Here is a 111,115-nt window from a genome sequence, read left to right on the forward strand (position 1 = left end):
CATTTGTGTTCGTACATAAACGTATGTTTAGCTGTAACAACAACGTTAAATAACCAAGAGTGATAAGCAATCGATATCAACATGTAAAAATAGCATTTTCTTTGAACTCGCTGCTTATAAAAATCTTTGAAACAACTTTGAAAAAATAAAAATATAGAAAAATAAGGATACTAAATATGGCAACACTAATATAGTAGATCTTAAATATATTTACTGGTAACACCAGTGGACATCTGTCACTTAGCGGTGGTTGATGAAAATTGCTAGCGCAGTTTTTGTTTGAATTTGTGTGTTTTAAAGTGAATTTGTGGATAATAGTGATTTAAAGACATTCCTTATAAAGTGTTCATCAAATAAGAAGAATCTCACTTGCCAATTTCATGTAAGTTTGAAGAAAATCACGCAGGAAACAATATGCGATGCACGCTAACCGGCCATTTTGGGGAGGTCTTGATTTTAAATGCTTGCCGTTAGAAGTGCGTTTGAAACATCGAATATTGTATTATAATGTTCTCTATTTTGTAAAATTTCTTGGTTGATAGCTATTTTATAAGTTATTACTATGTGATTTTCTGTTTAATTAAACATTTTCACATAAATTTATTATGCTTTTCTGATTAACTGTGAAATATTCACGTTTTTAACAAGTAGACAAAAGTAAAAATAATAATTCGATTAAATCGCAGAACGCAACCGTAGACCCTACTATATTTTGTCGGATTATACGTCATTGTTTGGCATTTCAAACATACGAAATTCTCGTGTTATATTTACGTTTTACTGCGAAAATCCAAAAAAAGAAGCAATATTTTCGCATAAGTGTTGGTGATATTCAAAATTGTGACTGGTATGTAATGTCTTTCCGTAATATCACATAAATACTGATTGTTTTGTTAGGTTATGTTTCTTCGCCGATTTCGTTAGTTTTCCAAGTATTTTGTTATTGTTCACGAGATATTTACACCGAAATAGCATGTTTTAGCCTTATTTATAATATTCTTGACATATTCGTTTGATTATTTGGCAAAATGAGGTTTGTTTACATTAATCGAGGTTGCCCTGAATATTTCTTAATCAAGGTTACATTTCACCACATTGGTAAAACATTTTTTATTAAAAAATAATTAGGCTGGCCATTAACTTTCAATTATTTATACTGCTAAACTAAATCTAAATATATATACAGCAAGATTTATGTTACACTATACTCCATAGCACCAAAATAACTAAAACAAAACATAATAATCTACAAGATTAAGCTTAATGCTAGCTGGTGTGGTATATAACATAGGCCTATTGCAGAGTTTCAATAATGGAAACCATTTCTTATCTATTATCCAAACAAGGATTGCAATTCACTGCCGTTTCTGTATTTTCGAATGCATATAACTGGGTGCTTTAAGGCCAGAGTTAACAGGCACCTTCTGTGTGAGCTCCATCTTAGGCCTCGTCAATGCCTTCGGGCAAGTCTGGGGCCAAGAACAAACCCATCAAAGGTTGAAAAAAACAGGTATTCAAAATAGTCTAAATAGTTTAAAGTCAAAATTAGTGGTTTAGAACTAGAGCTGGAATTTGAAGGTATGCCACAATGCTTTAAAATAGATATTTCTTTTTGAATAACTACCCTTGTAATACATGCACAGATTCTTTGAAGTTTTGATCAGAGCACAAACTAAAAATTTGACCACAAATTTTTTTTTTTTTTTGCCTGGACAACGTAAATAATATTGAAAATGTATGTTGCTATTTTTTGACTAATGGCCGTACGATTATTGGTTGAATGATTATTCTTTTTTTTTTACATATTTAAGCATTTTTAGTTATTTCTCTTACACTTACCATTCTTCACTTACAATAAGTGTAAGTTCACAGATTACTTGTGGCTCTGCCCACCCTCGTACGGACTGATGGCGTGAGTTTGCGTATGTTTGCGAAACAACAGGATAATACTTTCACTGAAAATGCAGTAATATTAAATTCTTGTGCAATAATTTCAAATGTTGTGCAATGTGTACAGTCATCTCAAATAAAAACCTTCTATTTATTTGAAAACTTATTAATTTCGCTTTAAAAAAAAACAATTTTGAATTTAGAATAATCTTGGAATAATTATTTGAAAATAATTAGAAGACTTTTCGAGATATTTATGCAGAAAAATGAAAGTTTTATATCTTGTATTAGTAAGTAAAATGTATAAGTTTTATTTAGCCAACTGTACCTATGAGTCATAGAGTAAATGTGGTAGCTATAACAGAATGCGCATTCGGTTTTATAAATCATTTGTTTACAAACAATCTTCTTTGTGCTACTCTGCTGGTTTTTTGTGTTTTTTGGTATTTTGTTGTGAAGTTTCAAGTTTCTTAGAAAGGGAATTCATCTTGTGATATTGCTGAGGTGGGAAGTTAATTTATTATTATCTGTTTTCTTATAACTTGCTATGCCTTGGTGAAAGGAATTCAATTCATACATACATTAACTCACGCCTATTTCCCACTGGGGTAAAAGACTATGGAATTCCATTTGCTTCGATCCTGACACACTTCTCTGGCTTCCTTCTGGGCATCTCCAATTTCGTCCTTCTAGGTCTTCCTCTGCTGAAGTGTGTCAGGATCGAAGCAAATGGAATTCTATAGTCTCTGCTTACCCTGGTGGGAAATAGGCGTGAGTTGATACACGCGTATGATGTATTATCTTTCATCCAGTCTATGTTCAATTCAATTTGCTCAATTAAGCTTACAAGAACATTCTGTACAGGTTTTTAATCTGTATAAACAATCCACTCTCTCTCTCACTCGATTGGCTAGCTACAACGCATGCGCGCACTACCTGCCTTGACTCCGTCGAAGCACTGGATTGGTGCTTGCGTTTCAGTAATACTCGATCTTTACTAATGACCGTACAGAGATGATCAAATCTATAAAGCTAATGACGCCGTCGACATATAGATAATTTAAAAGTGGTGTGGTTCTGTCACTATATCCCAATTGGGGTGGTCAGAGGTACATCCATCGCAATATGAACTAAGTACCCACACCTCACCGAGCTTTCTGTTAGACCAACGTGGTAGGTGCGCCGTATCGCCGTCTATGATGGTCGAGACAACTGTGTCAGTGACTGCACTTGAGATAAATTTTTAACTCATTGGTACCAGGTTGCGAATAGGTGCTCTCCATTTGAGAAGCAAGTCGGTGCACCACAGGACCATGGTGATTTCACATAATTATGTACTTAATGATATGGGGAGGAACCATAATCATGGGAATCCATCTTGAATCGCAAGTTTATAATAATAAAAACATAAACAGCCTATATATGTCCCATTGCTGGGCACAGACCTCCCCTCAATCAACCGGAGGGGGTATGGAGCATACTCCACCACGCTGTTCCACTGCGACTGCGGGTTAGCGGAGGTGTTTTCCACGGCAAATAGTCGGGACCAATGGCTTGACGTGCCTTCCGAAGCACAGAATCATCTTACTAATGGTAATAAATAATTTATTTTTTCTTTCAGAATCCAAGATGTCCGAGTGTCTGTGACATTTTAAATAAAGAAGAAAGCGGCAGAGGAAAACAATAGAAAAAGAGGAAAACCGACAAAATGTTTAACAAACCTACTTTTGGTTCGAACACTTCTGGCTTCGGTGAGTTTTTTTTAATATTTAAATATAAGAAAAAGAAATGCAGGACGGAAGGGGCGCGTCACAGGGACTGTAACCTGGAACCTGACAGAGGGTAGCAGTAACTGTCAGTGATATTCAGAGACGGAGGACAGGAGTCCTACGGAGTTGAAATAAGACTGTTCTGGGCGCCATCCCAGTCGCGTCAGACAGAGTACTGGCATAGAATAAGGAATAATACCACGTATAGACCGGCAACTCTCCGCTCCCCGCCAGCGTCTAAGCTAGGTTTACCTCACCCCCCTCGAACATAGTTTAGACTTAAATCGTATGGCGTCAGACGTCACACACACAGATGCGCGTGTACGATAATATCAATGTGTGGTGTCTATGTAAAACGAAGTTGTTTGTACGAAGTGTCCGGGGTGTGGTACTGGGCGGAAGGCAAGAGTGAAACCACTGCCCTATTTTCCCCTAAAACAGTAGCATGGATAATGCTACACCGAAAAGAGCGTGGCTCTTAAATTAGTGATGATTAATTGTGTGTGGTGTTACCAGGGTCGTTCAACACGACGGCGGCGACGGCGTCTCCGTTCGGCGGGGGCTTCAAGCCTGCCACGGGCACCTTCGGAGCGCCCACCACCTTTGGCGCCAACGCCACCCAGCCGGCTACGGGAGGTATGTACGATAATCTGCAAAAGTCCAATCAGTTTTTTGCAAAGTAGTAAATTACCTGGTTGCAATTAACACCTCCTGTGGGCTTAGCACCGTAGGCACGCGACTCTTTCTCGCCGCGGCAGAGATCATCTGTCTCTTTCTGTGCAGTACTGTGAGAGAGTGACGGGTGACGTATGTCGAGGCGAGAAAGAGTCGCGCTCTTACGGTGCTAAGCCCGCAGGTTATAATTATCTCCGTATTTATAATAGCTACAGTTAAGAGAATTATTAGACAGAAAGAAAGATAATTTTTTAAACATGAAGTGTGTGCTAATAACTCAAAGGTACAACTCGAGTTGTATTACTTTTCACTGACGGTACAGATATGTCGTTACAAAACATAAATTATTTTTTTCTTTTTGTTTTATTTTTCTTTTTGTTTCTTTTTTTCATTCAATGTTTATTTTTGTTGTATTAGTTTGTATATTGTTTTCTCGTCATACAGCGCTTCGGGCCATACTGTAATGTTGTATGTACCTTAATAAATAAATAAAAAATGACGGCGCGTCGATAGCGCCATCTAGTTTTATTTAAGATAATTATTATTTTGTGGTAATTTTATGGACAAGAGTGGCCACACTAGTGAAACTTCACTTGTCAATTGACAACCGTTGAAGACTCGACACTTTTTTGAACGAGCGTGAAACGGAACGGTTGACGACGACGGATCGCTTTGTTCTTCGTAATCCAATTTAATCTCATTAGATTCGCCTGATTTTTGTTAATTCGCTTCAGAATACGAAATATAATTTGATTATCGTGTGATTAACGATTTGATTTTAAACTACCACGCCCGGGTTTTCTGGGCCCAATCTGATAAGGTACCAGACTTTTATTTAATAATTATAACAACTAATGGTTCATAATTTCACCACTGTTTTACAAATAATTCGCTAGGCTCACTGACTGCACTTGTGCTCTTTGATTGGTATTGGTATTCGCGGGCCGGTTTCCGCAACTCGACGTCTGTGCGCCTATTTTGCGTGATACCTGAAACGGCTGGATTACTCCAGCCAGCCTAGTTCCCCAAGGAAGTCTTAACAGTCATTTGACGTTGCTGACCACCTCGGGGAGGCACCCCGTCAGGCCGAGGTGCCTGGCCCGGTAGTTGGCGACTCCTCCACACTCCAGTAGAACATGAGCCGCTGTCTCCTCCGCCTCCATGCAGGCTCTGCACAGGGGGCTGTCTGTGACACCTAGTGTGAACAGATGTTTGTTGAAGGCACCGTGACCAGACCTTTTTTTTTTTTTGACGTGACTTATTGTAGATTTGCCGCAGATGGCATTAACTACTTGGCCGGACAAATGGGGAGCGCTGAAGGCTCTCACCCGGTACAACGTTTAAGACAACAGGCCGGAGGGTGCCCAGTTGGGCGCGAACCTCGGCTCAGGGCGTCGTCTGAGAGGAAAAATATTTGAAAGAATTAATCGACCCTAGTGGGTCGATAGCGATAAGCGCTGAATGAGGGAAATCGTCGACCACGCCGGTGGGGTCGGTATCGGGGCCCTGACGTGTTTGGTGTCGCGAGCTGATTGGCTGCCTCTATGGCTAGAGTAATCGGGTCGTCGGGATCGTATATTACGTCCTTCAGTGACCAGACCCGTTGTACAGTATATCTTTATAAAGTTGAACCCTTTAAACAAATATGACAGTTGTTGGTGCTGTGGGTTGAAATACCGAGGTACTTTTCAGGCCACAACGGGGATAAAAACTGAATATTTATCCCATCAGGTGTCGCTACTGTTGAGTGTTCTTAAATTTTGACAGTTCCCCATATTAGTAAACTAACATATTGTTTTGGTCATGGTATAAGAAAACCAGGTGTGCTCAATATGCCTAGTGATTGAAAAAGTAAGATGATTCCGTGCTTCGGAGGGCACGTTAAGCCGTTGGTCCCGGCCGTAAAAACACCTCCACCAACCCGCATTGGAGCAGCGTGGTGGAGTATGCTCCATACCCCCTCCGGTTGATTGAGGAGAGGCCTGTGCCCAGCAGTGGGACGTATATAGGCTGTTTATGTTATGTTTGTGATGTCTACAGGTCTCTTCGGCGCGTCGAATACCTCGACTGGGTTATTCGGCGGGTCCACGTCGACCGCGACACCTGCCTTCGGTAACACCTCGGCCGGGTTCGGGTTTGGGGCGAGCACGTCGACGGGTGGACTATTCGGGGCCAGTAATACCTCTACAGGGCTTTTCGGCAATGCGCAGAACACTTCCGCTTTCGGGGCCAAGCCTGCCGGTGAGTCAAGAACTGGTTTCCAACTACTTAAATCAGTTATTTACCGACTTCAAAAAAGGAGGAGGTTCTCAATCCAACCGTTATTTATATATATATATAATATGGAATTTTCCGTCGCAAATGCACGGAACGGAAAATACTTGAAGAACACTAAAATTTTCATAAATTTTCTGACAGGAAAATCCACTTCATATCAACTGAGAATCATGGCCTGAATCATCCCCCTCAGTATTCGTTACGGTGTCACTAACACCCATACTTGTATGGCTACCTGTTTGGACTTGTACATGGTGTAAGTGACATCGTAGCGAATACTGAGAGGGATGATTCGGCTCATTAATCTGAGTTAATAACAAGTGGAATTTTCCATCGCAAATAATTTGAAAACACCAAAAAAAAAAAATCATGAATTTTGCGACGGAAAATTCCACTTGATAATAACTCAGAATCATGGTCTGAATCATCTACCTCAGTATTCGTTACGATGTCACTAACGCCCTGTTATATTCCGTTGTAAATTGCAATTAACTGTTATTGCTATAGGCTCATATTATATCGTACGATTCTCTCAGGCTTCGGGTTCGGCGGCACGACCGCGGCGGCGACCCCGGGCGGAGGCCTATTCGGCGCCTCCGCCGCGCCCAGCACGGGGCTGTTCGCGCAGCAGGGCTCCACCCTCGGCGGGGGGCTCTTCTCTAACAATACTGGTGAGTTTTGTGTGCTTATTTATCTAGAATAGAATAGAAATAGTTTATTATAAAAGGGCGCTGTTGTAGCCGATCTGCTCCAGTGGGTTTTTCGGGTACTTTTCAATAAAGATGCTTGTTGTTCGATTTAAAGATGTAATTATACTAATTAAGATGTTTAAATAACAGAAGTTGGATAAAATAGGACCAATACTAGGACCAATACCAATTTTGGCTTTCACTCATTTTCCGTCCGTGCAGCCATGCTGTGGAATAGGCTGCCAAGGGTAGTTCAGGAGAGTTCCTCTTACCTAATTTTTAAGAAGAGAGTCAAAGAGCACTTTTTATCCATAGAGTATTCGTAGTCTAAGTATATTGTTATATATAATAGGTATGTATGTAGGTATAGTATATTTTATATGTGTATATATTTATAGAGGCTTAGGCATATGTTTGTGTATATATATTTTTTTAAACGGTTTTATATGTAGATATAATTATTATAATGTATTTAATATATTGCACCTCTTTTTATTCTTCCGCAGTTACTCTAATACTACCTCTGGGTTGGCTGGAAGAGATCTCTCTTAGAGATAAGTCCACCCTTGTAAACGTCCATTTCTTGTTTGTGATGTAACTAGTTGTTAAGTGCAATAAAGTATATACATATAAAAAGTTAAGAACAAAAAAAGATGCGTCGACGTCACAAGATGATTAGAAGTAGTCTCTGTCAAATTCTATTGACAACCACCGCGCGCTCGCCGCAAACGGCACGCTCATTTCATAGAGCGCCAACAGGCGCCACACACAAAAAAAAGACAATAACATCTTATCAAATTTCCATTAAACAATTACAAAAAAAGCAAGACGGATGTTTGTCGAAATGATCATAAGGTGGTGGTGGACCTGAGATAAAAGGGCCTTACTCGGCACAAGTCGCGGCGTGAACCACGACGCTGATATTATGTGGACCCTGTTGGGTGACGCACGAACATCGTGTTCCATAAATATGTGTTAATGGTGTACATAAATTATAATATAATACCAAATTACTTTAATAGAATTATAGTGTATCTCCGTTAAAACATTACAATATTTTATGTTTTTTTTAAGAACGTCTAGGGCCCTGTGCCGAGGTTTTTCTTGCAACTTTTCCCCGGCTATACAGGTTGTGAAGCTGCAGTAGTTTTAGGCGGATGAGACTTTCGTTATGTTTATTTTTCAATTTGCAGTAACCTCACCAACACTGGTGTCAGGGTTACTATTGAACCGCCAAAGGCCCCTGACGTGGCTCATGTAACGACTACTTACTTACATCAGTATGTAGTAACCAGGACCAACAGCTTAGCATACCTTTCGAAGCATGGATCATTTTACTTTCGGACAATCAGGTGATCAGCCTGCAATGTCCTTACCAAACAAAGGACAGTCTCACTCAAGTAGTTCCGACGATGTATCCACCAGGAATCGAACCCAGACCTCCAGGTCGTGAACCCAATGGTAAAGCTTAGCCATTGGCCGCTGCTGAGCTGACACATTCACCTATTTATGAATTCTAAGTTTATTTCCGTTCAACGTGGGGATGAAAATTAATGGATTAATCTACTTTCAGGTACCTTCGGGCAGCAGCAGGCGACAGCAGGCACCGCCCACGTGAAGTACAACCCAGTGGTGGGCACAGACGTGGTGGTCAAGTCAGGCACCTCGCAGACCATCAACATTAAACACCATTGCATAACTTGCATGAAGGTAAACTTTTTTTTTATATGTGTCGCCGAAAAGGAAAGGGACGGGTAATCGACAAGCATAAAATTTATGGAAGACACGTCAATTTTAAGCACAAATCTAAAACAACCGTCTAAAAAATTTACATTGGCCAATAAAAAGACAGAATTTTGTTGACAGCACACGTCAAACGGTTTGCATACCAGCGAGATACCTTTTTGATTCGCCCGGGTTATTCTTTAATTAATCATTCTTCCTAAAATTAAGATCTGTCAATCATCCGTCCCTTTCCATTTTGGCGGGTAAAAAAATGAGAGGTATAACTTAAAGTAAAATTAGGAGATGTCTGCAAGAATCGGGGCCAGTAAGCGTTTCTTTCTTAACTAAATAAATCTTCTTCTATCGTGTGGGTTGTAAGGTGGAGTACCAACCTCATCAACCCTGGTGTCAGGGTTACTATTGAGGTTACTATTGAACCGCCAAAGGCCCCTGACGTGGCTCATGTAACGACTACTTACTTACATCAGTAAGTAGTAACCGGGACCATCGGCTTAACGTGCCTTCCGAAGCACGGATCATCTTACTTTCGGACAATCTGGTGGTCAGCCAGTAATGTCCTAACCAAACTAGGGACCACAAAGTAATTTTTGTGATATGTCCCCACCGGGAATCGAACCCGGGACCTCCGGATCGTGAGCCCAACGCTCAACCACTGGACAACAGAGGCCGTTATATAAATGATTATGAATTATTATTTCTGATAGGAATACGAGGGTAAATCCTTGGAGGAGCTCCGCCTGGATGACTACACGGCGGGCCGGAAGGGCGGCGGCGGCGGCGTGTTTGGCTTCCAGCAGCAGGAGGCCAAGCCGCTCTTCGGGGGCTCCAGTGAGTAATATAATTGGGTCGTGTACAGTCATGCGCTGACGCAAGTGGGAGGGGCCCACTTGCGTCAGACAGAGTACTGCGGGGCGGAAGGCAACAGGGAAACCACTGCTCTATTTTTCCCTAAAAAAAGTATGAAAATGCTGCACCGACATTAGAGCCCCGATACCGACCCCGCCGGCGTGGTCGACGATTTCCCTCATTCAGCGCTTATCGCTATCGACCCACTAGGGTCGATTAATTCTTTCAAATATTTTTCCTCTCAGACGACGCCCTGAGCCGAGGTTCGCGCCCAACTGGGCACCCTCAGGCCTGTTGTCTTAAACGTTGTACCGGGTGAGAGCCTTCAGCGCTCCCCATTTGTCCGGCCAAGTAGTTAATGCCATCTGCGGCAAATCTACAATAAGTCACATAAAAAAAAAAGCTGCACCGACAAGAGCGTGGCTCTTAAATTGCTGATGATGACAGTCATGAGTAATATCATGTACCCACTTTAGAACCCTGTCGCACTATCATATTTGACATTTAGTGAGACTTACGGTTTAATTTGTCAAAAAAGTTAATGTGACATGGTATCAAAGTATATATGCATATAAAGTATGTATGCATATTAATGCTTGTGACCGTACTAGATTCAATATAAATTATGAAATTCTGTTTACTATATAAAGACAGCTCTGAAACTAACGAAAAACATTTTCTTTTTTTCTATTTAACATATTTATGATTTTGTTTTTATAATAGCGTAGTTAGTTAGTTAGTTAGTGGGCTCTGTTTTCCGCATTTAGACTTTAAGATGGCCCATTATGCCTGTAATTGTTGACTACGTAAGCCAACCTAACTCCTTCCAGAAGCTCAGAAGCCTCCTGGGGTTTTCACAGGCTTCGCGGAGCGACCCCATTCCTTTGAGGATTTTTGCCCGTTGTGCTGACACTCCCGTGCATTCCAGGATTACATGGGGGGGCAGTTTCTTCTGCGTCCAGACAGCCTCTGCAAAGTGGGCTGTCCGTTATGCCTAAATTAAATAGGTGCTTGTTGAGTGGGCATTATAATAGCGTAATAATAAGTCCGACATTTTATCACGTTTTCTATGACGTCACAGTGTGCTTTTTCATACAAATTCCATAGTAATTTCGTGTTTTGACGTTTAGTAAAAAGTAACTGATGACCGGCCTTTGCGAAAGTTGCTTAACTTAATACGTATAGGCTGTTTATGTATGATAACACTGTGTTTGTTTACAGCATTCGGCCAAACAGCGACCACAACAGCATCAACTGTCTTCGGCGGCGGCGGTCTGGGGGCCACCACTGGCGGCTTTGGACAGACCAGTGAGTTTTACAATACAATGAGGGTCTTTCCAGGCTCACCACATCATCATGACTAATTTAAGAGCCATTCTTGTCTTCCCAGGCTCCGTTCCTCAAAAAACTGTAGATGGGGCAGTTTTGTCTTCGTTTAACCTTGTAATTTTATGGATAACAGACAGTTTTTGACCTTCTCATTACACCCAACACATCTTCCACCCATTATTATTCTGATCAAAGTCAAGTCATCCCCCTAGTATTATCCCGTTTCTCACAGGGTCCGCTTAGCTAAACTGAAGATTTGATAGGTCCAGATTTTCACAGAAGCGACTGCCTGTCTGACCTTCCAACCCGAAATAAAAACCAGCCCAATACCGGTTAGGTCACATACCTCCGAAAATGTATTTCTCGGGAATGTGGGTTTCCTCACGATGTTTTCTTTCACCGCTGAGCACGTGATAATCATTTATGACTGGCATGGTTGGTAGAAATGTGTTTTTATAGTTTGCATGAATTCCTACAATATAAATAAAATGTTATTATTATTATCTTACATTCTTGACATATCTAATAATTTTGTTTGCCTTGTGTAATTGTCTTGTTATTCTATATTTTTGACATGTCCTATAATTTTTGTTTGTTTTGTGTAATTGTCCAAAATTGCATAATTTGTGTATTGCCGAAGAAATCTGTGACATACTCAGTTTATTTATGACCTAATGGCGAAAATTGTGACAAATATGTTGATATTTATTATTTAAGTTCCATGTAATGTGTATTTTAAAACTTGTGTATGCCTGCAAAGGTAGTATTTAGAGGACGATTTAATAATGTAAATAACAACTGCAAATGTAAATGACCTAAATATCTAGCACAATAAAGACATTGATTGATTGATTGACCCAAACATGAATTCGAAAACAAATTCGACAATCATTGGTTTAGGCTGGATTCGAACTTGCGACCTCAAAGTAAGACGCAAGCGTTCTACCAGGTGAATTACTGACTAACGTACTTAATTATTATCATTTGTCACGTATATAAAAATGATTAAAATTGTAAGCAAATATTTTATTCATCATCATCATCAATTTAATAGCCACGCTCTTGTCGGTGCAGCATTTTCCATTCCAGTAAATCTTTTATCAGAAGATCCAAATTTCTTAGTAGAGTAAATTAAAGACATTGGTCTTGGGTAGTTTATTTTTTTACGAAATGGCAACACTGGGCGGGATGACGTCAGCTGGGCTGACCTTGAAATGTTAGCTGTCACTTTTGAGCATACCTGGTTTTGTTTTGGTTTACAGTCATGAGCAATATAATGTACCCACTTTAGGACTCTGTCGCACTAACATATTTGACATTTAGTGAGAATTACAGTTCAATTTGTCAAAAAAGTTAATGTGACATGGTACCAAAGTGAATACATATTAATGCTCGTGACCGTACATGATATTGAAGGATTCCATGATGTCCACAGATACTTTCTCGTTTGGAAGCAACGCGCAGAGCACCACAAACACGACAGGCGGGCTGTTCGGGGCCGCTAAACCAGCATTCGGTGCCGCCTCTACTACTGGTAAACTCATTCGTCTTACATAGTCTGTGGCATATATTAGGCTAGTTTTCAACTAATCAAATCAAGTTACTTTTTTACTAAACTTCAAAATACGAATTTACTATGGAATTTGTATGAAAACGAAAACTGTGACGTCACAGAAAACGTGATGAAATATCGGAATTTTTATTACGTTCTGACTAAAATTCATAAATAAGTTAAATAGAAAAAAAACAGAAAATGTTTTTTGTTAGTTTAAGTTCTGTCTTTATTTAGTAATCTCAATTTCATAATTTATCTTGACTAACGTAACCGGGACCAACGGCTTAACGTGCCGTCCGTAGCACGGATCATCTTACTTGGACAAGCAGGTGATCAGCCTGTTATGTCCTAACCAAAGTGATTTTTGTGATATGTCCCCACCGGGATTCGAACCCGGGACCTCCGGATCGTGAGCACAACGCTCAACCACTGGACCACAGAGGCCGTCAGGTAAAGTACTGTCAACGTTATATTAACGGTAACTTTGCGTCCCACTTTTTGAGCGCTGATGTTCAATCTACGGTAGTAGTAAATAGAATAGAAATCATTTGTTTTAGATATAAGTAGGTATAGGTAAACCTATGAAATAGGTACACAGTAGGAGTGAACATCATAATTAAACCTTATCTCTAAAAAGGGATGTCAGCTCAGCAATATGTTGTGACACTCCGACATTGGGGGAGAGTCACAACGCTGATTTTCAGCTGTGCCCCAAAAAACTAAGAGCCACGCTCTTGTCGGTGTAACATTTTCCAATCCAGTCTATCAAAGGCCAATTCCTTGACTTCCCTATAAGACACGACGTTAACCTTCTCTTTAATCTGTTCCTTGTAAGCTCTTCTTGGTCTTCCCCTTCCTCTCTTTCATTCTATGATGTTTTTTAATAAATTCGTCGTGTCTTATTTGGTATCCAATCATCTTGCCTCTTCTGTCCTCAATAATTCTCAGTATTTGTCTTTTTTCCCTTACTCTTACTAGCACTTCCTCATTTGTAACCCTTTCTGTCCAACTTATTCTTTCCATCCTCCTCCAACACCACATTTCAACAAGTCTCTCTCTCTGTCCCTATGTGTCTGTGCCATAAATAAAAGTGCGTATAAAATCTATGTATTCTGTTTAAAATGTATTTTTTACCCAGGTACGGGCTTGTTCGGCAGTACTACAACCCAGGCGGCGCCCACCTTCGGCACCAGCAGTGCGCCTACCTTTGGCTTCGGCTCCAACACGCAACCTCAGGTAATCCTCCTCATGAATGTGGGAGGGAGCAGGGGAATAAACACGGATATATCTTAATGCCACACACACACACACACACAACAGCCTCCGTGGTCTAGTGGTTAGAGGGTTAGGCTCACGATCTGGAGGTCCGGGTTCGATTCCCTATGGGGACATTGTCGAAATCACTTTGTGAGACTGTCCTTTGTTTGGTAAGGACTTTTCAGGCTTGAATCACCTGATTGTCCGAAAAAGTAAGATGATTCCGTGCTTCGGAGGGCACGTTAAGCCGTTGGTCCGCGCTATTAGCCATAAAAACACTTCCACCAACCCGCATGGGAGCAGCGTGGTGGAGTATGCTCCATACCCCCTCCGGTTGATTGAGGGGAGGCCTGTGCCCAGCAGTGGGACGTATATAGGCTGTTTATGTATATCTTAATGACAAATGAAAATTAAAAATGATTTTCATCATTCCCCCTAGCATTATCCCGTTTCTTACAGGGTCCGCTTACCTAACCTGAACATTTGACAGATCCGGTTTTTCACAGAAGTCATTGCCCGTCTGACCTTCCAACCCGCGAAGGGAAAACCCAATACAGGTTAGGTCACATACCTCCGAAAATGCATTTCTCGGGAATGTGGGTTTCCTCACGATGTTTTCCTTCACCGCTGAGCACGTGATAAACATTTATGATCCAAACATGAGTTCGAAAACAAATTCGACAATCATTGGTTTAGGCTGGATTCCAACTTGCGACCTTAAAGTGAGAGGCAAGCGTTCTACCAGGTGAATTACTGACTAACGTATTTAATTAATATCACTTGACACATGCGTTCCAGTTTTAATTGTTGATTGGTTTGCTGGCATTCTAATTAAACGACCACATAAAGTTGTATTTAAAAGGTTTATTGTTTCTCACATATTTACACATTTTACACTTGTTTCTTGTATATTTTTCAACTATTTTTTTAACACAAGAAAATATTAATTATGCATCAATTTTTTATGCTAAGAAGGAACTCTCCATCTTTGTCTATGACAATACCTTTTTTATAGTAACCAAAATCATAGACATATATATAGATATGATATCCATAGATATGTTGTTCGTGATCCGAACAACATATATAAAAATCATTAAAACTGTAAGTAAGTAGGTCCTACCTACTTACAGTTTACCTACCTCCGAAAATGCATTTCTCGGGAATGTGGGTTTCCTCACGATGTTTTCCTTCACCGACAAGAGCGTGGCTGTTAAATTAATGTGGTAAAAGAGTAAGATAATACAAGATGAACGAGTAAGAGAGATGCAAGATACGTGTGTGAAAGAGAAAAAAATGTTGTAGACTCAAAAACAAATATAATAATCCTCACAGACGGGTGGGTTGTTCGGCGCGAAGCCAGCGACAACCGGGTTCGGTGCGCCGGCGAGCACGGCGGGCTTCGGAGCCTTCGGGGGCGGAGGCCTGTTCGCCAACAAGCCGCAGCAGACGACCGCGCCCACCTTCGGATCAGCAGCGCCTGGTGAGTTAAATTTATAGAATAAATTATTTATTATAAAAAGACGCAAAAAGGATTTCATAGTATCTGCTTACCCCGGTGGAAACGGCATCCGTGGTCCAGTGGTTGAGCGTTGGGCTCACGATCCGGAGGTCCCGGGTTCGAATCCCGGTGGGGACATATAAAAATCACTTTGTGATCCCTAGTTTGGTTAGGACATTACAGGCCGATCACCTGATTGTCCAAAAGTAAGATGATCCGTGCTTCGGAGGGCACGTTAAGTCGCGGGTCCCGGCTATTAGCTGTAAAAGTACCTCCACCAACCCGCAGTGGAGCAGCGTGGTGGAGTATGCTCCATACCCCCTCCGGTTGATTGAGGGGAGGCTTGTGCCCAGCCGTGGGACGTGTATAGGCTGTTTATGTTATGTTTGTTGTAATGTTTCTCAGCTTTCGGCTCACTGTCGGGCGGCGGTTTTGGAGCCAACACGTCGACCACGGGAACATTATTTGGCGGTGGTAACACCTTCGGCAAGCCAGCCACCTCCCAACCCGCCTTCGGCTTCAACACCACAAACACTGGACTCGGTGAGTTAGAGAATTTAAGATTTTTGGTCTTGACAATGGTCCCGATTCCTGCAGACACCTCCTAATTTTACTTTAAGTTATACCCGTCATTTTCTTATCCGCCGAAAAGGAAAGGGACGGATGATTGTCAACAAGTTAATTTTAAAACGAATGAATAACCCGGGCGAATAAAATAGGCATCTCGCTGGTATGCAATCCGTTTGACGTGCTGTCTAAAAGTTTTAGACGGTTGTTTTGGATTTCTGCTTAAAATTGACGTGTGTTCCTTAAAGGGCATTGAACATTTCACTATGGAGGCTGGCATAGCCTGGTGGCGCCACCTAGCGGATTTTTTAAAACTGCGGCGCACGATGAAACCTGTGCATATCGATAAGGGGCACTTTTCTGCACAAAAAAGCTTTAATGAACCTATGCTCTAAAGCGTCACGTTTTCAAGATATTTAGCTTGAAAGTTCCGAAAAGTGTTGTATGAACAAATCGATTTTACTTTTATATGCAATTGGAATATAGTGACTAAGTGATTATGCATGGAATATTAGTGTTTAATATACCACATATTTACTTTATTGAAAAATAAATAAATAGAAAATAGATAAAATAAATATCTATAACTTACTTTTATGTGTAACTTAAAAGAAATCCAGAAACGAGTCGTGACATGTACAGCTCATGACTTATTCTCGTGGTAATCACGCTCAAAGTTATTTGCTATGATTGTCTAACAATTTCACACTTTTTGAGTTTTTATGTTTATTCAATGAAAGGCAGCTTAAATGTCTAATCACAGTGAAAGCAGGTGGGGTGTGAAAATTTGCTTTTAGGACTACTTTACAGCAGTGTATGGAACATACCTAGTTCGTATAGACACACCAATGGGGTGTGTGCCTTCAATGCAACGGGACCTTAAGCTTTTTAGTTCATAACAATCATATTACATGAACACATTGTTCAATTATTCATCGATTTTCTTAGTTGTGTTTTTATAAGTATGAAATAAAACATCGTAAAAGTAGTCATATAGTTATTTATATTTTGCTTAAAAATGAAATCAATACTAATTGTTATTGAATACATACAGTGTATATAGTTATAACAAATAGGCTTTTTTTATACAAATTCGTACCTATTAGGATAATGAATATCAGTCTTCTTGAATAATCAATCTTCTTCTTCATCAGAAATAATAACTTGATCTAAAAAGGCAGCAGGGGGTTGAATTTCTTGGTGTCGAGCTCATCCCATATACCAAACTATGCACATGACATGAGCACAGCACCCGAGTATCCGTTTTCCAACTATACAGCTGCAATAGTGACCGACAAGTTTATTTCTGTTTTTCAAACTATTATTTAGCAAGATATATACAAAATAAATTCTGTTGCTCTGGTGCCTCGGGTGCTCTTGTCAGCCAAGGATCACAAACTACTATGTTGTATTGATTTAAATTATAGTCAACTTCAACATCTTCATACACTTCAATGAAAAACGTTCCGTTTTCTTTTAGGTGTTCGCCATAGTAGCTTCTTGCCTGCGTCACTTGATACGGCCCCAGAGACATTATCAACAGATCCTCATATGATAAGATGGGCAACTGTTGAAAGCCTTCACTTGAGTTTATAGCTTGGAAAGCGGTTCTGCGTTGATTTAAATTGTTTTGTATTACAAACTCGCACAGATAGTTTGGGGCGTCGTGCTTAAGGTATATATCGTTGATTACTTCATTTACGAGTGGGTGATCTGTCACCCGTTTTCCGAAGGCATTTATTAGAGCGCAAGCAATCCTCACTTCCTCTTTTAAATGTGGCATATTCGGTATTGCGTAGTTAGCTGGAAACGATAAGAATACTGTTCCATCAATAATGAAGTAAGTACGTCACATTTAGACTGCGTTTCCACCAGTAACATGCTAGATGCTACGTAGCATACCCTACAATCGGGTTCATTGTGCCGATCAGAATCAGACCCAATTATCTGATTGGTGGATATTAAACCTAGCAACGTAGCACATGTCAGATGAAAAAACAGCCTTACCGTTGTGCTTGCATTAATATGAACTGATTACTTTCTACTGTTACAAAAAAATGCAAATATCATTTATTATACATAATTAAGTGGTAATAGTTGGCTATAAAATCTATTGAAAGCGTAAGTCTGGTACACAAGTGATACGCTTGGCGTAAGAGCTATCTCTGGCTAATTATAATAGAGATAAGTTGACGACTTTCTGTTAAAAATGTTTTGCGTTGATTACACTTCGTCTAAGACGCTACATAATGAGAGCTTCGATAAAGTAGGATATATTATTTCCATACACGAATTTTTTTCATATGACATTTCGATTATGAAAAGCACGATTGAGAAACGAGCCGAATTATACTATATTGTAATTTTATGTATTATACTGACCAGGGACTATAATATAGATACCAGATATATTGCATACTGAGATTTTTAGTTTTTGCAATGATTACTTAGCTCTCGATCGTCAAATAAGTGGCGAGCATAATTCAGGATGTTGGGGTGCCTAGCAAAATAATCTTCAGTTGTCAAGTAAGACTGTATAGGACGCCGAGATCTTCGGCGCGGGCCACGAACAGTGCTTACACCACAACAAAAAACATTGCCTGGCACCAACATGACTGGACATCTTGCCAAGACAACAACAACAAATTCAACAATAACACTAACAAAGTCAACAAAAATACTAACAAACTCAAGAGGAATATTAACAAACTCAACAGTGGTAACAAATACAACAGAATGAACAGGATAGAGTCTCAGAACAGAGAAAAGCGCGTGCGCACGTTGAAGATGAAAGTGGCAAACTGACTGAAAGTTCACCCGGCTGCCAATCGTCCTATTGTATTTATTGTATGATGTTGTCTCACTCACACTTATTGTATGGCTATTCGCTATCCTTGTTGATTCCGCCGAAATAATAGAAATTCGTGCAACTTTAAACAAAGGACCTCCATTTTCGTAGTTCCTGGAATTAAACGAGAAAGCAAAATGGCAGTTAATAAGTACACCATTTTGTTTCTCTTACACAGATTTCTTAAACTTCGAGATTTCTGCTTTTTAACGAGTACTAATGATGCCGCACTAAACGCATTGCGTATATAAAAATGTAAACTTTATTTTATATTTCATTAGATCCTGTCGTTGTGTCAAGTAAAATCAAGTTAAGGAGTAAATGACGCCTATATCATACATAACACAAACTGATAAACTCGGTTTGCAATTAGTAACCTTAGATAAGGTGTGCACAGTTAAGTACCTATGTACTTCCTATATAATGTAGCAAAGACAAAAACCATTAATGTTGTTGCAAGTATTTATTAATTTCATTTTTTCAATAAGATAAATATGTTGTATATTAAATAATGTTTCATGTATAATCAATCACTTTGTCACTATATTACGATTGTATATAGATAAAGAGTAAAATCGATTTATCCATACGACACTTTTCGTAACTTTCAAGCTAGATATCTTGAAAACGTGACACTTTAGAGCATAGGTCCATTAAAGCTTTTTTGTTCAGACAAGTGTTCCCTATCGATTTGCACAGGTTTCATCGTGCGCCGCAGTTTTGAAAAATCCGCTAGGTGGCGCCACTGAGATATGCCAGAAAGGTTCATAGCCCTTTTATACCTGTTGATTACCCGTCCCTTTCCTTTTCGGCTGATAAGAAAATGACGGGTATAATTTAATAAGGTAAGGTAATTCACCTCACAACCCACGTGGGAGTAGTAGGGAGTAGAATTCTCTGCCGTCTTCTGTATTTCCAATGCATATAACCCGGGTGCTTTCAAGGCCAGAGTGAATAGGCATCTTCTGGGCGAGCTCCATCTTAGGGCTCGTCAGTGCCTTCGGGCAATTCTGGGGCCAAGAGCAAACCCATCAAAGGGAATAAAAAAAGAAAATGTATGGGCATGTGATGAGGAGGGATTAAGGGAATATAATGAGAAAAGTGAGAGGAGACGACCGAAGAAAGTGCGATGGAAAATTCCACTTGATGTTAACTCAGAATAATGAGCTAAATCATCCCCCTCAGTATTCGTTACGACACCCCGAACAAGTATGTGCAGTCATGAGCAATATAATGTACCCACTTTAGGACTCTGTCGCACTAACATATTTAACATTTAGTGAGACTTATAGTTCAATTTGTCAAAAAAGTTAATGTGACATGGTACCAAAGTGTATTCATATTAATGCTCGTGACCGTACAGATAGCCATACAAGTATGCATGGGTGTTACTGACGACGTAACGAATACTGAGGGGGATAGTTCTGACCATGATTCTGAGTTTATATCAAGTGTGTGTTTTTTTTAAATTATTTTGAAGCAAAATTCCACTTGATATCAACACAGAATCATGGCCTAAATCATCCCTCATCCCTCGAAGTTTTCGTTACGATGTCACTAACACCGGGTATAACTTTTTTTTTGTGTGTGGCGACAGGTGGGGGCTTGGGTGCGGGATTAGGCGCCCCCTCGTTCCAGGCCAAGCCGGCCGCGCAGCCGTTCAGCGCGCTGGGCGGCGGCTCGCTGTTCCAGACGCAGCCCGCAGCCAACTTCTCCGCAGGTAAGGGTAAGGACGCTTGGATTTTTTTTAAGTTTTCAGTTCTTTTTTTATTATTGCACTTTTATCTTCTTCTTTGTCGTGAAATGTGCCAAATAAAATGTAACTTTTTTATTGTTTCCTATTACTTACTTTTGTTTATTCTAAATTGTACATTAATATGTTATAATAGTACTGTTATGAAAGGCTAGCTCGCCGGTTTATTTAAAAGTGTTTGGTAATAACAAATGTTCAGGACCTCTGCGATACAGGGTTTCCCTAGTGCGGGGTCCACCAGTAATGTATACATGTTTAAGTTTTTTTTTGATAAATAAACATATTCTATTCTATTCTATTTATTTTATTTTGCGTTTATTCAGCTGCCGAGGGTACAGGAAAATTCCTCTTACTTATTTTTTAAAAAGATAATCTGTGACGCTTCTTGGTTATATTTTTTGTTGTTACATGGTCATATTTGTTAAGGTTTTGCTTTAACGATTCGTAAATAGCATCATGTACATGTTCAGGTCTGGACAGCGGGCTGGGGGGCGGAGGCCTATTCAGCAACACGTCCACGCTCGGGGGCTCCTCGCTCGGCCTCGGGGGGCTCGGGGCCAACACCTCAGCTCTTGCCAAGTAAGTACTAAAAATTACTATATTTGTGAAATGCCTGAAACTTGCCATAGAGGCGGCCAATCAGCTCGCGACACCAAACACTTCAGAACCCCGATACCGACCCCGCCGGCGTGTTCGGTGATTTCCCTCATTCAGCGCTTATCGCTATCGACCCACTATGGTCGATTAATTCTTTCAAATTTTCTTCCTCTCCAGACGACGCCCTGAGTCGAGGTTTGCGCCTAACTGGGCACTCTCAGGCCTCTTGTCTTAAATTTTGTACCGGGTGAGAGCCTTCAGCGCTCCCCATTTGCACGGCCAAGTAGTAACTGCCATCTGCGGCAAATCTACAATAAGTCACGTCTAAAAAAAATACTTTTGAAAGACCAGTTCCCAAAAGGATAAGATAGGTCGTTATATGAGCCATGTCAGGGGTCTTTGGCGGCTCAATAGTAACCCTGACACCAGGGTTGATGAGGTTGGTACTCCACCTCACAACCCACACGATAGAAGAACTACCTAGGTACTGTAACTTTCGTGTATGTTTTGTATAAAACTAGTTTTGTATGTTGTGTGCAATAAAGTATATTTGTACTAGCTTTTGCCCGCGACTTCGTACGCGTGGCGTGTTATAAAAGAGAGATTTTTGTGTGTGTTGGGAGTGCATGTCAAATTTCAAGGATCTAACTTATGCAGTTTAGATTTTTTCATACAACATTTTTCCCGCTAACTCCCATTTTTAAAAATACAGCCATAACTAAACTTTATTTACTAAGGTATGCACGCATGCTAGATTGAAAACATCTACTCGTATCTTACGCGGTTTAGATTTTTTCATACATATGTTTTTTCCCGCTAACACCCGTTCCCGTGGGAATTTTGCAATATCCTGTTGCAACTAAGCATTTAAGTTTACTAAGGTACCTGCATGCCAAATTTCAAGCGTCTAACTTAAGTGGTTTAGGTTTTTCATACAAAAGGATTTTCCCGCTAACTCCCGTTCCCGTGGGAATTTCGGGAATTCCTTTCTTAGTGCACCTCTACGGTACCTAAGCTACGTCCCTTCCAAATTTCAAGTGCCTACGTTTAGCCGTTTAGGCTGTGCGTTGATATGTCAGTCAGTTTCTCCTTTTATATATTTAGATTTGTAAGAACTGTTAAGTCTCAAAACTTTATATGTATTTGTAGCAACAACCTATCGGGCGCATCGGCCGCTGGCAATGTGCACGAGCAGATACTGACGCTGGTGGCGCGCCCCTACGGAGACTCGCCGCTCTTCAAGGACCTCCCGCCGGAAACTGGTGAGTCATCACTCATTTAAGAAATGACCTCCGTGGTCCTGTGGCTGAGCATTGGGGGACATATCACAAAAATCACTTTGTGATCCCTAGTTTGGTTAGGACATTACAGGCTGATCACCTGATCCGAACGTAAGATGATCCGTGCTTCGGAAGGCACGTTAAGCTGTTGGTCCCGGTTACTAATAACTGATGTAAGTATGTAGTCGTTACATGAGCCTTGTCAGGGGGGCCTTTGGCGGCTCAATAATAACCCTGACACCAGGGTTGATGAGGTTGGTACTCCACCTGACAACCCACACTTACTTTCGGACAATCAGGTGATGAGTCTGTAATGTCCTAACCAAACTAGAGATTACAAAGTGATTTTCGTGATATGTCCCCACCGGGAGTCGAACCCGGGCCCTCCGGATCGTGAGCCGAACGCTCAAACCACTGGACCACGGAGGCCGTATTACTCCTTATTCTATGTCATGTGTTAATGATGATGTAATTTGTCAACAGCGGCGTCAACGGAAGTCCTGAAGCCGACCAACCCGGCGGCTGTGAAGGCGGTCCTGGACAGTTCCAGCCCTTACCGCGTCACTGACTCCTCGGCCAGGTTGAAGCTCAGACACCCGCCCACAACGCACGATAAAGTAAGTGCTGGCACCAGAAACATTTGTTGTTAACTAGCTTTTCCCCGCGACTTCGTCCGCGTGGCTTGTTATAAAAGAGAGATCTTTATGTGTGTGGGAGTGCATGCCAAATTTCAAGCGTCTAACTTAAGTGGTTCAGATTTTTCATACAAAAGGATTTTCCCGCTAATTCCCGTTCCCGTGGGAATTTCGGGAATTCCTTTCTTAGTGCACCTCTACGGGACCTAAGCTACGTCCCTTCCAAATTTCAAGTGTCTACGTTTAGCCGTTTAGGCTGTGCGTTGATATTTCAGTCAGTGAGTCAGTCAGTTTCTCCTTTTATATAATTAGATACTAGGGACCTTTCGCTCGAGTGCAATGCCGAGGAAAAAATGAAATTATTTTCGACATCACATTAAAAACCTCAAAAATAACAGTATTTCTCCACTATTTAATGGATGTTATTATACATATAAACCTTCCTCTTAAATCACTCTATCTATTAAAAACACCGCATCAAAAACCGTTGCGTAGTTTTAAAGATTTAAGCGTACATAGGGATATAGGGACAGAAAAAGCGACTTTGTTTTATACTATGTAGTGGTTACCAATACTCGCAACTGAATACAGATGCTGAAAAAAATTAAGTGAATTACTGACTAATGTATTTAATTACTATTACTTGTCACATTTATAATAAAAATCATTACAATTGTAAGTAAATCTTTTACTAAAAGTTCAAAAGAAGACATTGGTCGTGGGTAATTTATTTATTATGAACTGGCGACGCAGGTTGGGATGACGTCAGCTGGGCTAACTTAGAAAAGTTAAGTTTACGCGGTTATTATCGAGCTTGTGGAATCCAGTGGTAGGTGTTGTAAAAAGCTTAAAACGGCCTAATGTGGTGACAAAACGTGAGGACACAGTGAGTGCGATTTGTCGTAGTGTGTTTGGTGCGAGTTCAGATGGTTCCGAACATTGCGATATCAAATATATAAACAAGCGGCAAAGAAAGAGGGTAGACAGATGTCTGCCCGTAGAAAATTATAGATCTACCTACTCCACTCCAATGTCATCAGTCATCCCGTGATCATGGCACTTGCAACAGTGTCGAAATATCGGGAGTCTCCCGAGAACCCGTTATTATGTGTTTTAACCTTGAAATGTTAGCTGTCACTTTTGAGCATACCTGTCAAAAGTGACAGCTAACATTTCAAGGTTAGTAACTATTATACCGTGAGGCGAGAAATAACTAATACATTGCTATACAGGATGTTAGTGACATCGTAACGAAAACTTTGAGGTATGATTCAGACCATGATTCTGAGTTGATATCAAGTGGATTTTTCTGTCCCGAAATCCCCCACCCCTCTCTCTCTTTTTCTCTGCCTACCCCTTCGAGCATACAGGAGTGTTGCTATGTTATAACTTTATCAATTTATCTTGCAGAAGTCCTTGTTCGACGGCTTGGAGGAGTCTGACGCGACGTTGGAAGACAAGCTGAGTCTCAAGCCGAGCCGCAAGCGACTGGTGCTGCGCCCGCGCTCACAGGACAGCGACGCTGAGCATATAAGCCATAGGTGAGATACTTAACAGCCTCTGTGGTGTAGTGGTTAGAGCGTTAGGCTCACGATCTGGAGGTCCGGGTTCGATTCCCGATGGGGACATTGTCGAAATCACTTTGTGAGACTGTCCTTTGTTTGGTAAGGACTTTTCAGGCTTGAATCACCTGTTTGTCCGAAAAAGTAAGATGATTCCGTGCTTCGGAGGGCACGTTAAGCCGTTGGTCCCGGCTTTTAGCCGTAAAAACACCTCCACCAACCAGCAGTGGAGCAGCGTGGTGGAGTATGCTCCATACCCCCTCCGGTTGATTGAGGGGAGGCCTGCGCCCAGCAGTGGGACGTATATTGGCTGTTTATGTTATGTGAGATACTTTACATACATAACTCACGATTATATTCCATTGGGTTGTGTACAGTCATGACCAATATAATGTACCCACTTTAGGACTCTATCGCACTAACATATTTGACATTTAGTGAGACTTACAGTTGAATTTGCCAAAAAAGTTAATGTGACATGGTACCAAAGTGTATACATATTAATGCTCGTGACCGTACCAGGTTCAAGATAAATTATGAAATTGTGATTACTAAATGAAGACAGAGGAGTTAAAATGGCCACATCGAAGCAAATCTAAGAAAGCAATATTGCAATTTGACATTTGCGCATATAAAAGTAAGTGCGCAATGCAAACAAACGTCAAATAGCAATATTGCTTTCTTAGATGAATTGCTTCGATGTGGCCATTTTAATCCCCCCTGATCTATAACTAATAAAAAACATTTTCTTTTTTCTATTTAACTTATTTATGAATTTTAATCAAGAAGAACGTAATAATTATTCCGACATTTTATTATGTTTTTCTATGACGTCACAGTGTGTTTTTTCATACAAATTCCATAGTAATTTCGTGTTTTGACTTTTAGTAAAAAGTAACTGCAGTGGTTTCCTTCTTGCCTTCCGCCCCGCAGTACTCTGTCTGACGCGACTGAGATGGCGCTCAGAGCAGTCTACTTCAAAGCCGTACCAGGACGGTTTGTTAATGCATGAGCTGTTGAATAATATATTCATGTTTTGTTACAGATCTCTGGAGGATCAGCCACAGAACACGAGCCTGAACGGGCCGCCAACCAAAGACGCGGATAACAACAATTCTGCGGCAGAAGAAGACCGCGCGAGGAAGGAAAACTCACACTATAACGAAAATAACAGTGAGTATTGCAAGTTATGAATATCCCAGCCGTGTAGCCCAGTTGGTATAAAGTCGTAAGACCGAATGTTCTTTTAAGATCCAAAAGCCATTGTTTAACTATTGCGTCTGAAAATCTCGGCGTTAAGAGGATAACGCTTGCCTCTCACTTCGAGGTCGCAGGTTCGAATCCAGCACAGGCCTAAATCATCATCATCATTGGCCTTATACGTCTGTTTCAGACGATTTATGACGTCATTGCCTCGAAGAAATGCACTTTCTTTCATGGCTGTGCAAGCCAATCCTAGAGCGGCAAACTCTACCGCACACTCTGCAGGAGAAGTCTCCAACTGGTGGATTTTTGTTGGCCTAAATCAATGATTGTCGAATTTGCTTTTAATTCAATTACATAAACATAAATAGCCTATATACGTCCCACTGCTGGGCACAGGCCTCCTTTCAATCAACCGGAGAGGGTATGGAGCATACTCCACCACGCTGCTCCACTGCGGGTTGGTGGAGTATCAATTATTTATTGCATTCCATGTTCCAATGGGGTGCTACATAGGCATAGGAACTAAAACATGAACCCTGTAGGGCACAGCAACGTTGAAGGGAAGAGAGGAAGTGTGTGTTTGGGTGTGTGTTTCGATTTCATGTTTGGGTTATAAATGATTATCACGTGCGGTGAAGAAAAACATCGTGAGGAAACCCACATTCCCGAGAAATGTATTTTCGGAGGTATGTGACCTAACCTGTATTGGGCTGGTTTTCCCTTCGCGGATTGGAAGGTCAGACAGGCAATCGCTCCTGTGGGAAACGGGATAGTTTTCGGTACTTGACTTTTATTTTACTTGATTGTCGCATTTTGTTTCAGACCTGGAAACCAGTTCGGATAGACACGGCAGTTGGTAAGTTTTGAATAAATAAAATCTAATCAAATATACTTTATTGCTCAGAACTAATTTTCAACCTTATCAAATAAGTGCGCAATGCACACAAATGTCAACACGCAATAGCAATATTGCTTTTTTTAGATGAATTGCTGCGATGTGGCCATTTTAACCCCCCAGTACAATTTGGGCGGCCTTCCTGCTTTAGAACAATATCGATTCAGAATCATGGTCCGAATCATCCCTTAATGTTTTCGTTACGCTGTCACTAACACCGTGTATGTTGTTAATTGTTTCAGGTTAAGTGCATCGAAACATCAGTGGAGCGCGGAAAAAGAGAAACCAGTGGAGAACGAACCCACACCGCGACTGTATCCTAGTTTGGGTATGTATACATGATAGCGCGACAGCAAAATATTGAAAATCTAAATATTATATTAACTGTAAACAACACGTGCGGCTAGCAAACAAACAACACCTGCACTTGTTTACGACACACGTGCAAGGTACGGTGGTGGGGACAGCCCTTATAAGACGGCGAGCCGCACTAGTTGTACCATACTGACACCACCGCTAGCTGACGGGCGCTCACTGGGCCTCCCCCAATGGGGAACCACCCGGTGGGCTCGACCTCGCTAGCGGCACCTCGGATTGACTCACCATCGGGCTCACGGAGGGGCGACCATCGCCCGCCGTGTCCCACTCCCGTGCCACGCCCGTTTCTGCGGGCGGCGAGCGCCACCACATTAAAGGGGCTATGCCCCGAAAATGTCTACCCGTCGCGGGCTTGAAGCCCGCGACGTGAAGAAACCACACTCGAGTTGTACCATTCTTGTGTCGAACTCCGTACAGAGAACATCCAATAAAAGTAATCTGTGACAGTGAGCCATCGTTTAACTGGCGCTAAGCGTCCTCCACAAAGGTCCCTGTTACCTTGGGATCCGAGTACAGTACTCGTGTTCTAACATACATACATAACATAAACAATCCCCGGTTCCCGGTTACTACTTACTGGTGTAAGTACGTAGTCGTTACTCGTGACTCAAGTAACCCAGGTGCCTATGGCGGCTCAATAGTAACCCTGACACCAGGGTTGATGAGGTTGGTCATCCACCTCACAACCCACACGATAGAAGATATATTCTCATAGACGCAGTTTTTTTTTACTAATTTTCTCAATGTAAACCTATTATACATAAGAACATAACACATAAACAGCCTATATACGTCCCACTGCTGGGCACAGGCCACCCCTCAATCAACCGGAGAGGGTATGGAGCATACTCCACCACGCTGCTCCAATGTGAGTTGGTGGAGATGTTTTCACGGCTAATAGCCGGTACCAACGGCTTAACGTGCCCTCCGAAGCACTGAATCATCTTACTTTTTCAGACAATCAGGTGATTTAAGCCTGAAAAGTTCTTACCAAACAAAGGACAGTCTCACAAAGTGATTCCAACAATGTCCTCATTGGGAATCGAACCCGGACCTCCAGATCGTGAGCGTAACGCTCTAACCACTAAACCACAGAGGCTGTTGAAGTTTATAAAATACTAGCTTTTGCCCGCGACTTCTTCCGCGTGGCGTGTTATAAAAGAGAGATCTTTGTGTGTGTGGGAATGCATGTCAAATTTCAAGTATCTAACTTATGCAGTTTAGATTTTTTCATACAATATTTTATTCCCGCTAACTCCCATTTTTCAAAATTATGTTGCAGATAAGGAAAATCCAATGCAGATTTCTTCCGAGAGACGTGCGAGTTGGTGAGTATAATATTATTGAATGAAAATTCCACAATACAATACAATACAAATACACTTTATTGCACCAAAATAAAAAGAAATAATTACAAAAAGTCTCTTAACCACCACACATTCCACTTGATATTAACTCAGAATTGTGGTTTGAATCATCCCCTGAGTGTTCGTTACGATGTGACTAACACCCTATATACCTCCACGGGGATACATTGTTGATGCGATGTATGTATAACTAGACAGAATGCCTAATTCAGTATAATTACTGGTTACTTGTCACATAACATAACATAAACTGCCTATATACGTCCCACTGCTGGGCACTGGCCTCCCCTCAATCAACCGGAGGGGGTATGGAGCATACTCCACCACGCTGCTCCAATGCGGGTTGGTGGAGGTGTTTTTACGGCTAATAGCCGGGACCAACGGCTTAACGTGCCCTCCGAAGCACGGAATCATCTTACTTTTTCGGACAATCAGGCGATTCAAGTCTGAAAAGTCCTTACCAAACAAAGTACAGTCTCACAAAGTGATTTCGACAATGTCCCCATCGGGAATCGAACCCACTAGACCACGGAGGCTGTTACATATATAAAAATAATTTAAACTGTAAGTAAATCCTTTACTAAAAGTTCAAGATTGCCTTGCAAAGTAAATATAAAACACATTGGTCGTGGGTAATTTATTTTATACGAAATGGCTACGCAGGGTGGGATGACGTCAGCTGGGCTAACCTTGAAATGTCAGCTGTCAGTTTTGAGCATACCTGGTCTTCTTATGCCACACCCTGGACACATCAAACAACCTCGTTTTACACAGACACTACACAATGACGTTATCGTACACGCGCATCTATGTGTGTGACGTCTGGCGCCATACGATTGAAGACTAATCTATGTTCGAAGCGTGTGGGGGGGTGGAGAGTTGTCGTTCTAAGATAAGATCATCATCACCAGCCCATTAACGTCCCCACTGCTGGGGCACGGGCCATCCCTATGGATGGATAGGGAGATCGGGCCTTAAACCACCACGCGGGCCCAGTGCGGATTGATGGTTATTAACGACTGCTAATGCAGCCGGGACCAACGGCTTAACGTGCCTTCCGAAGCACGGAGGAGCTCGAGATGAAAACTTTTTTTTTGTGGTCACCCATCCTGTGACCGGCCTTTGCGAAAGTTGCTTAACTTCAACAATCGCAGACCGAGCGCGTTTACCGCTGCGCCACCGAGCTCCTCGGTGATAAGATAAGATTCTTTATTTGCCATAAATGCAGTGTGACAGATGTTACAAAAAATATAGTTTACCGTGCATTTAAATTATATAAATCACGCAAAATTTATAAAATCTAAAATATATAAGAGTCAATTCATACAAAGGTCCTATAATGAAATTAATTGTTGCACAGATTGAAATAAATTTCATTAAATTAATTCACATAAACCAAATTCAAATTATCAATAAAAAATATAGAAAACCAATAAAATAAAAATAGAAGTATAACAAAACATTTTTCATTCAACAACGTTAAGTCAAAGTTCAAATAATAAGTTCGTTCATTTATAGAACGTACGTTTAGTTACATACATACATAAACTCACGCCCGTAATCCCTAATGGGGTGGGCAGAGCCACAAGTAATCAAAGACAACTTGCAGCCACTGTTGATACGATGACGTAAGCTGGATATGATGAACCTTATGGTGATAAGGGATCAGCCTATCGCCCATAACATTAGTCCACGTCTAGTTACGTAGTATTATTCCTTATTCTAAGCTTATACCATGGTAACGTCAATGTTGGCTACGTGTATCCAGGTTGACAACGAAGCCCCTGCGGAAGCCCCTGTCGAGCAATCCCGAGGCGGCGGAGAACTCGGTGCGAGACCTCGGCCTCCGCCCCGCGGACCGCTCCCACGACAAGGAGAACGTCGACACTCTCTCAAGTTAGTATTACTTATTGTCTTATTGTTTGAGGGTCTAAAAAGTACACACATAAACAGCCTATATACGTCCCACTGCTGGGCACAGGCCTCCCCTCAATTAACCGGAGGAGGTATGGAGCATACTCCACCACGCTGCTGCAATGCGGGTTGGTGGAGGTGTTCTTACGGCTAATAGCCGCGACCAACGGCTTAACGTGCCCTCCGAAGCACGGAATCATCTTACTTTTTCGGACAATCAGGTGGTTCAAGCCTGAAAAGTCCTCACCAAACATAGGACAGTCTCACAAAGACAATGTCCCCATCGGGACTCGAACCCGGACCTCCAGATCGTGAGCCTAACGCTCTAACCACTAGACCACAGAGGCTAAAAAGTCCACATCAAAGTAATATTGCGATTTGACTTTTGCGTCATCACTAATTTAAGAGCCAGTAAGTTTTTAGATTTAGAACTGGTGTCGTAAGTAGTACTGATTAAAAAAGTATCTATAATTTTTACACGTATTTACAAAAGAGTACATTTACTTGCTCCTTATAAGTAGTTTTTAATTAAAACGAAATTTGATAACCGAGAAAGCGGCCATCATAGCGTGCTACCCTGTTGATCCCTACCTCCCCCAACTTCATCCCCTCCCATCCCTCCCCCAGGTTCAGCCTGCGCGTCCCTGTACCTACAGTCCTGCTGCCACCGGCTCGGCAGGCCACCCTGCAAGGACTGCGAGCGCATAGCACGCCAATTCTCGGAAGTATCCGGTATTTTGTACCGCTTATACTAACATAATCCTGAAACTTGGGCCTTCATTTTGAATGGGGTAGATTCCTAGGTCAAAGATAAATTATGAAATTCTGATTTAATAAGTAAAGACAGATCTAAAGGTGACAAAAAACGTTTTCTTTTTTTTTATGTAACTTATTTATGAATTTTAATAAAGAAAAATGTAATAATAAGTGCGACGTTTTGTCACGTTTTTCTATGACGAAATAGCAACCTGTGTGCTTTTTCATACAAATAGAAGAGAAGTTAGAAGAGTAAACCAATACGTTGCAATTTCGTGTTTTCTTTGATTTACGTATCCTTAAACAGGACAGGCTGGTTTTTCCTTCGCGGGTTGGAAGGTCAGACAGGCAGTCGCTTCTGTAAAAAGCCTTCAAATCTTCAGGTTAGGTAAACGGACCCTGTGGAAAACGGGACAATGCTAGGATGATGAATTCTATTTATATTTTCAAATTTTATTTATGAATTAAGTTACAATGAGTACGTGTCACAATGTGTACGACGTTTGACCGCTTTTATTGATGACGCTTTCGCGCTCCGTATTTCCGTACTAACTCCGAAGAAAACTAATAACATGTATATACCTAGCTAGAATATTCCAAATTCCAATCCTGTTTCCCTAACTTTAACTCCTTGTATTTGGCTAAATGCGTAGCGAAGCCATAAAAAAAGAAAACTTTCGTTTTGACGTTTCGTAAAAAGCATCTCATTTGACTAGGTCGTCAAGTAGTATTATTCGTATGTACAGTGACAGAAGAAGAGAATGCGGTCACCCGGGACATCCCGCCGCACCCTACAGGCGTCAAGTTGACCCGCCCCGGGTACTACACCATCCCTTCCCTGGACGACATGATCAGTAAGTATAACTGTAGTGTTTACATAAGTACATACATAACATATAACATAAACTGCCTATATACGTCCCACTGCTGGGCACAGGCCTCCCCTCAATCAACTGGAGGGGGTATGGAGCATACTCCACCACGCTGCTCCACTGCGGGTTGGTGGAGGTATTTTTACGGCTAATAGCCGGGACCAACGGCTTAACGTGCCCTCCGAAGCACGGAATCATCTTACTTTTTCGGACAATTAGGTGATTCAAGCCTGAAAAGTCCTTACCAAACAAAGGACAGTCTCACAAAGTGATTTCGACAATGTCCCCATCGGGAATCGAACCCGGACCTCCAGATCGTGAGCCTAACGCTCTAACCACTAGACCACGGAGGCTGTCATAAACACATCTTACTACCTTATCATCATATCATCTTATCTTATTGTACTAATTCTATTTCTCTTTTTGTATTTTGTTTTTTCCTGTTTGTGCAATAAAGTATTTGTTATGTTATGTTATGTTATCTTATTGTACATCATCATCAGCCCATTAACGTCCCCACTGCTGGGGCACGGGCCTTCCCTATGGATGGATAGGGAGATCGGGCCTTAAACCACCACGCGGGCCCACTGCGGATTGGTGGTTATTAACGACTGCTAATGCAGCCGGGACCAACGGCTTAACGTGCCTTCCGAAGCACGGAGGAGCTCGAGATGAAAACTTTTTTTTTTGTGGTCACCCATCCTATAACCGGCCTCTGCGAAAGTTGCTTAACTTCAACAATCGCAGACCGAGCGCGTTTACCGCTGCGCCACCGAGCTCCTCAATTGTACACGTAGGTATAATTAAATATTGTGAAACAAGGCAGCAAGGTACAATGATCACTTAGGCACAGTCCCTGTCGTGTCTAGTGATGGGCGAATGTGAATGATATATTCGAATGATCATTCGAATGGACGTGTATTCGAATTATTCGATTGTGGGCAAGAGCTATTCGAATGGAAAAAAAACATTCGCATGAATCCGATACATTCGATTAAAGAATAACTAGATTAAAAAAAAAAACATAATAAATACGTGAACGAATCATAATTTTAATGAGATCTAACAATCTTCCTCAATATACAATATCAAATACAAACATCTAAGTACAACGGTATGTTTCCAACTAAAACAAGATAGATAGATAGATAGATAAAATACTTTATTGAGCACAATGGACACAAAATACAGAGATAAGGACAGCATATACAGAAAAGCACAACAGGCGGCCTTATTGCTCATGCAGCAATTTCTTCCAGGCAACCTTTGGGTACAAGGATTTACTTCGGACTTTTTCGAACATGTCAAAGTTAGTTTTTACAAATATAGACTTCTAAGAATATATAAACTAAGTAGAGTTAACAGGTTAAGCCTCTTAAAGTAGGGTTCATAAGAAAGATTTGATATCAAAAGTAACCTACACTTCCCCACAGAATACATGCGCTCAGACGGGTCGTGCGTGGTGCCGCACCTCACCATCGGCCGCAAGAACTATGGCAACGTATACTATGACTGCGAGATCGACGTCTCTGGCCTGGATCTTGATTCCCTGGGTAAGTGGAACATTTTTTTTTACTATAATTCAAATTCAAATTCAAAAATATCTTTATTCAGTAGGTAACATAGTTACACTTTGAATCGTCAATTTTACATAACGAACGTCTCATCCGCCTAAAACTACTGCAGCTTCTCACAACCTGTATAGCCGGGGAAAAGAAGCTGCAAGAAAAACCTCGGCACAGGGTCCTAGACGTTCTTTAAAAAAATAAATATAAAGAATTGACACCATTGATATATACAGGTTGTTAGTGAAGCCATAACGAATACTCAGGGGGATGATTCAGCTCATGGTTCTGAGTTGATATCAAGTGGAATTTTCCGTCCCAAAATTCATGTTAAATTTTTTTTTCAATGGAAAATTCCACTTGATGTTAAATCTGAATCATGGCATAATTGAGCCAACATACTTGGCCAATGTATAAAAACAAGAAAAAATAGAAAAAATAACATACATAAACTCACGCCCGTAATCCCTAATGGGGTGGGCAGAGTCACAAGTAATCAAAGAGAACTTGCAGCCACTGTTGATACGATGTCGTAAGCTGGATATGATAAACCATATATATAAGGGATCAGCCTATCGCCCATAACATTAGTCTAGAAAAAATGTATAAAAACGTAAAAAAATATATTAATAGTAATATAGATCGTAAATTGTAGTTGAATTAATGTACTTATTTGTGTATTTTTAATTTGTATTAAAAGACTAATAACCTTTTTCTTTTTCGCTTCACAGTCCACTTCCTAAACAAGGAAGTGACGGTGTATCCGGACGACTGCGACAAGCCCCCTGTGGGTGAGGGGCTCAACAGACGAGCGATCGTCACCCTCGACCGCATCTGGCCTCGAGACAAGACCGACAAGATGCCAATCACTGACCCGCACAGGTAGATACACTCGTAGATAAATGATTTATTTAATTAACAGCCTCCGTGGTCTTAAGTGGTTAGAGCGTTAGGCTCACGATCTGGAGGTCCGGGTTCGATTCCCGGTGGGGACACTGTCGAAATCACTTTGTGAGACTGTCCTTTGTTTGGTAAGGACTTTTCAGGCTTCAATCACTTAGAGGGCACGTTAAGCCGTTGGTCCCGGCTATAAGCCGTAAAAACACCTCCACCAACCCGCATTGGAGCAGCGTGGTGGAGTATGCTCCATACCCCCTCCGGTAGATTGAGGGGAGGCCTGTGCCCAGCAGTGGGACGTATATAGGCTGTATATGTTATGTTACCATAGACAATTAAACAAAACAAACAAAAACAAATAAAATAGAAGGTGCAGGTCGTGTCGTATCGGGAGGTGAAGGATTCGGCGGGAAAAAGAGAGGAATGGCGATTACTCCACCGACAAGAGCGCAGCTTTTAAATAGAGAGAGAGAGACCATAGACAATACAATACAAATAAACTTTATTGCACCCAAAATAAAAATAAGTAATTACAAAAGACTCTTAACTAGGTACCTGGCAAACGGCGGCCTTATCGCTTAAAGCGATCTCTTCCAGACTATAAGGCGAGGAAAAAGGTAAAAAAAATAATTGAAAGATTGCGGGTACAAACTATAAGTGCAACTTACCAATAAATGCGTGCAAATAAATACAAACAAAAAGTAAATAATATAACTATATAAATAATACTACTCTGACTACTAGACTACTCTGGGCACCATCCCACTCGCGTCAGACAGAGTACTGCGGGGCGGAAGGCAAGAGGGAAACCACTGCCCTATTTTTCCCTAAAAAAGTAGCATGGAGAGTATTTTACAGAAATGCTGCACCGACAAGAGCGTGGCTCTTAAATTGATGATGATGATAAATAATATAGACATTGTGCGGACCTGACTAGTTGACCAGCTAGTTCCGCCCACATGCAACAGATGGCGCCACCATTCAATAAACCAGTCCTGAACGCGCTATCGAAGTTTACACAGCGAGGCAGCGAAAATCGTGTCAAAGTGTCGCACTTATTAATCAATCAATCAATCAATAATACTTTATTGCACTACGACATATACAAAGGACATAAACATACGAATAAAAACATAAGTACAATAGGCGGCGGCGGGTTATTATTACATTTTTCTTTATTCTCTCTTTTTATTTAAGGGCTGCGCTCTTGTCGGTGGAGTAATCGCCTTCATTCATTTATTTTCTTTATTAAAATTAATAAATAAGTTAAATTGAAAAAGAAAACCTTTGTTGGTCGCATTTAGATCTATCTTATTTAGTAATCAGACTTTCATAATTTATATTTGACCTGGTAAACTACCCAATTCTTTGTCACTTGTTTCCCAGGTTGTTGGCGATGGACTATGAAGGCAAGTTGCGTCGAGTGTGCGACAAACACGACACTAAGTTTATCGAGTACCGCCCGCAGACCGGCAGCTGGGTGTTCAGGGTGAGTACAAATAATTAATCAAAATATATATGGTTCACATACATACATAAATAGCCTAACACACACACACACGCACACGCACACGCACACACACACACTCACACACACGCACACACGCACACACGCACACACGCGCACACGCGCACACGCGCACACGCGCACACACGCACACACGCTCACACGCTCACTCGCTCACACGCACTCACGCACTCACGCTCACACGCACTCACGCACTCACGCACTCACACACTCACGCACACACACACACTCACGCACACACACGCACACACACACGCACACACACACACACACACACACACACACATTTGAAATTTAGAAGGGACGTAGCTTAGGTCCCGTAGAGGTGAACTAAGAAAGGAATTCCAGAAATTCCCACGGGAATTAGCGGTAAAATCCTTTGGTATGAAAAATCTATACCACTTAAGTTAGACGCTTGAAATTTGGCATGCAGGTACCTTGGTAAACTTAAAGCTTAGTTGCAACAGGATATTGCAAAATTCCTATGGGAACGGGAGTTAGCGGGAAAAAACAATTGTATGGAAGAATCTAAACCGCGTAACATACGAAGAGATGTTTTCAATCTAGCATGCATGCATACCTTAGTAAATAAAGTTTAGTTATGGCTGTATTTTGAAAAATGGGAGTTAGCGGGAAAAAATGTTGTATCAAAAAATCTTAACTGCATAAGTCAGATGCTTGAAATTTGAAATGCACTCCCAACACACACAAAGATCTCTGTTTTATTAACACGCCACACAGTGGATCGAAAATCGAGTTTCATAGACATAGCCCCTTATTTAGAAAAACATCTTCGGTTTTGTTGGAAACCGACAAAAAAGCCTTAGATAAGCCCTAATAATGTCATATTATTCATCTGTTACGATATAGACACAAAAATATTTTTTTCAAAAAAAAAAATGTATGGGAGAAAACACAAAGTATTTTTTTCTCCGCTTTCGAGCGAGTGCCCGTTATATCCTCTGGCATGATTAATGTCCTATTTTTTTACTGTTTTCTCCCATACATTTTTTTTTGAAAAAAATATTTTTGTGTCTATATCGTAACAGATGAATAAATATGACATTATTAGGGCTTATCTAAGGGTTTTATGTTGGTTTCCAACAAAAACGAAGATCTTTTTCTAAATAATGTCTATGTCTATGAAACTCGATTTTCGATCCACTGTGCGCCACGCGGACGAAGTCGCGGGCAAAAGCTAGTTAAATATATCAGGTATCTTATTGTATATGACGGCGTCGTCGTCGCAACGCGCTGTCGGGTGGCGTGATATCATTTGTCGCAGTAAAAATGTAAGCGACACGTGACCCAAGCGATCGTATGATCGTGCGATCCCCACTCTCCCCTCCTAGTCGACTTGTTGTGAACTGGTTATAAAAGAGCGCGCGTCACGTAGTGGGGGCTTAGTCTGCTTCGGTATCGCTTGGTGCACGGGTCGTGCTGCTCAAATTATAAATCACGCCCCTTTAAAATAATTACGAGCTCAATTATTTATTAATGTAACTTGATTACTGAATTTATCGAATAAAATTTAATATAAACTGGCACTTTCGTTTATATTCTGATGTCTGAACCGACTTTCCCGACATATACTTTTATGAACATGTTATGCGGACTTTCAAAACAAAGTGTGGCTCTTGGACAATAGTCCCTTGCTAGTTCGTGTGGTAGCCGTCTCTTTCTAGGATTAATATCAGCTGCCGTCTTAAGCAGTATTTTTCGTTATTCTATGACATTATGCTATTTGTCACAGGTGGAGCACTTCAGCAAGTACAGCCTAACGGACTCCGATGAGGAAGACGACCCCACGCCCGAGGTGCTGAAGCGACAACTGGTCAACAACCAGCTGCAGAAGGCGGCGCCTATAGGTACTTATGTTAATCTTCTATCGTGTGGGTTGTGAGGTGGATGACCGATGTGGTGAACCCTGGTGTCAGGGTTACTATTTTTTTTCCTTTATTGGAAATCATCACCAGCCTATTAACGACCCCACTGCTGGGGCACGGGCCTTCCCTATGGATGGATAGGGAGATCGGGCCTTAAAACCACCACGCGGGCCCAGTGCGGATTGGTGGTTATTAACTACAGCTAATGCAGCCGGGACCAACGGCTTAACGTGCCTTCCGAAGCACGGAGGAGCTCGAGATGAAAATTTTTTTTTTCTGTGGTCACCCATCCATATTCCATCCATATCCATATTGGAAATAATGTTTGTATATGTCAGTAAAGACAGAGTTTGGTGGGACTTAGCAAACAGAAAGCTCGGCGAGGTGTGGTTACTTAGTTCATCTTGCGATGGATGTACGATGAGCTGCAAAAGTCCAATCAGTTTCTCCCAAAGTAATAAATTAACTGGTTGCACTTAAGACCTCCTGGTTACATGTCGTTTCTGTAATAGACCAAAAACACCTAGTATAACAAATTTTATAATTATGACTACTAATGGTTCATGACATGTTGCCCGAATGCCCGGTGATCTCTGGACCAAAGCTACAGAGTGGGTTCCTGCAAATGCCGTCAGACGTTGCGTTGTCGGGACTCTTTGAGGGAGCTGTTTAAAGAAATAAATATACTGACGGTCGCAAGTCAATATATATATGAAAACATTATGTATGTACGTAAAAATGTATCTCTCCTTCCGAGAAACTGTGAAAGGCATACTTACAATACAAGAAATAAACATAAAATTGCTATTCAAAACTCTAGATTAAGTAAATTAAATTCATCTTTTTTGGAGTTATGTATACGTTTTTACAATAAAATACCAGATAATATTTTAAATTTGTCAGAAAATAAATTTAAAGCTCATGTGAAGCTTACTTTATGTAAAAAAGATTATTATAAGATTAATGACTACCTAAATGATAAAAATGTCTGGTATTGAATGTGTTCCTCTAGTTATTAAATAACTTGTAATGTATATCCTCATTGGTTTTTAAAAGATGTGTTGCTGTTGCAGTTTCTTGTCATTTCTTCTCCTCAGCCATAACACCTTGCGAAATGACGTAAATTCAAAAATGTTACATTGACCTTGAACAAGTTTATCCATGATAATTACGTTGAATAAATGATTCTGATTTTTGATTACGTCGTCGGGGAAGGCCACGGAAAAGATGGCGCGACGAGTTAGACCGCTTCTCGAAACGGTGGCACGAACAAGGTGGGGACAGGGAGGAGTGGAAGAAGGGAAGATAGGCCTTTGCCCTGCAGTGGGACATTGACGGCTATTAATAATAATAATGGTTCATAATTTCATCACTGTTTACAAATAATTCGCTGGGCTCAGTCACTGAACTTTTACTCTTTGATTGTACCTCTGGCTACCCCGATTGGGATATAGGCGTGAGCTTATGTTGTGTTATTATGAAAAGAAATATTCTTGCTACTGCGATACAGGGGAAACCCCTTTTTTTGACGTTGGGAAATGCGTTACGCATGCCACGCCGCCCGGGGCCCGGGGGACGACGTGGTTATGTGGGACTCCCCGGGTGGCGCCACCCGGTATACCCACTAAAACCCAACGGTGTTCCTCCTTGCCGCCGTGGGGCGGGGATACGGGAACGCAATTGCACACAACCGCGTCATACAGGGGAAACCCTAGTGCAGGGCCCGCTATTAACTTATGTTATTTTTTATATTATTTGGTAAATAAATATTTTTAACTTTTTTTCGTCACAGCACCACCTAAACCGCCAACTCAGCCGACAGCAGGCCTCGGAGGTCTAGGAGGCCCCATGTACTCTGGCCTCACCCCTCTGGCCATGAGCCCACTGTATCCCACTGCTGGGCTCGCCGGCCCCGCGCTGGTGGGGCACGATGACCTCTACGCCATGCAGCAGACTTCACTGAACCTCCTCAATGGAGCTGGGAAAGGTATGGTTTGTTCTTCTATCATGTGGGTTGTGAGGTGGACGACCAACCTCATCAACCCTGGTGTCAGTGTCACTACTGAGCCGCCAAAGGCCCCTGACATGGCTCGTGTAACGACTTCGTTCGTACTTACATCAGTAGGTAGTAACCGGGACCAATGGCTTAACGTGCCTTCCGAATTTTGGACAATCAGGTGTCTTTTTTTTTGACGTGACTTATTGTAGATTTACATTAACTACTTGGCCGGAGAAATGAGAAGCGTTGAAGGCTCTCACCCGGTACAACGTTTAAGACAACAGGCCTGAGGGTGCCCAGTTGGGCGCGAACCTCGGCTCAGGGCGTCGTCTGAGAGGAAAAATATTTGAAAGAATTAATCGACCCTAGTGGGTCGATAGCGATAAGCGCTGATTGAGGGAAATCGTCGACCACGCCGGCGGGGTCATTATCAGGTGCCCAACCTGTGATGTCCTAAGCAAACTAGAGATAAAGTGATTTTTGGTCAGGGCCTTCGCATCATGAGCCAACGCTCAACCACTGAACCACGGAGGCCGTTGAAGTAAAATTGAAATTTATTGTAATAAATAATGATGATTTGAATCGAGTAAATTACGAAGGCTACAGTCGGACTAAAAAAAAAACAAAAACTTTTTATTATAAATTTAAATAAAACGATTCCTAAAGCATGCAAAGTACTCCTTGCTACAGGGGGGCTACATTTTTGTGCCATTTGCGGTGGAGACGTGTGGTTACTGGGGGGAGGAGGCGAAGCAATTCGTTAAGGACGTGGGCCGTCGCCTTAGAGAGCAGGGCTTTGACCCCCGCTCCGGGTCTTACTTGGCTCAGAAGTTGTCCGTAGCAATCCAGCGCGGTAACGCTGCTAGTGTCATGGGCACTTTTGGGCCGGGTTTGAAGCGGAGTGGGTTCTAGGTTAAGTAATTTTAAGTTAGGTTATTTGACTTTTTGTAATTTTGATTATTTAAATGTTTAGGGTTTTCCTTTTAGTAATTACATACTTATATTTTATTAAATAAATTAAAACGATTACAATAATTTCTTATTACTAAAAGAGTGCGACTTGATCGATGTGAGAATCAAGAGTGCGACGTTTGACATATATTTGTATCTTGTTTCAGCTTTCGAAATGGACACCACAGAAGACAATACGGAGTCCCAGAGCCTCTACCAAGACAGTCATAGAGGTAACATCATCATCTCCCTAGCCTTAGCCCTCACAGAGTCCCCTTAACCTGAAGATTTGACAGGTCCGGATTTTTACAGAAGCGACTGCCTGTCTGACCTTCCCACCCACAAAGGGAAAACCAGCCCAATACAGGTTAGGTTACTTACCCCCAAAACGCATTTCTCAGGAATGTGGGTTTCCTCACGATGTCTTCCTTCACCGCAATCATTTATGATGCAGATTTTACATTTGTCAATAAGACACAAATACAAAATTCAAATTCAAAAATATTTATTTTTCAAAATTGGCTTAAAAAGTTAGCGCTTTTTGAACGTCAAGAATTAAATTACACATTATGTAAATAGCTGTAAAACTACTACCACATCGGATTCTGTATCGCTGAGGGAAAGACGTGGCCAGAAAACCTCCCAGCACAGGGCCCTAGTCCTACTGTTTCATGCTTTCCTGTTTTCCTTACACAAATCACTTTAGCAAAAGAATACAGATATGTCAGTTAGCAAAGTCAGCCACGGTATGTCCCTACCGGGATTTGAACCCGGGACCTTCGATCGTGAGCCCAACGCTCAATCACTGGCCGTAAACACATTATATAATACATTGCTTTTTTCATTGTTTAAGTTTTTTACGGCTGTTTCCTGGTAATGGTTGCCTGGAAGAAATTTCTTCAGAGCAATTAGGCCGCCCATGTGTTTATGGGATTAACTGTCTGAGAACTGATATTAGGCAGCTAAATTACTCAATTGTATAACAATACTTTGTTTATTTTTTTTAAGAACGTCTAGGGCCCTGTGCCGAGGTTTTTCTTAGAATTTGGTTTTTCTTGCAGCTTCTTTTCCCCGGCTATACAGGTTGTGAGAAGCTGCAGTAGTTTTGGGCGGATGAGACGTTCGTTATGTAAAAATTGACGATTTAAAGTGTAACTATGTTATCTACTGAATAAAGATATTTTTGAATTTTGAATTTTTGTACCGTTGCCAAATGTTTTGTACGTTTTGTTTGTATGCAATATAGGATATTTGGTTTGATTGTTACAGCCTATGGCGTCAAGAGTCCTACGAGCGAGTTGGCGCGTCTGGAACATCGACAGAGCCATAATGTTCAACTGATGAAGGCATCCTTATACGCTGATACTGGTAAGATAATATCTTCTTCTACCGTGTGGGTTGTGAGGTGGATTACCAACCTCAGCAACCCTGGTGTCAGGGTTATTATTGAGCCGCCAAAGGCCCCTGACATGGATCATGTAACGATTACTCACATCAGTAAGTAGTAACCGGGACCAACGGCTTAACGTCTTACTTTCGAACAATCAGGTGATCAGCCTGTAATGTTCTAACCAAACTAGGGATCATAAAGTGATTTTTTGTGATATGTTCCCACCGGGATTCTATCTCGGGGCCTCCGGATCGTGAATCCAACGCTCAACCACTGGACCATAGAGGCCGTTATAATATGATAATAAGGTACTTTCCAAGCCATGTTACCCAATAAACTTTTTTTATATGTAGTTTCTAACAATAAGTAATAAAATAACATTTAAGTAGGAATTTGACAATAACTTCAGACCCAGAGTAAACCTGAAGAAAATAGAAAGGATTTATAATATCTTTTACTGTTTATAGGTTCTCTAGATCTTCAAGTAGTGGCAAAAAGGTGTAGAGCTTAGCTTAGTTTACCTATGACAAAAATAACTATTTCGATCACCGCTACACTTATGCCATCTTTTGTCGCTGAGCGAGGGTCCCAACAGCCTTAAGTTTGTGTGTTGCCAGAATTTTATTACTTTTTTGCAAAAAATAGCGATCGGCACATTGTTAATACCCGGAATAAAAATAAACTTGCTTTACAAGTCAGTCAAGTTCAACTTTCGCAAAGGCCGGTCATAGGATGGGAGACCACAAAAAAAGAAGTTTTCATCTCGAGCTCCTCCGTGCTTCGGAAGGCACGTTAAGCCGTTGGTCCCGGCTGCATTAGCAGTCGTTAATAACCATCAATCCGCACTGGGCCCGCGTGATGGTTTAAGGCCCGATCTCCCTATCCATCCGTAGGGAAGGCCCGTGCCCCAGCAGTGGGGACGTTAATGGGCTGATGATGATGATGACAAGTCAGTCGATTACATAAGATCACTAAATCTTTTAAGGGGCAATGTATACGTTTTTACAATAAGATTCTCATTGACATTCAGAATTTGCCTTTCAACTGTTTTTTTTAAGACAGTAGTGAAACAGAAACTTTACAAAAAAGGTTATTATAAAGTTAGTTATTTAGAAGATATGAATGCATGGGGTTAACTGTCTGAGAACTGATATTACGCAGCTAAATTTCTCAATTGTATACCAATATTTTATGTTTATTTTTATTATTTAAAGAACGTCTAGGGCCCTGTGCCGAGGTTTTTCTTGCAGCTTCTTTTCCCCGGCTATACAGGTTGTGAGAAGCTGCAGTAGTTTTAGGCGGATGAGACGTTCGTTATGTAAAAATTGACGATTCAAAGTGTAACTATGTTACCTACTGAATAAAGATATTTTTGAATGAATTTGAATTATGACTCTTTATTTTTTCCAACAGAAATGGAGGACGACACGTCAGTATCAACAGGTGACCAGCAAGTGCCACGTGTGGGCTCCCTGCTGACCGGCCCGCCCTCCGTGCATAGAGAGGACGAATACGTTACTGAGGACACGCCTGTCATGGCCGCTGAAGGTATTTACCATCTCCCTACGCTTGACATCTGGAAAATCATAATTGGGTCGTGTGCGACAGAGATCATCTGTCTCTTTCTGTGCAGTACTGTGAGAGAGTGACGGGTGACGTATGTCGAGGCGAGAAAGAGTCGCGCGCTTACGGTGCTAAGCCCGCAGGTTTCAAGACAAATTATGAAATTCTGATTACTAAATTAAAACAGATCTGAAAGTAACGAAAATAATTTTTTTTTCTATTTAACTTTTGTAATCTGAATTTTAATCAAGAAAAACGTAATAATAAGTCAGACATTTTATACTTACTGATCACCAGATTGTCCGAAAGTAAGATGGTCCGTGCTTCGGAAGGCACGTTAAGCCGTTGGTCCCGGTTACTACTTACTGATGTAAGTGCGTAGTCGTTACATGAGTCATGTCAGGGGCCTTTGGCGGCTCAATAATAACCCTGACACCATGGTTGATGAGGCTGGTAATCCACCTCACAACCCACACGATAGAAGAAAAATAAACTTGTATAATGTTTGGTTTCAGCTGCAGAAGTGGCGTTGAAGCCACTCATAGTGCGCCCGCACACTATAGTCTTGAAGTATCACAGAAAAGTTTTGCCGTTCAAACAGACTATAGCTGGTAAGGTCAGACATATTATAAAATACCAATCTAGAAATAGAAACCACTCTAACATGATGGAATAGAATAGAAATAGTTTATTATAAAAGGACGCCACACACAAAAAAAGACAACAACATCATATCAAATTTCCACTAAAACAATTACAAAAAAGCAAGACGGATGTCTGTCGAAATGATCATAAAATGGTGGTGGACGTCCTGAGATAAAAGGGCCTCACTCAGCACAAGTCGCGGCGTGAACCACGACGCTGATATTATGTGGACCCTGCTGGGTGACGCACGAACATCGTGTTTTTTTACCTTTGATGGGTTTGCTCTTGGCCCCAGACTTGCCCGAAGGCATTGACGAGGCCTAAGATGGAGCGAGCTCGCCCAGAAGGTGTCTGTTCACAATCTCATTTTACTTTTACTTTTGCTTTTCGATTTTATTTACATACATACATACATAAACTCACGCCCGTAATCCCTAATGGGGTGGGCAGAGCCACAAGTAATCAAGACAACTTGCAGCCACTGTTGATACGATGTCGTAAGCTGGATATGATGAACCTTATGGTGATAAGGGATCAGCCTATCGCCCATAACATTAGTCCATCATGTTAGAGGACACAATCCCTCTGTCGGTTTTTACGACTTTATTTATGAATAAGTAAAATTAGTATAACGTCATACATAACATAAACAGCCTATATACGTCCCACTGCTGGGCACAGGCCTCCCCTCAATCAACCGGAGGGGGTATGGAGCATACTCCACCACGCTGCTCCACTGCGGGTTTGTGGAGGTGTTTTTACGGCTAATAGCCGGGACCAACGGCTTAACGTGCCCTCCGAAGCACGGAATCATCTTACTTTTTCGGACAATCAGGTGATTCAAGCCTGAAAAGTCCTTACGAAACAAAGGACAGGCTCGCAAAGTGATTTCGACAATGTCCCCATCGGGAATCGAACCCGGACCTCCAGATCGTGAGCCTATCGCTCTAACCGCTAGACCACGGAGGCTGTCATCTCTTTTATTATACCATGATGATAATAATATTGTTTACGCAGGTCGCCTTGACGCGGCTTATATCGCGGACATGTCGGTATGTCGCGGCCGCCACAGTCGCGTCGGCTTCGGGCCCTCCGGCGCGATAGTGTATCCCACTTCCTACGACTCTATATCTACGCTGCCGCGCTGTGAGTACCGTAACAAGTTAACATAACATACTACTTCGGAGCCGTGGAAGTCCAGTTGGTAGAACGCTTGCCTGTCACTTTGAGGTCGCTCGACTCCAGCACAAGCCTAAACCAATGATTGTCGAATTTGTTTTCGAATTCATGTTTGGATCATAAATGATTATCACGTGCTTAGCGGTGAAGGAAAACATGGCGAGGAAATGCGTTTTCGGAGGTATGTGACCTAACCTGTATTGGGCTGGTTTTCCCTTCGCGGGTTGGAAGGTCAGACAGGCAGTCGCTTCTGTAAAAAACCGGACCTGTCGAATCATCAGGCTAGGTTAATGCTCACGACTATTTCCCTCATGTCATCATCACCAGCCCATTAACGTCCCCACTGCTGGGGCACGGGCCTTCCCTATGGATGGATAGGGAGATCGGGCCTTAAACCATCACGCGGGCCCAGTGCGGATTGGTGGTTATTAACGACTGCTAATGCAGCCGGGACCAACGGCTTAACGTGCCTTCCGAAGCACGGAGGAGCTCGAGATGAAAACTTTTTTTTTGTGGTCACCCATCCTATGACCGGCCTTTGCGAAAGTTGCTTAACTTCAACAACGCTGCGCCACCGAGCTCCTCAATTTAGTAGAATTTCCCTCATGTAGTAGAAGTACATCCATCGTAAGATGAACTTAGTACCCACACCTCGAGGTTTCTGTTAGACCAACGTGATAGGTGAGTCGTATCGCCGTCTATAATGGTCGAGCCAACTGTGTTAGTGAAAACTGCACTTAAATTAATAACTCATTGGTGCAAGTCCGGTACCGGTGTTCAAACCGGCGCTTGTCTGAGAAGCAAACCGATGTACCACAGGACCACAGTGACTTGTTCTTCTTGCAGATACCTAATTTTATTTTATACCCGCCATTTTCTTATCCGCCGAAAAGGAAAGGGACGGATGATTGACAGCTGTAGTCAAATAGCCATCTCAGTGACATGCAACTCGTTTCACGTGTGCTGTCAACCTAATTATGTCGGGTTATTTCACAGCGGCGGATCTATGCGACTTGGGCCGCTACGTGCGCGGGCGCAGCGATGACGACTGGAGCGAGGCAGTCGTCGCCAGGCTAGCTATAGGACACCCGGATAAGAATAATAACTTCGTGGTGAGTTGTGTTACATTCAACTTGGCTTTGTTTTTTTTTATTGGGTTGCGTATGACCACAAACAGTGATGAGCCGTTCCCTGCAATGTTCCCACTTTGAGAATGGGGACATTCACGCTAATAAAAAAGGCGCAAATGTTATAATATAGCATTAGCCTGAACATACACTTCTTTTCACAATGTGTATTTGTCGCAGTCGGATTATTTATTTCGGCTAGCCGTTTTGTAAAGTTACGGGTCAACAATTAGGCGGATTGTCATTGCAATACGTTTTACAATATGACGGCCCACGTTCAGCCGCATTGTACTAATTTAATAATTCATTAATTTGCAATAAATGGCACAGTTTGCAGTAGAAAAACAGGTTAAAAACCTATTTTATCACGTTGTGGACGATTACAATTTGGTTAATTAACATAAGCTCACGACTATATCCCATTTGGGGTAGTCAGAGGTACATCAATCGCAAGATAACTAACACTCGTATTCTTACTGGAATTCCACTTGATATCACTAACACTAACGGAAACTTTAAGGGATGATTCAGACCACGATTCTGAGTTGATGTGTACGCAAAAATGTGGTACTGAAAATAATTAAAAATACACCAACATTTTCATGAATTTTCTAACGGGAAATGCCACTTGATATCAACTCAGAATCATGGTATGAATCATCCCCCTCAGTATTCATTACGGTGTCACTAACACCCATACGTACTTGTACGGCTACCTGTACGTACTTGTACGGGGTGTAAGTGACATGGTAACGAATATTTAGGGCGATGATTCAGCTCCAAAAAAATTTTCATCTCAAAAGTATAGAATTGAAAATAATTAAAAAACACAAAAACATGAAATTTGCGACGGAAAATTCCACTTGATATCATGTTAGAATCATGGTCTGGATCATGCCACTCAGTATTTGTCACTAACACCCTGTATATTTGTCGTGTATAGGAGATGATCTCCCGTCACCTGGAGACCCTGCTGCAGCACTCGTCGTGCCCCGCCGGCGGGGCGCGGGCCGTGGCGTGCGAGCCGGCTGCGCGCCGCGCCGCTCTAGCGGGCCTCACGCGGCCCTACCGCCACCTGCAGGCTGCCAAGCATACGGTACCGTATCATCTCCCGATATTCAGTTGTCCAAAATGTCCGCTTCTCTCTCTCTCTTGGTCGGTCCCTCATATCTGAGGATCGTGGTCAGCATCAGGGTTGCACCTGGAGCGTATGATCTGCCTCCACCGGTTCCTGTCCAGCGCTTCCCTTACTATTGTGTAGAACTTGGATGACGACGCGTCTTTCACTTGGTCAGTCCATCTAGTCGGGATTTCTGATTTCTAACATAAGCTCACGACAATATCTCAATTGGGGTAGGCAGAGGTACCCACACATCACCGGGTTTTCTGTTAGACCAACGTGATAGGTGGTGGCGTATCGCCGTCTATAATAGCAATAATGCCTAATTACTAATGAATACTGTTTCAGTATGGAGTCTCCAGTTCGTATTGCCACGAAGTTTTCCGGTTGTGTGAAGCTCTTTGGGGCGCTGATCTGGACAATGACGGTATGTGTGCACATTTACACACATTTTGTGCGTCTTAGGCCCTGCGCAGACGACAGACTATCAGTGACGCACTTTTTAGTCTGTGAAAATATAACCTATACTTTTATGTGCAGTAACGCACACGACGCGCAAAAAGTCCGGCGCGTTACTGCATATAATTGCATAGGTTATATTTTCACAGACTAAAAAGTGCGTCACGGATAGTCTGTCGTCTGCGCAGGGCCATAATTATAACACATAATACCGGGTTCTTACCGTGTTAAAATCAGGAATATGAGAGTCCTGATTATCATCACTAATTTAAGAGCCATGCTCTTGTCGGTGTAGCATTCTCCATTCTTGTCTATCAAAGACCAATTCCTTCACTTCCTTATAAGACACGACGTTCGCCTCCGCCACATTGCTGTTTTATGTTGATTACAATGTTTCACTACTAACAGCCTCCGTGGTCTAGAGGTTAGGCTCATGATCTGGATGTCCGGGTTCGATTTCCGATGAGGACATTGTCGAAATCACTTTGTGAGACTGTCTTTTGTTTGGTATGGACTTTTCAGGCTTGAATCACCTGATTGTCTAAAAAAGAAGAGTATTCCTTGCTTCGGAGGGCACTATTAGCCGTATAAACGCCTCCACCAACCCGCAGTGTAGCAGCGTGGTGGAGTATGCTCCATACCACCTCCGGTTGATTGAGGGGAGGCCTGTGCCCAGCAGTGGGACGTATATTGGCTTCTTCTATCGTGTGGGTTGAGAAATGGAGTACCAACCTCATCAACCCTGGTGTCAGGGTTACTATTAAGCCGCCAAAGGCCCCTAAGGTATATAGGCTGTTTATGGATTTTATGGACAATGTTTGGTGTATCTCCAGGTATACCGGGCACAGATGACGCGTCTATAGTGGACAGGCACAGGAAGCTTCTAGAATGGCTGACCGCGGCCGTCAGCGAGTCCACAGACGAGGAGTTGAAGACCCCGCGCTCGCCCGAGGCAGAAGATGGTATGGCTTTAACATTGCTATAGTTATCTGTGCATATACAGGGCACATGGAGGAGCTCGGTGGCGTAGCGGTAAACGCGATCGGTCTGCGATTGTTGAAGTTAAGCAACTTTCGCAAAGACCAGGTGCATTAGCAGTCGTTAATAACCACCAATCCGCACTGGGCCCGCGCGCCGCGTGGTGGTTTAAGGCCCGATCTCCCCCTATCCATCCATAGGGAAGGCCCGTGCCCCAGCAGTGGGGACGTTAATGGACTGGTGATGATACAGGCTGTTAGTGACATCGTAACGAAAACTGCGAGATGAAACTGATATCAATGGAATTTTCCGTCGCAAAAGTATGGAACTGAAAATAATTTAAAAAAAACCTATTATTTTCATGAATTTTAGGGCAGGAAATTCGACTTGATATTAACAGAGAATTATTTTCAGAATAATGACCTGAATCATCACTCTTTGGTATGATGTCAGTACGTATGGGTGTTAATGACACCGTAACAAAAACTTAGGGGGAAGATTCAGAAATTTTCCATCGCAAAAGTAGAGAAAAAAATAATTCCGACCGGAATATCATTTGATATCAACTCAGAATCATGGTCTGAATCATCCCCCTCAGTTTTCCTTACATCACTAACACTGTATATGATGATTATACATTTTTTTATCGTTGTCTACAGAAACGGACACGCACAGCAGTCGCGTGTGGACGCTGCTGCTGGGCGGGCGGGTGGTGGAGGCGTGCAAGGTGGCCGTGGAGCATGGTGACTGCAACATGGCCACGCTGATCGCTCAGTGCTCAGGTGAGACAGTCTTCTTCTATCGTGTGGGTTGTGAGGTGAATTACCAACCCCATCAACTCTCAGGGTTATAATTGAGCCACCAAAGGCGCCTGACATGGCTCATGTAACGATTACTCACTTACATCAGTAAGTAGTAACCGGGACCACCGACTTAACGTGCCTTCCGAAGCATGGATCATCTTATTTCAGACAATCAGGTGATCAGCCTGTAATTATTATTATTGCGTATGGCAGACAAAAATAAAATATCCTGTGTGGATCATAATATCCAGCTTAAGCTCCCTTAACCAAGTCTCTGCCGCATCCGTCACACAATGCAGCTCGGCTATGCCACCTGGGAACTGGTGCAGAGGGCACTCGTTCACTATGTGAGATATGGTTTGTTCTTGGTGACCACATTCGCAGTATGGCGACTCCTTTAAGCCCCATTTATATAGGTGATGGTTTGACTTTCCATGGTTATAATGTCCTGTAATGTCCTAACCAAACAGACACCTTTTTAGAAGTTTGGGACTATGCATTCCTTATTTCATGCATTGTATCACTGCGGCCATTGATGCGCTGTTCCCAAGAATGTTTCCAAAGTGGGAATGTTCATTTTGTCTATACTCTTTAATAGCACGGACACTGGCTTATCTTTTTCAAATTGTTCTTTTATCTACTCTGGTCTTATCCTCCTTAACTCCTTAAGATTAAGTGAGAAAGCTTTTTGATTACTAAATGAAGACAGATCGAAAACTAAGGAAAAACATTTGTTTTTTTTTTGTTGTACTTATTCATGAATTTTAATAAAGAAAAATGTAATAATAAGTGCGACGTTTTGTCGCGTTTTTCTATGACGTCACAGTGTGCTTTTTCATACAAATTCCATAGTAATTTCGTAAAAAGTAACTAGTTCCAAACCATTCAAAACCATGATAAATTTGAAATTTTATACATTTTTTTTCCAGGCGATCCGATGTTTCGTTCATTGGTGACTCGGCAAATTTCCCTCTGGCGTGAATGTGGCGCCGACAAGCTGATGAGCTCGGCGCGGATGTCGTCGCTGCAGCTGGTGGCGGCCAGCGCGCCGCGGGACGGGCTGGCGCGGGCTGACTGGCTGCGAGCCCTGCACGCCACCGCCAGGTGATGATGCGTGCTTGAATAGGGAAATGGCACTTTTCATTTAAAAACAGCACTTTGCATTCTTGAATAGCACTTTGCATTCTTGAATAGCACTTTGCATTCTTGAATAGCACTTTGCATTGTTAATTAGCACTATTCATTCCAAAATAGCATTTTTCATTCTTAAACAGCGTTTGTTGATAGCGATCAATAAAGCAGTCGGTCATTGGGTAGGCAACCGTTTTAATTCGGATATCACATACAGGATGTTAGTGACTTACTGAGGGGGATGATTCAGACCAGGATTCTGAGTTTTTTTTTTTTTCAGTTACATACTTTTGCGACGGAAAATTCCACTTGACATCAACTCAGAATCGTGGTCTGAATCATGCATCAAAGTTTTCGTTACGATGTCGCTAACACCTTTTAAGAAAAAAATATAGTTGTTAATGATATGTTTTCTCACTCCAGATACTTGTGCCCGCAAGTGCCGACCCTGGAGCAAGTGGTGCGCACGTACGAGGGGTTGTTCGTGGACGGCCAAGTGGGTGACGAGGGCGTGGACTTGTCGGCCGTGCGCGCGGACGAGATGGGTATGAGGCTGCCCGTACCACCGTACCTCGAAGAATACGACGTGACTCTACTCAATGTAAGGGTTTATTTTTTGATCTGCATACTATGGCCCTCAAATAACGCCCTCCGTGGTCCAGTGGTTGAGCGTTGGGCTCACGATCCGGAGGTCCCCGGTTCGAATCCCGGTGGGGACACATCACAAAAATCACTTTGTGATCCCTAGTTTGGTTAGCACGTTACAGGCTGATCACCTGATTGTCCAAAAAGTAAGACGCCATAAGCCGTTGGTCCCGGTTACTAGTTACTGATATAAGTAAGTAGTCGTTATATGAGCCATGTCAGGGGCCTTTGGCGGCTATAAATAACCCTGACGCCAGGGTTGATAGAAGATTGGCTCTCTCAAATTCAAAATGTAAGGATCGACGGTGAGTTACGTTGTACAGGAAAACCTGTCGATAAGTTTATCAGACGCCGTATTTTTATTGTAAAATTTTTATTGGTGCTTTGAATAAAAACCACCACCATCACCTTAGGGCTATGTATCAAAAGTGGCTGCCAATAGTTTCTTGATTATATTATTTAGTGAGCATGATGACTGACTGCCCAAAATGACAGATCAGCTTTAAAATATTACTAACATCCAATACCTATTAGCTACTATTTAATACCTTTGTATAGATATTTTCTACCTAATTAATAAATAAGAAAATTAATTGAAAAAAATGGCCAGTCATTCTGATGTCTGAATGACCACCCACATTTAGAATCTCCACAAAAAGGCTTTATTAATTAGGTAGAAAATATCTATACAAAGGTATTAAATAGTAGCTAATAGGTATTGGATGTTAGTAATATTTTAAAACTGATCTGTCGCTTTGGGCAGTCATTCTGATGCTCACTATTATTTGTAGTTCTGCCCACCCCTTCGGGGAATACGGGCGTGAGTTTATGTATGTATGCATGTTGAATAAAACAAAAATAGCGATGAATTGATATCACGGGTTTCCAGGACTAGTGTCCGGTTGCCTTAATGTCTCGCCCCCTTACATGGGACTTAAACACAGTTGCCGAGGGGTGGGTGTACTTACCTCTGCGCACCCTTTCGGGGATGCAGGCGTGATGCTGTTTACGTGAATATGCTGCTTCTTTCCAGAATGGCAAACACCGTCGCGTTCTCGACTTGCGGTACGAGTTGATCAGAGCTCGCGCTATGAACACTCGACCTAAACTCCAGCCCGCTATGTACACCCCAGATCCTATGGACTACAGCTTGTGGTAAGCATTTTGTTGAATTTTATTTAAATATAAGATAAATATACTTCATTGACGGCCTCTGTGGTCCAGTGGTTGAGCGATGTGCTCACGATCCCGGAGGTCTCGGGTTCGATTCCCGGTGGGGACAAATCACAAAAATCACTTTGTGACCACCTGATTGTCCAAAAAGTAAGATGATCCGTGCTTCTGAAGGCACGTTAAGCCGTTGGTCCCGGTTACTTCTTACTGATGTAAGTACGTAGTCGTTACATGAGCCATGTCAGGGGCAATAATAACCCTGACACCAGGGTTGATGGGGTTAGTAATCACCTCACAACCCACACGATAGAAGAAGAATATACTTCATTGAGCACAAAGAATACGAGGTACTGTATAGGGAAAGCATGGTACAACAAAACAATGGTGCTAATTCCTGTAAATACCATCTAATTTTATTTTAAGTTATATCTGTCATTTTCTTATCCGCCGAAAAGGAAAGGGACGGGTAATTGACAAGCATAAAATTTATGGAACACACGTCAATTTTAAGCACAAATCTAAACCAACCGTCTAAAAATTTTACGTCAGTCAATAACCCGACACATTAATTTACTCATTCTTCCTAAAATTAAGAGCTGTGAATCATCCGTCCCTTTCCTTTTCGACGGATATGAAAATGACGGATATAACTTAAAATAAAATTAGGCGGTGTCTGCAGGAATCGGGGCCAATGTATGCTCAAAAGTGACAACTTACATTTCAAGGTCAGCCACGCTGACGTCATCTCACCGGCGGAAAATTCCACTTGACTTCACTAATATACATACAGGTATATTTCTAGTGAACTATTGTATTGGGATGGTCCTATAAAGATACTTCCAGAGCAAGCTGACAAGACACTGGTGCTAATTCCTGTAAATACCATCTAATTTTATTTTAAGTTATATCTGTCATTTTCTTATCCGCCGAAAAGGAAAGGGACGGATGATTCACAGCTCTTAATTTTAAGAAGAATGAGTAAACGAATGAATAACCCGGGCTAATCAAAAAGGTACGTCGCTGGTATGCAATCCGTTTAACGTGCTGTCTACTTAACTGTGTCGGGTTATTGACTGATGTAAAATTTTTAGACGATTGGTTTAGATTTGTGCTTAAAATTGACGTGTGTTCCATAAATTTTATGCTTGTCGATTACCCGTCCCTTTCCTTTTCGGCGGATAAGAAAATGACAGATATAACTTAAAATAAAATTAGATGGTATTTACAGGAATTAGCACCACTATATCCATTAAAAATTTGTTATATTAGTATAGTTTATTTGTTTTTGAACCAACTAGTGTAGTAGTTATTAATAGTGTGATTTTAGAGAAGTTAGAATCAACAGACAAGATGTTGTTTCGAATTTTAAGAAGAAATCAAAAACAACTAACCCGACAGAGTTAAGTAGACAGCACGTCAAACGGATTGCATACCAGCGAGATGCCTATTTTATTCGCCCGGGTTATTCATTAGGTAAATTATACAACATAAAAGAAAATGTTTAGCGACCGTAAAACAAAATAGAATGACTTTGTAATTTTTAAAATACTTATACGAAAACTGTCAAGTAGCCAAAAGGCTATTAATTAATTAACTAGTTGACAATCATCCGTCCCTTTCCTTTACGGCGGATAAGAAAATGACAGGTATAACTTTAAATAAAAATTAGGAGGTGTCTGCAGGAATCCGGGCCAATGTGCATAGATGTAAGTGATGCATTAAATGAATAAATAACTTTCCAGCTTCGTGCTGGGCGCGTGGTTCGGCTGCGTGACCGCGGAGTCCGCGTGTGGCGTCGCCGAGCAGCTGGAAGCGGCCGGCGCCTGGCACCTCGCCGTGCAGGCGCTGCAGTACCACCCGCACGACGCCGCGTGAGTATCTTGACAATACAACACAAAAACGCTTTATTGCATATATAAACACAACACTAAAAACAATCACAAAAGTGACAAGAGAAGCACAATCGGCGGCCTTACTGCTAAATAGTAATTTCTTCCTGGCAACATCTCGAGATACATGGTGTAAGTAACATCGTAACGAATACTGAGGGGGATGATCATCATCATGGCGTCCAAGCCGTGTCCGGCGACGGCGACTCCTAAACGTCTATCCCAGGTCGTTGTTATGATAGGCTCTAATGTGGCTAGCAAAACCGAACTTCGATTTGAAGGTTCGGCCACATGGCGCACAGAATAACTGGCCAGCAGAATTAAACGTATAGTTGTAGGAGGGCTTGTGTCGAGTCTTCCGTATTTGTTACGTCAAGATCTTCAAACGCTTCTTTTCGTACAGCTCCACGTATTTGTGGACCAGTGATTCAGACCATGGTTCCGAGTTGATATCAAGTGGAATTTTTCGTCGCAAAATTCATGACTTTTTTTTTAATTCTATACTTTTTACATTTCTATACTTTTGCGATGAAAAATTCCACTTGATATTAACTCGGAATCATGGTCTGAATCATTCCCCGTACTTTTAGTTAGATGTCACTAACATCCTGTATGTATATTTCTAGTGAACTATTGTATTGGGATTGTCCTGTAAATATAGTTCTACAACATAGTTCTAGAACAAGCTGACAAGACACTATCTCCATTAAAAATTTGGTATATTAGTATAGTTGATTTATACTGGAGGAGCTCGGTGGCGCAGCGGTAAACGCGCTCGGTCTGCGATTGTTGAAGTTAAGCAACTTTCGCAAAGGCCGGTCATAGGATGGGTGACCACAAAAAAAAGGTTTCATCTCGAGCTCCTCCGTGCTTCGGAAGGCACGTTAAGCCGTTGGTCCCGGCTGCATTAGCAGTCGTTAATAACCATCAATCCGCACTGGGCCCGCGTGATGGTTTAAGGCCCGATCTCCCTATCCATCCATAGGGAAGGCCCGTGCCCCAGCAGTGGGGACGTTAATGGGCTGGTGATGATGATGATTTATACTGAACTAAACTATCACTGTATTTAAGTCGGTATAATGTGGTTTACAGTCGCGCGCACCTGATCCGCGGCGTGTTGTCGCGGCACGCGCCCGCCGCCGCCGACACGGCCGAGCAGGCGGCGCGGCTGCAGCTTCTGGCCACGCTGCAGGTGCCGCAGCGGTGGGTGCTGCTGGCTCAGGCTCACAGGGCTAAGTATCTGGTGAGCTGTTGACTATTATGACGTTACACATCATGATAACATTGCTTGCAGAACACACTACCTGTTAACTCACGTCATCATGTCAAGCGGCCGCACTTTTATGGAACAAAGACATTTCTGGCTGGTCCGCTACATCGATTTACCGGGTCTATATTAGAATCCATAATAAAAATACCGAAATTGACTATACATTAAAATCCATAATCTTTGAAATCTATAATGTTCAAATGTATAAATTGAAAAAGTATATCTTTAATATTAATTATTTAAATACGCAGAAAGATTAAAAAGTATAAAATATTTGAAATGGATCTCCTTTTTGCTTCCCTATTGTTAAGCATAAAAATATCTTTTTATGCTTATTTTTATTATAAAGTCATAATTTAACAAGGCATACTATAACTTATCTACTAACTATGATCATTACGCCTAGTAATCAACAGACCTGTGTAATAGACTAAAAAAATATGCCTAAGCAGTTATGCCTAATTGAATTAGGTCAAAAAGTATTATACGAAAGAGGGTCCCGAATAATACTACATAATAATATAGTAACTATTCGCCCCGCACCAATTAGAATCGCGCGCCGACCTCACCCCCTGGCGAGGTCGGCCCCGCTACCACCCACCACAGACCACCGGACCACGGAGCCTGGTGTTAGGATGATGCTAGGGAGATGATAATTATTTAGATCTACATAAACAGTGGTGCTAATTCCTGTAAATACCATCTAATTTTATTTTAAGTTATATCTGTCATTTTCTTATCCGCCGAAAAGGAAAGGGACGGGTAATCGACAAGCATAAAATTTATGGAACACACGTCAATTTTAAGCACAAATCTAAACCAACCGTCTAAAAATTTTACGTCAGTCAATAACCCGACACATTAATTTACTCATTCTTCCTAAAATTAAGAGCTGTGAATCATCCGTCCCTTTCCTTTTCGACGGATACGAAAATGACGGATATAACCTAAAATAAAATTAGGCGGTGTCTGCAGGAATCGGGGCCAGTGTCTTGCTTAAGCAGTTAGTGATGCAAATAGGGTAGTTTCCAACTAGTCGAAACAGTTACTTTTTACTAAACGTCAAAACACCAAATTGCTATACAATTTGTATGGAAAAGCACACTGTGACGTCATAGAAAACATTTCAAAATGTCGCGCTTATTATTACACTTTTTATTATTAAACACATAAATAAGTTAAAATAGAAAAAGGAAAACGTTTTTGGTCACCTTTTGATCTGTCTTTAGCTTTAGTAATCAGAATTTCGTCATTTATCTTTGACCTAGGAAACTACCCGATTGTAGCTATGTTACTTACTGAATAAAGATACATACATACATAAACTCACGCCTATTTCCCACCGGGGTAAGCAGAGACTATAGAATTCCATTTGCTTTGATCCTGACACACTTCTCTTGCTTCCTCCACATTCATCAGTCGCTTCATACACGCACGCCGGTTCAGAGTAGATCGTATTGAACCTTTTCTAAGGACATCTCCAATTTGGTCATCGTAAGTCCTTCTCGGTCTTCCTCTGCCAGCCCTACCATCAACTTTCGCACTGAATAAAGATATATTTTTTTTTTATAAACGAGTGTGTTATTTTCAGCACATGCCGGCAGTGGAAGCTCAGCACCTGGTGGGCGCCGAGCAGTGGAACGCGGCGCACAAGGTGTTGCTCGAGGAGTTACTGCCTGATGCTGTGTTGGGTGGTGAGTTGATGACGCTTCTACAACTACACACATACTATGGGTGTTAGTGACACCGTAACGAATACTGAGGGGGATGATTCAGACCATGATTCTGAGTTGATATCAAGTGGAATTTCATGTTGGAAAATTCATGAATATTTTACTGTTTATTGATAATTCGTATGAAAACAATGATTGACTTTCCAGGCTACTTTCACCAAAAAACAATATAGATGGGGTTGTACAGCTTTAACGTAATAATTACCTATTTTTTCATTACTCGGGTACATAATTATTCCAAAATACAATGTAATGGCAGAAGTATATATAAAAATAATTGTTGCTTGATATTTGGATTACATTATGTATAGAATTATGTTATATAATCAGGGTGTGAGTAAAATCGTAACGAATACTGAGGGGTATGGTTCAGACCATGATTCGTGAGTTAATATCAAGTGGAATTTTCCGTCGCATTTTCATGATTTTTTTATTATTATTTTTAATTATTTTCAATTCTATACTTTTGCGATTAAAAATTCCACTTGATATTAACTCAGAAAAATGAACTAAATGAGACCCCCCCCCCCCCCCTCTTAGTATTTGTTACGATATCACTTACACCCCGTACCAGTACATACAGGTAGCCATACAAATAGGTATGGGTGTTGGTGACACCGTAACGAATACTGAGGGGGATAATTCAGACCATGATTCTGAGTTGATATTAAGTGGAATTTCCTGTCGGAAAATTCATGAATTTTTTTCGTTTTTTTTTAATTATTTTCCGTTCCATACTTTTGCGACGGAAAATTCCATTTAATATCAAGTGAGAATCATGGCCTGAATCATCCCTCAAAGTTTTTGTTACGATGTCACTACCACCCTGTATATCTAACCTAATCTAAATTTTCATTGCAGATGATCTCCAAAGTATAGCGCCGTTAGTGGAGAAGTTGAACGAGGCCGCGTTGAGGCATGAAGTGAGCGGCTGGGAGAGCGGGGGACAGGCGCTTTATCACTATATACACGTTTGTGAGGAGGTTAGTATTCTTCTCGTATTTATCCGAAGATGGCCCACTTACCTCTAAAGGTTGAGCACTTGGTATGGCGGCCATCTTGTTTTTCCGTTATGCGTAAAAAAATATCTAGGTATCGTGGGCGGGGAACCAGAAGACATCCTACGTCTTCCTGATGCGCAGTTTTCGAAGTTCGGAAGCATTTCGGTGCTCCACATGACGTTCCGTTACATAATTTTTACCCCAATTACGTCAGTAGTGGGTGTTTTACAGGGTGTTAGTGACATCGTAACTAATACTGAGGGGGTTCAGACCATGATTGTGATTTGATATCAAGTGGAATTTACTATCGGAAATTCGTGAATTTTTTTTTAAATTATTTAATTATTTTGTCGTTCCATACTTTTGCGACGTAAAATTTCACTTGATATCAACTCTGAATCATGGCCTGAAGTTTTCGTTACCGTGTATATACGTCGCGCTGTGTAAACTTCGATAGCGCGTTTCAGGATTTCATAATTGAATACTGGCGCCACCTGTTGCGCGTGGGCGGAAAGCTAAAGTATATTTACCGGCAGATCCGCGGGCTGGTGTCGCCGGCGGGCGGCGTGGGCGGCGCGGGCGCGCGTCTGGCGGCGCTGCGGCCGCGGCTGGCGGCGGCGTGCCGCGCGCTGGCGCGCCTGCCGGGGGGAGGCGCGCGCCGCGCCGCCGCGCGCACGGAGATGGGCGCGCGGCTGCTGCAGCTGGCGCTGGCCGCGGGCGAGCCGCCGCACCACCTGGCGCTGCTGCTCAAGCAGCTGCAGCTGCCGCCCGACACCACCGCCACGGCCATGATACAGGTTAGCCACTCTTTACAATACAATACACAATACAAATACACTTTATTGCACCAAAATAAAAAGAAACGAATACTACGTATTTCGTATTGTAACGTATTTTTACGTTATATACAGCATTTTATTAGTGACATCGTAACGAATACTGAGGGGGATGATTCAGACCATGATTCTGAGTTGATATCAAGTGGAATATCCGGTCGGAAAATTCATGAAAGTATTAGTGTTTTTTTAAATATTTTCAGTTTCATACTTTTGAGACGGAAAATTCCACTTGGTTCCAACTCAGACTCATGGTCTGAGGCATCTCTCAAAAGTTTTCATTGCGATGTCAGTAACACTGTGTATAGGTTAGGTCACATACCTCCGCAACACATTGCAAGGGAATGTGGGTTTCCTCACGTTTTCCTTCTATCGTGTGGGTTGTGAGGTGGATAACCAACCTCATCAACCCTGGTGTCAGGATTACTATTAAGCCGCCAGAGATCTCTGACATGGCTCATTTCACGACTACAAAAAAAAGTAAAATGGGGAATTTTTCGTCGTATGTTTTGATGAAAAAATCTACTTAATAACCCAAAAACATGGTCTGAATCATCCCCCTCAGTATTCGTTACGGTGTCACTACCTCCCATGCGCACTTGTATGGCTACCTTTACGTATTTGTACAGGGTGTAAGTGACATCGTAACGAATACTGAGGGGGATGATTCAGTTCATTATTCTGAGTTAATATCAAATGGAATTTTCCCACCGCAAACCCAGAATCATGAGCTGAATCATCCCCCTCAGTATTCGTTACGATGTCACTAACACCCTGTATTGTTTTGCTCGACAGATCACGACCGACCTAGCGGAGCGGGCAGCGGACATGTGTATAGAGTCAGCCGAAAGTTCGCCTATCTCCTCTCACCACCGCGCCGCCGCGCACAGCTAGACAGAGATAGCTGTACTACGTTAGACGGAGACGGATATACTATATTGCGCTTTGTTAGACAGAGACAGTTATACTTACAGTGTAAAGTGAGCAAACAGGTATACTATACATTCGTGTTAGATTATATTGTGAAACATTGGTTAAGTTAAAATGCCTAAATGTGTTTATACAGTGCATAAACTATATTAGTGCTAATTGGCTACTTGAAGGTTGTAATAAAATATGAAATACGTCGAATATGGTATATTTATCCAATAGATTTTTTTTAGAAATGCGCCGAGTAACACTTTTGCCGAGTAACGACTACCGAGTTTTACTCGGCTCGGCCGAGTAACTCGGTTCAATCAAATTCGCATTTCGCGCGCGTAAACAAGTACAAACAGGTTTGCGCCGGTCAAGACGTCGGCTCGCGTTGATACACCCCTCACCCCGCCCACGCCTTTCAACTCCTAAGTCACTTGATTGTTTGCAAACAAACACGTCACGTTGCGCGTCATAAAAAAAAAGTTTGTTATTTATCAATGGTTGTATTACTCGTTATCAAATAACCGAGTTATTCGGCCGAGTACGAGTATCAAAAAACCCGCCGAGTACGAAGAGTACAGAGTATCAAACGAGTACTCGGCCCATCTCTTTTTTCTATAAAGATCATTTTTAAATATTTTATTTTTACAAAAATGCGCTTTTTTTATCTGTGTATTACAAGACCCGAAACACGGGCGGCCATGATTGAGCTTCGTGTGACGTCACATTTCACAAAATAATGACTATCTGTCAGGTTTCAAGTTATACTGTTATAAATGAGGATTTATTTATTCACTTTCATTCCGTAAATATAATTAAGTAAAAGTCATGTAATTCATTATAGTTACAATGTTAATAAAATATATAACAGTCAAATTAAAAACCTACACTAAAATACAATAAAATACACAAATATATTTAAAAAAAACCCACACCCATATTGTTTGACAGTTTGTTGAAATGTGGCGTCATTGGGCAAAATGTCACTTGACCAACTGTATTCGCGCTAAATTTAAAATATGTTTTTTTTTCTATTTTATATATAAAGCTTTTTCGAGAAAATAAAATATTTGAAGAGGTTATAATAAGCGTTTGTAATTTTTAAAATACCTATCCGAAAACTCTCAAGTAGCCAATTCTGGTGAAGTAAACATAATTTTAATTTAGTTTGGAATATTGCCGTCCCTTACTTACACCGAGTGCAAGAAAGATATAGAGCTAGATAGAGAACTGGCTGGCTGAATTAAAATAAAGTATGAGTACGGTCACGAGCATTAATATGTATACACTTTGGTACCGTGTCACATTAACTTTTTTGACAAATTGAACTGTAAGTCTCACTAAATGTCAAATATGTTAGTGCGACAGGGTCCTAAAGTGGGTACATTATATTTCATGACTGTACCAGTATCGGCACCAATGTTTTTAAGATAAAAGTAATGCGCGCGAGTGAGCGAGAAGGAATGATGATGTTCTCTTTCGCACTTATGCGTATGTTAATGTGTCCCTCATTTGTAATTGGCTTAAATATGATCAAATATTAATAAAGAAACAATTGTATTACATTCGTTTACCATAGGCTAGTTTCCAACTAGTTTTTTTTTATTTATTTTGTTCAAAACACTTTACAAATTATTTATTTACATAGTATAAGACGCTTATCTAAAAGCCTGAATGAGGCTTATGCGAGAAGCGAATGACAATTAAAAAAAATAATCAAAAAATAAAATCGTAAAGTAAAATCGGTAACTTTTTACTAAACGTCAAAACACGAAATAACTATGGATTTTGCATGAAGAAGCAACCTAGAAAACGTGACATAATGTCGCACTTATTATTACATTTTTCTTTATTATAAGGCCCTGCGCAGACGACAGACTATCCGTGACGCACTTTTTAGTCTGTGAAAATATAACCTATGCAATTATATGCAGTAACGCGCCGGACTTTTTGCGCGTCGTGTGCGTTATTGCATATAATTCCATAGGTTATATTTTCACAGACTAAAAAGTGCGTCACAGATAGTCTGTCGTCTGCGCAGGGCCTTATTCATAAATAAGTCACCTCAACTTTAGGTCACCTTTTGTAATTATTTATTTTTATTTTGGTCCAATAAAGTGTTTTTGTATCGTATTGTAGGTCTGTCTTTATTAATAATCAGAATCATAATTTAACTTTGACCTAGGAAACTGACTGATTTGACTAGTTGGAAACTATCCTATTATGAAATGATATTAATAAATGATATTGTGAATGTGAAAAAAACATTTTGACACAGAAGCGAAGTTTAACACAACAATCACTCTTGTGTTCCCAAAGGGGTAAGCAGAGGTGTATGGCATATGTACTCCCACTGTTTAAGTAATAGGGCGGTAATTAAAAGTAAAATATTGGCGCCGATTCCTGCAGACACCGCCTAATTTTATTTTAGGTTATATCCGTCATTTTCGTATCCGTCGAAAAGGAAAGGGACGGATGATTCACAGCTCTTAATTTTAGGAAGAATGAGTAAATTAATGTGTCGGGTTATTGACTGACGTAAAATTTTTAGACAGTTGGTTTAGATTTGTGCTTAAAATTGACGTGAGTTCCATAAATTTTATGCTTGTCGATTACCCGTCCCTTTCCTTTTCGGCGGATAAGAAAAGGACAGATATAACTTAAAATAAAATTAGATGGTATTTACAGGAATTAGCACCACTGACATGTTAAATTTGTGCATATAAATTAAATAAAGAAGCTAATTTTATAAAAGGATGCGCCAAAGCCTCACGAATTTTTCATTTATATATAAAAATAATGTAAAATGATAATTATTATAGAAAAAATACGTACCCAAGAAAATGAGGTGTTTTGTGTGAAGTGTCCAGGGTTGCTTTTGTAAATTGCTCCAGTGAGAAATGCATTCTCGAAGGTATGTGGCCTAACCCGTACTGGGCTGGTTTTCCCTTCGCGGGTTGGAAGGTCAGACAGGCAGTCGCTTCTGTAAAAAAACAGACCTGTCAAATCTTCAGGTTAGGTAAGCGGACCCTGTGACAACGGAATAACGCTAGGGGGATGATGATGATTGTACATAGCCTATCTCGTATGAAATCTATAATAAAATCAATGTAATAAAAAAATCGGCTTTAGTGACAAATAAAAAACAATAACCGTCGTATTTTTAAGATGTTCATTCCAACTTCCTAGACTCCGTTCTCAGTTGAGGCCACCTCAAGGTCTTTCTTAATTCCTAATTCGGTATACATGTAAGGGAAAAAAAGTTACGCTAATCCTAAAAACATTTCGAAGGTTTCGTCTTAATTAGCTTTATTTATCTATTTTTATCTCTCAAATCACCCGGATGGTGTTGATTTTAGCAATAACCGTGTATTGACTTTCACATGACCTCTAAAGGTAGGCTGTTTACCCAATTATCGTTGCCAAATGCCATTTAATAAATAAAACTTAATTAAAACACATAATAACGGGTTCTTACCGCGTTTAAATCAGGGATATGAGACTCCCGATATTTAGACACTGTTGCAAGTGCCGTGATCACGGGATGACTGATGAGATTGGAGTGGAGTAGGTAGGTCCACAATTTTCTACGGGCAGACATATCTGTCTACCCTCTTTCTTTGCCGCTTGTTTATGTATTTAATATCGGAGTGTTCGGAACCATCTGAACTCGCACCAAACTCACTACGACAACTCGCACTCACAAACTCTCAAATTAGTTTTTTTTTTATAATAGCATAACGTTTCAATTAAAATTGTATAAAAATACCTTCAAAAATACCTTACATACCCAATTGGGTCGTCTACTAGTTTCAAGATAATTACGAAATTCTGATTACTAAATAAAGACAGCTCTAAAACTAAAGATTAACATTTTCTTCTTCTATTTAACCTAATTTCAATAAAGAAAAACGTAATAATAAGTCCGACATTTTATCACGTTTTTCTATGCCGTCACAGTGTGCTTTATCATACAAACTCCATAGTAATATCGTGTTTTGACGTTTAGTAAAAAGTAACTGATTTCACTAGTTGGAATCTAGCCTATTCGCTTAATTTTCAATGATTTAAGTCCTTGGAATGTTGGAGATGCCAATTTAATGGTAACACTTATGTAACACTTGCGTCATCAGACGGCTAGCAATGGCGGCTTGTCATAGGATTGAGTTTACTTTGTTTTGTTGTACCATGAATACAACCAGATATTGGTCTCGGAACTTGTATTGTAATTTAGTGTGACAGACCTAAAATGGCGAGGCCCTTGTCTTACAGTTAGTGCGGGAAAGAGCCGGTATTATGTTTTAAAACTTACATTGGGAGCCACATTTAAGGGGATATATGACACTTGAGTAATTCATCAAACAATCAATATTGCTATTTGATATTTGTTTGTATTGCGCATATACTACGTATAGAACTCTCCGCTCCCCAGCGGCTGAGCTAGGTTTACCTCACCCCCTCGGTCTTACTTTAGTCTTCAATCGTATGGCGTCAGACGTCACACACACAGATGCGCGTGTACGATAACGTCAATGTGTAGTGTCTGTCAAACGAGGTGTTTTGTATGAATTCCGGGGTGTGGCTATCAAATGGTAATATTGCTTTTGTAGATTAATTGCTCCAGTTCCAGTTCAATCTGCCTGGCCAAACGCTGATCCCCAAGACACAACAAATAATTTGTACACCTTTTATATAGGTACTTAATTGCACACCTGTACAAATCTCTTTGATAATAAAGAAATTATTATATCCAGTGAGAAATGCATTTTCGGAAGTATGTCACCTATGTATTGGGCGGGTCCCTTCGCGGATTGGAAGGTCAGACAGCCAGTCGCTTCTGTAGAAAGCGGACCTGTCAAATCTTCAGATTAGGTAAGCAGACCCTGTGAAAAACGGGACAATGCTAGGGAGATGAGAACTTTTACAGGAGAGAAAAGAGTGTGGCCTTTTTAGATGGAGTGCTTACTTGTGGCACCCAATGTTAGTTTTAAAACTGTATCCGTCCCTTTCCCGCACCTAACTGTCAATGAAGGACGGCGCTATTTTAAATCTGTCAACCTAAAAATAATCGAAACAGATATCACACCGACAATGTTACACGAAATATGCTATTTTTAGAACAATTGTATAATTTTAATTTATTATTTAGTATGGCTCCAAATATTTTGTAAGACTTCAACCAGTATAATAGTTTATTTATAATTAGTGATTGAAGGCATATTTCGAGTGATACGGTCTTGAGCTTAAGTGATTTGTTAATACTTTCCGTTAAGTTTTAAGTAGGTATGTTTCTTTTTGGAATTTGAATAAAATTATTTTTAGTAAGAATTTTGTTGTTTTTTTCGACACGTTTTGTTTAAAACACATCTCTTTTCCGCCTTACACGTCCCTCTATTGATCCCTTCTCATTATCTAACGTCTAACATCTATTACTTAATATTCAATATCTCCTGTACTTAAAGGTTGCCTGGAAGAGATTGCTACTTAGCAATAAGGCCGCCTATTGTACTAATTCTATTTCTCTTTTGTTTTTTCCTGTTTGTGCAATAAAGTATTTGTTATGTTATGTTAACGTCACTTTTTTATTCAGGTGAACCTTGTTATCTAACCTAACCCATTTTCAATCTTACCTAACCCTATTTGAAATCTAACCTGTCCCTTTTTGAAATCTACCCTCACTGTTTTTTATCTAACCTAACCCTTTTTTTATCTACCCTAACCCTTTAATCTAACCTAACCTACCCCCGATAATAAGGGGGTAATAAAATAAAAAAGGGTTTATATGTATAAAAAAGGGTTAGTTTACATAAAAAAGGGTTATTACATTGGTGCTAATTCCTGCAGACGCCATCTAATTTTATTTTGTTATACTTACCTGTCATTTTCTTATCCGTTGAAAAGGAAAGGGACGGGTAATCGACAGGCATAAAATTTATGGGATACACGTCAATTTTAAGCAGAAATCGAAACAACCGTCTTAAAAATTTTATATCGGCCAATAACCCGACAGAGTTAAGTAGATAGCACGTCAAACGGATTATATACCAGGCCTATTTTATTCGCCCGGGTTATTCATTCGTTTTAAAATTAACTTGTTGACGGATAAGAAAATGATGGATATATCTTAAAATAAAATTAGGCGGTGTCTGCAGGAATCGGGGCCATTATATTTTTCAATAATGATGTACCCGAGCAATAAGAAAATAGATAATTATCACGTTAAATATGTACAGCGACATGTTCTTGGGGAACATAGCCTGGAAAGCCCCTCATTGCTGCGGAGCAGTCCTATTTCCTATACCAGAGTCATCATCATCATCAGCCCATTAACGTCCCCACTGCTGGGGCACGGGCCTTCCCTATGGATGGATAGGGACATCGGGCCTTAAACCATCACGCGGGCCCAGTGCGGATTGGTGGTTATTAACGACTGCTAATGCAGCCGGGACCAACGGCTTAACGTGCCTTCCGAAGCACGGAGGAGCTCGAGATGAAAACTTTTTTTTTATGGTCACCCATCCTATGACCGGCCTTTGCGAAAGTTGCTTAACTTCAACAATCGCAAACCGATTCGAGCGCGTTTACCGCTGCGCCACCGAGCTCCTCAACCTATACCAGAGTAATTAGTAATATTCTTTATTCTATCTACCATTTTTATAGTCAGAAGTTTTACATGATTCCTGCAGACACATCCTAATTTTATTCGTAAGTTATACCTGTCATTTTCTTATCCGCCGAACAGGTAAAGGACGGATGATTGACAACTGTATTTTCAAATGAATGAATAACCCGGGCGAAGAAAATAGACATCTCGCTCATATGCACCCGTTTGACGTGTGCTGTCAACGTAATTCTGTCGGGTTATTGGCCAATATAATTTTGGAAGGGCTTTTTAAATTGCTGCCTAAAAATTGGCGTGTGTTTCAAAAATGTTATGCCTGTCGATTACGCGTCCCTTTCCTTTTCGGCGGATAAGAAAAAGACAGGTACTTATAATTTAAAATAAAATTAGATGGTGTGTATAGGAATTGGCACCAGTAACACTTTACTATGGCAATATAAAATAAAAATGTAACTACACGATATAAAGTTGGTCAATAAACTATTTTGTGGCTTGAAAATGTTACGTCATAACCCATTTCACGGGAATGTGTTCAACATTTACTAGTTTTAAATAAAATGAAGCCAGTTTCTTTATTATTGTTTGTTATGCAATTGTGTAAGTTTCTATTTATTTTTTATATGCACTTTTGTGCGCGCTTTCCCTTGCTTCTTAGCGACTTCATCATCATCATCAGCCCATTAACGTCCCCACTGCCGGGGCACGGGCCTTCCCTATGGGTGGATAGGGAGATCGGGCCTTAAACCACCACGCGGGCCCAGTGCGGATTGATGGTTATTAATGACTGCTAATGCAGCCGGGACCAACGGCTTAACGTGCCTTCGGAAGCACGGAGGAGCTCGAGATGACTTCTTAGCGACATATAGCCATTTTAAAATGAAAGACCCAGAGCAGGATGAAGACATCCTCCTGCCCTATACAGCAACACGGACCTCCGCGGTCCAACTCTTATGTCGCCACGTGTATGTACAGTCATGAGCAATATAATGTACCCACTTTAGGACTCTGTCGCACTAACATATTTGACATTTAGTGAGACTTACAGTTCAATTTGTCAAAAAGTTAATGTGACATGGTACCAAAGTGTACATATTAATGCTCGTGACCATATATCTGTCGTGGCCAGATCGTAGAATTGATCGTTTCATGATGTGTTCGACTATTTCATGAAATACCCAACTTAAGGTGACCATGTCGTTGAAACGTCAACGTTTAATGATATTTCAATGGACGTTTGGCCATATCGTTAATGCAGACGGTGTCCATGCTATGTGGTGTAATAAAAAATGTTCATAAATAGAAAATTGGACAATTACATTGATTCATCGATTATAATATCAATCAAGTTTTAAATATAATCGACACCAGCGCCACTACCGGTGGATAATGTTACTAATTTTACGAGATTGGCGATATCGTGAAGTAATCATACATTTAGTTGCTCATATCGTTAAACGTTTTGTGTTCATTGATTTGGCCACACTTCAAGTCCCCGATACCGACCCCGCCGGCGTGGTCGACGATTTCCCTCATTCAGCGCTTATCGCTATCGACCCACTAGGGTCGATTAATTCTTTCAAATATTTTTCCTCTCAGACGACGCCCTGAGCCGAGGTTCGCGCCCAACTGGGCAAGTGGGCACCCTCAGGCCTGTTGTCTTAAACGTTGTACCGGGTGAGAGCCTTCAGCGCTCCCCATTTGTCCGGCCAAGTAGTTAATGCCATCTGCGGCAAACCTACAATAAGTCACGTCAAAAAAAAAAATGATTTGGCCATACTACATCATGATGTGGCCAACTTGTGATATTCTATTTCATGAATATTCAATTCTAAGATCCGCACGGGCCTTCCTTATGGATGGATAGGGAGATCGGGCCTTAAACCATCACGCGGGCCCAGTGCGGATTGATGGTTATTAACGACTGCTAATGCAGCCGGGACCAACGGCTTAACGTGCCTTCCGAAGCACGGAGGAGCTCGAGATGAAAACTTTTTTTTGTGGTTACCCATCCTATGACCGGCCTTTGCGAAAGTAGCTTTACTTCAACAATCGCAGACCGAGCGCGTTAACCGCTGCGCCACCGAGCTCCTCCATATATATATATACATAATCAAAGAATTATTATTATGAATTTGCTGTAGGGTTGTGAATATCATATGCTTGCTTAGTACATTGTTTTAAGTTTACGCGGTTATTATCATAATTAAAACACAACACTCACTCATCAGTCATCCCGTGATCATGGCACTTGCAACAGTGTCGAAATATCGGGAGTCTCATATACTTTAAACGCGGTAAGAACCCGTTATTATGTGCTTGCTTAGTATAATATGCATCCACATTCTTAACTAACGTCGCGTGTACCTGTCAGTATGTGTAGATAGAATATAACTTACTTACCCAGGGGTTCCTAGGTATGTCAGTGATCTCATCCTCAATATGACTTGCGGCCCTCTGGCACCTCATGGGTGCGGATTATTTCTCCATCTGTAAGTTTAAGAAACAAAAATGAACTACTGATTGGTAGCCTAGTTGGTAGAACGCTTGCCTCTCGCTTTGAGGTCGGAGGTTCGAATCTACCACAGGACTAAATCAATGATTGTCGAATTTGTTTTCGAATTCATGTTTAGATCATAAATGGTTATGACTTGTTCAGCGGTGAACGAAAACGTCGTGAGGAAACCTATATTACCGAGAAATGCATTTTGTGGCCAAGGAAGACCTATTCATTAGTGTACACGCCAGCTCTTGGGTGGTCAAGGAAGACCTATTCATTAGTGTACACGCCAGCTCTTGGGTGGTCGAGGAAGACCTATTCATTAGTGTGCACGCCGGCACTTGTGTGGCCAAGGAAGACCTATTCATTAGTGTACCCGCCAGCGCTTGGCTGGTCAAGGAAGACCTATTCAGTAGTGTACCCACCAGCACTTGGGTAATCAAGGAAGACCTATTCATTAATGTGCACGCCAGCACGTGGTTGGTCAAGGAAGACCATTAGTGCACCAAACTCTTACATACAACGATGATCAAGAAATACTCATTCGATGGCGGGATACGCATTTGGAAATCGGTAACCAAGCTATGCATACAGACAACGTGTTTAATTGTAGGCATTACTTATCAATGCCCCAAGAATGTACTCATCTACCTTTACAAGTCCCATTTCCGGCCGGCCATTTTAATCACAAGTTATTAAACAGCATTTTGCATCATCGTTCGTAAAATTATAGTCAGAATAATAAAAAGGAGATATATTACCACTACGGAGCTTTGGTAACAGCATCTGCGGGCCTTTCTCCACTTTCACTCATATAGAAGTTAAACTCACTTAAACTACCTTCTTAGAAAACTACCTTGCAAAAGTTGTGAAGACAAAAGACAAGATTTCAGCCATAGACATTTTTTTTTACTGACAGAAAAAATAGCGGATTTCCGTTTCGGTGTTGCTATTTGTGATATTTCATATTTAGAATCGTGACGCATCGTCACGACTATAGATATCAGGGCGGTTTAAAACAATTTAACCCAATCCGAAAAAAAAACTGTTTCCGGTTTTACCGAAAACTACCATTTATTTCGGTTTAAAACGGCTGCTGTTGATGACTATGTTTTTGATAATTATAACTACATTTTCTTGATTTTACCGAAGTAGGGATATAACGGAGTACCCATAAACTGTGTAAAGAATTTTTGAATGTGTAATAAGTATACTGTTATTGATAATATACTTAGCTTGTTTAAATCTATAGGCATTTTTATTGATATTCTATAAACTAATAATACGAAAAACATGACGTCAAGTGACCAAAAATTGCATAATAAAATTTAAAAACACAGTTCTTTTATTGTTGTAGGCGAGTTTTCAACGGTTTAAAACGATTTATTTAGGGTTTGAAACGGCAACATCTGGTTTAAAACATTTTAAATCGGTTGTTTTACATCTATAGTCACGACACCTTATTCCAGAAATAACGACGTCTATTCCCATAAATAGCATTCGCTGCCAATTCGCTGCATCGGTCGAAGCCTTCGATATGAAATATGTCGGATACCGTAGTACCATTTGTTAACAAACTGTACAATAAAACGTAAATATTAGTAACATACTTACCCAGTTTTATTCAGTAAATATTTCCACAAATATCACTCTTACTACGAATACAACAACAACAAAATATTATTACTACGAATTATAATGAGTAATATTAATAAAATCGAATACTTACAGAAACTAGTTTTCAAGTTTTTGTTTCTCACGACAAAATCCGTCTTTACTTGTTGTTTTTTTCTTCGAAGTCCCAGACGGAATACCCGCCAAAACGTTTTTTTCTTAAAAAGTGACGTGACGTTCCTTTTTTTTAAATTGCCAACACATTTAAACGATAATTATCCAATAGTTTTTTTTTAAATCATTTTTTAATATTTTATTTTTGAGATAAAATGCGATGATGATGATGGATGCGGGCGGCCATGATTGAGATTCTTGTGTTGTCACATTTCATAAAATAAACAAAAACCATCGTCTACGTTAAATACTGTTTGTCGAAATGTGACGTCACTGGGCAAAATGTCACCACCAATCGTTTTCGCGCGAAATTTAAAATAATCGAAGAAAAATGTTTTTTCAAGAAATTATGAATTGTATTTTTTAAAATACTTGTCCGAAAACTGTTAAGCAGCCAATTCGCGCCTACTTGGCAGAACCTCCTAGATGTTAAAATTTCTAAATGGTTTCTCAGTTTCTATACTACAAATGTTATAATTATTTTAGAGTATATTAAGTACTTACAACTTACACAAATAATATCCTTTTTCAAACAATCCACAGAGTTCACATACATTTTCATAATTCTAATTCTTTTTAATTTAATTTAGACAACCACAGGACGAAAGAACCAGGAACTTTCAATCTTTCCATAGTAGAACTCCGTCTGTCCTTCACCATCTGTTCCTTTCTACTTGAACTGTGCTGTGTGTTTCTAATGTTTGCCACTTAACAATAAGGGTGCCTTTCCACCAGAGGTGTGCTATGCAGCTATGCTGCGAAGATATATAACCTGCGCTACAAAACTATGTGACCCTTTCCACCAATAATAAGTTAAGTAGCTGTGCGAGGAAGATGCGCTGCGAAGATGCGCCTCCGCAAAGTATACTGTAGGTACTCTGCTCGGAACATAGCTAAAGTACGCATCCATAGCACACATCTATAGCACACATCCTTCCGTATAAAAACAATCTTAGTTGAATCCGTTTCCACCGGTGCTATGCTATGTGCACCAATGAATATGATTGGTGGATATCAAACGCATCCGTAGCATAGCACATCTCTGGTGAAAAGGCACCCTTTAGGCCTGTTTCACTCTTTTTTATTTCTCTTTTGTTTTGTATTTTGTAGTTCCCGCATGTGCAATAAAGTATTTGTTGTTTTCATTTTCAGACCTACCCGCTGTAAGACCAGCTAACGTGAAAATCGATGGCACCATCGACTTGGGTCAGAACTGGGAGTTTGAATACACTCCGGAACCCCTCAGCCAATATACGGACTTCTACCGAGCCGACACGACGCAACAGACTCAAGGTAAACATACTCAGGGCAAGCACACTCAGAGTTCAGCTACGGAAATGAAACGTCACAAGAAGAGGAAGTTGAAAAACGGAAATCTGACAACGTCGCATTTGAGGCACACTGAAAACGAGATGACCACGTCGCTGAGCATGTCACCGCGGATGACGTACATGACCGAGTCGACTACCAGCACAACTGAGGTTACAAGACGGAAACACAAGCATCGCAGTCATCCAATCAACGGCTCTGCAGTTGTAGTAGTCGCTATCCCGACTACAACTACAACATCCACAACAAAATTGACTACGTCTCCTAGCAAAGTCCTTATGGATGTCTTACGAGACTTAGGCATGAACATATCGAATTATAGTATACCTGAACTAAGCTCCGTAGTTCCGTTCGCTGCTAAGACTGACAGCGAACCTCCCAGAGTGACATCGATGTACTTCGGCCATCACGGCAGGGGACGAAGCAAGTCCGACTTGTACGACAAACCTCACTTGGTCAAAGACGACGAAAGAATCCAAGCGTTCACGATATTCGTCTTCAGACAATCCTTGGGCATTTTTGACACTTTAAAGTCCAAAGTGAACAGTTCCAGGATTAAGAATAAAGTCAATTTCATAGCAAGGACTTACAGAGATAAGTTTGCCGACTTTGTTAACGAAACTCAGAATCAGAAGATTTTGACTCGCTTGGGGAGACAGAAGGTCATTTTGAACACGATTGACACTTCGAATAGGATATTGCGGAGACTCCTGAACTATTTCACTTTGGATATGAAGAAGAAAGGGGCGTTACGCGAGAAGAGAATTGTCGCAGACGACTGGAAGATCGAGGTAGACAACGAGGAGCAACAGGAATACGTCTACGCGTGCCAAAGCATGAACATATGCCGGTCGAAGAACTCATTTAGTACATTTGTATCCGAGATGCTTACTATAGTCCTCGGCACAGATGATACGAAGCTAATGCAAGCGGTAAACGCTTTGACAGAAGTAGTCAAAAACACTAAATCAAATTTGGATAAAGGAATGCAAGGAAGAATTAAAAACGCCGTCGAATTGGTAGAAAGGCAACACCCATCAGCTTTGAGACCTTTGATACACATGTTTAGAAATATGCTCATGAATAAGCATAAACCTTTGGTGGTTGCTAATACTTACAACAGCGCGAAAACTGTCAATAAAACTGTGGCAGCGATGGATTTTATGGATATGTTAGATGATAGAATCCCAGCCACAGCGGATACTCAGAAGGAATGGAATGGTATGAAAAGTAACCTTGAACTTTGGGCGAAGGGCGCGCAAGTAAACATCATGGATGTAATGCAGACTTTCGTCGACCACGTCATCAAGAAAGGGTTTGGAGGCGTCTCCAATCCGGATCTCTCCAAGAGTTTCCATGACAAATTAAAAATTATGCTTCGAAATTAAATACAATTGTTTTTATTCTTATTACAGAGTGTTGTTTGCGTCAGACAGAGTACTGCGGGGCGGAAGGCAAGAGGGAAACCACTGCCCTATTTTTCCCTAAAAAAGTAGCATGGAAAATGAATATTTTAGTATTTTTGAAAAATTCCACTTGATATCGACTACACAAACCCGAGAAATGTATTTTCGGAGGTATGTGACTTAACCTGTATTGGGCTGGTTTTCCCTTCGCGGGTTGGTAGGTCAGACAGGCAGTCGCTTCTGTAAAAAACTGGATTTGTCAAATCTTCAGGTTAGTTAATCGGACCGTGTGAAAAACGGGACAATGCTAGAGAGATGATGGTCAACTTAGAATAACGGTCTGAATTATCCCTCAAAGTTTTCGTTACATCACTAAAACTGTAAAACGGTTGGCTTTTTCGAGGTCTACCTCTTGTGGGATTCCCAACCACATCAACCCTGGTGTCAGGGTCCTTCGTTCTTATAATATTATATTCTCAAAATATTACATTCGCAAAACATTACGTTCGCAAAATATTATATTCTCAAAATATTACCTGTACAATGAAACAGAAAATATGTAAAAAATAATCATTCTCTAGTAACGAAAAAAAAATCAATTAACTTTCTATAGCGATCTGCGGCTTGAGAAGACTGATGCGGGTTTGTGAGAAGTATGTAGGTGGCCACGGTTTAACATGGAAAAGCCAGTTTGGGGCACATAGTTACTGCCGACCTCAGTGTCAATGCGGATATTGAGCGGGAGCGGAGGGCGCTGTCTGTAAGGGCTAATATGATAGCTCGCAGGTTTGCGCGATGTACACCAGAGGTTAAAATTACACTCTTTCGTGCCTATTGTACATCACTATACACCCTAGCTTGTGGGCGAACTACACTAAGCGATGTTACAGCGACCTCCGCATCCTGTACAACAATGCGTTCAGGGTGATATTGGGGCTGCCTCGGTTCTGCAGCGCGTCGGGCATGATCGCGGCGGCGCGCACCGCCTGCTTCCATGCGACGGTGCAATATGTAAAGTAATAATGTTTATCTACTTTTTTATGAATAATACTTTTGTACTTCATTATACAAAAGATAATATATTGAGAATATACTATTTTGCGAATGTAATATTTTGAGAATATAATATTAAGAGAACGAAGGCGAAGCACGGGCCATCTTACTTTCGGATAATCAGGTGATCAGCCTGCATTGTCCTAACCAAACCTAGGCTCACAAAGTCACTTTTGTGATATGTCCCCACCGGGATTCAAACCCGGGACCTGCGGATCAGGAGCCGTTATAGTAGGTAATAAAACACATATTAATACGAAAACGTATATTATTTATGTTGATACCTATTATTTACACTAAGACCAGCATTCCAAGGTCCACTCGACTCTTCCTCCACTCGACTCTGCCTCAGCTGAGCGTATATGTATTTAAAGGGTTAGGTCCCATTTGTTCCATAGAACATGACGTCATTGGACAAAATGATCCCCCATTAGGGTCGATTAATTCTTTCAAATATTTTTCCTCTCAGACGACGCCCTGAGCCGAGGTTCGCGCCCATCTGGGCACCCTCAGGCCTGTTGTCTTAAACGTTGTACCGGGTGAGAGCCTTCAGCGCTCCCCATTTGTCCGGCCAAGTAGTTAATGCCATCTGCGGCAAATCTACAATAAGTCACGTCAAAAAAAAAAAAAGGACAAAATGAATCCGGCCAAGTAGTTAATGCCATCTGCGGCAAATCTACAATAAGTCACGCCAAAAAAAAGGACAAAATGAGACTTTTTAGTTTCATTTGTTCTATAGGACATCTAATACATTTTTATTTCAATATGTTCCATAGAACAAGTTTAGAGACTCTTTAAAAGATAAGACTCTTTAATGATTTTATCAAACTGGTCACTCGAAAGGAAGGTACTCGAAAGTAATGAAATTGTCTCCATGACATTGAAGGAAACTATAATTATTGAATTAATTAGCGAAAATAATACACCAAAATATTACTATTTATCGGTTTTAAAACAATATTCCTCTATCCGTTTTCCTATAGTAGTGCATCAACTTTTGTAGGGAAAACGGATCACTTTAATTTGAAATTTTCGTCCATTTTAAAAAGGGAAAGAGGCCAGACGGACTGACTTTGGTGCCTTGGAAGAACGGTAGGTGCTTGATCTGGGACGCTACTTGCGTCAGCACCTTTGCCGCTAGTCACCTAAGTCGGACGGTTAGAAAACCCGGGGCTGCAGCGGAATGCGCAGCGGTGAAAAAGCGGGAAAAATACTCAGCCCTCGCCCAGCAATATATTTTCGTGCCGTTCGCGGTGGAAGCTGCGGGCTCCTGGTGTGTGGAGGCGAAGGCATTTGTGGCTGAGGTGGGCCGGCGATTGAGAGAACGTGGTTATGACGCCCGCTCCGGTTCGTACCTTGTGCAACGGTTGTCCATCGCTATCCAGCGTGGAAACGCGGCTAGTTTGATGGGCACCTTTGCGCCGGGAATGACACGAGGTGGATTATTTGAACATGACGCACGTGCACATAGACGTTAATTCACTGATGTTGGATTAATTTAAAATTCATTTAATTATAATTTTTTATCTATGTGTAATTAGACTAAGTTTTTATAGTTATTTATGAATTTTAATAAAGTAATTGTTTTAAAATGGAAATACAATATAAAACGTGACCGTGGTACGATTTTGGTACATAATGGTAAAGAAGATTGATATTCAACCAGAGAGATTAGGAACATGGAAAAATTTTGGAAAAGACAACGTCACTAATAAAAAAAGTCGGGGGAAATGCTTGAATATAGTTCCATAGAACATAATGGGAAAAAGTCTCATTTTGTCCGATGACGTCGTTTTCTATGGAACAAATGGGACCTACCCATTTTAAGTTGACATTGGCCCCGATTCCTGCAGACACCGCCTAATTTTATTTTAAGTTATATCCGTCATTTTCATATCCGTCGAAAAGGAAAGGGACGGATGATTCACAGCTCTTAATTTTAGGAAGAATGAGTAAATGAATGAATAACCCGGGCGAATCAAAAGGTACGTCGCTGGTATGCAATCCGTTTGACGTGCTGTCTACTTAACTGTATCGGGTTAATGACGGACGTAAAATTTTTAGACGGTTGGTTTAGATTTGTGCTTAAAATTGACGTGTGTTCCATAAATTTTATGCTTGTGGATTACCCGTCCCTTTCCTTTTCGGCGGATAAGAAAATGACAGATATAACTTAAAATAAAATTAGATGGCGTCTGCAGGAATTAGAAACATTACCCACAGATTATAACATACTATAATCGTTAGCCGCGCCACTATCTAATACAAAACACGGATAGTGGAGACAATAAGCGACTTTCCAGGCTACGGTCACCAAAAACAATATAGATGGCGTTGTACAGTTTAAACGTGTTAAAACACATATTTATTTTTTTTGTTTCGGTTTTCCCCGAAGGGTAAGGCAAAGGGAACTATGCCCATACAGCCATGTCTTACGTATTTTTTTTCCTTGATGATTAATGAAATGATGAAAGGTGATGATGATGAAACCTAAGCCCCCACCCTCGGAGTAGACTCCTGCTCCAAACCCCAACCGAATTAACTCAAAAGTCCGCATAAACTTTCGAGTTATGAAGCGGCTTCTTGGCACGAAGCGAAAATAGGCAGATACACTTTGTTTATTGAATACTCCGATATAATAACACTCGCGAATGTTTTCCGACTAACTTAATGCGATCATTTACCACAAAACACCACTTCGTATTAATTATTTAGATTATTCAATGAAGAAAGCAACTGTCCCGTTCCCGTTTCCCGCCAAAAAGCTTTAAAACACATAATAACGGGTTCTTATCGCGTTTAAAGTAGGGATATGAGACTCCCGATATTTAGACACTGTTGCAAGTGCCATGATCACGGGATGACTGATGAGATTGGAGTGGAGTAGGTAGATCCATAATTTTCTACGGGCAGACATATCTGTCTACCCTCTTTCTTTGCCGCTTGTTTATGTTTTTGATATCGGAATGTTCGGAACCATCTGAACTCGCACCAACCTCATCCGTCATCCCGTGATCATGGCACTTGCAATAGTGTCGAAATATCGGGAGTCTCATATCCCTACTTTAAACGCGGTAAAAACCAGTTATTGGCCCCGATTCCTGCAGACACCGCCTAATTTTATTTTAAGTTATATCCGTCATTTTCATATCCGTCGAAAAGGAAAGAGACGGATGATTCACAGCTCTTAATTTTAGGAAGAATGAGTAAATGAATGAATAACCCGGGCGAATCAAAAAGGTATGTCGCTGGTATGCAAACCGTTTGACGTGCTGTGTACTTCACTGTGTCGGGTTATTGACTGATGTTAAAATTTTTAGACGGTTGTTTTAGATTTGTGCTTAAAATTGACGTGTTCCATAAATTTTATGCTTGTTGATTACCCGTCCCTTTCCTTTTCGGCGGATAAGAGTATGACAGACATAACTTAAAATAAAATTAATACTAAAACAATGGCCCCGATTCCTGCAGACACCGCCTAATTTTATTTTAGGTTATATCCGTCATTTTCGTATCCGTCGAAAAGGAAAGGGACGGATGATTCACAGCTCTTAATTTTAGGAAGAATGAGTAAATTAATGTGTCGGGTTATTGACTGACGTAAAATTTTTAGACGGTTGGTTTAGATTTGTGCTTAAAATTGACGTGTGTTCCATAAATTTTATGCTTGTCGATTACCCGTCCCTTTCCTTTTCGGCGGATAAGAAAAGGACAGATATAACTTAAAATAAAATTAGATGGTATTTACAGGAATTAGCACCAATATATACTAAAACAAAATGGTTACCTCCTAACCTTCAATTATCTCTTAATAAAACAACTGTAGTAAGTATTTAGTTTCAAATATATATTTTTTGCAACAAATTAGAAGAAAGTCGATACTTTCATCCGCAATTATTTTCATATATGCCTCTGCGATTACATTATATATTTTTTTAATAATTACGTTTATTCTAAACAGCGCCATCTATATTATATTAACGTAACTTGGAAAGTCCATATTTTCAAGTTTTGTTTTTGTTGTCTACTCACCTGAATGGTGACATTAGACTGGGCCAGTTTACTCTGAACGTAGGGGAATTTTAGGCCCACTAAAATTATGTTAACACAAAATAATCTAATTTGCCTGCGGGCAATATGTGGTCGACTTGCCACCTAACCCGTTTTTTGTACAATGAATTCTGTATTCAATACAATATTATTTCCTCGTATTTCACTAGTCATAGAACAATCATGTATAGACAATAACAAACATACCTACAGATATATACGATGTTAATTACATCGTAACGAATACTGACGGGGTTGATTCAGACCATGATTCTGAGTTAATATCAAGTGGAATTTTCCGTCGCAAAAGTATAGAATAGAAAATATTAAAAAAAAAAGAAAAAAATATATTAATTTTGCGACGGAAAATTGCACTTGATATTAACTCAGAATCATGGTCTGAATCATCGCTCAAAGTTTTCGTTACGATGTCACTAACACCCTGTATAATATAAAACTAATGGAAACTCAACCTATTTCAACTTATACAAAAACAAAAATTCCGAATTTCATACAAAAAACCGAGTGCGAGCGAGACGCATTTCACGTCTCTTCTTCCTCAACAGTCATTCGACACTACCAGAGGGGGTGACGTCAGCGTCCCTTACCAATTGGCGCGGGGCGGAGTTACCTTTCTATACTTATTCTTTATGATAAAAACTCAACTTACCGCAACTTTTACAAAAAAACCTACATTTCCTTGCGAAACTGTTCACCCTTACTACTCTTACGCGTCAAAATCAAATTCTGCATCAGACACACTATCTAACTCCATGCGAGTTTCAATTTTATCTGGCATTAAATCTTCTAGTGATATCTTCTCTTTGTCGCCAATACTATCAACTTCCGCTTTCTCCTTCTGCTTTTCATCAATTTGTTCATCTAATTCATGCGTAATCTTTTTATCTTCTTCTGATTTTGTTAAATCATCACTGTCTTTCATCATTTCATTAGGCTTATCTGCTGTGCCGTTAATTTTTTCACTACTTATAGAAGACATTCTTTCGCCGTTTAAATGTCCAACGTGATTGAATTCGATTTCATGACTGTTCTCCGATGCTGTGTCCTTTTCTTCTGTATTTTTGTTGGTTTTATTTTCATCTGACGACAAATCACTTTCCGTATCATCATTATTTTTATCAACTAAATTGTTACCATTATTTTCTTTCAGTTCACTGTCATTACTTGCATTATCACCGTTTTTTAACGAGTCAAAATCACCTTCTTCGTTTAATTTGTCTATTTTATTATTTATTATAGAAACCGAGTCGTAATTTACGCTACCGTTCACTGATTTAACACTACTGTTATCATTTTGAACTGCACCATTTGTATCACTATCGTTAACACTAACACCTTTAGCTGCACTAACACAATTGTCACTGTCTTGGATCGTTGTCTCAACAGAATCACGATCCAAACTGTTAATGATACAATTCACATCACACAGTAGATTCTCACTATCTTGACTCGTTGTATCGGCTTTCTCATCGTTATCACTGAGGTTATCAATGATATTATTAACATCATTCTCCATGTTATCAAACTCTAAATTGAAGAACGAGTCGAATTTATCTTTCATCTTTCTGAGCTTCCTTGGGACTTTGCCGAGACACCTCTTGGAGAATATTGTCTTCAACGACAACGTTGTCAGGCTGGGCACCCTCCTTCTCTTCTCCGTTGGGTTGACTAAAGAGTACTCATCCTCACTGCCACTGGACAGATCGGAGTCCCAGTGAACGTAGTCTTCTTCGATGTAGAACTCATCTTGTATTTCCTTGTTGATGCTGACCATGCCATCGGAGCGGAGTGGTTCACGTTTGATCCGGACCAGGGAACGGTATGGGTACACACACATCCTGTCTAGGCCATAATCCTGAAACAATAAATATATAATGTTACAAGCTTCTCCGAACTTGAACAACCTCCACGGTCTAGTGGTTGAGCCTAACTCACGATCTGGAGGTCCGGGTTCGATTCTCAATGGGGACATTGTCGAAATCACTTTGTGTGACTGTCCTTTGTTTGGTAAGGACTTTTCAGGCTTGAATCACCTGACTGTCCGAAAAGGTAAGATGATTCCGTGCTTCCGGAGGGCACGTTATGCCGTTGGTCCCGGCTACTAGCCGTAGAAATACCTCCACCAACCCGCAGTGGAGCAGCGTGGAGGAGTATGCTTCATACCCCCTGTGGTTGATTGAGGGGAGGCCTGTGCCCAGCAGTGGGACGTATATAGGCTGTTTATGTTATGTATACTTACACCAGGCACCATGGACACGTCGTATCTTCGTCTCTTCGGCTTAAGCAGTGGGTCACACTTGGCCACCCTGATCTGTAGCGACTTCAGTCGCTCACGAACCTCCGGCGCGATCTTCACCTCCACCGTTGCGTTGGCTGCTAAAAAAAAAGGGAGTTAAAATGGCCACATCGAAGCAATTCATCTAAGACTGCAATTGGAATATCATTGTATTTAAGTTTATATGAAATGAAATGAAATTTATTGTCATAAATGTGGTAAGTATATCGATGTAAGTAAATCTTATAGCGCTCAGCACATTTAGTCATGTTGTGACATACAATAAATTTAAAAAAAAGAAAGGAAAACATGAAACAGTAGAACTAGGGCCCTGTGCTGGGAGGATTTCTGGCCACGTCTTTCCCTCAGCGTTACAGATTCCGATGTGGTAGTTTTACAGCTGGTTACATAATATGTAATAAAATTTTTGACGTACAAGCGTTTAATTTGTAAGCCAATTTTTAAAAATAAGTATTTTTGAATTTTGAATTTTAACTTCTCATCTGCCGGAACGCGGATCTCGACCAGACACAATGTAAAATCTATTGTGTCTGGTATCTCGGCAGATGAGAGGTTAAGAAAGCAATATTGCTATTTGCATTGTGCCTTTGCCTCCGGATTGCGCTCAACCATTGGACCACAGAGGCCGTTATGCGGTTATGTATGTAAAAATGAAGTTGTTTTAAGTTTACGCGGTTATAATCACATCAATCATACCCCTGGGTCATATCCCTAATTTAAACGCGGTAAGAACCCGTTAAAAGCACCAGCGACAGGATTAGCAGAACGTAGTGGGTAGCTCACTGGGACGGGCTAACCTATAAAATGCTACTGAGGTTCTATGACGATCTTGCGACGTAGCGAGTAGGCGCCGCTACTTCAAAAACGCACCCCTGATGCCGGGCAGCAGCGGTAACAGAACTGGTTGGAGGCCGAGGAAATGGATTCTGATAGGGCTCTAGCTAGAACATCACCGATTGAGAAATTGGTCGGTGTAATGCGGAACGGAAGGCGATTGGGGCAACCACCGTTCTACACGCCATATCTGTGGAGTATTGACGGCGATTACTCCACCGACAAGAGCGCAGCTCTTAAATAAAGATAAAGAGAGAACAACCCGTTATTGGTGCTAATTCCTGTAAATACCATCTAATTTTATTTTAAGTTATATCTGTCATTTTCTTATCCGCCGAAAAGGAAAGGGACGGGTAATCGACAAGCATAAAAATTATGGAACACACGTCAATTTTAAGCACAAATCTAAACCAACCGTCTAAAAATTTTATATCCGTCAATAACCCGACACAGTTAAGTAGACAGCACGTCAAACGGATTGCATACCAGCGACGTACCTTTTGATTCGCCCGGGTTATTCATTCATTTACTCATTCTTCCTAAAATTAAGAGCTGTGAATCATCCGTCCCTTTCCTTTTCGACGGATATGAAAATGACGGATATAACTTAAAATAAAATTAGGCGGTGTCTGCACGAATCGGGGCCATTATGTGTTTTAATTAAAAAGTGATGTTACCTCTTTTCTTGCCAGCGCACACACTCTCGTGTTTCTTGAGATTTTTCAGCGTCAGATAATTCTTGTTGCATTTGCTGCATTTACCTGTCAAATAAAATAAAAAAATATACGGCTTTTTGGCGGGAACGGAAACGGGACGGTTGCTTTCTTCATTGAATAATCTAAACAGCCACAACAGAACAGCCATTGATGTAAATCCTCGAGCACACCGAAACCCAAACAGGCTAGTTTTCGGAGGAGTTCCTAATTGTATAAAGTATGTATAAACCTTATAACCTTATCGGCTTATGTATTGTATAAATTATCTTTATCTTTATGATTATTATTATTGCGTATGGCAGACAAGAATAACATATCCTGCATGGATCATATATCCAGCTGCAGCTCCCCTAACCAAGTCTCTGCCGCATCTGCAACCATATCTCACATAGTGACGAGTGCCCTCTGCACCGGTTCCCAGGTGGTATAGCCGAGCTGCATTGTGTGATGAAGTATGATAAAAGCTGTTAAACATGTTTGTTAAACTATGATGAATGTGATGTCACTAACACCCTGTATATATTATTTTATATTATATTCTGTATATTATATATTATACACCCTGTGATATTAGTCATCGACTGGGTGACTACTTAGCGGGGTGAGTAGGGGTAAAAGAAATGTGATGCAAGATTGTTACCTCCGGGCCTGTTGTCGGGTCCCCCGCACGAGTGCGCCTCGTGCAGGGCGCGGGTGGGGTACAGTCGCCAGCAGCGCTCGCACTTCACGTCAGGCACCTCTGTCCACGGCACACAGTTGGTCTTCTCTATATGTCTGCAATTAAATCAATTTAATACATTGTTTTAAGTTTACACGGTTATTATCATAATTAAAGCACATAATAACGGGTTCTTACCGCGTTTAAATGGGGATATGAGACTCCCGATATTTCGACACTGTTGCAAGTGCCATGATCACGGGATGACTGATGAGATTGGAGTGGAGTAATTTTCTACGGGCAGACATATCTGTTTACCCTCTTTCTTTGCCGCTTGTTTATGTTTTTGATATCGGAATGTTCGGAACCATCTGAACTCGCACGAAACTCACTACGACAAACCGCACTCACTGTGTCCTCACGTTTTTCTCATCAGTCATCCATGATCATGGCACTTGCAACAGTGTCGAAATATCGGGAGTCTCATATCCCCATTTAAACGCGGTAAGAACCTGTTATTATGTGCTTTAATTAAATCAATTTAATATTCAATATTCTTCATTTACCCGGCCCCAGGGGGGGGCAGAGTCATCTTCTCTGCCCCCCCACTAAGGCAATTCCTGTTCCGCGCGTCCTTGCCGCGGGGTTGGACCGTAGGCCGTACTTACTTCAGTAGGCCGGAGTGAGATGGTGGCTGAATTCCCAGACCTACGGGGTATGACGTAGAACCCTTGCCCAGGGATACGATTGAAGACCTCAACAGTTGCGGAGGCGGAGATGGGAGCCATCGGTACGGTAATGCAGGACGGAAGAGGCAAGTCACAGGGACTGTACCCTGGAACCTGACAGGGGGCACCAGCAACTGTCAGTACTATTCAGAGGCGGAGGACAGGAGTCCTAGTACGGCTTTGAAATAGACCACTCTGGGCGTCATTCTACTCGCGTCAGACAGAGTACTGCGGGGCAGAAGGCAAGAGGGAAACCACTGCCCTATTTTTCCCTAAAAAAGTAGCATAGCACGGGACGGATGATTGACAGCTCTTAATTTTAGGAAGAATGAGTAAATGAATGAATAACCCGGGCGAATCAAAAAGGTATCTCGCTGGTATGCAAACCCTTTGACGTGTGCTGTCAACGTAATTCCGTCAGGTTATTGGCCAATGTAAATTTTTTATAGGAAATAGGGACTGTAACTATCCGCTCCGCACTTATGAGGGTCTTTCCAGGCTATGTTCCCCAAAAACATATCGCTGTACATATTTAACGTGACAATTACCTATTTTCTTATTGCTCGGGTACACAATTATTGAAAAATATAATGGTCCCGATTCCTGCAGACACCGCCTAATTTTATTTTAAGATATATCCATCATTTTCTTATCCGTCAACAAGTTAATTTTAAAACGAATGAATAACCCGGGCGAATAAATAGGCCTGGTATATAATCCGTTTGACGTGCTATCTACTTAACTCTGTCGGGTTATTGGCCGATATAATTTTTTTAAGACGGTTGTTTTAGATTTCTGCTTAAAATTGACGTGTATTTCGTAAATTTTATGCCTGTCGATTACCCGTCCCTTTCTTTTTCAACGGATTAGAAAATGACAGGTATAACTTAAAATAAAACAAACACAAAACAAATAAAAGAGAAGGTGCAGGTCGTGTCGTATCGGGAGGTGAAGGTTTTGGCGGGGAGAAGAAAGGAATGGCGATTACTCCACCGACAAGAGCGCAGCTCTTAAATAGAGAGAGAACTTAAAATAAAATTAGATGGTGTTTACAGGAATTAGCACCACTATGTCACTAACACACTTCCACCGACTGTAATTGGAATACCATTGTATTTAAGTCTATAAATTATGTAATACAAAGTGGATTTAAAAAAAAAAAGAAAAGAAAGGAAAACATGAAACAGTAGGACTAGGGCCCTGTGCTGGGAGGTTTTCTGGCCACGTCTTTCCCTCAGCGTAACAGATTCCGATGTGGTAGTAGTGTTACAGCTAGTTACATAATGGTGCTAATTCCTGTAAATACCATCTAATTTTATTTTAAGTTATATCTGTCATTTTCTTATCCGCCGAAAAGGAAAGGGACGGGTAATCGACAAGCATAAAATTTATGGAACACACGTCAATTTTAAGCACAAATCTAAAACAACCGTCGTAATAAATAAATAAATAAATAAATAAACCGTCTAAAAATTTTACATCAGTCAATAACCCGACACAGTTAGTAGATAGCATGTCAAACGGATTGCATACCAGTGACGTACCTTTTTGATTCGCTCGGGTTATTCATTCATTTACTCATTCTTCCTAAAATTAAGAGCTGTGTCTCATCCGTCCCTTTCCTTTTCGACGGATATGAAACTGACGGATATAACTTAAAATAAAATTAGGCGGTGTCTGCAGGAATCGGGGCCAATATGTAATTTAATTTTTTTGACGTTCAAAAAGCGCTAACTTTGTATGCCAATTTTTTTGAACACACATAGCTAGGGTCCCAACACCGTTGAGAATACATAGTTTACTAACTGGTTGTAAGTGTCGATGTGCTTGAAGTTCTGTTTGCAGCCGCGGCAGCGGTACGGCTTGTTCTTATGTCGCTTGTGGTGCAGCGCCGCCTCCTCCGACGTCGGGAACCACTCCCCACACGGGTTGCACGACAACCTGATGAACGCAATATTTACTTTTAATAGATGAGAGTCATGAGAGAGAGAGAGAGAGAGAGAGGGGTGAGAGAAAAGAAAATAGCAGTTCGCGCTATTTATAATCTGCGTCGTCGGGATTCCTTAAGGGAGCAGTTTATATATTTTTATTTTGTTTGTCCATTTGGGATTACGGGCGTGAGTTTATGTATGTATGTATGTTGTTTATTATTTATTTTATTCATATTTGAATTTAATTTTATTATTACTTATTTCTTTTTAATTTTCTAATTTAAATTAGAAAATATTATAAAATTAAAAATTTAATAGTAATAAAATTAAATTCAAATATAAATAATTTATTCTTTTATTATATATTATATTATTATTTATTATTATTCTCACCAGATAAATTAGAAAATTAAACATAATAAAATTAAATTCAAAATTACATTAACTCAGTGTGCGTCTACGAATAAATAATAAGTCAGGAAGAGTAACAACGCTCACAATTTGACCCCACTAAAAAGAACACTGAGTGGGTGGGGCTTAAAATGACTACTCGCACCTACTTCAATCTGCCGTGCGCCGTCAGTGACGTATGTCGTTGCTCGATTTACGCTCTATTGCTATAGTTTTTTTTTTTTTGACGTGACTTATTACTTAGTAGGTTTGCCGCAGATGGCATTAACTACTTGGCCGGACAAATGGGGAGCGCTGAAGGCTCTCACCCGGTACAACGTTTAAGACAACAGGCCTGAGGGTGCCCAGTTGGGCGCGAACCTCGGCTCAGGGCGTCGTCTGAGAGGAAAAATATTTGAAAGAATTAATCGACTCTAGTGGCTCGATAGCGATAAGCGCTGAATGAGGGAACTCGTCGACCACGCCGGCGGGGTCGGTATCGGGGCCCTGAAGTGTTTGGTGTCGCGAGCTGATTGGCTCCCTCTATGGCTAATTCAGTTAGGTAAAAACTAATGTAGTAACTTACTCTATTGGTGTATACTTGATGACATGGTAAGTCCTCGTGTGACTGGCGTATCCTTGCGGTGATTGGAAGCCGTGGTCACATATATTGCAGTGGTAGGGTAGCGGCGGCGGGGTCGCGAGTTTCCTGCTCTTTGGACCGGCGCGGGGCCGCGGTGGAGGCGACGGTGATCTCAGTTTTACCGTTAATCTGGAAGAGTTGATTGGTTAAGGTTAATGACTAGCATGCATGAAAATAACCGCCTTGGAACCAATATAAAAAAAAAAAAAAACATCACAAAGTCGAATTCAGATGCTTGTATAATGTGAAATCCTATACAAGGGTGTTAGTGACATCGTAAAGAAATCTTTAAGGGGTGATTGAGGCCATGATTCTGAGTGGATATCAAGTGGAATTTTCCGTCGCAAAAGTATGGGAACTGAATATAATTAAAAAAAAAAACATGAATATTCAGACTGATAATTCCACTTGATATCAACTCAGAATCATAGTCTGAATCATCCCCCTGAGTATTCGTTACGATGTCACTAACACCCCGTATACATACATAAACTCACGCCTATTTCCCACCGGGATAAGCAGAGACTATGGAATTCCATTTGCTTCGAAAAAATACAAAAAATACTACTTAAAAAACATACTAAATCCACTACATAAAATACCATTTATTTATTTATACAATTTTTTTTTTTGTGAAATACTCATCATCATCATCATCAGCCCATTAACGTCTCCTGGTGAAATATTATTTAAGGTGATGCGTGTCAGTCAGCTAGGTAACGCTGCGTCAGCAGATGGCGTTACTTCTGCATTTTTCGTATTTTTTCCATTTATTCGTTTAGTGTTGAGTTCTGACCCAGTGAAACGTTAGGTGGCGAAATCTTACATACATTATCTTTAAGTTAAGCTACAATTTTGAAGTATTTACTGCAGATATCATATTAAAACATTGCATCAAAAGTTGGTGTCATTTCAATTTGTGTACAAACACGAAGCTGTCACACACACATGCGAACTAGGTTAGCTATTAAAAGAGATGCATAATTTGAAGTCTACTTCTAACTTCTAAATGGCGCATTTGGTAAAGCAGTCGCCGCCATTCTTAAGTTTCACGGTTCAAACCCCAAGTGCATGTTTTAATTGTTTTTACTTTTTGTATTTTTTTTTACAATTGAATTTGGCGAACCCGTTTATTTGTTACGGAATTTTCAAAAAGTATCACTTTTACCAGTAATATTATAATTATACAATAATGTACTTTGCACTAAAGTACCTTCCGTAATTTCCGTATTTTTTATTTTGTAAAATTCTAACAGGCATTAATCGCATCAGTGAACATGCGGCTAACTAAAAAACTACTGAACGGATTTTCATACGGTTTTCACCAATGAGTAGAGTGATTCATGGGCGTGCTTTAGGGTATATAATTTATACAAGTATTTTTTGTTTGTATAAAATGGTTCAAAAATGATGATGAATATCAAACATAATTATCGTTACAAATATAGCCGACTTGGAGCTTTCGGCGAAAACGCTGCCTGAGCCCATTGAGATATTATATATAACAAAACAACGTATGGTTGAATTGTTCCATTTTTGTAGGTCTACCGGAAAGTCCACAATATGTCATAATAATTATATTGTGTATAAAGAATTGTATATATGTATTGTATGATTTTACAAATAACGATCACAGTACAGTAATAATAAGGTAGATTTTTCCTAAATTGCGTCGGTTCAAACTTTGACGCATCGCGTTTGAAAGATGTAATAGCGCTTCAGGACGTCCCGCAAGCACGGCGCTGATGTCGCAGTATCCGCATATAATTATTATGACTTGTCATTTAGTTCCAATAAAATCCGCAGGACTTCATACGTATGTCAGTGACAGCTGGTGATAGCATGCGGGACACTTAGCAGCTAATCGAATTTTATGTTGTTTTCGCGCCCAGTCCAGACGACTTGCAGCGCATTTCTGGACTTATATTTACGCGTGGTGTTTATTGTTAGGTTAATTAGTTCAGGTTAGGACGTTTTTTTTAACGAGGACGTTAAAAAATGACGAGGCTGGGACGTGTTGAAGTAGTATTTCCATATATACGCGGCCTGAAATGGGCTGTTTCGGGGACCTGAACTGGTTGCTGTCGAACTTATTATCACGTTTTCTTGATTAAAATTCATAAATAAGTCAAATAGAAAAAAGAAAAAAGATTTTCGTTAGTTTTAGATCTGTCATGATGTCTGTGATGTTTGTTTATTATACATAAGAATTTCAAAATTTATCTTATTTTTTTTCCCAAAGGGCAAGGCAAAGGGAACTATGCCCATACAGCCATGTCTTGTGTTTTTTTTCTTGATGATGATTAATGAAATGATGAAACCTAAGCCCCCACACAGACTCTTACTCCAAACCCCAAACGAAGTAAGCGGCTTGTTGGCGCAAAGCGAAAATAGATAGGTACACTTTGTTTATTGAATATTCCGATTTAATAATACTATCGGGAATGTTTTCCGACTAACTTAATGTGATCATTAACCACAAAACACCACTTCGTATTTATTATTTAGATTATTCAATGAAGAAAGCAACCTTCCCGTTCCCGTTCCCACCAAAAAGTCCGCGGCAAAGAGAATATAAATAAATCTGTATGTTGGATGAAAAAACAATTAATTATAAATGACTACTATTTAGGCCGGCAAATGCAACAACTTTCTTTTTGATTTGGTTTTCCCCGAAGGGTAAGGCAAAGGGAACTATGCCCATACAGCCATGTCATTTTATGTATTGATTTTTTATTATAATATATGTCCTCTTTTAAAACACGGTACTTACCCATTATTTAAAAATGTTTAAAAAATATGCGTTAAAACAAAAATATTTTTCCAATATTCCTTTTCTCAGATTGTAATATTTTTAGTTTTTTATTTATTCATACAAAATCTCTTTATAAATTGTCACTGACATTCTATTACACTTGTCAAGTAGTCAAAGCCTTTAGAGAAAAAAAAAACTATCACGCACACACACTAACATTGACACCACTACACGCTCAGCAAATACACTGTAATCTGCACCACTACAAATGTAGAATTGATCAAAATTGAGGGTCTGAAATATGGTACTTCTCGTATTCGGACCCTAAATTTTTGTTAGTTTGCGAAAATAATACACCAAAATATTACTATTTATCGGTTTTATAACAATATTCCTCTATCCGTTTTCCTGTAGCACTGCATCAACTTTTGTATGGAAAACGAATCACCTTAATGATAATTATTATAACAGTCTCCGTGGTCTAGTGGTTAGAGCGTTAGGCTCACGATCTGGAGGTCCGGGTTCAATTCCCGATGAGGACATTTCAGGCTTGAATGACCTGATTGTCCGAAGAAGGAAGATGATTCCGTGCTTCGGAGGGCACGTTAAGCCGTTGGTCCCGGCTATTAGCCGTAAAAACACCTCCACCACCCCGCAGTGGAGCAGCGTGGTGGAGTATGCTCCATACCCCCTCCGGTTGATTGGGGGGAGGTCTGTGCCCAGCAGTGGGACGTATATAGGCTGTTTATATTGTGTCAGATGACAATAATTACTTGACCGGAAGTGAACATAACACTTACTTTACTTTTTTACTGGCAGTGTCGGCATTAGGCGTCTCCATCTCAGCCTCTCGATGCCTCTTTGGCCGTGGAGGTGGAATCTCTTCATCATCAGACGATACTTTAGCCTGCAATGTTAAGATAATAAACTTTAGGACTGTACATTGGGAGTAAATTCACGCTTTGGATTTTTTTCGGGATACCGAATTGAGCATAGTAGCCCGCTAGCCACAAGTTGGCAGTGTGACTAGGGATCGACGATCCAACGGTGTTATGTTGGAAGTTGTATATATGCGTCTTGCTGTGTAAACTTCGATATCGCGTTTCAGGACTGCATTATTGTATGGTGGCGCCATCTGTTGCATGTGGGCGCAACTAGCTCCGCGGCATAGTCTGTGCTTATGTTATGTCCCTTTTCCTTTTCAGTCGGACTCGGGAGGTTGCATCCTCGGCGTGACTTCTTCTTATCGTGTGGGTTGTGAGGTGGAATACCAACCTCATCAACCCTGGTGTCAGGGTTTTTATTGAGCCGCCAAAGGCCCCTGACATGACTCATGTAACTACTTACTTACATCAGTAAGTAGTAACTGGGACCAACGGCTTAACGTGCCTTCCGAAGCATGGATCGTCTTACTTTAGGACAATCAGGTGATCACAGCCTGTAATGTGCTAACCAAACTAGGGATCACAAGTAATTTTTGTGATATGTCCCCACCGGGATTCGAACCCAGGACCTAGTTTGGCCAGATCAATCTAAAACATCTAAAACAAATTTATCTAAACATCCTATGCATTATACTATGTTTGTTTCTTTTTTTAAATAAAAAAAAACAACTGTACCTTTGATTCTTTTTCCCTCTTCAGAACTGGCTTTGGTTTTGGTGTTCCACTTCTATTTTGTTCCTGCCAACAAACAATATAACATAATATTCATTACCCTGACACCAGGGTTGATGAGGTTGGTAATCCACCTCACAACCCACACGATAGAAGAAGATTTACTAGATACACACCAGTTGATGAGGTTAGTCATTGGATTTGAACGCGAAATCTCTTCATCTAGATATATTTTCCGATTCACAACGAGCTCTGAAGAGCAAACTGACAAGACAATGGTGCTAATTCCTGTAAATACCATCTAATTTTATTTTAAGTTATATCTGTCATTTTCTTATCCGCCGAAAAGGAAAGGGACGGGTAATTGACAAGCATAAAATTTATGGAACACACGTCAATTTTAAGCACAAATCTAAACCAACCGTCTAAAAATTTTACATCAGTCAATAACCCGACACATTCATTTACTCATTCTTCCTAAAATTAAGAGCTGTGGATCATCCGTCCCTTTCCTTTTCGACGGATATGAAAATGACGGATATAACTTAAAATAAAATTAGGCGGTGTTTGCAGGAATCGGGGCCACTATCTCCATTAAAAATTAGTTAAATTAGTATAGTTTGAAAGCCTCTGTGGTCTAGTGGTTAGAGCGTTAGGCTCACGATCTGGAGGTCCGGGTTCGATTCCCGATGGGGACATTGTCGAAATCACTTTTTGAGACTGTCCTTTGTTTGGTAAGGACTTTTCAGGCTTGAATCACCTGATTGTTCGAATAAGTAAGATAATTCCGTGCTTCGGAGGGCACGTTAAGCCGTTGGTCCCGGCTATTAGCCGTAAAAACACCTCCACCAACCCGCATTGGAGCAGCGTGGTGGAGTATGCTCCATACCCCCTCCGGTTGATTGAGGGGAGGCCTGTGCCCAGCAGTGGGACGTATATAGGCAGTTTATGTTATGATTACTACATAAGTTTATTTGTTTTTTGTACCAGCTAGTGCAATAATTATGATAATTAATGTTATTAATAGTGAGATTTTAGCTGCTGAGAAGTTAGCCTCAACAGAGTAGATGTTGTTTTCTTTTTATGATGAATGTTGTGTTCGCTTGTAATTGGCTTACACATAAGTACTGTTTTACTTTGTTTAATTATGTCCTAACTATAATAAATAATAAAATAAAAATAGTTTATTTTCCAAATCAACATAACAAATTGTGAATAAGTCTTCCCATTAAGTACTAAAAAGACTTGTGTCGGGAATGACTCGCATGTTTCGATCCTTATTTATATAAATTAATGAATGATTTAGAAATTTACACTGATGAACTTAACCAGATGTATTAGACGTAATTTAATGTAAAAAAAAAACACATTAAATAATAGCGATAGGGTAAATTTGTAGTTACCTACTCAAGGTAGTACTAATATAAACTTAACTGTAGCTATAAACGCAGCAGTACTCAACTAAACTAAATGTTATAATGTGCATAGCTGGAAGTGATCCATTAATAAATAAATACTCACCTGTTTAGCTTTCATATTGCTCAGCGCAAAGTTATCCGAATGTCTTGTTTGCCGAACGGCTGCCGAGTCGGTGGATGACCTGGAGCTGCCTCTCACATCTCTGGTGGCGCCGCGAGACTCTCTTGTTGTTGGGGCGTCGGACTGTTTAAAAAAAAATGTTCAAGCTATTATAAAGTACCTAATTTAAGAGCCACGCTCTTGTCGGTGTAGCATTCTCCATGCCACTTTTTAGAGAAAAATAGGGCAGTGGTTTCCCCTCTTGCCTTCCGCAGTAGTCTGTCTGACGCGAGTGGGATGGCGCCCAGAGTAGTCTATTTCAAAGCCGTACTAGGACTCCTGTCCTCCGCCTCTGAATAGTACTGACAGATACTGCTGCCCTGTCAGGTTCCAGGTTACAGTCCCTGTGACTTGCCCCTACCGTCCTGCATCGCCGTACAGTCATAAAAAATAACCAGTACAATCATACAGGGTGTTAGGGACATCATCGTAACGAATACTGAGGGGGATGATTCAGACCATGATTCTGAGTTGATATCAAGTGGAATTTCCTGTCGAAAAATTCATGACTTTTTTTTCTTTTTTATTATTATTTTCAGTTTCGTACGGAAAATCTATTCTCTTTAATCTGTTCCATGTAAGTTCCTGGTCGTGTCTTATGATAGACAAGAATGGAGAATGCTACACCGACAAGAGCGTGGATCTTAAATTAGTGACGATGACGGAAAATCCCACTTGATATCAACTCAGAATCATGGTCTGAATCATCCCCCTCAGTATTCGTTACAGTGTCACTAATACCGTGTAATATAATTACCTTGGTCAGCCTGTCAAGTTCTCGTTTTAAGGATTCTTTCCGTTTACCAGCAGTGGACACTGGGATGGGCTTCTTGACTTTATCATCTTTTTTCACCGTGACCTCCTTTTTAACCTTGACCTTGGTGGTCCGAGGGGGTTCATCTTCCACGTATATCGCCTCGGTCACGCCGAGGATGCAGTCTCCCGAGTCCGACTGAAAAAGAAAAGGGACATAACATAAGTAACGTAGCCGCGCGCAGGTTTAGCGACTGTTTTGCGTTGTTATACTTCCATTGCGGCGCAGTAAAAACTCAAAATCTTAATTAAACATTTGCGACAAGAAAAACACCATCGTTTTTAATACAATCAAATAGACGTTCCATTTTTTTTTTCGTTACGATGTCACTAACACCCGGTATATTAGCATTTTATAATTGATCTTTGAGCCAGTCAAATGCCCTATTTGTAGATGCTAGGTACACTGTCATACATAATATATAAGTCATCATTTTAGTAATCGTCTTCGTTGTCATCATCATCATCATCAACAGCCGTATGACGCCCACTGCTGGGCATAGGCCTCCCCCAAGGATCTCCACGACGATCGGTCCTGCGCTGCCCGCATCCAGCGGCTTCCCGCGACCTTCACCAGATCGTCGGTCCACCTTGTAGCGGGCCTCCCCACTGAGCGCCGTCCGACACGTGGTCGCCACTCCAGAACCTTTCCGCCCCAGCGGCCATCGGTTCTCCTCGCTTAGTTGTCATATGTATGTTATGTATATGATGTAGTCTTCTATCGTGTGGGTTGTGAGGTGAATTGGTGTCAGTGCTCATGTAACGAATACGTACTTGCATCAGTAAGTGCATTCCGAAGCACAGATCACGGATCGGATTTGGGTGTAATAGTACTTAATAAATAAAAAAAAAAAATAAGTACAAGTTAGTACTTACGTTTCCCTGAGTCATAGCTTGCGGTGGCAGGCCCAGCCTGATACGGGTCCGAGCTATGTTCTCTTTACACATCTGAATGAACTCGTAGAAATCGTTCACCTTGTCCACGCACAACTCACATATCAGTGGAGGCATCTTGTCATCGGGACTCACCTAGAACAATGGGTATTATTCTATTATACTTCTTCTTATCATGTGGGTTGTGAGGTGGATTACCAACCTCACCAACCCTGGTGTCAGGGTTATTATTGAGCCGCCAAAAGCCCCTGACGTGGCTCATGTAATGACTACTACATCGTAACGTAAGTAGTAACCAGGACCAACGGCTTAACGTGCCTTCCGTAGTATGGATCATCTAACTTTCGGACAATCAGGTGATCAGCCTGTAACGTCCTAACTAAACTAGGGATCACAAAGTGAAGTCACTACTATGTACATAAAAGTTGGTGTAATACTAATTTGACCCACTTATTGAACACAATACTATGTTTTCATTTGTAGTGCCTACGCAATAAAACAATAGGTTATCGGCATACATAAAACTTTTCATATTAAAGTCGTTTTTCACATGGGGACTTAATAAATTCAACAATAATTGAATAATTCGAACATTTTAAAATTCGCTCGCGCATCATAACAAAGGGAACTTTATAAGAAAAATAAAAGGTAAAACGCGACCGAAGTGGCTCTATATGTAGGTTATACTTAGGATTTGTAAAGTTAATGTAATATATTACCTCAATGTGTAAACAATCCTGAATTTTTCGCTTCAAATCAATCTCCTCGCAATCGAACCCCACAACACTTGGCATGATGGGCATTTTGTAGCCCCCGCCCGCTCCACACAGCCGACATGCTCGGAAAATCTCGTAAATAGTCTGATCATCTAAATTTTTAGACATTTTTAATTATAATTCGCATTATTTCACAAAATAACACAAATGACGACTATCGCTTGCCGCTTGTCTTGTACGCCATTTTGTATGTTGCCAGCGTATGAAATATCTTATAAATTAGTAGTAAACAAAATAGTTACGGTATAATGATTAACAACTTCATGTGATGCTTTGCTGTTTAAGATCCCTTGGAAAACGAATAAAAATAAATATGACAGAGTAAATTTATGAATTTTATGCAACTATCAAGAAAATATAAACTTTTAATTATTCTTAAAATATGTTGCTATTGCAGTTTACTGATCTAATGTAATGGCAACACCAAATGGCCTTGCCACAGATAAATAATTAATTAACTTTTTTCTAGCTTTTATGGCGAGAATTCTGGGCATGGGCATTTGGCTTCCCACCTTATTTTATTGCATAGTATTTGTATATTGCGATATAATTATTTGTTTTATTCGATTATACACCGTAGGCCCGTGTTGCTCCATGTTATAGACATAAATGTAACTCATGTCTGTATTCGTATCAAGGTGGGCAGAGCTGCAGGTCCCTATAACACAGTGAATGTACACAAAGTTATTATGTTATTATTATGTATTTGTCTAAAAACACACAACGTCGATATGAAGATTGTTTTGTGAACTTACCCTTTACTCCCGCTATGTTGGTACTATTTACCTGCTTGTCACCTGCTAGGGCAACACTTTCATAAATTTTGAAAGTGTGGTAGCACTGCAATTCTGTCATCTTTTCATAGCGTTTTGTGATTCCCGCTTATACGGTTGATAACTTTTCTCGAAATCGTAAAAAGTTTAAAATCACAAGTTAAATAGCCGTAAAATAGTATATTTTCGTGCCAAATTTGTGTTGTGCCGTAATATGAGTGAGGAAAGTGTGTGTAATACCCCGCCTACTGCGGAGGACGAGGTTTAAGAACCTCCACAAATTTCTCACGAAGAAAATGTTAGTTCTTCCAGTAACGACTGTGGGAACACTGAATCGGATTCAGAGGGTCAACCCTCACGTCGTCCAAACAAGAGATCCAAGCGTAAGTCACATACTGAGGGTTACGATCCACGCATTGATACCCTCATTACTCAAGTAAGTCAACTTACAAATTATGTACAAAACTTTTTGTCGACGTCATTACCCGGCTCATCTATACTTAATTCAGTTAGCTCCTCCGCTTCTAACAAATTTTTAACCAAACCCAATGCTGTACAACTTAATTTGGGGGAAATCCAGACTATTACAGACACCACAAAGGTCATTAAAAATGCATCTCAAAAGCGTGTGGACGAGTTAATGCGATTACAACACTTTAATAGTGATGGCTGAAAAGTGGTGAAGTACTCTAAAGTCTTCAAACCCTTTTAGCCAATCCGGGCTTTGTGGAGCAAAAACTTAATACTGAACTTTGCCATCTAAATAAAGGCAAAGATTATCTTGCAACAACTGAAAGGACTATGGCAGGGCTTACTAATGGCTTACTAGAACAGAAAGAAATAATCTGTGACAATTTACAAGAAATTGTTAATTGGGCTAACAACTCATCGGCTGAGTCGAACCCAACTAATTTGTATGAAATGATAGTAATTTCTATTCTATTCTATTTTCTTTGTTTGTGGCTGCATCGTTCAGAAACGATGATTCTGCCAACATCAAAGTTCAAGAGAAAATACTTAACATTAAAATATAATTTTGATCGGTTAAATCCTGTATTTGGTCCGGCTTCTGCTCATTACAAAAATATGGAACAGATGTTACAGGTAGTTTGTGGAAAGAGGGCCGAATGCCTAGAAATTAGAAGGGAAAGGATTATCTCTGAAGTACATAATAAAAACCTTCAGAACACATTGAGGAGATTACCTCCAAGTGCCGAACATCTATACAATACAATACAAATACACTTTATTGCACCAAAATAAAAAGAAATAATTACAAAAAGACTCTTAACTGAGTAAATGGCAATTGGCGGCCTTATCGCTTAGAGCGATTTCTTCCAGGCACTGGTCATACAGTCACTGGGAGGCACAAATTCCTGGTTAAACGTTCCATCTTACCTGAAAGAAAATAAACCATTGGCAAAGAAGAGACCATCTGAAACTTTTGTGTCAACCTCATGATTCACACTAGGACATGAGTCAATAGGGCTCCGCCTAATACTTCAACACATACTTACACATACCCATAGCCAAACCGTAGTGTACAATAGAGAGCCCCTTATCTATCCCCTAGCTACACTTCTGCCTAACATCTGCACCTCGCACATTTTCAGCATTGACGAAATTGATCGCGGAGATCCTACGTTCGAGAGGAATTCGAGTTCTAGTCTACCTAGACCATTTCCTCCTAGTCAATCAAGACTGCACCAGGTTGATCACTCAAACTGCGGAAGTTGTGAGTCTCTCGGAATACTTGGGATGGCAGATAAATTATCTAAAATATATACTGAAATTGATTTCAGTATACACACAGTTGACACAGGAGTATTTAGGGATCACTTGGAATACAAAGTTGAACATAATGTTTCTATCAAAAGAAAAAATAAGACAGAACAGTCCATAGCAAACAGATAAAACAAGACATTGCAAAAAAAAAAAAAAAGAAGTTAAAACAGTACTAGGTCTGTCAAACTTCGCCAATTTTGTTATTCCAAAGATCCGCCTCCATTGTTGTTACCTTCAAATTTTTCTGAAATATTTTAAATTCAATCAAAAATTTACTGGTTTTATCCCCACAAGTACGGAACAACATGAAGTGGTGGAGCAAGTCAAGTCCCCATACACCCACTCACTGACTACCGATTCAGTGGACTCGGGTTGGGAAGCTCAGTTGGACAAGACCCTCTTATCAGAATCTTGGTCGAAAGAACAGAGGAGGAAGCACTCGATCTGGATAGAGCTGTTCGCAGTATATGCATTACATACATAAACAGCCTATATACGTCCCTCTGCTGGGCACAGGCCTCCCCTCAATCAACCGGAGGGGGTATGTGGCATACTCCACCACGCTGCTCCACTGCGGGTTGGTGGAGGTGTTTTTACGGCTAATAGCCGGGACCAACGGCTTAACGTGCCCTCCGAAGCACGGAATCATCTTACCTTTTCGGACAATCAGGTGATTCAAGCCTGAAAAGTCCTTTCCAAACAAAGGACAGTCTCACAAAGTGATTTCGACAATGTCCCCATCGGGAATCGAACCCGGCCCTCCAGATCGTGAGCCTAACGCTCTAACCACTACACCACGGAGGCTGTTGTGTTGGAGATATGTATTGATTCGGGATCAAATCCATCGTCTGCAGAATGCCCATATTCTAGTCCAGTTCAACAACCGAACATTGGTCTCCTACATTCGGAAGGAAGGGGGAACGCGCTCTCTCAATTTATTCAATCTGACATGCAAGTTGTTGAAGCTGACAGACAGGCTGAACATAACCCTGTCAGCACACTACCTCCCGGGGAGGTACAACTGCACTGCCGATCGCCTCTCACGGGCACGGCAGATATCGGAATGACACCTGTTGCCCACTACAACAAACCAATTATTTCATCGTTGGGGCACACCAGACGTCGATCTGTTCGCGTCTGCTGAAACAGCCGTGGTCAACATGTACGTCTCATTAGACTGCAAAGATTGCTCAGCACTCTTCTCAAACGCTTTCATTCAAGTGTGGGAACTTCAACTGGGCTGGACTTTCCCTCCACCCAACCTCATTCCTCGACTTCTGGCCCATATGAACAGCGCCAAGGGTCTGTATATTGTAATTCCTCCACTTCGGGAAAAAATATATTGGCTGGAAGACTTGAGGTCTTGGGCCTTATGGGTCATGGGTTCCCCCTATTACGATAGAGAGGCTCGCGGAGTGCCTAGTGGACACTGCCACGAACCGTTCACCCTTATAAATCAACCAATTGAACCTACAGGTTTGGTTACTTTAAGCTGGGGGCAACAAACTAGTAACTGGTCAGAATCGGAAAAGCAATTATTATATAACAGTTGGTGGCAATCCACAATGAGTACCTATTTTTCTGAAATTAAGCGGTGGTTCAAGTGGTGTGACGAAAATCGTGTTAGTAGCACAAGTCCAGAAATTTATCACATAAATGCAGATTTTTAGCCTACTTACACTTGGTGGAAAAACTTGCATACAGTTCGATTTTAGTCCATAAATCTGCAATATTTACATTTTGTAAAATTAGATGTGAACGTAAGTCTGATGACCAATTATTACTATGACAGATTTCAGCATCATTCAGAGCAATTTCAGCATCCAACAAGTAAAAAAAAAAAAAAAACTGCCTCTTTGGGATGTCCAGATTGTTCATTATTTGATTGGTTAGTTGTCCCATATCCAAAAAATACTTTATTTGAAATCTCTTTGGTTCAAAGACAGACACTACTATCCATAGGCAGTCAGGATGGCAGCTCCTAAAACACCCTAGCTAGCAAGCAAGTGTGCCCAGTTACTTGGATAAGACGTCTTACTGAAGTTTCTCAAAACAAAGGGAATGAGGTTGATAAACTGAAGCACCTATTTATCACTATAATAGGACAACCATAACCAGCTTCTAGGACTGTTATTGGCAGTTGGATACAATCTGTACTAAAAGATGCAGGGATCACAGCATCTCTCACAGGATCATTCAGATCAGCTGTGGCCTCAGCAAGCTGGGTTGAAAATCATCCCATTGATGACATACTATCATGAAGCAACTAGAAGAGTCAAGATACTTTAAAATATACATCCCATTTACTGTTTAATAATGTTGTGCCTGAATAATAATTTTATAAGTTCGAATATTATTATGTGTTGATTGTTTCATAAAAGTTTCTAAGAAACAATAAATATTATAATTTTTCACATAGCGTTTTGTGTTTGTCACCAGCAGATATCAAACAGGTCTTCATATCGACGTTGTGTGTTTTTAGACAAATACATAATATAATATTTTGAATTACAACAAAATAATTATTATGTATTGAAAGAAAAACACACAACGTCGCAGGAATATCTTCCTGGTGAAGGACTATGAAAAGATGACAGAATTGCAGTGCTACCACACTTTCAAAATTTATGAAAGTGTTGCCCTAGCAGGTGACAAGCAGGTAAATAGTACCAACATAGCGGGAGTAAAGGGTAAGTTCACAAAACAATCTTCATATCGACGTTGTGTGTTTTTCTTTCAATACATAATAATTATTTTGTTGTAATTCAAAATATTATATTATAAGGACTTTCCTGGCTACGTTCGCCAGAAACAATAGATGGCGTTGTACAGATTTGGGTCATATGATGTATATAATTATGTTGCTACCTATATTTATTGCTTCTCTTTATTTTGATCAGAATAATAATGTGTAGAAGATGTGTTGTGCCTGAGTGTAATAACAAGGGACTTCATTTATACATTTTATACCCAAAAACGAAGATAAAAGACGCATATTATGTCTGTTGTCCATGACATTAGAAGGTTAAACGAAGGCACAGGCCATCTTTGTTTTAACATAACAAATAACATAACAAATACTTTATTGCACAAACAGGAAAAAAAAACAAAATACAAAACAAAAGAGAAATAGAATTAGTACAATAGGCGGCCTTATTGCTAAGTAGCAATCTCTTCCAGGCAACCTTTAAGTATAGGAGATATTGAATATTAGGTAATATAGCGGGATAGTGCAGCATGGGAATACTTGTGCATATAAAAATAAATACACTTTTGACTACATAAACTACATAATAATAATACACATAATTATAATTGTTATAATAAATAAATATCACTACTTAAACTACTACATATACTATGGAAGAAAAGGAGTAGATAGATTATGAAGATGAAGAGGAAATAGAGGTAAGGAAATGCGCCTTGACTTGCCGTTTAAAGGACTCCAATGACGAAGCTCTCCTAATGCTTTCAGGCAGAGAATTCCACAAACGGACAGCTTGCACCGTGAAAGACTTGGAGTAGAAAGTTGAGGAATGGGAAGGAATATTTAGAGACAGATTGTTGGATGAACGGAGGTTGCGGGTAAGAGTAGAAGAATGAAAGACGAAGCGATCTTTAAGATAGCAAGGAGATTTTGGGTTAAAAAGGACGGAATATAGAAGGAACAGGATATGGCAGTCTCTCCGACGATAAATCGGTAACCACCCAAGCCTCGCACGGTAGTCGGAAACATGATCAAACTATGGGGAACGTAGCCTGGAAAGTTCTTCATTAGACTTACGAAAAATATTTATAGGTTTAAGTGATAGAGCTAGTAAGTATATACCGCGATCAGATCCAGCATGTTTTAAAGAAAGGCCAGTGCCCTGTTTAACAAAACTTACAAGTCCTGTATTACTAGAAAATAAAAAATATATACAGGGTGTTAGTGACATCGTAACGAACACTCAGGGGGATGATTTAGACCATGATTCTGAGTGAGTTAATATCAAGTGGATTTTTTCGTCGCAAAATTCATGTTTTTTTTTTAATTATTTTCAATTCTATAATTTTGCGATGAAAAATTCCACTTGATATTAACTCAGAATAATCAGCTGAATCATCCTCCTCAGTATTCGTTACGATGTCACTTACACCCCACACAAGTACATACAGTAGCCATACAAGTAGGTATGGGTGTTAGTGACACCGTAACGAATACTGAGGGGGATGGTTCAGACCATGATTCTGAGTTGATATCAAGTGGAATTTTCAGTCTGAATATTCCTGAAATTTTTTGTGTTTTTTTTAATTATTTTCAATTCCATACTTTTGCGACGGAAAATTCCACATGATATCATCTCAGAATCATGACCTCAATCACCCCTCAAAGTTTTCGTTACGATGTCACTAACACCCTGTATATAAAAAAAATAATAGTATTTTATGCAACAGTTGTATAAGAAGGGTCAAAAAATGCGAGTGGCGTGAGTTGCGATGTGAGCCTTGGCGAACATCGCAATAAGAGACGCCACGAGCATTTTTTGACCTAGTTATACAACGTTGCATACAACACTTTTTCTACGACGACGTAATTTTAAATGAAACAAAAATTATACAAAGAAAAATTTTATTTATAAAAATGAAGATGTAAATTTTGAATGGTATTGTGTGATATGGTAATATTGGGTACATTGGTAGGTTTTACTGCAGTGTTGATATGTAGATCGGTATTTTGTCCAATTTATTTTCCAACGCACGGGAAAATGGCGGCAAATGTATACTTTTTTTTTATAGTATATCTATGGCACCAAACAAAGTAAAGGTGCCAGTTTCCAGGTCAAAAAAAAAACAACAACAATGCTTTTTTGGCGACATTATAGTACAGTTACACTTTGTAAACAATGCTTTTATAGGCCATAGAGCGTACACTTTTTCAAAGAGTTTAATTATGTATGTACTTATATTAGACTTTTTGGTTATTTAAATGCCAGATTAAAGTAGAGGAGTAGAAAAAAATATTTTATTATCGAACAACTAGATCCATTTGGTTAGTAACAATTACCGGGTGAGAGCCTTCAGCGCTCCCCATTTGTCCGGCCAAGTAGTTAATGCCATCTGCGGCAAATCTACAATAAGTCACGTCAAAAAAAAAAAATTAAGCCTTAAGAACTATGTTAGTAAATTCAGGGAAATCGTCGAAAACTTGTGATTTCATTATTACAAGAATGTATTTATTATCAAAACTAAACATGTTACAAGTGTCAATATTTATTTTACAAGTATAATTTTACAGTCCCCCTACGTTTTTTGATGAACGTGATTTACATGTAACTTGTAGCTTGTGGACGTGTAGACTTGTAAGTTTTGATAAACACGACACTAGTCAAGAGTAGTCTTAACCGGCGAGCATGCTTGCCGGGTCTGTATGACAACCGCGCTGCGCGGCACGAATAATATTGAGCGCTTCGACCAATAAACGATACGAAATGTATAGATAGCTATACAAGGACATCAAACGGCTATTTGTAATTTAGGCACAGGGATCTTTGCGCACGTCTAGTGGTCGCATCGGTACTTTAATAAAATGAGCACTTTTCACTATAATCGTCTTTTACTTCGTCACACAATTTTTATATACAATTTTTAGCCAGAGCTAGATTTCCTTCACACGGAATAATGACAAGTCAATTCATAGTAAGGGTACAATAATAATTTTAAATTTCCAAATACCCTACAAAATATTAATATTTATAACATAAATAAGTTTGTTTCCTATGAACAGATTAATAATAGGTAGGTTCTCGTTTGCAACTGGTTCGGACCATAGTGCTGTCGATAACACTATTGGTCGAAGGCCTCGATATAATACGCGCCGCGCGCGGCGCGGTTACCGTGCAGTGCCTACTGGAAGTCTTTGATGAGAGTGAAGGAAGCGAAGGTGGTGTCAGGATTAGTGATGGGCAGGGAAAGAAAAAATTGGGTGGGAAAGAAAAAATATCGGGAAAATATGGGAAAATAAAATAAACACCCGAAAAATTCCCGAATCATGGGAAAATATTTTTTATTTAATTATTTTTAATCTTATTATTATTTGTATGTCGTTTCCATGTCTCGGGTCGGGTCTGTCATGGAGTCCCGGACTTTTGGAAGGCGTGCGTGGGGCCGAAGCCAACACGTAGAGGCCCCTTAAGACAATTTACTCTAAATGTGTTGTGACACCAACCGGCGATTATCCCTGTATGCACTATGGGAGTGCACCCAAAGACAATCCGTGGTTCGTGTAGGACTATTGCAGATTATGGGAACAAAAGGAACTGGGCTATTGGGTTGGGGGTTAGTGAACCTATATACTGGGGCTACTGCGCCTGCTCGACCAATGTTAATAACAGAGATACATTGGGCAGGCGGTGACTCGTCACTCACTGGTTGGGCCACCTATCTAGCCGACGCGACTGGACGGCAAGGCAGCAACATGGTTGTGAGCATCTCAGGGTGTCAAGAGGTGTACACCGCTTCCTGCGAGGCGGTTTACCCGCCTTACCAACTCGCGACTTATGCATCTTTCACTTCCACCCTGCGAGCGTATAGCTCTAACGCCCCACTCTGGCTGGCCAATGAAGGCAAGCCAGAGGTGAGAGTCCTGCGGCCCCCGCTAAGGTCCACTCCAGCCAGCCAGTACTGTCACCATCTTTGTTGCTCTTCTTTGGACTCTCTCTAGTAGTGCAATGTCCTTCCGATAGTAAAGTCTCCATATTTGAAACCCATGTTCTAACAGCGGTCTGACGTAAGTAAGTTTTTTAAAGCCTAAGAAACAATTCCGTATCTATATGATAAAAAGCTTTTCTAATTATGTATAAAAGGGAGTTATCCTTCTTAGTGATTCCAATAATGTGTTCGTCCCACTTTAGATTATGTGTTATCGTTATGCCAAGGTCCTTTTGTTTTTTAACACACTCGAGAGGTTTTGAGTCAATGGTGTAACTCAACGTGGGGTGGTTACTGCCAACATGCAACACAGTGCATTTGTCTACGTTTAATGTGATTAGCCAATCTCGGGTCCTAGCAATTACTCTATCAAGATCATCTTGGATTATATTATGGCTAATAAGTGGATTCCCCGTTATTTTCGTGTCATCTGCAAAGAGTGATATATCAGACATGATACCATGTTTAAGATATGTAAGGTAGATACTGAATAAAATAGGTCCTAACACCGATCCCTGCGGCACACCGCTGAGGACTTTTCTGGGAACAGAGTATGATTCTCCGATGCGCACAGAGAATGTGCGATTTGACAGGAAGTCTTCAATCCACTTCACGACATTGCCTCTGATTCCAAAGGGCTCTAATTTAGCAATCAATGGTGTGACAGGAACTCGATCAAAAGCTTTTTCATAGTCCAAGTAAATAATATCTGTAGGTATTCGTGCCTCCCAATTTCTTGCACAAAACCATGTTGCTCCTCGATGATGACATTCTCTCGTGCCAAAAGCATCCTATATATCCTATAATATGTAGATATCTTTGCATGGAATTATTAAAATCGAACATTCCATTCAAAATATATTACAAAGGAGATCATCGGCTTTCCATACTTTGGCCGGCCCAAATTTGAAAGTGCCGGTCAGAGAAAAAAAATGTGTCAAACCTTTCGAGTAGATTGTTCTGAACATTTTTTACTATGACACCAGACGTGTATGACCATTAGTTTGGCTTTAATTGGATTTTAAAAATCTCGACTTTTCATACATTTTGTAAAAAATAATATTATGTCCGTTGGGAAAAAAAGGTATACAGGCGTATTACAAAGGACCGTTAGAACATTTATTAGTATGGCGCCAAACTTCTATGACCATTATTTGGACTTTCAGTTTTGGTTAATGGCCATCGAAAAAAATACGTCGAATCTGTCTAATAGTTGCTTCTCAATATTTTTTAATAACACCAAACATCTATGACCATTATTTTGACATTATTTTTGGAATTTACGTTTTAGTTTAAATATGAAAAATGCCGACCAGCAAAAATATCATGTTGAGAGTATCGAGTAGATGTCTGTTAACATTTTTTTCTATAGTTTGGCTTTTAGTGTATTTTAAAAATTTTGTTTCTTATTTATTTTGTATGAAAATAAAGTGCTTTGGGTAAAAAATGCGGTACGGCGGATTACAAAGGACCTTTAGAACATTTAATAATCTGGCGCAAAACATTTTTGACCGTTATCTTGACTTTTTATTCGTCTCTCTTTCCGTTTTGGTTCAAATGGGAAAATGTCAGCCAGCGAAACAAAATAAGTCAAATCTTTTGGTAAACGACTTGAACGACGTATTTTTACTATACTACCAAATGTCGACTTTGGCTTTTATTGGACTTTTTAAAAAAACTTTTTTTTATACATTTTAAACATGACAACAAGCAGAGGTTTCCCAATGGCTAGTTATTAGTCAGGTAAATACTTTGTGTTTTTGTTTTGTGTGTTGTTAGGTGAACTTCTATATTAATACTATCTGATTTTAGATGACGTTAGCTGTAGTTTTTGCATTCGACTCAACGTTACGGCCTAAGTTAAGGTTGAATTATGGTATTGATTCACCTTGACCGTAAATGGTTACCACCCTCCAAAGATAAGCTTGCCATCTAGTGACGAAACTCGTATATTGGCATGACGTCTGAAGTATCTGTTAGGGAAAACAGGAGTCGGGTAGTTGTACTTTGCAAGTATGCCTATCACAATATCCTGGTGCTACTCGGCCGATAACATAGTAGGTACCTCTATCACCCCACTGTCTATTCCTTGTATACACTTTTCTTTAAAAAAAGTAGTTTCTTAAGCGTGTATCACCATCAGGTAAGGTAGTGGTCAAACGCAAACCTATTTTTCAAAAGACGACCACCATATTACGCCTTTAGCAAGATAGTTCCATTATCACTAGATAAAACTTTTTTTGATTTTTGGAAAATCGAATTAAGTTCAAAATATTGGTCATAGTCGTTTAATGCCATAGTAATAAACATTCTGACGATCCTTTAAATAATGCGCCTATTATATTTTATTTTTATACAAAATGAATCAAAAATCAAGTTTTTTTAAAATCCAACAAAAGCCAAACTAATTAATGGTCATACACGTTTTTGTTATAGTGAATAATGTTTACAGGTATCTTCTCGATAGCTTTGACATGTGTTTTTTGCTGACCGGCACTTTTCACACAGAAACTATAACGTAAAGTCCAACAAAAGTCAAAATAATGGTCATAGACGTTTGGTGCCCTAATAATAAATGGTCAAATGGATAAGTTCTAACGGGATATACAAATATTGTTTCATGGCCGGCACTTTACATTTTCACCAAAAATGTATGAAAAATACAGTTTTTTAAAATCGAATAAAACCGAAGATATTGACCCTACAGCTTTGGTGCCATAGAAATAAATGCTCATATGGATAAGATCTAACGGAATATAGCAAAATTATTTTTTGGCCGGCACTTTGACTTCTGGGCCGAAATCCGATGATCTCTTTTAAGTTTTTTAAGAGTTCATACGACACTACGACAGAAGATAAATTGGGCATAAGTAGGCATACATTATATTTAAATGGTCTTTGTTGGAAATCCTTACTTTTAATACAAATATATGCGATAAAAAATATTTTCCCTTGAAATGGGAATTTTTCGGGTTTTTTCCCTCAGAATTGGGAAAATTCCCAAATCGCGGGAATTTTCCGGGTAAGAACCCAACACTAGTCAGGATCGAAGTAACTGGAATTCCGTGGTCTCTATCTACCCCAACGGGAAGTAGGCGTGATCTTATGAAAATACGTTGTTGGTGACATCGTAACGAAAACTTTGAAGAATAATTCAGACCATGATTCTGAATTGACATCAAGTGGATTTTTCCGTCGCAAAACTATCACTCATCATCATCATTAACTTAAGAGCCACGCTCTTGTCGGTGTAGCATTTTCCATTCCAGTCTAAATACTCTCCATGCTGCTTTGTTTTTTGTTTTCATTTTTTATGCGCAAAAGTATGGAACTGAAAAGTTTTCATGAATTTCCTGACAGGAAATTCCGCTTGATATCAACTCAGAATCATGGTCTGAATTATCCCCCTCAGTATTTGTTACGATGTCACTAACACCCATACGTACTAATATGGCTACCTGTACGTGCTTGTACGTGGTGTAAGTGACATCGTAATGAATACTGAAGGTGGTGATGCAGTTCATTATTCTGAGTTAGTATCAAGTGGTAGCAGCGAATATGCTACATACCCCCTCTGGTTGATTGAGGGGAGGCCTGTGCCCAGTAGTGGGACATATATAGGCTGTTTATGTTTATGTAGTATCAAGTGGAATTTTCCATCGCAAAAGTAGGTATAGAACTGAAAATAATTATAAAAAAAAATGAATTTTGTGACGGAAAATTCCACTTGATAGTAACTCAGAATCATGGTCTGAATCATCCCCCTCAGTATTCGTTGTGGCGTCACTAACACCCTGAATGTGTATGTAGATAAGCGTAGTAAGTTAAAATTGTTAACTTACACTAAAAATGTGATGCGAATGTAAAAACATGTACCTTTTTGCTGAATAAATATTTTTTTATCATTATATGTCGTTTCCTCGGGCCTATGGAGTCCCGGACTTTTGGAAGGCGTGCGTGGGGCCGAAGCCAACACGAAATGTGGTGTATTATTACTTATTTAAAAAAAAAACAAACAAAATGAAATCGATATTATTTATTGAATATTTCGGAGTTTCATTGTAGCTATTTAGATAATATTGTGGTGTCAAGTTAAGGTGTAACATAAAAAATAATTACACCATAGACAAAACAGTCACAGAAATCAAGGATCAAGTATAATTCTAATACTTGGTCTTTGACAGAAATAGACAAAAAATATGACATAGAATGGTGGAGATAGTATAATAGAAGATGTAAACATTTTTCTAGTTATTTAAGCAGAGACGAATACTTTGCTGTAGTAGCTATTGTCGTATTGTCCGCATGTATCGACGATGTAAGATTTGCACGTCTTGATGTCTTCGTCACCAACTGTAAGAAAAAAGAAAACGTTAGTGACATCATCTCCCTAGCGCAATCCCGTTTTCACAGGATCCGATAAAAAAAAAGCTTTTCTGGCCACGTCTTTCCCTCAGCGATACAGCTTCCGATGTGGTAGTAATTTTACAACTAGTTACATAATGGTGCTAATTCCTGTAAATACCATCTAATTTTATTTTAGGTTATATCTGTCATTTTCTTATCCGCCGAAAAGGAAAGGGACGGGTAATCGACAAGCATAAAATTTATGGAACACACGTCAATTTTAAGCACAAATCTAAAACAACCGTCTAAAAATTCGCCCGGGTTATTCATTTATTTACTCATTCTTCCTAAAATTAAGAGCTGTCAATCATCCGTCCCTTTCCTTTTCGGCGGATAAGAAAATGACAGGTATAACTTAAAGTAAAATTAAGAGATGTCTGCAGGAATCGGGGCCAATATGTACTTAAATTAATTTTTGACGTTCAATAAGCGCTAACTAAGTATGTAAGCCAATTTTAAAGAATAAATATTTTTGAATTTTTTAGGCCTTGGCCGGACAAATGCGGAGCGCTGAGGGCTCTCACCCGGTACAGTATTCAGGACAACAGGCGTCGCGAGTGAATGGCCACTTGGTGGGAAATTCCACTTGATATCAACTCAGAATCGTGATCTGAATCATCTCTCAAAGTTTTCGTTACGACGTCACCAACACCCTGTACATCTATGGCTTGAATAAATTATACTTACGAATTCCGAATGAACCGACAACTCCGAAGATGGCTTGTAGAACATCCTCCAAGGCTGTAAATGAAACGAAAGAATAAGTATTACTTCACTTTTCGGCTCACTGTTAATTAATTTAACTGGCTCTTGTCAGTGTAGCATTCTCAGATTTAAGCCTGCAAAGTCCTTACCAAACAAAGGACAGTCTCACAAAGTGATTTCGACAATGTCTCCATCGGGATTCAAACCCGGGACCTCCGGATTGTGAGCCCAACGCTAGAACCACTGGACCACGGAGGCCGTAGTTTATATATTTTATTTTAAGTATTAAATGGTTCTTACCACTACCAACGTCGTTCAACAGGTTAGCCAGAAGGTAAATGACAACTCCCACTGAAAAAAATAAAGAAATTTGAAGAATGTCATTATAATGGTATAATGTTGTTAATTCCTGCAGACCCGATTTCATTTTCTTATCCGCTGAAAAAGAAAGGGACGTGTAATCGACAGACATAAAATTTATGGAGCACACGTAAATTTTAAGCAGAAATCT

General features: G+C 40.4%; 2 protein-coding genes across 3 annotated transcripts; one reads left to right on the forward strand and one right to left on the reverse strand.

Annotated features, from left to right (window-relative positions):
• Positions 1-239: 239 nt before the first annotated feature.
• On the forward strand, positions 240-61,778 carry LOC126379635 (nuclear pore complex protein Nup98-Nup96). Its single transcript, XM_050028470.1, has 47 exons — positions 240-382; positions 3,512-3,641; positions 4,176-4,295; positions 6,375-6,575; positions 7,148-7,282; positions 8,874-9,010; positions 9,751-9,874; positions 11,114-11,200; positions 12,657-12,755; positions 13,915-14,012; positions 15,369-15,516; positions 15,940-16,077; positions 20,547-20,675; positions 21,173-21,281; positions 22,449-22,561; positions 23,063-23,196; positions 24,625-24,755; positions 25,822-25,949; positions 26,805-26,838; positions 27,120-27,205; positions 28,538-28,583; positions 30,391-30,518; positions 32,039-32,146; positions 33,598-33,717; positions 34,461-34,611; positions 36,013-36,115; positions 37,908-38,022; positions 39,833-40,027; positions 41,158-41,223; positions 42,260-42,358; positions 43,794-43,928; positions 44,459-44,554; positions 45,606-45,734; positions 46,764-46,879; positions 47,838-47,990; positions 48,363-48,441; positions 49,307-49,435; positions 50,111-50,233; positions 51,184-51,358; positions 51,809-51,986; positions 53,064-53,185; positions 54,946-55,074; positions 56,185-56,335; positions 57,954-58,056; positions 58,957-59,078; positions 59,633-59,893; positions 60,728-61,778. Exons 2-47 carry the CDS (start codon positions 3,599-3,601, stop codon positions 60,824-60,826), a joined length of 5,625 nt encoding a protein of 1,874 aa, XP_049884427.1. The 5' UTR covers positions 240-382; positions 3,512-3,598; the 3' UTR covers positions 60,827-61,778.
• An 18,167-nt stretch (positions 61,779-79,945) lies between these two features.
• Positions 79,946-96,595, reverse strand: LOC126379392 (uncharacterized). Of its 2 annotated transcripts, none has more exons than XM_050028128.1 (12): positions 96,188-96,595; positions 95,451-95,603; positions 94,519-94,713; positions 93,705-93,845; positions 92,187-92,249; positions 91,368-91,474; positions 87,756-87,941; positions 86,655-86,789; positions 84,103-84,236; positions 83,424-83,507; positions 81,856-81,989; positions 79,946-81,471 (listed from the first exon to the last, which is right to left on the reverse strand). In XM_050028128.1, exons 1-12 carry the CDS (start codon positions 96,350-96,352, stop codon positions 80,323-80,325), a joined length of 2,646 nt encoding a protein of 881 aa, XP_049884085.1. In that variant the 5' UTR covers positions 96,353-96,595; the 3' UTR covers positions 79,946-80,322. The 2 variants fall into 2 exon arrangements, with proteins under 2 accessions (XP_049884085.1, XP_049884084.1); XM_050028127.1 differs by having other exon boundaries at positions 81,856-81,992.
• Between the last annotated feature and the right edge of the window lie 14,520 nt (positions 96,596-111,115).

This window comes from Pectinophora gossypiella, chromosome 29, assembly GCF_024362695.1.
Source record: "Pectinophora gossypiella chromosome 29, ilPecGoss1.1, whole genome shotgun sequence".
In the NCBI taxonomy this organism is placed as follows: domain Eukaryota; kingdom Metazoa; phylum Arthropoda; class Insecta; order Lepidoptera; family Gelechiidae; genus Pectinophora; species Pectinophora gossypiella.

Coding starts and splice junctions, on each gene's coding strand:
- LOC126379635 (XM_050028470.1), top strand. CDS start 3,599: ATGTTTAACAAACCTACTTTTGGTTCGAACACTTCTGGCTTCG. Junction 23,197..24,624: donor CGCCCACAACGCACGATAAA/GTAAGTGCTGGC, acceptor TTTATCTTGCAG/AAGTCCTTGTTCGACGGCTT. Junction 38,023..39,832: donor GCAGAAGGCGGCGCCTATAG/GTACTTATGTTA, acceptor TTTTCGTCACAG/CACCACCTAAACCGCCAACT.
- LOC126379392 (XM_050028127.1), bottom strand. CDS start 96,352: ATGTCTAAAAATTTAGATGATCAGACTATTTACGAGATTTTCCGAGCA. Junction 84,237..86,654: donor CACATCGACACTTACAACCA/GTTAGTAAACTA, acceptor ATTTAATTGCAG/ACATATAGAGAAGACCAACT. Junction 81,993..83,423: donor GTGCGCTGGCAAGAAAAGAG/GTAACATCACTT, acceptor CTTTTTTTTTAG/CAGCCAACGCAACGGTGGAG.